Genomic DNA, 121896 nt, shown 5'->3' on the forward strand with positions numbered 1-121896 from the left:
TCCATGGCATTCTAAAGAGGGAGGGGAAGCATGAAGTCTTGGTACATAATGGTACCAATGACAGAGGTAGGAAACACGAGGAGCTCCTGAAAAACAGGACTGGCAGGACAGTAATGTCTGGATTGCTGCCTGTGCCACATGCCAGTGAGGATAAGAACAGGATGATTTGACGGGTAAATGTGTGTCTGTGAAACTGGTGCAGGGGGCAGGGGTTCAGATTTAAGGATCATTGAGATCTCTTCTGGGGAAGGTACTATTAGGGCGTATTCTGGAGTTAAGGAATATAGCAAATTTTAATTTCAACAGCAGCCCATCTTAAGATCTGAATGTGGACTGTAAATTGAGTTTAAAATGCAGTGCAGAACAACGGTTCTCTTGGAGCTGCAGACTGCAGTCGATTGCAAACCAAGAAACACTTTGTGACCTGAGATGTCTGCATGTACATGGATGCAGCTCAGAAACAGGGGTGATTAACATTCGTTCTGCATGTCTGGAGCACTGGTGTGAAGGTCTAGGTGTTTGAAAATTATAAGTAATTAAAAGGAAGCATTATGGATACATCGTAACTATAGAATTGTCCTGTCATTACCTTTGATCTTTGGCATATAAAAATGTCATGTAACGTTGGATCAGGGAGCCTCTTTTAACAATGTCTCCAGAATGAGACATGCCTGCCTGTTTTGCTGAATAAAGACTTCTAAATCAGCAGCTTCAGTGTCTCCCGGTGACCTTGTTCACAGTCACAACAGGTACAACCTGTTTCACCTGAATCAAAGGGGGCCCAATATCCTTGGGGGCAGGTTGCTAGAGCTGTTGGAGAAGGTTTAAACTAACTTGGCAGGGGGAAGTGTTGAAGATGAGGTGGTTGGTTCACAAACAAAGGCAATATGTAGTGAGATTTCTGGCAAGGATATGCTGATGATAGGACAAAACTGCAGTCAACAGGATGAGTTACAATGTAAAAGGTGGACAAAATCAAAAAGGGTGAATGCAGGACTGAAGATGTTGTACTTGAAATCACACGGTATATGGAATAAGGCAGATGAACACGTAGCACAGTTGCAGATTGGCAGGTATGATGTAGGCATCACTGAATCATGGCTGAAAGAAGGTTATAGCTGGGAGCTTAATGTCCAAGGATACACATTCTATCAAAAGGACAAGAAAGAGGTGGCATAGGGTTAGAAGGTGTTGAATCATTGGTGGATAGAGCTAAGGAACTACAAGGGTAAAAAGACTCTGATGGGAGTTGTATACAGATTCTCAAACAGTGATAAGGATGTGGTCTACAGATTACAACGGGAGATAGAAAATGCATGCCAAAGCGGCAATGTTACAATAATCATGGGGGATTTCAATATGCAGGCAGATTGGGAAAATCAGGTTGGTCCTGGATCTCAAAAGGGGGAGTTTCTAGAATGCCTGCAAGATATTCAAGCAACTCGTGGTTGAGCCCAACAAAGGATCAGCTATTCTGGATTGGGTGTTGTGCAATGAAGCAGAATTGATTCGCGAACTTAAGGTAAAAGAACCTTTAGGGGAAATGATCATAATATGATCAAATTCATCCTGAAATTTGAGAAGGAGAAGCTAAAGTCAGATGTATCAGTATTATAGTGGAGTAAAGGGAATTACTGTACATGGTCCTGAAAAACGACTCGTTTTTACTGTGTACTGTACCAGCAGTTATGGTCGAAATGACAATAAAAAGTGATTTGACTTGACTACAGAGGCATGAGAGAGGAGTTGGCTAGAACTGATTGGAAAAGAACACTGGCAGGGATGATGGCAGAGCAGCAATGGCTGGAATTTCTGGAAGCAATTCGGAAGGCTCAGGATATATACATCGCAAAGAGGAAGAAGCATTCTAAAGGAAAGATGACATAACTGTGGTTAACAACAGAAGTCAAAGCCAACATAAAAGCCAAAAAGGGGGCATATAATAGAGCAAAAAATAATGGGAAATTAGAGGTTGGGAAGCTTTTAAAAACCAACAGAAGGCAACTAAAAAGCCATTAAGAAGGTAAAGATGGAACACAAATGGAAGCTAGCCAATGATATTAAATAGGATCCCAAAAGTTTCTTCAGCTACATAAAGTGTAAAAGAGATATGAGAATAGATATCACACCATTGGAAAACAATGCTGGAGAGTTAGTAACGGGGCACAAGGAAATGGTGGACAAACTGAATTAGATTTTGCACCAGTCTTCACTGTGAAAGACCCGAGCAGTATGGTGGAAGTTACAGGTGTCAGGAGTTATGATGTGTGTGAAGTTACCATTACTAGTGGGAAGGTTCTTGGGAAATTGAAAGGTCTGAAGGTAAATAAGTTACCTGGGCCAGACAGTGTACATCTCACAGTACAGCAGCCTTTCCAATTTAGAAACTCTCCCATAAGGGTGTCCTGCCTTCGTTGGAAATGGCGGACAACCAACGACAGTAAACCATTTCTGCTTGTGTAGGTTGTGTACTGCTGTATTAGAATTCCATTTCCATCCACAACCTTCCTCCCCACCAAAACCCAACCCCTGAATATTTTGCATCTCCCCCTCCCCCTCCAGCTTTCAAATCCCTTACTCACTCTTCCTTCAGTTAGTCCTGATGAAGGGTCTCGGCCTGAAACGTTGACTGCGCCTCTTCCTATAGATGCTGCCTGGCCTGCTGCGTTCACCAGCAACTTTGATGTGTGTTGCTTGAATTTCCAGCATCTGCAGAATTCCTGTTGTTTCCCTGAATTTCTGGCTTGGTTTAGGGAAAAGGAGACACCCCAGCCACGAATTATGACCCAGCATCCACAGAAGAACATAGGAGGGTTAATGATGAGCCAGATCCCAAGATGTTCAGGATAGCATTTGGACGGCAGCCAGACTGAGTTCTTAACAAACTGGTAGTCCATGCTAATCATCGAGGAATATTTCATGTTGACTATAATGCAGAAATTGTCACACAGGTGGCCCTCTGATTCCTGCAGGGTACAGAACAGATGAAAGGGAATAAGGAAAGAATGCTGGAAATATTCAGCACAGAGCAATACAGCAGAGATACAGGCCCTTCGGCCCAACTCGTCCATTCTGACCACTGTGCTGAAGGACACTGCAGGCCTTCCATCAGCTGCTTTTGGTGCCATGATGCCGGCTTCTGGCATCAAAGTACCGCTAGCATTTAAACATAGTGTGTACGTGGAGTTCTCACTCTCTGAGCTCACCGCAGACTAAGTATTGCACAAGAGTGCTACATAAAGTTTGAAAGGGTGCACACTTTGTAACCTGTGTAACTTGACTGTTTTAGTGCTTGTCTACGTTTTGTTAATAAATAGTTAAAAACATACCCGTAGTGGGTATCTTCTGTTCCATTTACAGAATTTGTGAACCTGTTTCCCTGCTACCATGCCCAACAGCTGGTCCCACTTTCCTGCCTTTGGCCCCTTTCCAATCTGTGTACCTGTCCAATTCCCCTACAGTAAGAATCATACAGCAGTACCACACAGATACAGGCCTTTCAGCCCAACCAATCCATGCCAATCACAGTGCCCACCTACTTAGTCCCAATTTCCTGTGTTTGGCCCAGGTCCCTCCAAGCCCCATGTATGTGTCCAAGTGTTTCTTAAATGGTATTATTGTACCCGCCTCAGCCACTTCCTGTGGCAACTCGTTCCATAGACTCACCACCCTCTACGTGAACAATTTTTCCCCTGGGTCCCTCTCTCCCCGAACCTGTTTGGACTCCCCTGCTCTGGGGAAAAGATTGTTACAGATACATACACACTTCAGTAATAAATTTTACTTGGCGCACAGGAGTGAGATATATCAGCTGGCTGAGGTGGGGTCACAACAACAACCTTGCACTCAACGTCAGTAAGACCAAGGCATTGATAGTGAACTTCAGGACGGGGTAGTCGAGGGAAAACACACTCCAGTCCTCATCGAGGGGTCAGAAGTGGAAAGGGTGAGCAGTTTCAGTTCCAGATGACAACATCTCTGAAGATCTATCCTGGGCCCAGCATACTGATGCATTTACAAAGGAGGCATGGCAGCAGCTATATTTCATTAGAAGTTTGAGGAGATTTTGTATTTCATCAAAGACGCTTACAAGTTTCTACAGATGATCTGCGGAGAGCAGTCGAACTGGTTGCATTACCGTCTGGTTTGGAGGGGCCACTACACAGATTCGGCAAAAGCTGCAGAAAATCGTAAACTCAGCCAGCTCCATCATGGACAGTAGTCTCCCCAGAACAAAGGACATCTTCAAAAACCGATGCCTCAGAAAAGTAGCATCCATCGTTAAGGACCCCCATCACCCAGGACACACCCTCTTCTCATTTCTATCATCAAGGAGGAGCCTGAAGACACCCACTCAACGTTTCAGGAACAGCTTCTTCCCCTCCATCATCAGATCTCTGAATGGACAGTGAAAGCACGTATTTTTGCTCTCTGTACTGCTGCAGCAAAACAACAAATTTCATGAGATATGCCAGTGATATCAAACCTGATTCAAATTCTGACTTTTGACTGTCCATTCACACACAAAATGCTGGAGGAGCCCAGCAGGTCAGACAGCATCTATGGAAAATGGATTAAAATGCAACATTTCGGGCTGAGACCCTTCTTCAGGACTGAGACGGAAGAGGCAAGATGCCAGAGTAAATAGGTGGGGGGAGGCGAAGAGGATAAGCTGTCAGGTGATTGGTGAGGCTAGATAGGTGATAGGGAAGGTAAAGGGCATGAGAGGAAGGAATCTGATAGGGGAGGAGAGTGGACCATGGGAGAAAGGGGAGGACAAGGGGCACCAGGGAGAGGTGATAGGCAGGTGAGGAGGAAAGTAAGCAGTTAGAGAGGGGAACAGAAGAAGCTGGAAGGGGGAGGAAAAAACAAATTACCGGAATGAGAAATAAATGTTCATGCTATCAGGTTGGAGGCTGCCAATACGGAATATGCGATGTTGCTCCTCCAGCCCGAGCGAGGCCTCATTGTGGCAAAAGAGAGGGCCATGGATGGACTTGTCAGAACAGGAATGAGGATAGGAATTAAAATGGTTGGCCACCAGGAAGTTTTGCTTTGGTGGATGAAGCGGAGATGCTCGACAAAGTGGTCCCCCAATTTACGAAGGGGAATGGGGGTAGTAATTAACATCGATTTCTGCTTTTAGTAATTTTTCCCCTCCCCCTTCCCTTTTCTTCTATTCCCCACCCTCTCCTCTTACTTCTTCTCCTCATCTGCCTATTACCTCGCCCTGGTGCCCCTCCTTTGTCCCAGGGTCCACTCTCCTGTCATATCAGATTCTCTCTCCTCCAGCCCTTTACCTTTCCCACCCGCCTGGCTTCACCTATTACCTCCTAGCTAGTCTTTTTCCCTCCCCCCGCCCCCCACTTTCTTGTTCTGGTGTCTTCCCCCTTCCTTTCCAGTCCTGAAGGAGGGTCTCAGTGTTCATCTCCATAGACGCTGCCTGACCTGCTGAGTTCCTCCAGTATTTTGTGTGTGTTGCTCTGGATTTCCAGCATCTGCAAGATCTCATATTTCGACCCAAGATCATTGACTCATTCCCGCTCTCTAGTGGTTTATTGCGTTGCTCAGTTCAATGGCAATCGAGGATTGGTATTTGCTGGTTTTTCCACCTCTGGAGGACAGAAAATAATATTATTATAAGCATACAGAATTCCAATAGGGATTGCTGGATAACATCAGGGATAGAAACCCTGGCTAATTACAGTAGACAACATTTTTTTTTCCAAAAGTGTTGCTTTCTCAGAATATAATTTCAGACTACTTGTATCATGTAGGGGTTTGGAGAAACAAGAAATTAACTTTTATTGGATATATAATGTGTTTAATTGCATAAAGATGCTGATGTTTTGCAATAAACTAAAAATGTTGTGTTGATGATTTTCATTCGTGCTCAGTGTCTGAGGCTTCTCGTTTAAGTGTCCAACAATAATCAGCCAGTATTGATGGATTCCAGTTGCCCTGACACCGTTTCTCCAAGACCGCAATGTCCTGGTGAAACCTTTCACCATGCTCATCACTGACAGTGACAAGACTTGCAGGGAAGAAGTCTAAATGGGATTGTGGAAAATGAATTTTTAGTGACAGGTTGCACTTCATGTTTTTGTATGCTTGAAGCATGTTATCAACCAGCTGCACATAGTTTAGTGCTCTGTAATTGCCAAAAGAATTTTCAACAACATCCTTGAATGCCTTCCATGTGATTTTCTCCGTTCCCACCAGGAGTTCTTCGAATTGCCAGTCATTGATGATCTGTTTGATTTGTGGAACAACAAAAATGCTGTCCTTAATCTTGGCATCAGAAACTCTGACTTGAAAATGAATTGAAATAATAAATATAGGCAATTTTAAAACAATAATGTGTGATAGAGAAATTTAATGGTAATGTTCATGATCAGCAGCCCAAAATCCATGAGGTACACCCAAAGCATTCAGGGAGAAAAATCTTCATTGTCCAGCGTGACCACTGTCCTAAAAACTGTACACAATACTCCAGATTAAGCCTCACCAATATCTTATACAACTTCAACACAGCATCCCAACTTCAGTATTTAATACATTGATTTATGAAGGCTGATGTGCCAAAAGCTTCCTTTATGACCCTATCAACCTGTGACACCACCTTCAAGGAATTATGGATCTGTATTCCCACATCCCTCTGTTCTACCACACTCCTCAGTGCCCTAACATTCAGAGCATAAGTCTGACCCTTGTTTGCCCAAGTTCAAGTTCAATTGTCATTCAACCATACCCATGAATGCATCCAAACAAAACAATGTTACTCCAGGGCCAAGGTGCAAAACACAGCACTAACTGTCATGCACAGCACTAGGCACATATTCCACAATTAAGGTATCAATAAATACAATCAAACGTCCCTAAGTACATGAGCGCTGGAAATGGTTACATCCCGACACGCGGGACAGAAGCAAGGTCACATTGTGTATTCCATGGTCCAGCAAAGACCGGCCGGCTTAGTGAACTCAGTGAAATCCTGCTGAAATCCAGAGGAAAACACACAGAGGGGGATCACAAAGGTGAGGAAAGAGGACAGGGTCGAGACAACAGAGACTTTTGGAGAAGAGGAGTTTGCTGGGTAATACCGTTCGGGCTGACCGGAAGTGCACTGAGAGCGGTAAGCGTAAAGGAGTTGGGTGCTTACTGTTCTGGCTAACAACGGATGGTGCAATCTGGGGTATATTACGATCGAGGAACGTGTTTGCATATTGAACTTTTTACTGTTGGACTTTGGCCACATTCCACCATGATACAACACTTGGCGGCACGGGAGGTCGTTCCTGTCTGTGGCCATCAAACGCGCAGCTCCTCCCGTGGCCAATAGACTGCTCCTGGACTTATTTTCCATCTGGCATAGTTTGCATTTGGTGTTTGATTGTTGGGGTTTTTGTATTGCTAAATTTACACTCTATTCTTGGTTGGTGCGGCTGTAACAAAACCAAATTTCCCTCGGGATTAATAAAGTATATCTATCTATCTATCTACATGAATGTTACAGCAGTCTGCAATTGAACACAATACAGCTTGTCTTTGGCTGAGCAAACACTGGAGAGCAGCACCAACTCCAGCTTGGATGCTGTGCCGCATCTCCTCTGTGCGTCAACTCTTAAGCCTGATTATACTTCTGCGTCAACTCGACGCGGTAACCTACGCAAGTGACCTACGTGCATTGTGAGCATTTATACCTGTGCGTCGGTGTGTCTGCGTCGCTCTGCAATTCGCGCACGTCACGCATGCGCACACACCTGCCCGTGCAAGGCTTCATGGTCATGATAGTCTTTCTCGGGGTAAACAAGAAGCGAGCGTCTTTTTTCGTAAAAGCGAAATGTGTCCTCCATAATTTCGGAGGTCTGTAAAGCTTTATGGAAAGCATTGCAGCCAGAGTTCCTTCCCTGCCCTTCAGTCGCCCAATGGGAAGCTATTGCAGCGTAGGGGGAAAAGCGATGCTACCAAGCGGACCAATCACAGCTGTTGCGGTCTGCGTTGCTGTGACGCGCAGTTACATTTTGGGAGAGGCGCGCGTCAGGCTACAGCGTAGGGATCTGCGTAGGCACTGCGTAGAGTTTGCGGCCTCGCCGTACCTACGGCGTCGAGTTGACGCAGAAGTATAAATCAGCCTTTACGCCTCTCTCCTGGGTGGCTGTGGCTTGATGCGCAGTCCTCACCACGACAGAGGCCACACAGTTCGCCCACTGTCCACCAATAAATCAGTGAATCAGACTTGCAGATTCCACATTAACCACGTCCAGCAGGGTACTGCAGTCGCAAGAAAAGCAACCAAGCTGATCACTTGCTGTTAGACTGCGCACTGCCCGTGTGTCTTGACCCAGCCGATGCCACTCTAATGCAGACGGAAGTACGATCCATACCAACACCAGCTCCTTCAGTTTCTCCGCCAATAGCAACTTGCTGATGGGGTAGATCTGCAGTAGTTAAAAGTTCTTAACGTCCACCAGGGTGTTGCGATTGTAAAAAATAGAGTACATTTGAAAAAGGCAATAACACCTTTGGTTGGCACCGTAGAAGCTGCTGTGTCTGAGCACACTGCCATCTTACCGGAAGCCCTCCCTGAGTGTAACAGCTCACACTTGTGTGCATCCGTAGGTTGTGTTGGTTGTTAATGCAAAGAGCACGTTTCACTGTATCTACAGCGCTCACAGTGTGGCTGTCCCACAGCATTGATGGTGAGGGAGTTCCAGGATTTCAGTCCAGAGTCATGTGTACACAAGGCCAGATTGGCAGAAACCATAAGACATGGGAGCAGAATTAGGCCATTCAGCCCATTGAGTCTGCTCCACCATTCTATCATGGCTGATTTATTATTCCTCTTAATCCCGTTCTCCTGCAATGTTCCGACAAGAACTGTCCTTTGTTATTCAAATAACAAGCCATGGGTGACAAAGGACATTAAAGACATCCTGAACGCTAAAAAGAGGGCGTTTAGAGATGGAAATAGGGAGGAGCTGAGGGCAATACAGAGGGACCTGAAAGCCAGGATCGGGGAGGCTAAAGACAGGTACAGGAGGAAGCTTGAGTGGAAACTCCAGCAGAACAACATGAGACAGGTCTGGAGGGGGATGAGGACCATCACTGGATTCCGGCAAACTAGCAACAGAGGAGCTGAGGGCAGTGTAGACAGGGCCAACGAACTTAACCTGTTCTTTAACAGATTTGACATTGTGGCCCCTGCCCATCCCCCACATGAGTCATCTGTTGTCGGCCCCCAACCAACACATATTCCACTCTCCCCTCCTACCCCTCCTCACAGTCTCCCACCCTGCTCTCATGACTATATCCCTTCCCCACACGAAACCACCACGGTGGGCTTCACAGCTCTACAGGTGAGAAGACAGCTGAAACGTCTCAACCCAAGCAAGGCTGCAGGAGCGTATGGTGTCAGTACCAGGGTGCTCAAAGCCTGTGCCCCTCAGCTATGTGGAGTACTTCGCCATGTCTTCAACCTGAGCCTGAGGCTCCGGAGGGTTCCTGTATTGTGGAAGACATCCTGCCTCGTCCCTGTGCTGAAGACGCCGCACCCCAGCGGCCTCAATGACTACAGACCAGTGGCATTGACCTCCCACATCAGGAAGACCCTGGAGAGACTTGTTCTGGAGCTGCTCCGGCTTATGGTCAGGCCACACTTAGATTCCCTCCAGTTCTCCTACCAGCCCCGACTAGGAGTTGAGGATGCCATCGTCTTCCTGCTGAACCGTGTCTATGCCCACCTGGACAAGCCAGCGAGCACTGTGAGGGTCATGTTTTTTGACTTCTCCAGTGCGTTCAACACCATCCGCCCTGCTCTGCTGGGGGAGAAGCTGACAGTGATGCAGGTGGATGCCTTCCTGGTATCATGGATTCTTGATTATCTGACTGGCAGACCACAGTACGTGTGCTTACAACACTGTGCGTCCGACAGAGTGATCAGCAGCACTGGGGCTCCACAGGGGACTGTCTTGTCTCCCTTTCTCTTCACCATTTACACCTCGGACTTCAACTACTGCACAGAGTCTTGTCATCTTCAGAAGTTTTCGGATGACTCTGCCATAGTTGGATGCATCAGCAAGGGAGATGAGGCTGAGTACAGGGCTACGGTAGGAAACTTTGTCACATGGTGTGAGCAGAATTATCTGCAGCTTAATGTGAAAAAGACTAAGGAGCTGGTGGTAGACCTGAGGAGAGCTAAGGCACCGGTGGCCCCTGTTTCCATCCAGGGGGACAGTGTGGACATGGTGGAGGATTACAAATACCTGGGAATACGAACTGACAATAAACTGGACTGGTCAAAGAACACTGAGGCTGTCTACAAGAAGGGTCAGAGCCGTCTCTATTTCCTGAGGAGACTGAGGTCCTTTAACATCTGCCGGACGATGCTGAGGATGTTCTACGAGTCTGCGGTGGCCAGTGCTATCATGTTTGCTGTTGTGTGCTGGGGCAGCAGGCTGAGGGTAGCAGACACCAACAGAATCAACAAACTCATTCGTAAGGCCAGTGATGTTGTGGGGATGGAACTGGACTCTCTGACGGAGGTGTCTGAAAAGAGGATGCTGTCCAAGTTGCATGCCATCTTGGACAATGTCTCCCATCCACTACATAATGTACTGGGTGGGCACAGGAGTACATTCAGCCAGATACTCATTCCACCGAGATGCAGCACAGAGCGTCATAGGAAATCATTCCTGCCTGTGGCCATCAAACTTTACAACTCCTCCCTTGGAGGGTCAGACCCCCTGAGCCGATAGGCTGTTCCTGGACTTACTTCCTGGCATAATTTACATATTACTATTTAACTATTTATGGTTTTATTACTATTTAAGTAATTATGGTGCAATTGTTACGAAAACCAGTTTCCCCCGGGATCAATAAAGTATGACTATGACTATGACTATGCCTCTCTTTGTAACACTAATTTCCCTTGCTAATTAATAATCTATCAATCTTCATTTTAAATATACACAATGACTTGGCCTTCACAGCTGATCGTGGCAATGAATTCCACAGATTCATCACCCTCTAGCTAAATAAATTTCTCCTCATCTCTGTTCTAAATAGCTGTCTCTCTCTTCTGAGGCTGTGCCCCAGTCCTAGACTGCCTCACTATAGGAAACATCCTCTCCACATCCACTCTATACAGGGCTTTCAGTATTTGATTAGCAAACATTAAACGTTTATGTTTAAATATCAGCAAACCAATTAATCTGGCATCTGTAGAGTCATGATTACTGACGTTCATTTACTTTGGCCTGTACTATAGCACAGTAAAGGCCCTTTGGCCAACATTTTATCCTTCTCCAAGATCAATCTAGTCATTCCCTCCTACATGACCTTCCATTTTTCTCTCATCCATGTGTCAATCCGAGAGTTTCTTAAATATCCCCAATGTATCTGCCCCTACCACAACCCCTGGCAGAGCGTTCCACACACCCACCACTCTATTTAAAAAAACTACCTCTAACAGCCCCCTATACTGTACTTTCCTCCAATCACTAGGTATTAGCAATTTCTACCCTGGGGAAGCATCTCTATTTACCATCGTCTACACCTCTAACAAGTCATCTTTGCCAAAGCCCTAACCCACTCAACCTAATCTCATAAGACATGTTCTCAAATCCAGGCAGCATCCCATAAAACATAGAAAAATTAAAGTTCTTACTTTAAGAATGTATTTACTTAACCAGATTTAAATGGGATTTGACTGTAACCCTCTGAATTATAATCTCAGAAATAGACACCGTTGCAGGAAAGCAGCCTCCATCATCAGAGATCCCCACCACCCAGGACAAGCTCACTTCTCTCTGCTGCCATCGGGCAGAAGGTAGAGGAGCCTCAGGGCTCACCCACCAGGTTTGAGAACAATTATTACCCCACAACCATCAGGCTCTTGAATAAAAGGGGAAGAGCTACACTCACTTGCCCCATGATTGAAATCTTCCCACAACAACGATCTCACTTTAAGGACTCTTTATCTCATTATGTCATGTTCCCGTTATTTATTGCTATTTGTTTATATTTTCATTTGCACAGTTTGTTGTCTTCTGCACTCTGGTTGATCTTTCACTGACCCTGTTATAGTTACTATTCTATCGATTTGCTGAGTATGCCCACAGGAGAATAAATCTCAGGGTTGTATATGGTTACAAATATGTACTTCGATACTGAAATTTACATGGAACTTTGAACTTTGGTTGTAGTCATAGAGTCATTCAGCATGGAGACAGGCCCTTCTGCCCCTCTTGTCCATACTGACTGCATTGTCCAGCAAGCAAGTCCCATCTGCCTTCACTCAGCCCATCACTCTCTAAACTCCTCCAATCCATCTACTTATCTCGGTGGCTTTTAAATGCTCCTAATATACCTCCCTCAACAACTATCTCTAGCAGCTCATTCCAAATACACATCAGCCTTTGTGTGGTGAAGCCGCTCCTGGTGCTTTAAATCTCTCGCCTCTTCATTGATTCTTAATTGATTCTAAGAAAGAGGATGGTGCTGGAGCTTTTGCAAAGCATCAAGTTGGATAAGTCGCCGGGACTGGATGAGATGTACCCCAGGCTACTGTGGGAGGCGAGGGAGGAGATTGCTGAGCCTCTGGCAATGATCTTTGCATCATCAATGCTATTTCCAGAGGTTCCAGAGGATTGGAGGATTGCGGATGTTGCTCTTTTATTCAAGAAAGGGAGTAGAGATAGCTCAGGAAATTATAGGCCAGTGAGTCTCACTTCAGTGGTTGGTAAGTTGATGGAGAAGATCCTGAGAGGCAGGATTTGGAGAGGCATAGTATGATTAGAAGTAGCCAGCATGACTTTGTCAAAGGCAGGTTATGCCTTACGAGCCTGATTGAATTTTCTGAGGATGTGACTAGACACATTGATGATGGTAGAGCAGTAGATGTAGTGTATATGGATTTCAGCAAGGCATTTGATAAAGTACCCCATGCTAGGCTTATTGAGAAAGTAAGGAGGCATGGGATCCAAGGGGACATTGCTTTGTGGATCCAAAATTGGCTTGCCCACAGAAAGCAAAGAGTGGTTGTAGACAGGTCATATTCTGCATGGAGGTCGGTGACCAGTGGTGTGACTCAGGGATCTGTTCTGGGACCCCTTCTCTTTGTGAATTTTATAAATGACCTGGATAAGGAAGTGGAGGGAGGGGTTAGTAAATTTGCTGATGACACAGAGGTTGGGGGTGTTGTGGATAGTATGGAGGGCTGTCAGAGGTTACAGCAGGACATTGATAGGATACAAAATTGGGCTGAGAAGTGGCAGATGGAGTCCAACCCACATAAGTGTGAGGTGGTTCATTTTGGTAGGTCAAATATGATGGCAGAATATAGTATTAATGGTAAGACTCTTGGCAGTGTGGAAGATCAGAGGGATCTTGGGGTCTGAGTCCACAGGACACTCAAAGCTGCTGTGCAGGTTGACTCTGTGGTTAAGAAGGCATACGGTGCATTGGCCTTCATCAACTGTGGGATTGAGTTTAAGAGCCGAGAGGTAATGTTGCAGCTATATAGGACCCTGGTCAGACCCCGCTTAGAATACTGCATTCAGTTCTAGTCACCTCACTACAGGAAGGACATGGAAACTATAGAAAGGGTGCAGAGGAGATTTACAAGGATGTTGCCTGGATCGGGGAGCATGCCTTATGAGAATAAGCTGAGTGAACTCGGCCTTTTCTCCTTGGAGCGAAGAGGATGAGAGGTGACCTGACAGAGGTGTATAAGATGATGAGAGGCATTGATCATGTGGATAGTCAGAGGCTTTTTCCCGGGGTTGAAATGGCTGCCACAGTTTTAAGGTGCTTGGAAGTAGGTACAGAGATGTCAGGGGTAAGTTTTTTACGCAGAGAGTAGTGAGTGCGTGGAATGGGCTGCCGCCAAAGATAGTGCAGGCAGATACGATAGGGTCTTTTAAGAGACTCTTGAATAGGTACATGGAGCTGATAAAAATAGAGGGAAATGGGTAACCCTAGGTAACTTCTAAGTAAGTACATATTTGGCACAGCATTGTGGGCTGAAGGGCCTGTATTGTGCTGTAGGTTTTCTATGTTTCTATGTCGTATTCTCCTGTGAATGCCTGCAAGAAATTGAATCTCAGAGTGGTATAAGATGGTATATCCTAGAGCATAGAAGATTGAGGGAGACTTGAAAGAGGTATACAAAATTGTGATGGATATAGATAGGATAAATACAAACAGGTTTTTTCCATTAATTTTGGGTGAGACAACAACTAGAGGCAACACACACAAAATCCTGGAGGAACTCAGCAGGCCAGCAGCATCTATGGAAACAAATAAACAGTCGACAGTTCAGACCAAGACCCTCTTTCAGGACTGGAAAAAAAGAGAAGTTTGAACAAGAAGGTGGGGGGGAAGGGAGGAAGAAGTACAAGGTGGTAGGTGACAGGTGAAAGCGGGAGAGGGGTGGGGTGAAGTAAAGAGCTGGGAAGCTGGTAAGTGAAAGAGACAAAGGGCTGGAGACGGGGGGATCCGATAGGTGAGGGTAGAAGACATGGAAGAAAGGGAAGGGGGAGGTGATGGACAGGTAAGGAGATGAGGTGGGAGAGGGAAACAGGAATGGGATTGGTGAAACAAGGGGCAATTACCCAAAGTTTGAGAAATTGATGTTTGTGCCATCAGGTTGGACGCTACTCAGACAGAATATAATAAGATCTCCCGGTGGCCACCCATTCCCATTCTGACATATCTGTCCACGGCCCTATCTACTGCCATGATGAGGCCACAGTCATGTTGGAGGAGCAACATCTTATATTCCATCAGGGTAGCCTCCAACCTGATGGCATGAACATTGTTTTCTCAAACTTCTGGTGTGTGTTGCTTGGATTTCCAGCATCTGCAGATTTTCTCATCTTTGTGCAACAACCAGAGATCCTGAGCAAGGGTGTCAGGTGAAATAGTTAGGTGGAAGATGAGAGGAAACTTTTTCACTCAGAGGGTGGTGAGAGGGTGGAAAGAGCTGCCAATGGAAGTGGGTGGTTGCAGGATTGATTCCAACATTTAAGAGAAATTTGGATAAGTACATGGATGGGAGGGGTATCAAGGGCTATGGTCCTGGTGCAGGTCAATGCAACTAGGCAGATTAATGGTTCAGCATGGACTAGATGGGCCAAAGGGCCTGTTTCTGTGCTGTAGTGGTCTGATGATATGACTCTATATGGTGACATATGGTGCTTTGAATAAACTTACTTAGAATTTTGAACTGTGCCCTCTTGATTTTAGCATGCCCTCCCTGAGAAAAAAGACTACATATTTTTGTCCTGTCTTTGCCCCTGGTGATCTATAACCTCTATCACATCACCCTTCGACCTCAATCTCAGTCCTCACTGAGGGATCTGCAGCGGAAAGGGTGTGAGAGGTTTCAAGTTTCTGGGTGGCAGTGTCCCTGAAGTTCTATCCTGGGCACAGCATATCGATACACCACCAAAAGAACATGCCTCTCTCAAATTTGTGAATGGACTGTGACCCCAAGAACCTCCTCACTTTTTCTTTATTTTTGCACTAATTTGTATTTTTATACATACACTCGGTGGCCACTTTTCTTGGCACCTCCTTTACATAATGAAGTAGCCACTGAGTGTATGTCCGTGGTCTTGTGCGGCTGTAGCCCACCCGCTTGAAATTTCTCTCTCTCGCTCTCCCTCTATAAATCAGCAAGTTATTAGTTTATGTCTTCCCACTCGCTGTGAAAGGGTGACACCTCTCTAGTTAGTTAGAGAGAGAGAGAGAGAGACAGACAGATAGAGAGGGAGACAGACAGACAGGGACGGAGAGAGGGAGAAGAGGGGGTGAGAGAGAGAGAGAGAGAGCACCTGAGGTATGTCAAATTGTCGAGTGAACGATTAGATTTTTGTTGTACTGCAGATCATGTTCTTTCCCGGGGGCTTTGCTGTTGCTTGCTTGGTGGGTGGGGGGTGCTGATGTTCTTTTGCTGAGGTGTGGGGCTGCTGCTTGTTGTTGGGGGGCAAGTAGGGGGTCTTTTGGGGTCTAACATTTTTACTGTCTCTCATTCTTTGAGCCACTCCTTTGATTTCATGAATGTCTGTAAAGAACAAGAATTTCATGTTGTATATTGTATACATTCTCTGATACTAAATGAAACTTATGAAACTATTGACCACATTTATTCCCTATTCTTTTGTTTGGTCTGCACAATAACTGAACCTCTTGACCATGTCTGAATGCTCTTCTGCATTGGGTTTCTGCCACATGATTGGCCGATTAGATATTTACATTAATGATTAAGTGTACAGGTATACCTAATAAAGTGGCCACCAATGTTTCTTTAGCAATCAGAATCAGGTTTAGTATCATTGGCATGTGTCGTGAAATTTGTTAACTTTGTGGCACCAGTACAATGCAATATATGATAAGAAAGAAAAACTGAATTACAGTAAATACATACGTAACACGTTGTAAGGTTTCACTGTTAGTGCTAATGTAATGGCTTCTATGTAATAATGTTCCACTGCTAAGGAAATAGTTTCTTTGTGTCACTCTGCCCCCACCCCCAGCTGCCTACCACCTCCCTCTTGGTTCCGCCTCCTTCTACTACCCATTGTGTTTTCCCCTATTCCTTCTTCACCTTTCCTGCCTATCACCTCTCTGCTTCCCTTCCCCCACCCCTTTATCTTTCCTCTTACTGGTTTTTCACCTGGAACCTACCAGCCTTCTCCTTCCCACCCTCCCCCCACCTTCTTTATAGGGCCTCTGCCCCTTCCCCCTACAGTCCTGACAAAGGGTTCCGGCCCGAAACGTCGACCGATCTTTTCCACGGATGCTGCCCGACCTGCTGAGTTCCTCCAGCGTGTTGTAGGTGTGACTACCTCCCTGTAGCTTCTATCTATCACTTTCTTCGTCTCCCGTGTGAGCTGCAGCTCCAGTTCCTTGACATACTATCAGAGGATCAGCAGCTTTGTGCACCTGGGCCGGCTGTGGTTATCCGGGAGGCTGCCGGTCTCCCTGAATTCTCACATCTTACACAAAGAACGTAATCTCTGGAGTATTCTCACTGCTCTAACTATGCCTTAACAGATGAGGAATAAAGCCTGGCCTTACATAAGCCTGATGAACCAAAGCCAAAACCTCCCAACTCTACCACTGGCCCACTCCAACAATGGCCACTTCACTTGCCCCTGCCTTATTTTTATTCACCCTTGCTGATGCATCCTGTTCACCGATTGGCCGTTGTTCAAACTCCAAAAACTGCTGCTTTTTTAAAAATCATCAACTGCGGACCTGTGTGAGGTCACCTCTTCTCCTCACCCTCCCATTCACTGATTGGTCACTGTTCAAATTCCCTTCCTAATGAAGGGCTTTGGCCTGAACTATTAACTCTTTATTCATTTCCATAGACACTCCCAGCATTGAGCTCTTTACTATTTACCTGTGCTGGGCGCCACATGCCTTCTGAATTTTAGGTGTTGTGTGTGATACACGTTTTGTGGGTACACTGTGGTCCGATGGAAGGTAGCTTCATTTGGTTGTATAGATGTACAGTCAGATGATGATAAACTTGAATTTGAATTTAATCTCTTCAAGAGTTTTTAAAAGCCATTTTACAGATCTATCACGTAGGTTAAACACTTGCTAACTCAGTTCTCTATCTTCAGTATAAAGTTGCGGAGGCCAATCTCAAACACAAGCGATTCTGCAGATGCTGAAGGAACAATAGGCAGCATCAATGGAAATGAATAAAGTCGATGCTTCAAGCTGACCCTTTTCATCAGGACTGGACGGGAAGGGGGAAGAAGCCAGAGAAATTCGGGGGAGGGGAGAAGTATAAACTGGCAGGTGATAGGTGAGGGGAGAAGGTAGGTGGGTGGGGAGGAAGGGTGAAGTAGAAAGCTGAGATGGGATAAGTGGAAGAGGTAAAGGGCTGAAGAAGGAATCTGATAGGAGAGGACAGTGGACCAAGGGAGACAAGGAAGGAAGGTGACAAGTTGTAGCAGAAAATATTTAAAAATACTTAAAACAAAACATAAAGTATAGATAGGTTACTTCTTATGAGGACACAACTCAGTTGGTCCAAAATATCAAATCTGTAAATGCTGACCCACCTCATTATAGGAAGGATGTGAAAGCGTTAGAGAGAGTGCAGAAGAGATTTACCAGGATGCTGCCTGGATTAGAGAGCGTGTCTTACAAGGACAGGTTGAGTGAGCTAGGGCTTTTCTATTTGGAGTGAAGGAGGATGAGAGGTAACTTGACAGAGGTGTACAAGATCATAAAAGGCATAGATTGAGTGGACAGTCAGACTTTTTGCCAGGATGGAAATGACCAATACAGGGGGCATAATTTTAAGGTGATTGGAAGAAAGTATGGGGGGGTGCGTGGGGGAATGGTGATGGAGGCTGAGCATTTAAGAGGCACGAGTGAAGGTGAGGCTGACTCAAGGGTCGAGGTGTGGGGGTGTGAGCCAAGTCGGAGCAAGGTCGAGTGGAAGTGTTGGAGCGAGGTTGAGGCATGTTTGAGATGGAGTTGGAGCAGGCAGAGCAGAGTTTTGGAGCTTGAGAATGAGGGTGGATCGATCCGAGCACCAGGCCAATTTAGAGAGGACCGGTACGGGCTGGAATGTGGCGGCTGGGTCCTCAGCATATTGATGCGGTGGGGCCCAGGTCCTAGTGCGGGAAACGAAGCAGTGTTTGGACAATGTAAACTCCGGGCCAAATGGACTGAAAAGACAGAGCGAGGGGGACCGGAGGCGAAGGCCGAGTTGGCTATGCTTGCTACTCCACGACATTTACTCCGCTCTCCTCTGTGCTGAGGCCGAAGCCGCGGGCCTACTCCGGCAGCTCCAGGCTTTGCGCTTCGTGTCTGTGAGCTCTGCGACGATGTGCCCCGCTGTGTGATGAGCTGAGGCCGAGGCCGCGGGCCTACTCCGGCAGCTCCGGGCTTCGTGTCTGTGAGCTCTGCGACGATGTGCCCCGCTTGTGATGAGCTGAGGCCGAGGCCGCGGGCCTACTCCGGCAGCTCCGGGCTTCGTGTCTGTGAGCTCTGCGACGATGTGCCCCGCTGTGTGATGAGCTGAGGCCGAGGCCGCGGGCCTACTCCGGCAGCTCCGGGCTTCGTGTCTGTGAGCTCTGCGACGATGTGCCCCGCTTGTGATGAGCTGAGGCCGAGGCCGCGGGCCTACTCCGGCAGCTCCGGGCTTCGTGTCTGTGAGCTCTGCGACGATGTGCCCCGCTGTGTGATGAGCTGAGGCCGAGGCCGCGGGCCTACTCCGGCAGCTCCGGGCTTTGGGGCAATAATCTCAATTTCATTCTGAAAGCTGTTACTTGCTTTTGTTATTTGCCTGATTTTTTTCTTTTTCTTTTTCCTCCGCCTCTCTCTTTCCCCTGTCTATAAGCAGATGAATTTCAAGATTGTATAATTTATACGCACTTTGATAATAAATGTACTTTAAATAATAGAAAATTGGAGTGCTATGTGTGAGGGAAGGGTTAGATTGATCTTCGAGAAGGTAAAATGTTGGCTCAACATCGTGGGCCGAAGGGCCTGTACTGTGCTGTAACTCTCCATGTTCTATGTTCGGTCCAGGAACATACCAACAAACCCGGGATAGAAATCGTAGGCAAATTAAAAAAAAGTATTGCTATTTATTAAAAATAAACTTAAATTAAACCACTCGGTCTTAGGAAGACAATGTGCCATCAAACCAGCCACTTTTATTTGACATTCAACTAGTCTCAGTTGGAACTGTGGAGACATGGCAGTGACCAATCATAGGAGTTAGGGGGTGGGACAAAGAGGTGATTGGATGAGAGAGGCCATGTGATCACAATTCCACAATCAGAGCTCAGCATAGTTGTTTGACGAAAGAGACAGACCGTAAGGCACAAACCATTGTGTCTGCTCTGCCATTCCCATTGTCCCTCTCAAACCATTCTCCTTCCTTCTCCCCGTAACCTTTGACACCCTGACTAATCAAGAACCTATCAAACATTCACTTTAAATATACCCAGTGACCTGGCCTCCACAGCCGCCCGAGGCAAACGATTCCACAGACTCACCACCCTCTGGCTAGAGAAATTCCTCTTCATCTCTGTTCTAAATGATGTCCCTCTATTGAGGCTGTGCCTTCTGGCCCTAGATTCCCTGCTATAGGAAACATCCTCTCCACGTCCACTCTATCCAAGCCTCTCAGTTGCATTAAGATCTCCCCTCTTCTAAACTCCAGTGAGTACAGGCCCAGAGCCATCAGATGCTCTTCATGCGTTAACCCTTTTACTCGTGAACCTCCTCTGGACCCTCTCCAATGCCGGCACACAGCCGGCTAACAGACAGCTGGTAAGACATGTCAAAAGAGGCACAAAAGCCTGCAGATGCTGGAATCTGGAGCTAAAACGAAGCCGCCGGAGGAACTGGGGTCGGGCAGCATCACTGGATGGAAAGGGACAATGTGACCGTTCAGGTTAGACCGTGCACAAGGAGTTACTCTCTACACATTCTTTATTTAAATATCTATCTATTTAGAGATACAACATGGAACACACCCTTCTGGCCCACCCAGCAACCCATCCTTTTAAACCCTAGCCGAATCACAGAACAATTTGCAATGGTGAATTAACCTGCTAACCCATACATCTTTGGACTGTGGGAGGAAACGGCAACACCAGAGGAAACACACGCGTTAATGGGGAGGAATGTACACCTCCTCAGAGGTGGGGAACCCTCTCTTGTTCGTTGTGTTCTGATTAAAGATTCAGAACAGCTTCTGTAGTGATGGTAATGGTCTCATGGTTTAGACCAGGTTTATTTAACCAGTACATATTCTAAACTTTCAGATACCTTGAGAATAAATAAGCCCTTTCTGAACGAAGCGGGGAGCAATTTCAATTGGCAAAATCTTTAATTAATTCTTTAAAAAGAGCTATCTAGAAACTGCACTGAATTTTGTTACATGTAGTGCTTTGAGTACAATAGATATAGATTTAAAATATATAAAAAAAGGACATATTCAGCATATAAAATGCTCGTGAATGTCACAGGGTACATTAAATCTTTAGCTTCTTAGCAGCAGGAGCCTGCAAATCAATCCTCGAGATGTCTTTGTTTGCAGTGAAGGGTATCCTCTCGGTCACCTTCTTTCCGATGGTTTCAACCTGTCAACAGAAATCCAGTTCAAAGTTCAACGTAAATCTATTATCAAAGAATCAGAATCCAGTTTTATCACTGGCATATGTTGTGAAATGTGTTGTTTTGCAGTAGTAGTACAGTGTAATACATAATAATTAAAAAAATACTCTAAATTAAAATGAGGCGCTCTGTTGTTCAGGATAAACCATGGATGTTGCATCCCAGCTGTCTAAGTGGTAGACAAGCCAGGGCAGTTCGATTTGGAGAGCGAGCCATTGCCCAGGCAGCAGACTCCCCCTCTCCACACAGCTGATGAATCGAGAGGGACAGCAGAGACCCTGTAGCATTGCAGGAGTTGCCAGCCAGCATTGAACTCAACACAGGACTGCCTTTGGATTCCAGCTCTGGATTTTTCCCTTGGGGTTTACTCCCGAAGCCTTCCCCATGACTGGATATGGCCACAAAGCAGTGGAGGTTTGAGATCAGAGCTTTCCTGCTTCCTAGACTAGCGGCCAGCCATGACTGACCAGCCAATTCTGCCGGAAGCCACTTGTTCTAAGGCACCAAGAACCTGCCTTTGCCCTTTCTCCTCTCAGTGGAAACCGTTCTGCCAGGTTTAGTATAGACATACATACAGAGCCTATAAAAAGTATTCAACCCCCTTGCAAGTTTCCATGATTCTTTGAATCACAGTGGATTTAATTTGGCTTTTTTTTAAAAACACTGATCGACAGAAAAAGACTCTTTTGTGTCAAAGTGAAAACAGATCTCTACTAAGTAATCTAACTTAATTACAAATATAAAACACTTAACAATTAATGGGATAAATATTCATCCTCTTCAATATGACACACCATGTCATCACTGGAGCAGCCAATTGGTTTTAGAAGTCACACGATTAGTTAAATGGAGATCACTGTGTGCAGTCAAGGTGTTTCAGTTGATTATAGTAAAAATACACCTGTATCTGGAAGGTCCAACTGCTGGTGAGTCAGTATCCTGGCAAAACTACACCATGAAGACATAGGAACACTCCAAGCAACTCTGCAAAAAGGTTATTGAAAAGCACAAGCCAGGAGATGGATACAAGAAAATTTCCAAGTCACTGACTATCCCTTGGAGTACAGTTATTTCAACCATCAAGAAATAGAATGAACATAGCATAGCTGTAAATCTGCCTAAAGCAGGCCATCCTCAAAAACTGAGGCTACGTCCACACTAGACAGGATAATTTTGAAAACGCCGGCTTCAATTAAAAACGACAGGCGGCCACACTAGGCGTTTTTCAAAATACCTCTGTCCACACCAAAGTGGATATTTGGGTGAATCTCCTCCTACTGGGCATGCGCAGACACATCTACAGAAAACAAGTGAAGAGGAAACGGTATACTATTTCCATTTCTGCAGCGGCATTGTGCTATTTCCATTGGTCAAAAACTAGAGTACCTACAACAACAGCGAAAGAAAGTTTCCAAAAATGTCTTCGAGGAACACAAAGAAAACCTCCGCTGGAAAAATCAGACCGGACTTCTTCGTTTGGACAGACAATGAAGTTGAGCTGTTTCTGCGAGTTACAAATGACTACAAAGTCAGCAAAGCCGTGGAGAACGTGGAGATGTTTAACTCCAAACAAGCTATTAACGTAGACAATAAAGTAAACAACACGCGCATGAAGCCATCCTCTACCCAAGGTCAACAAGAGAGTGGAATCTTCCGCCGCCAGACCTGCACAGTATTTCTGACATTAATATTTTTAAAGATAGACTCAATCAAATCGATTTAGGGGACCTAGTCAAAAAAGCTCACTTTACAATTTAACTCTCACGCTGTTCACACTGACTGCGCGTTATAACAGCTGTCTGGCAGTGCTTGCGCAGTACCAAGCAGAAGCAGAAAAAGCATTGTTGTGGTGGTGTTGTCATGACAACGTTTTTAAATCTCTCTGTTTACCCCATCCACACTACAACGCGAAACAATCGTTTTCATATTTACACACTCTGGAGAGTGTTTTAGAAAAGCTCTGTTTTTGGGGGATGAAAACGCCGTTTCAGTGTGGACGAAGGGTCAAAACGAAGAGAAAAAGCTTTGTTTTCAAAATTATCCGGCATAGTATGGACGTAGCGTGAGTGACTGTGCAAGGGAACTATTGAGGGAGGCCACCAAGAAATGTGTGACAACTCTGGAGGAGTTACAAGCTTCAGTGGCTGAGATGGGAGAGACTGTGATACAACAACTGTTGCCTGGGTTCTTCACCAGTCACGGCTTTATGGGAGAGTGGGAAAGAGAAAACCACTGTTGGGAGAAAAAGACTCAAACTCTTGGCTGGAATTTGCCGGAAGGCATGAGGGAAACTCTGAAGTCAGCTGGAAAAAGGTTCTAGGGTCTGATGAAACCAAAATTGAGTTTTTTGGCCACACATCATTGTAAACACACCATCCCTACCATGAAGCATGGTGCTGGCTGCATCATGCTGTGAGGATGCTTCACTGCAGCAGGCCCTGGAAGGCTTGAGGGTAGAGGGTAAAATGACTGCAGCAAAATACAGGGAAATCCCAGAGGAAAATCTGATGCAGTCTGTAAGAAAACTGCGACTTGGGAGAAGATTTGTTTTCCAGCAAGACAACGACTCCAAGAAATAAAGCCAAAGCTAAACAGGAATGGCTTAAAAATAACAAAGTTAATGTCGTGGAGTGGCCAAGTCAGAGTCCAGACCTCAATCCAATTGAAAATTTGTGGCTGGACTTAAAGAGCTGTTCACTCACGATCCCCAAGCAATCTGACAGAACTTGAGCAGTTTTGTATAGGAGAATGGGGAAAAATTGCAGTGTCCTCATGTGCAAAGCTGATAGACACCTATCCACACAGACTCAAGGCTGTAATTGCTGCCAAAGGTGCATCCACTAAATACTGACTTGAAGGGGGTGAATAATTATGTAATCAATCTTTGTGTTTTATATATTTGTAATTAATTCAGATCACTTTGTAGAGATCTGTTTTAACTTCAATGCGAAAGAGTCTTTTTCTGATCGGCGTCAAAAAGGCCAAATTAAATCCATTGTGATTCAATGTTGTAAACCAATAAAACATGAAAACTTCTGGGGGGGGGGAGAATACATTTTATACACACTGTGTGTATGTGTATGTACGTATATATACATACATACATATATACACACACACAATACAGAGAAAAAGGGAAAAAAAAAACAAGCAAAATAATAAGTATACAATAAACTTCGAGAAAATGAGGTAAAGAGTCTTTGAAAGTGGGTCCATAGGTTGTGGGGATAGTTCACTGTTGGGACAAGTGAAGCTCAGTGAAGTTAGCCCCCCTAGTGCAAGAGCCTGATGGTTGAGAGGTAATAACTGTTCCTGAACCTGGTGGTGTGGGTCCTGAGGTTCCTGTACCACCTTCCTGATGGCAGCAGCGAGAAGAGAGCGTGGCCACAATGGTGGGGGTCTCTGATGATGGATGTTGCTTTCCTGTGTCAGCGCTCCGCGGTGGGGAGGGCTTTACCTGCGATGGACTGACCTGAGTTTGTGGGAAAGATCCCACCACCTGATGGTGCATTTGTGGGATATGGCTGTTCCTGGCAAATCCAGCATATGCATGCTATCAACTGCGCTTGGAACCTTTGATTAGTTAAATATATTTCACCTCAAAGTACTACAGCACAGAAAGATGCCCTTCCACAAGGCCAGAATACTCAGGAGCAGAATGAGACCATTCAGCCCATCGAATCTGCTCTGCCATTCCATCATAAAGGTTCAATATTAAACCTGATTCAGATTCACTGGGAACCACTACTGCTTCCCTGTCCACTGCCTCCATCCGTCTCTCTCCCCCCATCCCCCACCGTCCCCCACATTGGAGGTGAAACTGAAGCCACTGATCCCTGTGTTGAGACCCACTGCCCCGCCATTTCCCTTACCTGGAAACCAATATGCTGGAGCTTCTCGTGAAGACTGTCCAATATACGCCTACCGTCAAAGATAAACGCTGGCTTAAGCATTGCTTTGTAGATCCTCTCATAGTCCAGCTCCTGAAAAGACATCAAACCCAGTTTGAAATGGCACACTCTTCACAAGCACCACAAATTGTTCCCTTCTGGAAAGTTCTATAGGGTATTAAAACAAAAAACATCACACCATCTTAAATCGCACACACAAAGCCCTGGGAGGAATGCAGCAGGTCAGGCAGCACCTATGGAGAGGAATAAACAGTCGATATTTTGGGCTAAAACCCTTATCAGTCCGGAATTGCTGGGTTCCTCCAGCATTTTCATGAATCTCTTGTGGATACACCACCTTAAAAGTTTCTTCCCCCAGTCAGTTTTTCTGATCAACCATTCGAGATAGCCACCCCTCCCATCCCCTCACTACACTGTAAACACTTTAAACCACTGTTTACAATGTACTGGAAATTGTGTATTTATGAACATTTTATTCCATATCCATCCTTTAACCTCCAACTTTATTAGGTTTTTAAAAATTATACTGTATATAATTACTTATAATTAATTGGTCACTGAAAATTGTCCTGTGGTTAGGCTGCGGTCAAATCGGGGTTGCTGGGCAGCACGGCTCAAAAGGCCAGAAGGGCCTGTTCCACACTGTATCTAAATATAAATAAATAAAATTAACCTATTAACTAGTATGTCTTTGGACCGTGGGACGAAACTGAAGCGTTCCGCAGCAAGGATGTGCAAACTCCTTACAGACAGTGCCGGAATTAAACTCCGAGCCTCAACATCGCAAGCTGTAACAGCGTCGCGCTAACAGCTACGCTGCCGTGGCAGCCAAGGTACAGTAGGTCTCAGATCAATAACTTCTCATCCGAGTGCTACCTGGAGTGATCAATATTTCAGTACCTTGAACATGTCCCATTCTGTACAGATGACAATCGCGTGGGCATTCTTACACGCCTCATACGGATCCAACGAGACAGTGACCAACCGAGACACTACGAGAGAAAAGAGCTTGCACTCACAATGATCATTCTGTGCTATCAGGGCATTACATTTCAGCACGAGTGTTGTCAACGTTAATGTGGCATAACAGCCATAAAAAGCATAGAAGGAGCTGCGGGATAAAAGGCTGGCAGAAATATCAGCCGGAATATTGGACAAAGACCTAAGTGCTGTAAGACTACAAGATCATAAGACACAGAAGCAGAATTAGGCCATTCAGCTATAAATATACCCAATGATTTCGTCATCCACAGCCGTCTGTGGTAATGAATTCCACAGATTTACCATCAGGCTGAAGAAATTCCTCCTCATCTCTGCTCTAAAGGGACGTCCTTCCATTCTGAGGCTGTGCCCTCTGGTCCTAGCAACACTCACAACACGCTGGAGGAACTCAGCAGGTCGGACGGCATCCGTGGAAACAATCTGGTCCTCTGGTACTAGACTCAGTCACTATAGGAACCATTCCCTCCACAATCCCCCCCAACTCGCTGAACCCATCAGTGGCCCTGGTATGGCATCCTCTATATCGGTGGGATCCCATGTAGATAGAGGGACAACTTCGTCAAGCACCTTCGCTCTGTCTGCCACAAAAGACGAGATTTCTCGATGACCACCTGTTTCAATTCCACTTCACGGTCCCTCAAAAGTTCAGCAGTAATGTTGGATTAGACTGCTTAATCATTATTTTTGTTGCAGCTTAATGATTAATTATCTGCTAGTGTTTTATACAACTACTTCTAAACATGTGACTGTTTAGCATGCTTCCTAGTGGCCTCAGTATGTATATGTAGATGTCCCTTGGTGGCTACATTTGTATTATTCTGGAAATCTCTGGAAGCTTCTCAGGTTTCACATTTTCTACGCCGTCTCCTTGTTCTTTTTGTCATGCTTGTGTTACAGAAACTGTTAGAGCCTGTGACGTAGTTTGAATTTCGATCGAAGGACCCAGTGCTGAGCTGCCTCGTGTAGATTCGAGACGGTGGGGGGGAGGGGTGCTGAAAAGGTCCGAGAACACAAGGTGACTCATGGAAAAGACCAGGGATGAGGCACGGGGTCATGAATGACTCCATCTTGCAGCGGCGAGGAAGATTAAAGCATAGTCATTGTCATACTTTATTGATCCCAGGGGAAATTGGTTTTCGTTACAGTTGCGCCATAAATAATTAAATAGTAATATGTAAATTATGCCAGGAAATAAGTCTATTGGCTCAGGGTGTCTGACCCTCCAAGGGAGGAGTTGTAAAGTTTGATGGCCACAGGCAGGAATGACTTCCTATAACGCTCTGTGTTGCATCTCGGTGGAATGAGTCTCTGACTGAATGTACTCCTGTGCCCAACCAGTACATTACGTAGTGGATGGGAGACATTGTCCAAGATGGCATGCAACTTGGATAGCATCCTGTTTTCAGACACCACCGTCAGAGAGTCCAGTTCCATCCCCACAACATCACTGGCCTTACGAATGAGTTTGTTGATCCTGTTGATGTCTGCTACCCTCAGCCTGCTGCCCCAGCACACAACAGCAAACATGATAGCACTGGCCACCACAGACTCATAGAACATCCTCAGCATCGTCCGGCAGATGTTAAAGGACCTCAGTCTCCTCAGGAAATAGAGACGGCTCTGACCCTTCTTGTAGACAGCCTCAGTGTTCTTTGACCAGTCCAGTTTATTGTCAATTCGTATCCCCAGGTATTTGTAATCCTCCACCATGTCCACACTGACCCCCTGGATGGAAACAGGGGTCACCGGTACCTTAGCTCTTCTCAGGTCTACCACCAGCTCCTTAGTCTTTTTCACATTAAGCTGCAGATAATTCTGCTCACACCATGTGACAGAGTTTCCTACCGTAGCCCTGTACTCAGCCTCATCTCCCTTGCTGATGCATCCAACTATGGCAGAGTCATCAGGAAACTTCTGAAGATGACAAGACTCTGTGCAGTAGTTGAAGTCCGAGGTGTAAATGATGAAGAGAAAGGGAGATAAGACAGTCCCCTGTGGAGCCCCAGTGCTGCTGATCACTCTGTCGCAAGCACACGTACTGTGGTCTGCCAGTCAGGTAATCAAGAATCCAGCAAGGTGAACGCGGAGGAGGTCAGTGATGGCTCAGTGCGAAACGGTCGGAAGCCAGGCATTTGGCCCTGGATGAGCAGGATTCAGCACTGGGTCAATAGTCACTCTTCACAGGACTCAGTCCGCGCACCTTCTCTCCTCGTATGCAGCGAAAAGACACTTCCCATATTCTGAGATTTATGTGATTATTGCACTGCATTTTATATTGGTTTCCTTCAGTTTTTTGGTGTTTTCTTTCTTGCGGTCGATTGGCAGGTGGGTGACCTATTAATTTTGGCGTCTTTTCTTTCGTCAACACCCATTGTCTTGCTGTATTTAATGGCTAGCTGGAGTATATATCAGAGTTGTATTATATATGCATACTTTGACAATAAAATTAACCTTTGACCCTTTGTGGTGGTGTTGTGTTATTTAAATACAGACCATCTGATTGGTTTGCTCTTATCTGCAAATTTGAACGGAACTTTTCTTGTCTATGGAGTATAAACAGAGCTGACCACACAGTGGCGCTATCTTTCTCTTTGCATGTCTTTCCCTTCCCGTACTAGACCTCTATTATTGTCCGTTTTTCAATTTTTTTGATCAATTAACGCTAACTAAAACAATTGTGAAGGAACAAGGCTCGTCTCTTTCCTGACTTCTGAAAGAACCTAGGATTGAACACATCAGAATTCAGCAATGAGAAGATTAATTTAACCAAAAATCACAGGCTTTTATACACTATTAATCCTTGATAACCAGCTACTTTGGCCAATAACCCCTGTTCCTGAACAAAAGAACACCATGGACTACCTCTTGCACGGCCTCTGTGGTTTAACTTTTGCACTAATATCAATCATTCTTTCTCTCAAAGACGTCTTTACTTACGCTCCGTGGCCACTTTATTACGTACACCTGCTCGCTAATGCAGATGCCTAATCAGCCGATCATGTGGCAGCAACACAATGCGTGAAAGCATTCAGACATGGTCAGAGGGTTCAGTTGTTGTTCAGACCAAACACCAGAATGGGGAAGAAACGCGATCTAAGTGACTTTGACTGTGGAATGATTGCTGATGCCAGATGGGGTGGTTTGAGTATCTCAGAAGCTGCTGACCTGGCATTTCCACACACAACAGTCTCTGGAGTTTGCAGAGAATGGTGCGAGAAACAAAAAAACATCCAGTGAGTGTCAGTCCCGTGGGTGAAAACACCTTGTTAACAAGAGAGGTCAGAGGAGAATGGCCAGATTGGTTCAAGCTGTCAGGAAGGTGACAGCAACTCAAATAAGAGTGTTGCAGAAGCAGCTATGGAAGTAGAAAAAGCTAAAGTTATAAACTTAGCCAGCTCAGTCATGAGTACTGGCCTCCCCAGCATCGAGGACATCTCTAAAAGGCGAAGCCTCAAAAAGGCAGCATCAATTATTAAGAACCCCCATCACCCATGACATGCCCCCTTCTCATCACAGAAGAGGTACAGGAGCCTGAAGACACACACTCAATATTGTCAGGAACAGCTTCCCCTCTGCCATCAGACTTCTGAATGGACAGTGAACCCATCAACACTGCCTCAGTAGTTTTTTTTTGCTTCTTTTTAGATTATGAGGACACACAGTCCTCTTTTATTGTCATTTAGTAATGCAAAAAATATATATTTCTCATTGTAATTGATAGTCTTATGTATTGCTTTGTACTGCTGCCACAAAAGGAGTATTTCACAGCATATGCCGGTGATATTGAAGCTGATTCTGAGCATCTCTGAACACACAACACATCGAACCTTGAAGTGGATGGGCTACAGCAGCAGAACTTCACACTCCTGTACCTGAGACAATGGCCACTGAGTGTCAACCCATGTGTTGACTGTACCCATGTGCCGGTGATACGGTTGTACATTTTTCCCTGTACCTGTACCTCTCTGTACACGTGTACTTTACAACAAACTCCACTTCCCTGTTGCCAGGACTACATACCCCTGTCAGGATCATCGTCGCAAACACTGGGGTGACTCAGGTCTTGAACAATTTGTTCCTTCTTCACCTTCGGATCAAAGATGTGTAGCCTGGCTCCTTCATCCAGGAGGTACTTGGATATGTAGATGCTGGAAGATTCCCTGAAGGACGCAAAGCAAACAGGAGGTTAGATGGTTTAGAACTGTGGAAACACAAGAGCCTGTAGTGGTAGCTTTTAAAACCTGCAGAAAGTTGTAAACTCAGCCAGCTCCATAATGGGCACCAGCCTCACCAGCATGCAGGACACCTACTAAAGGCAATATCTTAAAAAGGCGGCATCCATTATTAGGGCCGCCCATCACTCAGGACGCCCTCTTCTCATTGCTACCATCAAGGAGGTGGTACAGGAGTCTGAAGACACACACTTCAGGAACAGCTTCTTCCCCTCTGCCATCAGATTTCTGAATGGACAATGAACCCATGAACACTACCTTGCTCCAACTTTTGCACTACCCATTTAATTAAAGAAAAAATATATACTCTTGTTGTTTTTTGGAGGAACTCTACAGTCCAGGCAGCATTTATGGGAAAAAGTGCAGTCAATGTTTTAGGGCAAGACCCTTCGTCAGGTCTGGCCCAAAACATCAACTGTACTTTTTTTCCCCCCCCATAGACACTGCCCGACCTGCTGAGTTCCTCCAGCATCTGAAGATTTGCTCGTTTTTTCTTGATGTAATTTAGTTTTAAATTTTTTATGTATTGCAACATACTGCTGTCACATAACAACCAATTTCACGACATATTCCAGTGATATTAAACCAGACTCCGATTCTTATAATCTGCATTGACCCTTGCTCTCCCTCAGTGCTCTGTGTAATGATCTGATCTGTGTGAACAGTACGGAAGACAACCTTCTCGCTGTATCTTGGTCATGTCACCATAATAAACCAATTCCAATAACAACTTTGTTTTGATTTCTATCCATACCAGTGATCTCATCACAACAGTGCATTGAGGTAGTCGAAGAGAAAACAATAACAGAATGCACAAAAAGTGTTACGGTTTCAGAGAAGGTGCAGCACAATAACAAACACAAGACATTCTGCAGATGCTGGATATCCAAAGCATCGCACACAAAATGCTGGAGGAACTCAGCAGGTCAGGCAGCATCTATGGAAATAAGTAGACAGTTGACATTTTGGGCCAAGACCCTTCTTCAGGACCAAGGAGAGGGAAGACATCAGATGAAGAGGTGGGGGAAAGGGAAGGAGACTACCTGGAAGGTGATAGGTGAGGCCAGGGGGTGGGAAAAGTCAAGGGAGGGATCTGATGGGAGAGGAGAGTGGAGGATAGGAGAAAGGGAAGGAGGAGGGGACCCAGGGCAAAGCAATAGGCAGGTGAGATGAAGTAAAGGTCAGAGTGGTAAATAGAGGAAGGGGGGAGGGGTTTAAACTGATATTCATCATTGGGTTGGAGGCTACCCAGACAGAAGACAAGCTGTTGCTCCTCCACCCTGAAGGTCACCTCATCGTGGCACAGGTCGCAACGGGAATGGGAATGGGAATGAGATTTAAGATGGTTAGCCATCGGGACGGAGCGGAGATGCTCGACAAAGCGCTTCCCCCAATTTACGACAGGTCTCACCATCGTAGAAGAGACCACATCGGAAACAAAGGCCACAACAGACAACCACAGCAGATACATATATGTCTTAAGACTTTGCTGCAGTGCTACAAGTTACAATAAAAATAAGTAAAAGATATAAACAAAGAGAGAGCACAAAGTGAGGGAGTGTTCATGGTCCATTCAGAAATCTGACGGCAGAGGGGAAGAAGCTGTTCCTGACACACTCAGTGAGCTAGGAGCACTGCAGTGTATGACGAAGCCCTACCTTGTGTCTCCGGTGTCTTTCTTGAAGGCAAATCCCAACAACGCAATCTTCTTGTCGGTAACTGTGTTAAAGAGGCAGCCAATTACCCGGGCGGCAAACCTCCTCCGCTGATAGTCATTTATCTCGATTACCTGGGAGCAGAAACAGCACAAAATCAAACAGATGCCAAGGGTTTATAAGGCAGTGGTGAGACTGCAAATGGACTATTGTGAGCAGTTTTGGGCCCCTTACTCAAGGGAGAAAGTGCTGGCAATTGAGAGGGTTCAAAGGAGGTTCACAAGAATAAACCAGGGAATGAAAGGGTTAACGTATGGGGAGAGTTTGATGGCTCTGGGCCTGTACTCAATTGGGGTTGGGTGGGGATGGTGGTTGGGGGGGTGGGGGGGAATCTCATTGAAACGCATCGAATATCAAAAGGCCTCGATGGAGTGGACGTGGAGAGGATGTTTCCTATAGCAGGCAAGTCCAGGACCAGAGGGCACACACTCAGAATACAGGGATGTCCATTTAGAACAGAGATGAAGAGAAATTTCTTTATCAGAGGGTGGTGAATCTGTGGAATTCATTGCCACAGACAGCCGCGGAGGCCAACTCACCGGGTAATCTCAAAGCGGAGGTTGGAAGGCTCTTGAATAGTCAGGGTATCAAAGGTTACTGGAGAAGGTGGGTGAGACGGATAATAATTCAGCCATGATGGAATAGCTGAGAAGACTCAAAGGGCTGAATGACCTAATGGTGCTCCTATGGCCTACGATCCTACGGCAAGACCAGAGTACTCATCCTGCCTGACTGTGTCCACCCTGGTCTCCTTCCAGATCTACTCTCAAAGTCAAAACTCAAAGTAAATCTATTATCAAAGTACAAACAGTCGGCCCTACGTATCCGCGGATTCAACCAACTGTGGATCGGAAATATTCGGGAAAAAAATTCCAGAAAGTTCCAAAAAGCAAAACTTGAATTTGCCACGTGCGGAGCACTACGCTGAATCTGCGCGAATGAAGTGATGTGTAGATACCCTGCTGTAATCTCCCGCCATTTCACGGGTCCTCAGTCTCTCTCCAGCACTCGTTGTCTGAGCATTGTTCACCTCGCGTCTCATTCGTTTGCTACTCGTGTTGTGAGCGAGAGGAAGGAGTTTAAGGCTAGTAAGGGATGGCTGGCTGTCTATGTAAAACGCTACAGCCTCAAGAACTGAAAGATCGCGGGAGAATCAGCATCGGCTGATGCCGAGGCAGCATCAGTGTTCCCAGAAGAGCTACGATGGCTGCGTCTGTACTGAACATGTACAGACTTTTTTTTTCTTGTTATTATTCCCTGAACAATACAGTATAACAACTATTTACATTGTATTAGGTATTACAAGTAATCTAGAGATGATTTAAAGTATATGGGAGGATGTGCGTAGGTTATATGCAAATACTACACCATCTTGTATAAGGGACTTGAGCATCCACGGATTTTGGTATCCGCAGGGGGTCCTGGAGCCAATCCCCCGCGGATACCGAGGGACGACTGTATATGTTACCATATATAACATACAAATTAATGTTCTTGCAGGCGTTCACAGTAAAAGAAATATGATAGAATTTATCAAAAACTTTACATAAACTAACACTGACAACCATGATGCAAGACAGCAAAATTTCTTTTACCAAAATAAACTTTATTCATTATAAAAAAAAATGTTTAAAGTATAAACCTGGCATTGTGCCTTTTCATTCTTTACATTCATTACCAATGTGTTCAGTACTGGTTTATCGCATTAATAGACACCAATACCACAACTGCTACCCATGTGGTCCCCCTGGGCTGGTATATCATCATTATCAAATGGCTGTTGCGTTTAGGACAGCAATGAAGTTCCTCTAACTTTGTCTGTCCTTGGCCGTCTCTCTATTGTGCCCCAGGTGTGGTTCAGGGGCCTCACTTCTGCCTCTGTGGTACGATAGCAAATTGTCTTTGGTCTCCCACGTTTCCTCCACCCTTCAGGGGTACAATGAAGCGCTGTCTTGACGACAGAGTTGGCCTCTCTTCTCATCACGTGCTCAATCCATCTCCAACATTTCATGTACACCACCACAGTAATTGAGGGCCTTCCCCACCCCCAACCCGAACCCTCCCTCTCCGGTAGAAGGAGAGCCCAACACCGTGGACCTTTCCCACCAAGCCCCCTGCAGTGTCTGCACCAAGCTTCAGGGCACCCCCCAGCACGTACTCTCACAGCCTGGCAGCATTCTTCTCAGACAGCTCAATACGCTGGTAGACTGGCAGACTGAAGGGCATCTTTTACTGAGTTAATGATCTGCCAACATCACAAACTGGGCAAATAAAAATAAATAATACTGAGAATCTGAGTTGTAGTCTTTCAAAACGAGTCCATAGGTTGTGGAAAAAGTCCGGAGTTGAGGTGAGTGATTATCCACGCTGGTTTAGGAGCCTAACGGGAGAAAATCTGCACATGCTGGAAGTCCAAGCCACACACACAAAATGCTGGAGGAACTCAGCAGGCCAGGCAGCATCCATGGAAAAAGAGTACAGTCAACGTTTCGGGCCGAGACCCTTCAACAGAACTGGAGAAAAAACGATGAGGAACAGATTTGAAAGGTGGGGGAGGGGAAAGAGAAACACGAGGTGATAGTTAAAAATGGGAGGGGGAGGGATAAAGTAAAGCGCTGGGAAGTTGATTGGCGTAAGAAATACAGGGACAGAGAAGGGGGAATCTGACAGAGGGGACAGAAGGCCACGGCCTCCTCCACTGCTGCGAAGAGGCCACACTGAGGTTGGAGGAACTACACCTTGTATTCCGTCTGTGAAGCCTCCAACCTGTTGGCATGAACATTGACTTCTCAAACTTCTGGTACTGGCACCCCACACCCCCGCTTCACCATTCTCCATCCCCTTTTTTCTCTCTCACTTTATCTCCTTGCCTGCCCATCGCATCTCCCTGGTGCTCCTCCCCCCCTTTTCTTTCTTCCATGGCCTTCTGTCCCCTCCCATTAGATTCCCCCTTCTCCAGCCCTGTAGCTACTTCACCAGTTAACTTCCCAGCTCTTTACTTCATCCCTCCCCCCCTCCCAGTTTCACCTATCACCTTGTACTTCTCTCTTCCCCTCTCCCCCACCTTTTAAATCTACTCATCCTTTTTGTCTCCAGTCCTGCGGAAGGGTTTCGGCCCAAAAAGTCGACTGTACTTTTTTCCCATAGAAGCTGCCCGGCCTGCTGCGTTCCGTCAGCATTTTGTGTGCGTTGCTTGGTTCAGGAGCCCAATAGTTGAGGGGTAATAGCTGTTCCCGAACCTGATCCTGTGGGACGCAATGGTCCTGTACCTTCTTCCCAATGGTAGTGGTGAGAAGAAAGTCACAAAGAAGAACAGCACTAAAACAGGCCCTTCGATTTATCACATCGATACTGACCTTCTTGCCCCATTAGAGCTGTATCCTTCTATTCTTGTCTGAACGCCTGTTTAACATGGTAATTATAATCAGTAGATAAAAGAAACACAATAGAATCAAAGAAAATCTACACCCAAAGATGGGCATTTGACAAAAAAAATGTACAAAAGAGGACAAACTGTGCAAATACAAAAAATAATGATAATAATAAATCAAAAATAAACAAAATTGAGAAAATGGGATGGAGGGTCCTTGGAAGTGAGTCCATTGGTTGTGGGAACATTTCAGCGATGGGGTGACTGAAGTTATCCCCTCTGGCTCAAGAGCCTGATTGTTGAGGGGTAATAACTGCTTCTGAACCTGGCGGTGTGGGATCTAAGGTGTCTACCTGATGGTACTAGCAATCTGCCTGGATGGAACCCGGATTTCACTTGCCACATCATTGGAATGTGCCCACAACCAACTGACTCACTTTCAAGAACTCATCATCTCGTGTTCTTGATATTTTTTGGTTATTTATTATTATTATTTTTCTACCTGCACTGTTGCCTTTTATACACTGTTGAAGGCCCAAGTTGGTGCAGCCTTTCATTGATTCTGTTATGATTATTATCCTATGGATTTATTGAGTATGCCCACAAGAAAATTAATCTCAGGGTTGTATATGGAGGCGTTCCGTTTATGTACTTTGATAATAAATTTACTTTGAACTTTGAAGGAAAGCTTTTCGCTGACAATAAACCGGACTGGGAGAGGAGGTGGAGAGGGAACCGAAGTGATTTGTGAGCGGACGGAACCAGGAGGTGGGGTGGGGGGTGAACTTGGGCGTTATGCAGCTGGAGGTTGGGACAGCTGGAGTGTTACATACCTCAAGGAGATCTGTGATTTTTTTTTGGTGAGAATGATGTAATGGTCTTTTGGAGGTCACCTGATGTAATTTTTCCGCCGATGTGAGGTCACGTGATGACCTGTGCACCACGGGTATATAAGGGAAGACCCCAGATGATGCAGTTAGTTTTTAGTTTTTAGATTTCCAGCTAGAACGTACTGTGTCTCCGTTTCTGTTGTGTATTTGTTTTTATGACACAGTTTCATTTTTGAAACGGTTGTTACATTCTGTTGCAAGGTACAATAGTGCTGGATTGGCAATTTTTGCTAGATGTGTTGATGTGCCTTATTCCAACAGTAGTACGGGAGAGCGAAGACTTTATCGAAGTACAGGACCCGAAGGATTGCGAGGAGTCGGTTTCGTTCGGCAGTTTAACAAAGGATCGACCTTATTGAGTCTTCGTTGAAGGAGTAGCGACCTGCATCAAAGATAACTCTTGCCAAAAGAAAAAAAGAGTTCATGCAAAGGTTTGCTCTCTCTAAAAGAAATTAAGGTCAGTTGTTTTAAACTGTTTATTTCCTGCATCGTGAATCCTTTGGACAGAACCAGCAGGAAAGTCGCGTCTATGAAGAAATCCTTCTCCAGAGAAGTCTCTCCCAATTGAATGTATAAATCTGTCGGACTTTTGAATTTACCATTTTAAGAACTGCATCTGACTTTACCGCTTTAAGAACTGTTTCCGCAGTTAACACTTTAAGAACCAGTGCCGAGTGACGATTTGTCAAATGGCTGCATAGCGGTTAACTTCCGGTTAAGGTTTTCGTTTGTTTTTTTTATCGTTTATCCGTGTTTAATAAATGTTTGGTTGTTTTTATATAACCTGTCTCGATTGATATTCATTGTTGGCGGTTATGTAACAGCAGGCAAGTGACAAAAACGGGAGGACCGGAGGAGCACTGGTGGCTGTAGGGGAGGTGAGACAACCCATTGAAGGGGACGGTTACTGAAAAAAAAAAAGGGCTTGTGCCCATGAAAAAGCTAGCCCAATCTACTACCTTCGGCAGCCTCATTCTATCCTGTGCACCGCAGCCTCTGTACAAGGCTGTGACACAACCAGTCACCGCTCCACTGTACGAACTAGTTAGAGTATTTGGTGATATACCAAATCTCCTAAAACTCCAAATGAATTGCACCTGCTGTCGTGCCTTCTTTGTAATTGCATTAATATGTTGGACCCAGGATAGCTCTTCCAGATGTTGACATCTACAAACCTAAAGAAGCCCAACCTTTCTGCTGCTGGTCCCTTGGAGAGGACTGGAGTGCTTCCACAGTCAGTTCCCTGAGCTTGCTGACACTGAGCACGAGGTCGTTGCTGTTTTTATTTTTTTTATTTTGTATTTAGAGAAACTGTTCAGAGTTGGCCCTGCTGGCCCAAACCGGCCGCCCAACAACCCACCAATTTAACCCAAGTCTGACCATGGGACAATTTACACCTTTGGACTCTGGCAGGAGATGGGAGCAACCTCAGGAAACACACGGTGTCAAGGGGAGAATGTTCAAACTCATGACAAATGACGCCGGAAATGAACCCCAAACTCCAAAGCCTCGAGCTATAATACTGTTGCACTAACTTCTATGCTACTGTGGCTCCCAGTCAAACTGCTATCACTTTCCCTGGGCAGGGTTCCCATCCCATGCACAGGCAACCCAAAACCTGCCCATCACCCTACACCCTTCTGCAGTGTACCAGTCACGTTGGGTTCTTGTCTCACCACCCCTTCTCTGTTTGGGCCATAGAACATAGAACAGTACAGCACACTGCAGGCCCTCTAGCCCACAATATTGTGCCGATCATTTAACTTACTCTAATATCGCTCTAACCTTTTCCTCCTACATATTTATGGTGCAACTATAACAAAAAACAATTTCCCCCGGGATCAATAAAGTATGACTATGACTATAACCCTCCATTTTTCTATCATTCATGTGTCTCTGAGTGAAGAACTTTCCCCTCATGTTCCCCTTAAACATTTTACCTTTCACCCTTAACCCATGACCTCTAGTTGTAACCCCACCCACAGTGGAAGAAGCTTGTTTGCATTTACCCTCTCTATACATTTCCTAATTTTGTATATCAAATCTCCCCTCACTGCTCTATGTTCTAGGGAATACAGTCCTCACCATTTCAACCATTCCCAAAACGTAGGTCCTCAAGTCCCAGTAACATCATTGTAAAATTTTCTCTGCACTCTTTCAATCTTACTTACATCTTTTCTGTAGGTAGGTGATCAAAATTACGCACAATATTCCAAATTAGGCCTCAACATCTTATACAATTTCAACATAACATCCCAATCCTGAGCTCAGTACCTTGATTTATGAAGGTCAAACTGCCAAAAGCTTTCTTTACGACCCTATCAACCTGTGATGTCACTTTCAAGAATTATGTATCGGTATTCCCAGATCCTTCTGTTCACCAGCACTCCGCAGTGCCTTTCCATTCAATGTGTAAGACCTACCCCAGTTGGCCCTACAGAAGTGCAACACCTCACACTTCTTTGCATTAAGTTCCACCTGCCATTTTTTCAGCTGGTCTAGATCTCACTGTAAGCTTTGACAGTTTTCCTCACAGTCCACTATACCCCCGATCTTGGTGTCATCCCCTTTTCCCCACCTGATGATCACCCAGATACTCGTGTCCTGTACCTTGGGTGCAACTACCTCCCTGTTTGTCCTGTCCATCAAACCCTCAGCCTCCTGCATGATCCAGCAATCATCCAGTTCCAGCTCCAACTCCTTGACACGATCTGCTAGAAACTGCAGATGGATGCATTTCTTTCAGGTATAGTCCTCAGAGATACTGGAGGCCTCCCTGCCTTCCCACATTCCATTATCCTGCCTGGCATCCCCACTGCTCTACATGTACAAAAGTAAGAAAGAAAGAAAGAATAAATTTAACAAAATAATCTACCCATGGCCTTTGCCTCACCTTGGCAAACCCTTGATGAGACAAAGCACAACTCTCCACTCTAACACTGGTCCACCCTGACAATGGCCACTCCACGTAAACCCAACTTCTTGTTGTTGCTCTATGCCAAGTTTCTAATATGCTCAATTAAATGTTTCCTCAGGAACTGAGGTGCACAAAACATTCCAATGGCCCTCTCTCATTTATTTTAAACTCTCTCTCCCTCTATGCAATCCAACATCTCCTAGGGACTGTGGCACAAAAGACGTCAAAATGTTCTTATGGCTTTTCATTGATTTTTAATATATCTGCTCTACTATAAATGCTTAGAAGAAAATTAATCTCTGCCTATGATATGTACTTTGAACTTTGAGTATGCGCTCACCTGTTGCCAGTACCTGCCCACTTCTGGCAAATTGAGCGCCTCGCAGAGGTAAACCAGGTTCAAGACATCTTTCTGAAAGCAACTGCCCCCAAAGCCTGCAATCAAGAGACACAAGCGTGAGACAAGAGTGACAAAGCTCCACAAAGTACTCATGAGAGTTCACATCTCGCACGATCTCTCCTGTATTCCCAGACACACCCTACACAATCGGGAAAGTTCACCACTGCCTCTACTTTCTGAGGAGGCTGAAGAGAGCTGGACTTTACTCAAGTCACTCTACAGTGTGGAGAGCATCCTAAAAAGTTGCATCACTGCATGGAACAGAAACTGCACTGCAGCTGACAGGAAGGCTCGACAACGGGTAGTCAAAACTGTCCAACGCATCACCAGCACCCGCCTACCCACCAAGGACACGTACACAGAAAGGTGCCAGAAAACAGTCGGTAACATCATGAAGCACCTCCACACCCCCTAATCACCACTACTTTATCATTTCTTGTCAGTCACCTTACGTACACCTGTACCTAGCGTCACTTTATGGACGTACAATCAACGTATATGAGCTACCTGATGTAGAGTGGTGCTAGAAAGTTTGTGAATCCTGTAGAAGTTTCTCTATTTCAGCATAAATGACCTAAAATGTGATCACATCTTCATGCAAGTCCCAAAACTAGATAAAGAGAACCCAATTAAATAAATAACACAAAAAACGTTATTGAGAAAAATGATCCAATATTTAATGCATTTGTTGGAAAAAGCACGTGAACCTCTGGGCTAATGCCTTCTACAAAAGCTATTTGGAGTCAGGTGTTCCAATCAATGAGATGAGATTGGAGGTGTGGGTTGTACAGGTGCCCTGCCCTATAAAAAGATACAGAAAACAGGGTTACTGACAGAGCCTGCTCGTCTCAAGAAAGATCTGTTTATGTGTACCATGCCTCGATCAAAACAACTTTTAGACGACTTGTAGAGAATTGTAGAGATGCATGAAACTGGAAAAGGTTGCGAAAGCATCTCTAGGAACCTGAGAGTTCAATCCACATTAGGAGAAATTGTCAACAAATGGAGGAAACTTAGTACTGTTTTTTAGATTTTTAAATTTTTTTTTTTTTTAGATACTCTCCCTCGGCATCCTGCAAAGATCACACCAAGAGTACAACTTGCAATGCTGAAGGAGGTGAAAAATAACCCAAGCGTAACAGCAAAAGACCTGCCGAAATCTCTGGAACTTGCTGAAGTCTCTGCTCATGTGTCCACTATAAGAAAAACACTGAACACGAATGGTGTTCATGAAAGGACACCACAGAGGAAACCACTGCTCTCCAAAAAAAAAAAAAGTTGCTGCATGTCCCAAGTTTTCAAAAATAAACACCTGGGTGTTCTACAACACTTCCGGGACAATGTTCTGTGGACAGATGAGACAGAAGTTGAACTTTTTTGGCAGAAATGCACATTGCTATATTTGGAGGAAAAAGTACTCTGCAATCAACACTAAAACCTCATCCCAGCTGTGAAGCACGGTGGATGGAGCATCATGGTTTGGGGCTGTTTTGCTGCCTCAGGGCCTGGACAGCTTGCAGTCATCGAGGGAACAATGAATTGAAAATTGTGTCAAAACATTTTAGAGGAGAATGTTAGGGTAGCAGTCCATCAACTGAAGCTTAATAGAAGTTGGATGATGCAACAACAATGATACAAAAGACAAAAGTAAATCAACAACAGAATGGTTTAAAAAGAAGAAAATTTGTGTTTTGGAATGGCCAAGTCAAAGCCCTCACCTTAATCCTATAGAAATGTTGTGGAAGGACCTGAAGCAACCAGTTCATGCAAGGAAGCCCACCAACACCTCAGAGTTGAAGCAGTTTTGTAAGGAGGAATGGCTCAAAATTCCTCCAAGCTGATATGCAGGACTGATTTACAGTTACTAGAAACGTTTGGTTGAAGTTATTGCTGTACAGGGGGGTCACAACAGTTACTGAAAGTAAAAGTTCACATACCTTTTCCAACAGATAAATGTGATATTGGAACATTTTTCTCAAAAAAGAAATGAACAAGCATAATGTTTTTGTGTTATTTATTTAATTCTGTTCTCTTTATCTGGTTTTAGGACTTGCGTGAAGATCTGATCACATTTTAGGTCATATTTATGCAGAAATAGGGAAAACGTACAGGTTCACAAACTTTCTAGCATCGCTGCATTTACAGTATATTTGTGTCTTCATGTTATTGAATTTTTTTTGTGCTGCATCAGAACTGAAGTAACAATTATTTCATTCTCCTTTACACTTGCATACTGGAGATTACATTTAACAATCTTGAATCTTGAACCTAAATAAACAGAATTTTATAAAAAGTTATTCAATGAGCTGCATCTCTAAAACAAGTAACAAAATGGGAACGTTTCACGGAGCAAGGCTTCTCCGGCTGGGATGTTGGGCAACATCCCCTCTCATTTTTATTACAGCTATGTGGACCAACCATTGCTCTGAGAAGGAAATTTATTAATTAATTTATTCATTTTTACATGGCCTGAAAACTGCCCAGCACTTCAAATGTTTTTTTGGTAATACAAATATTAAGAATGAAAATTTAAAAATCACGTACTTTTGATTTTATTTATTAATTGGAAAGTATAATGAAATACAGTACAAAGAGTTTTGTAAACTCTCAGGAACGGGCAGTGGAACTTTAGTGGCACAGTAGCATAGTCGTTAGTGCAATCACTTTACAGTGACTGTGATCACTGACTGGGGTTTGATTCCTGCCACGATCTGCAAGGGGTTTGTACGTTCTCCCTGGAAACCACGTGGGTTTCCTTTGTGTGCTCTGGTTTCCTCCTAATTCCAAAGACATACATACCGATTATGGTTAGTATGTTGCAGGCATACTATCTTGGCACCACAAGCTTGGCAGCTTCCTCCCAGCATATCAGACTGAGTGATCATTGATGCAAACAATGCACTTTGGTGCAAGTTTCAATGTACACGTGAAAAGTAAAGCTAATCTTCAATAGTTAATCTTTAGACTACGGGGATCAGAGGAGATAGCATTAAGACATGTACAATGCAGAATAAAATAATTGTTACTCCGGATCTGATGCAGCACAAAAAACCCACTATAAAATAAAAAATGTAATAATAATCATCATAACAAAGACACAAATATAAATACACAGGATAGCTAATACACTGTACATGGACTGGCTGTATGTCCATAACACGACGCTAGGCACAGGTGTACAGAGAGGAATTAGACCATAAGATATAGGAGCAGAATTAGGCCATTTGGCCCATCGAGCCTGCTCTGCCATTTCATCATGGCTGATCCAATTTTCCTCTCAGCCCCAGTCTCCCGCCTTCTCCCTGTATCACTTCATGTCCTGACCAATCAAGAATCTAAATAAGTGCAGGAACAGTCTTGACCTAAAACATCGATCGTTTGTTTCCCTCTATAGATGCTGCCTGACCTGCTGAGTTCCTCCAGCTTTCTGCGTATGTTGCTCTGGGTTTCCGGCATCTGCAGAATCTCTTCTGTACAAGGTACAGAAGCCTGAAAGCACGTGCCACCAGGCTCACTGACCGCGTCCACACCATTGTTATAAAACTAGTAAATGGTTCCCTAGTACAAAAAGATGGACTCTTGTTCTCACAAGCTACCTTGTTATAATTTTGCTCATTATTATTTAACTGCACTGCACTTTCTCTGTGGCTGTTGCACATTATTCTGCAGTGGTATTTTGTGACCTTGTTCTACCTCAGTGCACTGTGTAATGATCTGATCGGTATGAACAGTATGCAAGACAAGCTTTTCACTGTATCTCGGTACGTCTGACAATAATAAACCAATTCCAAATTAAAATTAACATTAGGCATCAAAGTGCAAGATAGTTCCAGTGATACTAAACCAGATTCTGATTTTCAGCATTTGCAGAACCTCTTATGTTTACACCAAGTTGAACTAAACCAAAAAGGAGAATTGAAATCTTCAGGATATATAGCAGAGTAGACGGGTTGGCCAATAACTCAGCCATGATATCAGATTCTTACCTACACTGGCTTTTAAGAACTTGCTTCCAATCCTTTGGTCTGTGCCGATGGCATGGGCCACTTCTTCCACGTCAGCCCCTGTTGCCTCACACAAGGCACTGATGGAGTTAATACTGCTGATTCGCTGGGCGAGGAAGGCATTGGCAGCCTAGGTGGGAACAGGACACAGGAGAGGGAAAGACACACACACACGCGTTAGGTATTTTACATAGCAAGTGCGTCTCACCGAATACACCCAGAATCTAGTTAGTGGATAGTGCAGGCACCAAAATAAAGATAAGGATTAGCTTTATTTGTCACGTGTACATTCAAAGCATCAGATTTCTAAGCACTAACACTACTTTCAGAATCAAATTTAATATCACTGGCATAAGTTGTGAAATTTGTTTATTTGCTGCAGCAGTACATTGGCAACATATAATAAAATATACAAGTTACAATTATAAATATACATCTATAAAGTAAATTCAATAAATAGTGCAAAAAGAGAGCAAAAAAAAGGGGGGGAAACGTTTGAAGTAGTGTACGTTGTCCATTCAGTAATCTGATGGCAGAGGGGAAGAAGCTGTTCCTGAATCATTGAGTGTGTGTCTTCAGGCTCCTGTGCCTCCTCCCTGATGGCAGCAATGGGAAGAGGGCATGTCCTGGGTGATGGGGTCTGTAACAATGAATGCCACCTTTTTGAGGCACCGCCTTTCGAAGATGTCCTTTATGCTGGGAAGGCTAGTGCCCGAGATGGAGCTGGCTGAGTTTACAACTTTCTGTAGTTTCTTTTGCAGTGTATTTTTTGTAACCTGACTGCACTGCTACCAGAAAACAAATTTCATGACACCCATCAGTGATCATAAACCAGATCCTGATTCTCAGGACGTGGCCTGTGGCCTTCTGTTCCAGAGGAACTGAAATCCTGTCAGTAACTCTGAGAAAAGCCCCCTTCAGACACCCCCCCACCCAAAATAACTCATCCCCAAGCCTAAATCTGCTTCCTCTATGTTATTCACTTCTGACGACGGGAGAATGTTTCCTGCAGTTTACCCCCCATCTATATCCCTGCATCATTTTCTTTTCTTCAATTATGTCCCTTGCTCCAGGGAAAACATACATCATCTCTCCAGTCTCTTCTCGCAACTGAAAGGCTCTATCCTGTAGTCATAGAGCATGACGGCACAGAATCAGGCCCTTCGGCTCACCTGGTCTATGCCAACCTAGTTCGATCTACTTGCACCCAGGCCAGAGGTTCCCAACTTCCGAAGGGTTCCTGGACCGCAGGCTGGGAATGCCTGACACGGACAACAACCCTCCATACCTCTCTCGTCCATGCACCTATCAAACCTCTCAAACATTACAGTTGAATGCACGTCACAGGAACAAGCCTCCCCACCGAGGACATCCTCAAATAGCGGTGCTCAAGATGGCAGCATCCATCATGAAGGACCCTCATCACCCAGGATGTGCCCTCTCCTCTTTCCTACAATCAGGAGGGAGGTACGGGAGATTGAAGACACACATCCAATGTTTTAGGAACAGCTTCTTCCCCTCTGGTAATGAATTCATGAATATTACCTCACTATTCCTCTTTTGCATAATTTTTTTTAATTATAACATTGAGTGGTGGGGTGGAGATTTGTCTCTCCCAAAGGAGGTGTAAGGCGCTCCTTGCCTCCGCTAGCCTGTAGGTCATCCTTGGCCAAGGTGTAGCACCTGCTTAGAACCCCGGATCAGGGTCACGTGAAGCCATAGGAGCAGGTGGTGGATGGTCGTGTGAGCAGCTGGTGCATCCCAAGTCCTGGTTATGCGACCACTGACGCCAGGCAGACAATCTCTGAAGAGTGTTGATAATGGCTGGGGTCACCCATCTTGTAAAAACACTGTCCAGAAGGCAATGGAGAACTACTTCCATAGAAAAACTTGCCAAAAACAATTTTGGTCATTGGCAAGGACACGATCATCTACATCATATAATAATTGTAACTGATGATAATCTTGTGTCTTGCACTGTACTGCTGCTGCAAAACTACAAATGTCAATACACGCCAGTGACGATCAACCTGATGGTGATTCAGACTATTGACAATTTACGCACTCTCACCACAGAGTGAAGATCCTCCTCAGATACTGCAGCTTTCACCCTACATCTATGATCTGTTGATCCAGTCTCACCCAACCTCAGTGGAAAAAGTTTGCATACTCGATACAATTGAAAAATTCGTATTCCACTTTTGTATGGCACACCACTGATCACAGGCCTCCAGTCAGAGAGGCAACCATCTATTACCACTCTCTGGCTTCTCCTGCGAGGCCAAAGAGAAATCCAAGTGACTACTTCAAACTGAACACCAAGTGGACAGCCTCGCATGTGGGACTTTGTCAAAGATCCTACTAAAGTCTATATAGATAACGTCCACTACCTCCCTCTGGTTCTGTTATGGGTTGACAGTAATCACTCTGGACCCAAGTCTAAAATCCTGGGGTTAAAATTCACCTTTTATATATAGAAAATGATAAACCTGATTCTGATATGGGTCTCTATTGTGGACTGAGAGTGGGAAGGGTGGGGGGGGGTGCGGTTAAGGACATGGGAATCTTGGTTTGGAAAAGGGGAAGGGAGAGAGGAAGGAGTGGGAAGCAGAGAGACATTCTGTAATGATCAGTAAACTAATTGTCTGGAATGAAATGACCTTGTCTGGTGACTCAGTCTGTGTCAGCACCCCACCCCACCATCCCTGGCACTCTACCACCAGTCCCACACCCCTCCTGCAGAGCTCCAACATACTTTACTGCTGTCAGACTTGCAAACTCGCTCTCCATTCCACATTAACAAATACAGTACTGTGCAAACATCTTAGGCACCATAGCTACAGTATATGTGCCTAAAACTTTTGCACAGTGCTGTATGTACCGTGGATTCCAGTTAATTGGGCCTTCAGCTGATTGGGGCAGCCACTTATTTGGGACAACTGTTAAAGAACAAAAGCTAACTGAGAAACTATTTGGGATTTTCTTTGTCTATTTAGAAACTATGTCCCTTAACTGGGGCAGGAGACCGATGTCAAACAGTTTCTAACTAGCGTCAGTCATGTGCACTTGTGTGGACATTAGATACTACATTAAGCTTACAGCAAACAGTTTTTAATAGAGTCAGTTGTGTGTGTTTCTGTTCGAAACGCAGTGATTTTTGTCACAAATAGTTGGTGAGAAATAAACAGCAAGGTAAGTCAGAACTGTTTTGTTCACTGTGGTTTTAAGCATTCAAGCTTGGAGATGTGAGAAACGGCCAGGAGTGAAAATGAAATGATTTCACTACTACAACAAGTTAGAAACTACAAAGAGTTTGAAGGTATTGACAATCATCTTGAATAGTACAATGAAAATGAAGATTTGGAGGATGCATTGTATGAAGGGTGTCATCAAACTTTACAACTCCTCCCTTGGAGGGTCAGACACCCTGAGCCAATAGGCTGGTCCTGGACTTATTTCCTGGCATAATTTACATATTACTATTTAACTATTTATAGTTTTATTACTATTTAATTATTTATGGTGCAACTGTAACCAAAAACCAATTTCCCCCGGGATCAATAAAGTATGACTATGACTATTAACTGCATTAGGTATCTGCACTGATTTTGTTCATTTACAATCAAAAGTACATGGAGCGTACATTGTATGAATTCCTCTGTAGATAACTATTAGGAACCAACATGCAGTTTATAGTACTGTAGTAGTATTGGTATTGTTCTCATTTGACATGTATTTCTGTAATTAAATATACAATTTGTTACTCAGTTAAACAGTAGTTTTTCTTTTATACCTTTTTAATTTTTCCATGAAACCAGCTAATTGGGGCAGCTGCAAAATTGGGCCAGAATGTACTGGCCCCGATTTGTCCCAATTTACCAAAATCCACTGTCTTAACTGAAATGACTCTGGAATGGAGCACAACCTCCATGGATTTTTTACAACCAATCCCATCATGCTTTAGTCAAAGACAGTACCAGTTTTGAGAGTTCCGACGACCAGGTGTTGGTTGTGATAATCTTGTTCTCCGGCACCCAGTGCTCGTAGATGCTCTTGAGGGCCAGAATGGCCTTTTGACCTTCTGGTGTCTCGTCTCCGCCAATGAGAACTCTGTCAGGATTCTTGAGGTCAGTGATTGCTGTGCCTTCAGCCAGAAATTCGGGGTTGGAGAGCACCTAGTGGATGAAGTGTTCACTCATCAGTAATGTTTAACACACTCCTACAAGTTTGGCTAGCGGTCTAAGCAGACCACAAGCCAAAGGCAATCTTGAATGCAGCAGGATACAAGCTATGTTACAAGTCCCTGGTAAGAGCACACTTTGATTGCATATTGAGCAGGTATTAGACCATAGATGATAAAATACAAGAGCAGAATTGGCCATTTGGCCCATTGAGTCTGCTCCACCATTCCATCATGGCTGATTTATTATCTCTCTCAACTCCTGCCTTCTCCTTGCAACCTTTGACCCCCTTACTAACCGAGAACCTATCAACCTCTTCTTTAAATATACCTCCACAGCCATCTGTGGCAATGAATTCCACAGATTCACCTCCCTCTGGTTAAAGCAATTTCTCCTAATCTCTGTAGTAAAGGGATGTCCTTGTATTCTGAGGATGTGCCCTCTGGGCCTAGATTCCCCCACAATAGGATACATCTTCTGCGTGTCCACTCTATCTGGACTTTCAATATTCAATTCTTCTGAACTCCAGCAAGTACAGGCTGAGACCTCATTATACGTTAACCCTTTCATTCCCAGGATCATTCTTGTCACTTACTTGGAGGTTTAAGCTGGACTTGGTGTTGGCGTTGAATATCCTGCGAATGCTCTCAGCGGCCCTCACTGGCACCGTGCTCTTCTCCACCACGATCTTGCTGCCGTTGCCCACCTCTGCTATCCTCCGGGCGCAGGCCTCGATGTACTTCAGGTCCGCGGCCCGGCCCTTCCCAATCCCAAAGGTCTTTGTTGGGGTGTTTACCTGTTGGACGAGGAGAAGGGGTGAGGTGATCAGATAAGGGACAGGCCCCAGCAGACCCGATTAAGACACGTTTACTTCACGATTGGACAGACCAGTTGTTTTTGCCAGCTGGGTATGGCAACTGCTCTACCCTCAACCATAGGGAACTGCAGAGTTGTGGACACAGCTCAGCACATCGCAGAGTGAGCAGCCTCCCCTCCACGGACTCTGCCTGCACTACTTGGTGCCTCAGTAAAGCAGCCAACATCAAAGACAGCTCCATCATGGACGACCCCAGGGCCAGCTGCAATAGGAGGAGGGTTCGACATGGGGCTAGCAACCCCGTCCCGTTAAAACCCAGTGCTATAGAAACGCCAACAAAAGCTCCAGAGACCTCATCCCTGGGAGAGGAAGGATCTTCGAAGATAGACTACAACTGGGGACAAGTTGACAGACTGGCCCGGGGACAAGACTCTGATGAGCTGCTGTCCTGTAGGAGTGATGGGCTTGAGAAGATGATCGAAGACCCAACCCACTCCTTGCTGATTTGATTTGATACCAACAACACATTTTCACTGTACGTTTCAAAGTAGATGTGACAAATAAAGCTAATCTTTTTAATTTCACACACCCGTCACTGAACAGATCCCATGACTTACGGCCTCAATTTCAAGGACCCTTCATCTCATGTGCTCGATATTTATTACGGGTTTCCCCCGCCATCCGAAGGTGGAGCGTTCCTATGAAACGGTTCGTAAGCCGGAATGTCGTAAAGTGAATAAGCAATTACCATTTATTAATATGGGAAAAATTTTTGAGCGTTCCCAGACCCCAAAAATAACCTATAAAATCATGCCAAATAACACATAAAACCTAAGATACCAGTAACATATATAGTAAAAGCAGGAATGATATGATAAATACACAGCCTATATAAAGTAGAAATACTTTTCTGCAGCACTGTCTAGTGCAGCGAAAATCTCGCGGAAGCGCTCTCAGCAGAAACACTCTCTTCAGTGACCTTTAAACTATGAAGCTGCCAAATCATACCAAATAACACGTAAAAATACACAGCCTAGATAAAGTACAAATAATGTATGTACAGTGTAGCTTCACTTACCGGAGTCGGCAAGACACCAATAAATTGCAGTTTCATCACAGTTAAACACTTGCTTAAACGAACAACCACCTGACGCAATCGGCAAACGCCTCTGACCTGGGTCGACATTACGGGCCAGGCGGCACCTAATTAATTAGCTTGTTTATTTCGGCTTTTTTCTTAAAGATGTGCTGGGTGCGTCCCGACTACCATTGCACCACTGCATTCTTCGCGGCCCGGAGATTGGGGACCACTGCTTAAACTATGAAGCTGCCCTCGCCTCAGAAACCGATCAAACCACCCATGACTAACTTTAAATTCCACTTTCATCACCATCGTCCAGTGCTTTCTGTTTCAGCTTATTAAAAAGACTGACCGATTCCTCCCTTTAAGTATAAGAAAACTTAACGGAACACCACGCTTTGTACACCCATCAATCCACTCAAGCAATAGACTTTCCATTTTATCTATTATTGGATGCCGACTAAGAGAGACCACTTTGCTATGAGCAGAACCAACAGTAACATCGGCATTCTTTCTCTCTGCGTATAAATAGTGCAAATGCTGGACGCGAGCAAGTTCGATACGTGGACAATGTCCTTACTTCATTCACCACGATTGAAGCACCTAATTATGTCTACTTTTACGCTAAATATAACACCCTTATGAGCCCTTTTAGGCTTTTCCGATACCTTGGAACTCATCTTGCTAACGGATGCACAAAATAAATCGAGATAAGGCACGTGTTTAAGCAATGCCGGCTAGAATGCAGTTCCAGGGGAGGAGCTTGGCTGTACGGGCGCGCGCTGCCTTTTTTCGTAACAGTGAAAACACCTTCTGTTAGTGAAAACAGGTAACTAATGTAGGTCTTTCGTAACAGCAAGGTATCGTAAAGTGAATGTTTGGAAAACGGGGGCCACCTGAATTTACTTATTATTATTTCTTTTTTCCCCTTTCTTTTTGTTTTTGCACATAGGTTGTTTGACACTCCCGTAGGGCTCAGCTTTTCAGTGCCTCTACTGTGTGTCTTTGTACTTAGTGTGTATGTGGTAATCGGGGAGGAGGTCACGTAGCGTCCACACCAGGATCAAAAACAGTTTCTTTCTCTAAGCAGTGAGGCTGATCAACACCTCCACCCACTAACTCACCCCTCCACACCCCCAACCACTACTTTATCATATCCTGTCAGTCACTCTATGTAGAGACACTCCTGTGCCTAGCCACTTTATGGACGTACAAACAATCTATGTATACAAGGTATCTCATGTACCGCGGTATATACTGCATATTGTGGGTTTCTTTTATTATTCTGCGCTTTATCTTATTATGTTTTTTTTGTGCTGCATTGGAACTGGAGAAACAATTACAGACTGTTACACTGTGTACTGGAAATGATATTACATGATCTTGAATCTTTTTTTCAATGTTTTGCACTGTACTGCTGCTGCAAAACAACAAATTTCATGAAGTATGATAATAAAGCTGATTCGGACTCTGTGCCTCAGTAAAACAGCCAGCGTAATCAAAGACCCCACCCACCCAGACATTCTCTCTTCTCCCCCTCCCATCAGGCAGAAGATACAAAAGCCTGAAAGCTCGTCCCACCAGGCTCAAGGACAGCTTTCACTCTGACGTTATAAGAATATTTTATGTTTCCCAAGGACATAACCGTACCATGTAAAAACAGGGGACAAGCTCTCCTCTACAATCACTCTAGCACCAGTGCCCCACAAGGCTGTGTACTCAGCCCCCTGCTGTACTCACTGTACACCCATGATTGTGTAGCCAAGTTTCCATCAATCTCAATATATAAGTTTGCTGATGACACAACAATTGTAGGCCGTATCTCGGGTAATGATGAGTTTGAGTACAGAGGGGAAATTAAGAACCTGGTGGCATGGTGCGAAGACAATAACCTATCCCTCAACGTCAGCAAGATGAAGGAATTGGTTGTTTTAACTTCAGAAGGAGTAGCGGACTGCACGACCCAATTTACATCGGTAGTGCGCAAGTGGAACAGGTCAAAAGCTTCAAGTTCCTCGGGGTCAATATCACAAATGACTTGACTTGGTCCAACCAAGCAGAGCCCACTGCCAAGAAGGCCCACCAGCGCCTTTACTTCCCGAGAAAACTAGAGAAATTTGGCCTGTCCCCTAAAACCCTCACTAATTTTTGTAGATGCACATAGAAAGCATTCTTCTAGGGTGCATCACAACCTGGTATGGAAGTTGTCCTGTCCAAGACCGAAAGAAGCTGCAGAAGATCATGAACATGGCGCAGCACATCACACAAACCAATCTTCCGTCCTTGGACTCACTTTACACTGCACGATGTCGGAGCAGTGCTGCCAGGATAATCAAGGACACGACCCACCAGCCAACACACTTTTCATCCCTCTTCCTTCCAGGAGAAGGCTCAGGAGCTTGAAGACTCGTACGGCCAGATTTGGGAACAGCTTCTTTTCCAACTGTGATAAGACTGCTGCATGGATCCTGACCCGGATCTGGGCCGTACCCTCCAAATATCCGGACCTGCCTCTCGGTTTTTTTGCACTACCTTACTTCCCATTTTTCTATTTATGATTTATAATTTAAATTTTTAATATTTACTAATTTTAACTATTTTAATATCTTTAATATTTATAATCCAGGGAGTGTGAAGCGCAGAATCAAATATCGCTGTGATGATTGTACATTCTAGTACCAATTGTTTGGCGACAATAAGGTATAAAGTATGAGCAATCACCAAAAAGATCGGCGCAAAAAGCTTGTCATGATGGCGCCCCGTCAACTCCACCAGGAGTTAAGGGCACACACACACACACACACAAGATTGACTCTTGACCTCACAAACTACCTCCTTACGACCTTGCACCTTATTGTTTGCCTTGTCTGCCTGCACTGCACTCTCTCTGTAACACTTCATTCTTCATTCTGTGTTGTTTTACCTTATTCTACCTCGATGCATCCTCAATCCCGTTCTCCTGCCTTCTCCCCGTAACCTTTAACACTGATTAATCAAGAACCTATCACCTTCCACCCTGCACATAGTCACATGCATCTCGGTACATGTGACAATAATAAACCAATTCCAATTCCACTGTGGCCAAATCCTGTTAGAGCGCTGTCTCCCACAAGAAATAAAGGAATACCATAAATTCCGGTGTATAAGCCGAGAATTTGGCCCTAAATTTTGGTCCTAAAATTAGGGGGTCGGCTTATACACAGGGTGCTAACTTTGGAAAAACGAATACATGGAAGACAGGTCATATTTATTGGCTGTTTTTTAGTCAAATACAAAAGAAAATACAAACGCTTATGAAAGCTACACAAAAGAAAAGATCTACAAAACACATTCTGTTTCTCAATTTACTTGTACACACTGTTGTTGTCAAACATTCGGAGCTTGAAACTCTCACACTCATCATTATCTGACTCCCATTCTTTGGCAGTCACCATACCATGACTGCAATGTCCGTATTTTCAGCTTTCAGTGCTGCTTTTGTCTCACCTGACAAGTGCGCTTTGAACATGTCCCAGACAAGTAGCAACTTTTCCTTCCTGAAATCTTCGGGACGTCAATGCCACACCTCTTTAACCCACTTCAAGCAACCTGCTTCATCCATCCAGCCGTGTTCTTGAATGCAAACAGCACCCAGCAGGAATTTTTCTTTCTTTGGGAATGTTTTCCTCTTAAAAATCACCATTGGTGGTAGTTTGGTCCCATCAGCCATACACGTTAACACGACAGTAAAATGTTGCTTCTTGTGTCCAGTTGTTTTGACAAGGACTGTTTTCTCCCGCTTCTGATTGACAGTGCGGTTGCCAGCAAAATCAAAGAACATTGGTGTCTCGTCCATGTTACCAATCAGTGAGAGCGGGTAAGAATGTGCCTTTCGATGCTTGATTACAAACGATTGGAAGGCCGTAATCTTATTCTCAAGATCGCTCGGCAACTTCTGAGCAATCTTTGTTTTTTTGTCTCAACACAAGATCAAGTCTATTCATAAGTAGGGTACACCAACTTCGCGCAGCTTTGAAATTTTCGCTGACCTCACGGTGTTTTTCAGCCCATTTCAACACCTGAACTCAAATCACTTCTCTGGTAACAATGTGTCCAGACGATCCCTGGTGATTCACCCACTCTAAAACCTTTTCTTGCATTTCTGGCCACTGGCATGTTTTCCTGCAGTTTGCACATTTTGTCATTGGCATTTCCCTCAGCGTGTCCTCTGCCTTTCTCCACTCTCTCACTTGCTTCCCATTTACACTAAACTTCTTAGCAGCTGCAGAATTATTCGTTCCTTTAGCAAAATCAACAACCTTCAGCTTGAAGCCAGCATCATACCGCATTCATTTTAATCTTTTGTACATGGTGGTCGCAAACTCAATACTGAGTACACGTACTGATCCTGCCACCGTGTTATGTTTTAAACGAGATTACGATGGGCGCTAAATGGTTTCATGGGGGTTACATTTCAGAGGATTCTTTACCATTGGGAACCTAAACCAAAACTTCCCTCCCCGATCTATTTACTAAGAATTCGCTTATAACGCTCTATGGTGTGTAGGCCTGTTTTCTTAGCAGGTACTGATTCACAAAATTTCCAGGTTCCGGATCTGGCAAAGCTGAGCACCGGCATGTGAGATCTTGTGATCTTTTCTGGTTAAATCAAAAACCTCTACAACAGGGGTCGGCTTATACAAAGGGAAGGTGAAAAAGTCACTTTTTTAACCTTGAAGATCGGGGGGGGGGGGGGGTCGGTCTATACACCAGAATTTACGGTAACGTCAGACAAGCTGTTGTCAGTCCTCAGTGTCACTGTGCCACACACCGACAGGCCCAAGTAAGGGCAGATTAAATTGTCTGGAGGCCCTGGAGACGGCGGCCACTGGAATCTGGGGCAACACACAAACTGCCGGAGGAGGCCAGCAGGTTGGGCAGGGGACTGTGCTGAACACTGCACTGTCAAATCTTTTCATTGTACGGCAGCTTCGGAGGTTTCCTGCTCTCTCCAGCGGGAGTTCCGCCAGACCCCCTCTCACTGCTTCCCCTCCATCGTTTCTGCTCAACCCACTGACTGATGGCTGCTTCCGTTACGGGTACCGTGAAGGCTCGTCTCTCCCACGAACTGAATGCAGGTGCTCACTCAATCTGTATTTGGTTTTTCCAGTGTAGAGGAGAGTGTGGCACGCAGTGAGGTAGATTGGGGGGAAAGTGCGGGTAAATCACAGCTTCACCCGGAAGGACCCGGGTGGTGGGATGGGAAGAGGTGAGAGAACATTTAGGGGGTGGTGCTGTAAGAATGCGGGTGCTGGGTGGGAGTGGACCATGGAGTCACAAAATGAACAGTTCCTGCGAAACCTCGCCATGGCGTAACGCAGGAACGAGGGCAGAGTTTTCCAAGAATGCTGCTGCGATTCGAGGGACTGAGTTATGGAGGGAGGGTGAGCAGGGTCTTTCTTTCGTGGAGTGTAGGGGAAGATGGGGTGATCTTGTACAGGTGTATAACACATTGGTATGTTGGTTTATTACTGTCACATGCAGTGAGCTACCGTGAAAATCTCGTCTTGCACACTCCACCCACCTTCTTACTCCGACTTCTCCTCTTTCTTTCCAGTCCTGACGAAGGCTCTCGGCCTGAAACACCAACCGTTTACTCTTTTCCATAGATGCTGCCTGGCCTGCTGAGTTCCTGCAGCAATTTGTGTGCGTTGCTCATGCAGATCCAACTGCAAGACAAGCCTTTTAATCAGAGTCCTGCTCCTCCATTTTCTCACCTATGACGTTGGTACCAAAATGTGCCACAACTTCTGCCTGTTCACCCTCCCCATTTAGAATATCCTGGACCGGATCCAAAACATCCCCAACCCTGGCACATGAGAGAACAGGCTTGGGCAAGTACAGGCAGAAGCACTAAGTAAGCAAGTTTCCGGCAAGTTTTCTTTCCCTGTTAGTACATAGCTGGTGTGTGGAGAATGGGTCCAGGTTTTGCCATTGCTCCATGTGTGAGATTTGGGAATTTTGGGAGAGCTCCATTCTCCCCGATAACTACATCTGCATGAAGTGCCCTGAGCTGCAGCTGCTTTGAGACCGTATTAAGGAACTGGAGCAACAGCTCGATGAGCTTCGGCTCACACGGGAAACTAAAGAGATGATGGATAGGAGGCAGTCACAGGAGGCAGGTACCTGGGTGACTGTCAGGAGAGAGGAATGGAATAGGTACCCCTGCAGCCATTCACATTTGGATGCTGTTGCAGGGATGGTTTTCCAGGGAAAAGCTGCAGCGACCAGGTCTCCGGCACCAAGTCCGGCTCCCTGGCTGAGAAGGTTAGAGTGCGGTGGTGAAGAGGGGACTCTGTAATTAGAGGAGCAGACAGCAGACTCTGTGAAGGAGATACCTGGATGGTATGTTGCAACCCAGGTGCCCAGGGTCAGGGACATCTCAGATTGGGTCCACAGCATTCTAAAGGGGGAAGGTGAGCAGCCAGAAGTCGTGGTACGTACCAGTACCAACAACATAGGTAGGAAAAGAGATGAGGTCCTAATGAGAGAACATAAGGAACCAAGTTCCTTGGGGTGCAGATCTCGGACAATCTCACCTGGTCCAGGAACACCACTGGGATTGTGAAATGGGCCCAGCAGAGATTGCACTTTCTGAGGAAGCTTAAACAAGCATCACTCCCCACTAACATCTTAACTACATTCTACAGAGGCGTGGTTGAGAGTGTGCTGACCTTTTGCATCACAACCTGGTACTCCAGCTGCAATGTTGTCCACAAAAAAGCCTTGCAGAGGGTGGTTAGGGGAGCAGAGAAGGTTACTGGGGTCTCCCTACCTTCTGTCCAAGACCTCTTTCAGAGTCGATGCCTCCAGAAGACACGGTACATCATTAAAGACCCCTCACACCCTCTCCATGAACTGTTTGTTCTTCTGCCATCAGGCAAACGTTACAGGAGCATCAAAACTAAAACCACAAGGCTACTAAACAGCTTCCTCCCACAGGCAGTCAGACTGCTAAATAGCTGCTCTACCTGACTCTGCTTTGGACACTTTTAACTTGCACTGGACACATATAACTGATTTTAACCGACATGTGGCTGTTGTGTTTTACTATTTATTATTATGTTTATTATTTAGTGTTGCGTTTGTTATGTTATGATTGCACTGCTCCTGAGAAACGCTGTCTCATTCTGCCCTGCAGAGCTGATGTACAGTTAAAATGACAATAAAGTTTTTTGAATCTTTTGAATCTTGAATCTTGAATCAGAAAGCTGAAAAGCTTTATTCATGGCTGTATTCATGGTTGAATGATAACGAAACTTCAACTTTAACTTAAAAGCGTCCTATCTGAATACATCACAGCTTGGTATGGCAACTGTTCTGCATCAGACCCCAAGGCACTACAGAGAGTTATGATAACGGCCCAGCCCTTCATGCAAACCAGCCTCCCTTTCACCGTCCCACCAACCTCCCTTTCATTGTCCCTCTCTACATTTCTCAAAGAAAGCAGCCAACTTCACCGAGGGCCCCTTCCAGCACAATCATTCTCTCTTCTCCCCTCTCCCATCCGGCAGAAGTTTATAAAAGTTTAAGATGACATCTCACCAGACTCAAGGATTGCTTCTACTTCACTGTTATCAGACCTCCCAAAGGCTAAAAGATGAAATTTTTATTGGCTAATAATAATTGGCTAATTATTATTTCATTGTGATAGTATTTAGCTCCATTCATTCTGTTGTAGTACTTGTCAAGACTTGGGTTCAGCAATGCTTTGCTGCCTGCTTGCATTCCGCCTTGCCTGAGAAATTCAACTGTCAAGTCAGCTGACTCTGAAGACTAGTGGTATTCATTTTATTCTTAGTTGTTCTTTTCAGCTGCAGTGTAGACTTCGTTTTCCATTTGAGAGTTTTAGTTAACGGCCCTGTTCGGCCTAGTGTTTATTGTTTTCTTTTCCCTTTAACACTATTCGCATTAAAGTCTGTGAAATGTCGACCTGCTTTAGTGTCTCTCACTCCGCACTTGGGCCATATACGAACCTGGTGACAGCAAGTCTCGACCACGCAAAGGTGAACCCAGCGGAGAGAGAGAGCAGCTGACCTTGGCCATCAGATTCATTGGTCAGAGTGATTCGTCGAGGCAACAGTGTTCCGTTCAAATTCCTCTGTATGAACTCTTGTTTCTGTCTCCAGCGTGACAGAAGGATCTTGCCAAGTAATGGACCCACAAAAGTTTGAACAGTGACATTTTGACATTGGTGGCTTGAGAAGAGGGTGCCTTCTATTCTCAGTGCATGTCCTGACTCTACATTCCGGGAGTCCCGAGTCTATATACTGAGCTTCTCTAGTCTACAACGAGTTTCTCCGGTATCCATTCCAAGCTTTTTAAAGTCAAAAGTACCCAGCTTCCCAGCTTTGTGGTCCTGCAACTTAGGTCTGCATAACAAACGAGTGTTTTAAGCAAGCTTATCAATTGATTCAATAAATCATCATTTAAGTCAATAGTGTAAATTCCGGAAGACCCCTACTCCAAAAGCTGATCCCTGGCTGGAGTGTGCAAATACACAAGTGAAGTAACCCTATCCCTTACTCACTCTTCCTTCAGTTAGTCCTGACGAAGGGTCTTGGCCTGAAACGTCGACTGTACCTCTTTCCTAGAGATGCTGCCTGGCCTGCTGCGTTCACCAGCAACTTTTATGTGTGTTGCTTAACCCTATTAAGAGTATTTTTAACCCCTTGATGAAAGTTATGGTACAGACTGGGAAAATTGAACTTTCATGTAGCAAATTAAACAGATCTACAGAGATCCAGCTAGCTTAGCAATGAAAGAAACCTGTCTATGCTGCCTTGATCTGTAAAATTGAAAGCACAACCTAATTGCCTCTGGAAAAATCGTGAAAAATAAAACACAGTGAGCAAGATTTGAAAAGGTTCCTGCTCTAGCTTTCAAGTTTCACGTTTTCAAGGTTTCCCAAGGACTTTTCTCTGTTCCCAAGGTTTTTATTTTTCTGAACGTTTCCAAGGTTTGTTCAATGTGTTTACAGATTTTCAATATCCTCCCCGTCTCGAGGACTCCCAAACTTCCCTCTCGGCCCCGGCTGAGGCTTGTTGATCTCAGTCTGGGGTTCCCAGGTCTCTCAGATTCCCCGATCTCTCAGTCTGTTGGGGTTCCCAGACCTCAAAGAATCTCCGTATCCCCGAGTCTCCCTGCCTTTCGAGCCAGGGCTTTACTCTTTGGAGAGGAGGAGGATGAGAGGAGACGTGATAGAGGTGTACAAGATAATAAGAGGAATAGATAGAGTGGATAGCCAGCGCCTCTTCCCCAGGGCACCACTGCTCCATACAAGGGGAAATGGCTTTAAGGTAGGGGGTGGGAAGTTCAAGGGGGATATTAGAGGAAGGTTTTTTACTCAGAGAGTGGTTGGTGCGTGGAATGCACTGCCTGAGTCAGTGGTGGAGGCAGATACACTAGTGAAATTTAAGAGACTACTAGACAGGTATATGGAGGAATTTAGGGTTGGGGGGTTAATATGGGAAGCAGGGTTTGAGGGCACAACATTGTGGGCCAAAGGGCCTGTACTGTGCTGTACTATTCTATGTTCCCCATGCCTCCCTCTTGAGTGCCCCAGGCCTCTCGAGTCATCCCTGGATCTTGAGATTTCAGGTCTTCCTGGCCATCAGGTGCCAGCTGGAGGGAGGTGGGTCCAGCAGTGATTTCTTCAGGCCTGTGCAGGGCATCAGAGAGCATTGGGCTCTGAGGTTTTTAAAGAGCTGCTGAACTGGTTAATTGTTGATTAACAACAGTTATTAATGGTTTAAGAGTTGCTTGTGTTTTTCTCCAGCAACTTGCTCTTTGTAATGCAGTTTCCTGGTGTTTTCTGTTTAAGATTGTTACGTTTATTTTCAGGGATTCTGTGTTATTTTTATTGAAGCAGATGCCCGATTAGCTCCAATTGGAGGGTCCTCATTTAGAGAATGATCTGTCTCACGGTGTCACTTGGTCGAGCTACCTCTGTCTAAGCTCTTGTTTCTGTCTCTACATGGAAGTCTCTGGCTCCAATACTGGCAGTGCCACCATGGCACTTACCTACCAGCATCACTGAAGGACATCTTGGACAAGTCCCTCACCCTGGACTTCCAGCAGACTCAGGTCTGTGGCGCCTCAGGGGCTGCGCCTAGAGAGGGGGCCCTGTCACAACCACGGATTTGGCAGCACAGCAGATTCTGCAATTGTGCACGGGAATATGCACGCATCAACTAATTATTATTTCATTGTGATAGTATTTAACTCCATTCATTCCTTTGCAGTATTTGAAAAGACTTAGACACAGCAACATTTTGCTGCCTGTTTTGCATTCCGCCTTGCCTGAGAAATTGGACTGTTGAGTCAACTGACTCTGAAGACTAACGGTTTTCGTTTTATTCTTAGTTATTCCTTTCAGCCACAGTGTAGGCTTCGTTTTCCATTTGAGAGTTTTAGTCAATGGCCCTGTTTGGCCTAGCATTTATTGTTTTCTTTTCCCTTTAACACTGTTCGCATTAAAGTCTGTGAGCTATCGACCTGCTTCAGTGTCTCTCACTCCTCACTTGGGCCATGTCCGGACCACAGTGACAGCGGGACACAGGAGCAGAATTTAGCCTGTAGGATAATGGGACACAATTCACACACACCGACATTGAGCTAGGGTTCACTTTAACAGACTGGTGTGGCGTGATGACATAATTATGTGAAATTCTTTTACCGTGCTTTTTGGTACTCAGTGCTCAGAATACAATCAATTAATTGTTCTTGTTAAATATAAAATGCCTCATGTCATTTTATTGGCGAAAACCCACAGGCCATTCAGCCCATCAAGTCTACTCCGCCATTCTATCATGGCTGATTTATCACCTCTCTCAACCCCATTCTCCTACAAGACCACAAGACAAAGGAGCAGGATGAGGCCATTTGGTCCATTGAATGCATCTTCTCTGCAACTCGTTTTCTTTTTACTGCCTCAAATGTGTGGAATGATTTGTCTGGATGGCAAACGAAAGCTTTTTATTACATCTCAGTAAACATGACAAGGACAAACCAACACGAACATGAAGGTTCATCCCGTCACCAAAAGAGCAATTACTTTACCTATAGTTATGTTAAAATTAGTAGAGTGACACATTAATAATTATGTACAACAGAATTATTTACAGGAAGGCATCTCTACTTGCTTTGAAGAGTCAGAAAGCTTTAGGTTCTTTGTCAGTGGTCGCTGCAGTGCATTTTGGACGCTTGCCTTCCAGGATTTAAAACACAATGAGGCGCGTTAAAAGAAAGCCACAATGTCCGGAGGATCCGTCCTGGACACTGCTCCCTTCCTCGGTTGATGTGAAAGCTTGATTACTGATTGCAGAGGGTATGGATGAGGTAGCTAACTGTAAACAGTCTCCTGCATAAGCAGGTAGCTACACTTTCATACGTGTTCTTGGCCCACCAGGGAGCAGTGGCAGAAACGTCCTCACCCTCTGCAGCTGAGCGGAACGCTAGATCTACGTGAAACCAGTGCTCCTCCGCGACTGGCTCTGGATCTCCATTAGGTTATGCAGCACTCAATGGAACTGCCTGTAACTTGGGCAATGGTGGGCTGCCAGCCTTGTTGACACCCAAGTGCAGTGCCAGCAACCAGACGTTACTCTCCACCTGGCTGCCAGGGAGCTCCATCTTGCCAACTCTGAGCACCACACTGCTGGAGACCACAGCCTCCGCCTGAACCTTGTGCTGGGCCAGACTTTCATGCACGTCACCCTGAGGAGATCTGGGCTTTACTGGGTTGTAATCTGCCAGTTTAGATGGAATGTTATACAATGCTCGAATAAATTTCTCACACTGCAGTAAACATACAAGTGACACAGATACATTCGTCTCGACAATGAAAGGGTAAGGGGACAGATTGAGGGCCAAGCAAAATGCTCACACTGGCTGGCCTCCCAATAGAGACTAACGGGGGCAACAGGGAAGAGAATGTGTCTGGTAGATCAGGTGACCATGGAGATACTATATACAAAGTGGCAAGAATCGATACCTTGACAACACCAAATAATGTCACAATGGCTTCATAACTGACGTAGGCCCTTATCAACACCCAAAGGGGAGTGAGTGAGTGGGAGTGGGGCAGAGAGGGATAATAAATCATACATGATGGAATAGTAGAGCAAATGCGATGGGCCGAATGGCCTAATTCGGCTCCTATGTCTTATGGTCTTATATGGCAGTGATTTTAAACCTGATTCTGATGTCTCACTGTATCTGTGATAAATAAACCTGAATCAGTCTTTCACTCACCGAAATAAAGATGAGGTCAGCTTCTTTAATTGCACTGTCGATGTCAGTAGAGAAGAAGAGATTTTGCCCTCGACAGCTCTCCACCACTTCCTGGAGGCCCGGCTGTGGACAACAATGAAAAGTACACACATTCATTCAAGGAATAATAACTCTTGCATTTTCCTATCAGTAAAGCCTCAGAATCAAGAGCTAAAAAACAATTCCATACAAGGTTGGAGCTGACATCGGATGCACTTCGACTCTGGCAGGGTTTGTAAGACATTACTTCCTACAAAGCGAAACCCAATAGCATGAATGGCAGCGATGCTTCATGACCAGATGAACTCAACGCCTTTTATGCCCGCTTTGAAAAGGAGATCAAAACTATAGCTTTGAAGATTCCCTCTGCACCCGTGACCCTGTGATCTCTGTCTTGGAGGCCAATGTCAGGCTGTCTTTCGAGAGGGTGAACCCTCGCAAAGTGGCAGGCCCAGACGGAGTGCACGGTAAGGCTCTGAAAACTGGTGCCAACCAACTGGTGGGTGTATTCGAGGACATTTCGGACCATAACAGTGAAAGGTTGAAAATTCCCACCTGCGTCAAAACAGCAGCAATGGTGACCAAGCAGAGTAGTGCGAGCTACCTTTAATGACTATTATACAGTAGCACTCACATCCACAGTGATGAAATGATTTGAGAGGTTGGTCGTGGCCAAAATCAACTCCTGCTTCAGCAAAAACTTGTACCCACAACAATTTGCCTATTGCCACAATAAATCTACAGTACATGCAATTTCAATGGCTCTTCACATAGTCTTAGATCAGCTGAACAATACAAATGTCTATCCCAGGATGCTGTTTGTTGACCATAGCTCAGTGTTTAACACCATCATTCCTATAGTCCTGATCAATTGCAGATACGATGGAGGCTTGTAAGAGACTTTTGGATAGGTACATGGAGCTTAGAAAAATAGAGGGCTACAGGTAAGCCTAGTAATTTCTAAGGTAAGGACATGTTCGGCACAACTTTGTGGGCCGAAGGGACTGTATTGTGCTGTAGGTTTTCTATGTTTCTATAAGCTGCAGAAACCGCGTCTCTGAACCTCCTTCTGCAATTGGATCCTCAATTTCCTAACCGGAAGACCAATCTGTGCAGATTGGTATTAGATAGCTCCTCCTCACTGGCAATCAACACTGGCGCACCTCACTGGCTCTACTCTCTATGTCCATAACTGTGTGGCTAGGCATATTTCAAATGCTATCAACAAACGTACTGATGATCTAACCATTGTATATCACAGTATGCTGTATATCAATGATTTAGATTATGGAATAGATGGCTTTGTTGCCAAGTTTGCAGATGAATCAAAGATTGGTGAAGGGACAGGAAGTGTTGAGGAAACAGGTGGGATGCAGAAGGACTTAGACAGATTAGGAGAATGGTCAAGAAAGTAGCAAATGAAATACAATATTGGAAAATGCATGGTCATGCAATTTGGTAGTAGAAATAAATGTGCAGACTATTTTCTAAATGGGGGGAAAATCCAAAAATCTGAGGTGCAAAGGGACTTGGGAGTCCTTGTGCAGAACTCTCTAAAAGTTAACTTGGAGGTGAGCCAGTGGTGAGGAAGGCAAATGCAATGTTAGCATTCATTTCAAGAGCGGGGATGAGATGCTGAAGCTTTATAAGGCACTGGCGAGGTCTCTCCTTGAGTATTGTGAACAGTTTTGAGCTCCTCATCTAAGAAAAGATGTGTTGGCATTGGAGAGGGTTCAGGAGGTTCTCAAGGCTAATTCAGGGAATGAGAAGTTTATCATACGAGGAACGTTTGATGCATTCTGTACTCGTTCAATTTAGAAGAATGAGGGTGACCTCATTGAAACCTTTCAAATACTGAAAGACCTATACAGAGTAGATGTGGAAAGTATGTTTCCCATGCTGGGGGAGTCTAGGGCAAGAGGGCACGGCCTTAAGATAGAAGAAGAAAACCCTTAACTCCGCGTGGAGTCATTGGGACGCCATCACGACGGCGTTTTTTTAAAGCAGGCTTTCTTATTTTTACGAGGCCGAGTTGCTAGCTCGATGCTTAACCCAGCACGGATGGAAAGTGTGCTAGAGAGAGGGCTGGATTCGTACTCGGGAGCCTTCACTCCGAAGTCCGGCGCTGAGGCCACTACTCCACCAGCCGGCGAATCTCAGGATAGAGGAACGTCCATTTAAAACAGAGATACAGAGAAGTTTCTTTAGCCAGAGGGTGGTGAATTTGTGGAATTTGTTACCACAGGCAGGTGTGGAGGCCTGATCATTGGGTGTATTTAAGGCAGAGATTGACAAGTTCTTGATTGAACATTGCATCAAAGGTTACAGGGAGAAGGCTGGGAGTGGGGTTGAGGTGGAGGAGGAAAAGGATCAGCCATGATTGAATGGCGGAGCAGACTCGATGGGCCAAATGGCCTAATTCTGCTCCTATATCTTATGGTCATTGTTGGCAGAATCTCAGATGGAGATGAGAGGGTGTACAGGGGCAAGATATACCAGCTAGTGAAATGGTGTCACAACAAGAACCTTGTACTCAATGTCAGTAAGACCAAAGAGCTGACTGTGGGCTTCAGAACGGGTAAGATGAGGGAGCACACATCAGTCCTCAGAGGGATCAGAAATGGAGAGATCGAGTAATTTCAAGTCCCTGGGTGTCAAGATCTCTGAGGATCTAATTTGGTCCCAACATATCGATGCAGCTATAAAGAAGGCAAGGCAGCGGCTATATTTCATTAAGAGTTTGAGGAGATTTAGTCTGTCAGCCAAGACACTCAAAAACTTCTACAGATGTACTGTGGAGAGCCCTAACAGGCTGCATTACTGTCAGGTATTGGGCAGGGTGGGGGTGGGGGGGTGCTACTGCACAGGATCAAAAGAAGCTACAGAAAGTTGTAAAATAATTTAGCCCCATCTTGGGAACTAGCCTCCATAGTATCCAAGATAGCTTCAAAGAGCAGTGTCTCAGAAAGGCAGCGTCCATCATTAACGAACCCACCACCCAGGGGATGCCCTCTTGTCATTGTTACCATCAGGAAGGAGGAACATATTCCAACCATTCAGCAACAGTTCTTCCCCTCCGTCAACAGATTCCTAAATGGATATTGAAACTAAGAACACTACCTCACTTTTATTATTTCTGTTTTTGCACCATTTTTAATTTAAGGTCATAAGACAGGAGCAGAATTAGGTCATTAAGAACCCATCAATCTCTGCCTTAAATACACCCAACGAAAGTATCCTGAGGCTGTGCCCTTTTCTTCTAGACTCCCCCATCACGGGAAACATCCTACTCTGTCTCGACCTTTCAACATAATAATATTCCAATGAGATCCCCCTCAGCCTTCTAAATTCCAGCGAGTACAGACACAGAGCTATCAAATGTTCCGCGCATGATAACCCTTTCATTCCCGGAATCATCCTTGTGAAGTTCCTCCGAATGGTGTCCAAGAAGGCATAGTATATGTTGGTCTTCATTAGTCAGGGGATTGAGTTCAGGAGCTGGTAGGTGACATTACGGCTCTATAACAGTCTGGTTAGACAGCACTTGGAGTATTGTGTTCAGTTCTGGTCACCTCTTTATAGGAAGGATGTGGAAGCTTTAGAGAGGGTGCAGAGATTTACCAGCATTAGAGAGCAAGTCTTACGAGGACAGGTTGAGTGAGCTACAGCTTTTTTCTCTGGAGTAAAGGAGGATGAAAGGTGACTTGATACAGGTGTACTAGATGGTCAAATGCATAGACTGAGTGGACAGCCAGATTTTATCCCCAGGGCAGAAATGGCCAATATGAGGGGGAATTATTTTAAGATGATTAGAGTAAAATATGGGATGGGGGGAGAATGTCAGAGGTGTGTTTTTTTAAAAAACAGAGTGATATGTGCTTGGAACGTGCTGTCAGGGGTGGTGATAGCAGATATATTAGGGACATTTAAAAGAAGCATAGTTACGCACATGGATGATAGAAAAATGGAAGACTATGTAGGAGGGAAGGGATAGATTGGTCATAGAGTAGGTTCAAAGGTTGCAACAAGATTGTGGGCCAAGGTTCTGTAGAGTGCCATGTTCCATGTTCCGACCAATCCCACAAAGAAACCAGAGCAAGAGAATCCCTGGACAGAAGACCAAACACACGGACTCCGGTCTTCCATTGTGTGACTGAAGTACGTCGGAGCTCGGAGTTCAACTCTGGTGTCCTGTGTGAGAAAGTCTGTACCCTCTTCCTGTAAGTGTGGGTGTGAGTGGGTTTCCTCCAGATGCTCCAGTTTCCTCCCACAGTCCAAAGATGTACCAGTTAATAGGTTAATCGGTCAATGTAAATTGTCCTGTGATTAGGCCAGGGTTAAACAGCAGGGTTGCTGGGCAGCACGGTTCAGTGGGCCAGAAGGGAGTAAATCAGCACCATATCTCTACAATAAACCGTGTGCCACAGGAAGGTCCAAGGAGTGATCAAAGAGCTCAGAGACTCTAAACTTTATCCTGACATCAAACGGAAGGCAATGGGCATGTCAGCATTATAATCAGACTTGTTGTCATGTGAAATCAGGCTCACAGGTTCAGTGAGTGGGGGGCAGAAGTACTCACAAACTGGTAAATTAACTGTTTACTTACAGGACAAGACAGACAACTAAATATTCAGCAAACCCTTCAAGTTACACTGGTGACAAATACATATCTAAACTGAATGTCTGAAGTGGCAGGACAAAACAGAGTCTAAACACACACACGGTGGCAAATACTTACCTAAAGTGTGCGCCCAGGCCCACTTTACTGCAGCACACCTGCACTGTAAACTGTGCTAAACATTCAGTAAACCCTTGTAGTTACACTTGGTAACAAATACTTATCCAAAGGATGCGCCCGGACCAACTGTATTACAGGACACCTCCACTACTTACTGTTTCCATGGTGCCAACTGCACATGGTGGCCCGAAGAGGAAGAAGAGAGACCATGTGATGTCCACTCGATAGGTTTAAACTCTACCAGTGCCATGATGTCATCAGTTAAAAGGCAAATCATGGGAGGGTCGACAATACTCCTTAAATGGACCAATCTAGCTAGCACAGAGAAGCGGCTTTCGATGAACAGGCAACAGTCATACAGCACAGAACCAGGCCCTTTAGTCCAACACATGGGTGCTGACCAAGATAGCAACCTACACCGACGTCATTTGTCTGTGTTAAGCCCACACCTCTCTGCATCTATTCTATCCATGTACCTGTCCAGTTGTATTTCAGAGGAACACACACAAAATACTGGAAATCAGCATTTCCACCATTGCCTGTAAGGAGTTTGTACGTTCTCCCTGTGACCGCGTGGGTTTCCTCCGGGTGCTCCGGTTTCCTCCCACAGTCCAAAGATGTACCAGTTGGTAGGTTAATTGGTCATTGTACATTGTCCTGTGATTGGGCTAGGATTGAATCAGGGAAATTGCTAGACAGCATGGCTCCAAGGGCTATTCCACACAGTACTTCAATAAATAAATAAACTAGGTCAGGCAGCGTCTACGGAGAGGAGTAAACAGTCAATGTTTTGGGCTGAGACCTGACCAAAGGACCACAACCTCTGGCAGCTTGTTCCGCATAAAACCACTTTTTGTGAGAACTTGACCCTCAAGCCCTCTTTAAATCTTATCCTCTCAAATTAAATCTTAATCCTATAGTTTTGCATTCCCCACCCAGGGGAAAATACTGTGACCATCCACTCTTCATGATTTTATATACCTCTATAACAAGGATTTCCAACCTGGGGTCCATGGCGTTAAAAGATTGGGAAACAGTGTGCTCTATAAGGTCACCCCCCCACCCCCCAAGCCTCCTACTCTCCAAAAACATCCAGACTCAAGACCTCAAGTCCTAATTGCACGATCACAAATCTTACCTGCATCTTTTTCCAGTGTAGTGACATCCTTCCCATAGCTGACTGACTAGAACCAATTCAAATCAGAATGTGTTTTACACTGTCACACGTAGCATCCATTACGGACCCCCATCACCCAGGACGTGCCCTCTCATTGCTACCATCAGGGAGGAGGTACACACTCAACGTTCCAGGAACAGCTTCTTCCTCTCCACCATCTGATTTCTGAACGGACATGGAACTCGTGAACACTACCTCACTACTTAATTTTTCTAATTGTAATTCATATTTTTATGTCTTGCTCTGTACTGTTACTGCAGAGCAACAAATTTCATCACATACGTCAGTGAGACTTTCTACAACTCTCCACAGGAGCACACCGTGTCCATTTGACTGCATCATTGTGTGGTACAGAACCTGCAAGGGACCAGACCACAAGACCCTACAGAGGATAGCAAAAACTAGCGAAAGGATTACCAGTGAGTCCCTCCCCCCATTTGTGACATTCACTGAGAACGTTGCAGGCGAAGGGCCCGAAGTGTTGCTGAGGGTCCCACGATCTCTCTGACCCCCTACCAACAGGAGCATCAGGACTAGGACTGTCGGATTGGGCAACAGCTTCTTCCCTCAGGCTGTGAGGCTGACGAATACCCTGCCATCACTGAGGTCTCATCACTAGGACAGTGAGTGATTCTGCAGGGAGCGCTCATGGAGTGAGGTCGTCTCTGGCTTCGCTCCATTCCCGTTATCCTTTTTAACCTATGATCTCCTTGATCTAATTAATCTTATCCACACCAGAAGATTTATTCTATCTTACTGATTCATTGATTTTACTGAATTCTTCGTAAATTGCAACTCCGGAGTTTAAAGAAATGAGTACGAGATCCAAAACCAAAGATGGGAAAGACTCCGACGGGAACGGAGGAAAAAAGAAAGGTGATTCTAAACAAACCGAATCAACTTACGAGGTTATAATAAAGTGTCTGGAGGAAAAGCTTGAGGAACATCGGCAAAAATTGTCCGAAAGTTTATCTGCTCAACTTGAACAACATCGCCAAAGCCTTAATGAAGACTTAAAATCAATCACGGAATCTTTGAAATCTCCGGATTGCAAAGTTCAAAAACATGGAGGTAAAATTTCTGAACTGGATACTAAGTCTCAGAAGACGGATTCAAAAGTTGAGAACTTAAAGAATTTAGCTTCGACTACTAAGCAACTGCAACACCTTAAATCCAAAGTTATCGATCTTGAAAATCGATCAAGACGACAAAACTTACGTTTAATTGGCTTACCCAAGGATGTTGAGGTTGGAGACCCTGCAATATTCTTTGCTCAACTTTTAAAGGATACGTTCAGTTCAGTTTTTCCCAATGACTCTCCATTACTTGATCGTGCCCATCGTATACCGTGGATAAAGTCAGCATCGGCTGTATCCAAACCGAGACCAGTTATTCTTCATTTCCATTATGTCAATGTTAAAGAACAGCTTCTCTAGACTGCTCGTCGACAAGGGATGATCAAGTATCACCAGCATTCCTTCAGGATAGTTCAAGATTATAGTCCTGAAGTGATGAAGGAATGACTGACTTTTAAACCTCTAATGTCGGAATGTTATCAAAAAAATCTGAAACCGGCACTTTTGTACCCTGCACGTCTCAGAATTTCTCTTTCTGATTGATCTCATCATGTCTTCCATTCCATAACCGCCGCCCGAAGCTTTTTGGATGATAACTACCCATCTGACACAGATATCCTTCTTTAATTAATGCCCGGTGCTTTCTGCACCAGCTTTTTTCTCTGGAGTTTTTCTTAAAAACCTTCTACCACCGTACGATGAAGGTTTTTTTATAAGCTCAAGATTTGTGTTTTGTGCTTACTGCTATAGTTATTATTCTATAACCTATATAGAATACTTATTTCTTGTGAATAACATCATTTTCCTTAAGTTAATTTTTTCTTTAACTTTTTGTTTTTCGTTATTATTACTAATGATTTGATCTGACGATCATTTTTAGTTATATGTTTTTTATTTTTGGTTTCCGTATAATTAAAATGGCGATTTGTCTTTCATTTTGCATAATCTCCTTTGTTCTTTTTGGGACACCACGTTCCTATGTTTCTTCTCCCCATAATCCCTTTTCTTTTCTGGAAGCGATATTTTACTTACTTATTTATAATTAACTAATCATTCGTATTGATACTAACTTTTTTTTATTTATATATTTTAGTAATTATACTATGTAGATTATTTTACTATAGAGTTTATTTTTTATATATATATTAGTTTCTGGGGGATCACCTATATAACATACATCTTTGGAGTTGCCTCCTGCAGAAATGGGGTTAGAGTTAGTATTAGTTAGTGCTTTCTTCAGCCTTCTCTGGCTTAGTTCGGGGGTTCGGGGTTCTTGGGGTTGGTGGGTGGGGTAGTCACTTTCTTTTTTAATTTTTTCTATTGGGTTGATTTAGAACTACAAAGCTGTCCACAGTGTCGAGATTTCCGGTTCCTCTCTGATCATGTATTCCTCTTCTGATTTCATGAGTTTACATTATGGTTAACCCTTTACTTACCAAAGGGTTAATCTCAAATTATGGTTCACATTATTAATTTTGTCTCTTGGAATACAAATGGTTTAAACCATCCAATTAAATGGAAAAAGATTTTCAAAGTATTCCAAAGACTGAATGCTCATATTATTTTTGCACAAGAATCTCATGTAAGGAAAGAGGATAATCAACACTTGTTTAAGTTTTGGAAAGGTCAACAATACCATTCAAACGCTCAAGCCACAATTAAAGGCATTTCAATTTTTATAGATCCCTCGATTACATTTATTCATCAAGACATTATCTCAGATCCTAATGGCAGATTTTTGTTAATCACTGGGGTACTCTTTAATAAAAAGGTTGCTATGGTTAATGTTTACGCTCCGAATGTGGATTATCCTGAATTTTTTAAACACCTATTCACTTCCTTTCCTAACTTAAACGAGTATATGTTGATAATGGGCAGAGATTTTAACTTATGTTTGAATCCCATGTTGGACAGATCCATAGGTAGTCCGGCTTTACCAAATAAGTCAGCTACTCTTATTAACTCTTTTATGTTTGATTCTGGGATTTCAGAAATTTGGAGATTTCTACATCCTAACGACAAAGAATTCTCTTTTTTTTTCCCACATGTTCATCGTTCTTATTCCCGAATTGACTTTTTTTTATTGACTTTCGATTAATCCCATCTGTAGTTGATTGTAATTACGACATCATCTCCATTTCAGATCATGCTTCAATGAAACTATCAAGTTAATGGATACTTCTTCTACTAATAGACAATGGCGATTTAACCCTATTTTACTTCAAGACTTGGACTTTGTCAAGTTTATAAAGGATCAGATTGATTTCTTCTTTTCAACTAATACTATGGAAGAAGTTTCCAATGGAACTGTTTGGGACGCTTTTAAAGCTTATATCCGTGGTCAGATTATTTCTTATTCGGCTGGTTTGAAAAGATGTGTTAAGAATGAAATACTTTTGTTGGTTGATAAAATTAAAGAAATCGATAAAAAATATGCTATTTCTCCCAGTAAGGAGCTGTACAAACACAGAGTTGAACTTCAATTGGAACATAGCTTATTATTAACGTCCTCGATTGAAAATCAATTAATGAGAACTAGAAGTGATTTTTATATTCATAGTGATAAATCAGGTAAATTATTGGCTAATCAATTGAAATTTGATTCAGTTAAACGTCAAATTACTAAGATTCGTAAACACGATGATACTTTCACAGTTGATCATGTTGGGATAAACAAAACCTTTCAAGAATTTTATACCTCTCTATATCACTCGGATTTTCCTCATGATTCCAATTTCATGCATGATTTTCTAGGTAAATTGAATTTCCCCAAATTATCACCCAAAGGTTGTTTATCATTAGAAACTCCCTTTACAGAGGAAGAAATAATAACTGCAATCTCATCATTGAATTCTGGTAAAGCACCCGGTCCGGACGGGTTTACAGTGGAATTTAAAAAATTTTTTTCCTCCATTCTCTCTCCAAGGTTGTCTAGAATATTCAAAGAAGCAATCAGTTTAGGTAAATTACCACAATCGTTTTATGAAGCCTCTATTTCCTTAATCCTTAAAAAGAATAAAGATCCTACTGATTGTGCATCATACAGACCGATACCTCTTTTGAATGTAGATTCAAAAATTTTTTCAAAAATTCTAGCAACTAGGTTAGAGAAGGTATTACCTCAAATTATATCTATGGATCAAACCGGATTTATTAAAAATGGTTATTCATCCTTTAATATTAGGAGGTTAATGAATATTGTTTATACTCCTTCACTTACTACCCCGGAATGTATTATCTCATTAGATGCTGAGAAAGCCTTTGACAGAGTCGAATGGCCTTATTTATTCAATGTTCTTGAGAAATTTAATTTTAGTCTGACATTTATATCTCAGATTAAATTGTTACATTACTCCCCAGTAGCCTCGGTTTGTACTAATAATCATAGATCTCCTTTTTTTCGTCTTTTTCGTGGTACTAGGCAAGGATGTCCTTTACTTTTCAATATCGCCCTTGAACCTTTAGCAATTGCTATCCGTGACTCGCCTAATATTTTCGGTATTACCCGTGGAAACGAAACACATAAATTATCACTATATGCAGATGATTTGTTGTTATACATCTCTAATCCGGAGAAGTCAATTCCTGCTACTCTAGGTTTGTTGGCTCAATTTAGTAATTTTTCTGGTTACAAATTGAATCTTAATCAGAGTGAATTATTCCCTCTAAATAAGCAGGTACCTATTTATGGACGTTTACCATGTAAATTAGTTACTGATTCATTTATATATTTAGGGATAACAATTATGAAAAAGTATAAAGATTTATTTAAAGCTAATTTTTTACCTTTAATTGATCAGATTAAACTTTTGTTTACCAAATGGTCACCAATCTCTTTGTCTTTGATTGGTCGGATTAATGCTATTAAGATGATCATTTTGCCCAAATTTTTATATGTATTTCAATCGGTTCCAATTTTTATCCCCAAATCTTTTTTCGATAAGATAGACTCAAAAATTTCCTCATATATATGGCAGGACAAAAATCCTAGGTTAGGTAAAAGGTATTTACAGAAACCTAAAAAGGAGGGGGGGCTTGCCCTCCCGAATTTCAGATTTTATTATTGGGTAATTAATATTCCATATTTAAAATTCTGGTTACAAGATTTGGATGTATCTTTAAATCCACATTGGGTAAATCTTGAATGTAATTCATTACAAAGGTTTTCCTTGGGTTCGGTTTTAGGAACTTTGCTTCCTTTTACTTCTTCCAAATTGTATAAACAAATGAATAATCCAATAGTTAAGCATACTTTACGTATATGGTTTCAATTTCAAAGATTTTTTGGGTTCAATCAATTTATTTTAGCAAGTCCTATTATATCTAATTTCCTTTTTCAACCTTCCACTATGGATCAAGCTTACTTTGATTGGAAAACCAAAGGTATAATACGTTTTCGTGATTTATTTCTGGATAATTGTTTCATGTCTTTTGATCAACTTTCTAATAAATATAACTTACCCAGATCTCACTTTTTTAGATATCTACAGATTAGAAACTTTTAAATTACTGTTTCTCCTAATTTTCCACACCTATATCCAATGGACACTTTGGAAAAAATTTTAGATTTAAATCTCTCTCAGAAAAGTGTTGTAGCAATTATATATAATATAATTATGAATTTATGTCCTGATGTTTCCAATAAAATGAAAGCTGACTGGGAAAGTGAACTTAACATTATTATACCGATTGAAAAATGGGAAAAAATTCTTCAGTTGGCTAATTCATCCTCTGTATGTGCTAAACATGTGTTGATACAGTTTAAAGTAGTGCACAGGGCTCGTATGTCCAAAGATAAACTATCTCGTTATTATTCTTATATAAATCCAATATGTGACAGATGTCATTCCGAGATAGCTTCTTTAACTCACATGTTTTGGTCATGTCCTTTGTTGGAAAAATATTGGAAAGACATTTTTGACATTATGTCAACGGTTTTGAATATAGACTTACAACCCCATCCAATTACTGCTATCTTTGGATTATCAATGATAGATTCAAATTATCTAACCTCTTCAGCATGTAGGATGATTGCATTTCTTACTCTAATGGCTAGAAGACCTATTTTGCTGAATTGGAAAGAGATTAACCCTCCTACTGTATTTCATTGGTTTTCACAAACTATGGTATGTTTGAATTTGGAAAAAATTAGAAGTGCAGTTTATGACCCTTCCATTAAATTTGAAAAACTTGGAGGCCATTCATTCAGCATTTTCATTTGATGTAATTTGACTATTTCCAAACTTGTTTTCTTTCTCTGTACTGTTGGTTGAGAGGAATGGAGTCGTAGACACTAAGGTTTTCTTCTTTCCCGTTTTCAAGTTGTTAGTATTGCCCAAGTCTTTTAGTTTAGTTGACTAATTCTGTTTAGTTTTTTTTGGGATGGGGTTTGTTTTTTTTTCTTTTTTATCTTTTTCATGATTTTTCTTCAGCTTTTTTGCTTTGTATTATTCATTATTATTCTACACGATTGGGAGCTTCGTCAATTTTTACTATTTGGTTTTACAATTACTCATTTTAAATGTAACAATGTATCTCCTACTACTTGTATTTTTGTTTTGTTATGTTTTCATTCTATGAAATTAATAAAAAGATTGAAAAAGAAAGAAAGAAAGACAGTGAGCTGTTTACTGTTTATTATTTACAGACATCCCACCTCTCCCGGAAGTTCCGGGAGTCTCCCGCATATGAATAGTGGCTCCCTGATGCCCGCAAGTTATATACAATATCACGGAAATCAATTTTTTGAGAGCGAACGAGCGAAAGCAAGTGAGAGCGCAAGAAAGCGAGAGCACGAGAGAGCGCGCGCGTGTCATGGCAGAGTGTTCCAAAAAATATATATAAAACGTACGTCACCCCAGACTACACTAAAGTGTACCCCTGCCTAATAGGGGTCATAAATAATGACAGTGTTACTCGCTGCACTGTTTGTAACAGTGACTTTTCTATTGCCCATGGTGGGTTAAGACTGTAAAAGACATGTTGAGGTGAGTTTAACAGGTGTCATTCGTTCATTAGCATTGCTAACGTTATTTAAACTAGCTGGCCAGCTGCTAAGGAGCTACTCTATTGCAGACATCCCACCTCTCCTGGAAGTCTCCCGCAAATTGATGGTACTACCTCCCTGAACTGAGTTTTTGCAGGGTGGGAAGTTTGTATTTACCAGTGCTGTGTACTGCAAGCACTCCAGATTATATTTTATTAAGTTATTTGTGATATGTATTTGTGATATGTTGTTTTATGTACTTTGTGTGATATATATCGTGTGAGTGCACTATGGTCCAGAGGAGCACTTGTTTCATTTGGTTGTATTTATGTACAGTCAGATGATAACAAACTTCAACCTGAACTTGATATTAAACCTCATTCTGATGTATGGAGGAACGGTGAAACGCTCGTCTTACACTGTTTATACACAGTACATTGAGGTAGTACAGGGAACATAAAAACGGGTAAAAGAATGTTCCGATGTTCCAGGAATTGAGTGGGTTTCCTCTGGGTGCTCCAGTTTCCTCCCACACTCCAAAGATGTAAATTAATACCAAAATGCAAAATGAAGTGCAACAGCTACAGAGGTGCAAGATCATGACGAGATAAATTATGAGGTCAGGAGTCCATCTTATCGTACAAGGGGAACCATTCAATAGTCCATTAACAACAGGGAAGAAGCTGTCCTTGAGCCTGGGAATATAAGAGATGTAAAGCTGATCGACACAAGAGGTTCTACAGATGCTGGAAGGGTTGAGTGGATATGGAGAGGATGTTTTCTGCAGTGGGGAGTCCAGGACCAGAGGGGACAACCTCAGAATAGAGGGATGTCCATTTAGAACAGAGATGAGGGGGAGTTTCTTCAGCCAGAGGGCAGTGGATCTGTGAAATTTGTTACTACAGGGGCCATCATTGGGTATATTTAAGGCAGAGGTTAATAGGTTCTTGATTAGCAAGGGAGTCAAAGGATACGGAGAAAAGGCAGGAGAATGAGGTTAAGGGAGAAAATAAATCAGTCACGATAGAATGACAGAGCAGACTTGACTAATTCTGCTCCTATGGTCTTGACTGGCTGAAAGCTTTGTACAGTGTGTATAGAAATCTTCCTTTAGCGGTTGTGTCTGGGATAGGTGCCCACCGTCCACCAGTGGGAAGTTCCTTGCTCTAATGCAGAGTTCTCACAAACCAGTCACTGTGACACGGTACATCCAGATTTCCTGCATTTCCTGAGCCGTCAACAATGAAGCCTTTCATAAACTTTTCAGTCGGCCTTGCAATTTACACGATACCTGGCTGAAGTAAGTAGATTGAATGACCAGTTTCATTTCAACAAAACAAGGTCACTTTTGTCTGAAGATTCCTTGAAAATGTACTGGTGAAAGTACCCCGTTTGATTACATCGTGGCCTGGTATGGGATTTCAAATCTGCAGGAAGGCAAGAAACTTCACCCGGACCATACCCTTCCACACCTCTCATCAATGCAAGAAGCTGCAGAGGGTAGGTCTGAGGAAAGGTTGAGTGAGGTAGGACTTTCCTCTTTGGAGAGGAGGATGAGAAGTGACTAGATGGAGGTGTAGCAGTAGTAATGTTATCACTTGAGTTGAGTACGATGTTCTCCTTAGGGGTTGTGTGTGAACGACTGTGTGTGACTTTGTACAACGTAGAGAGGCTGATGCACCACATGCTCCTTGACTGATCATGTCAGGGTCCGGTGGTATGGAATGCAAGATCACTGGGGACCCTTCACTGCCATTGTGATGCGTCACCCTTAAACCAAGACCTCTATTTCTAGTTCATCCAACCTCAAAAGCCTGTTTGCATTGACCCTGTCTATACTGCTCAATCTTGTATACCTCTGTCAAATCTCCTCTCAATCCTCTGCATTCTGCAGAATAAATTCCTCACACATTCAACCTTTCCCCAGAACTGAGGTCCTCAAGTCCTGGTGACATACTTGTAAGCTTTCCCTGAACTCTCTCAATCTTATTTACATCTTTCCTGTAGGTAGGGGACCAAAACGGCACACAATACTCCAAATTAAGCCTCACCAATGATGTTTTGTACAATTTCACCATAACATCCCCACTCCCATACTCAATACTTTGATTTATGTTCCAAAAGCTCTCTTTGTGACCCTATCCACCTACGACACAACTTTCAAGCAATTGTGGATCGATATTCCAGATCCTTCGGTTCTACCACACTCCTCAGTGCCCTACCACTCGCTGTGCAAGTTCTAACCTGGTTTGTCCTCCCAGAGTGCAACACCTCACACTTGTTTCCACAGATGTGCTGGATACGGAGGCTGTAGCCACATGTTTCCAGGCTCTCCTCATATCACAGTCAATCTGGCACTCAGCAGTGGAGACGTAATTATGAAAACATCTCAGTGACACAGTACGTTACTTTCACATCCTCCGGTCGTTGTTTGTAAGTAACTCCACGTAATCATTTATCATTGGAAATATTTGGTAACTCAATCTTTAACGTTGTATCTTATTGTGTCTGGAAGGCCTAACGATTGATCTGCGAAGCCACTGTACAGAAACAGCCATCGATTCTGCTTCTCCGAAGGCACCTCCAACAGATTCCGCATTCCCAACTGCCGACCACCTCTCTAGTTCCCCTCCTCCTTCCCTTTCTCCCCTGATTGGCAGCAAAGGTCAGTGATTCTAAATACCTTGGCGTTAATCATTTCAGTGGATCTGCCCCAAGCCCAGTGCGCAAGTGCCATTACAGGGACAGCAAGATGGAACCTCTACCTTGAGAAGTTTGCGCAGACTTAGCATGACATCTAAAACTTTGACAAACTTCTATAGATGTGTGGTGAAGAGTATACTGACTGGCTGCATCATAGCCTGGTATGCAAACAATAATGCCCTTGAATGGAAAAGTCTACACAAAGCAGTGGATACAGCCCAGTCCATCAGGGGTAAAGCCCACCCCATTATTGAACACATCAACATGGAGCATTGACATAGGAAAGCAGCATCCATCATCAGGGTCCCCCATCATCCAGACTATGGTCTGTTCCTACTGCTGTCAGCAGGAAAGAGGTACAGGAGCAAATGAATCTCAGGGTAGTATACGGTAACATACTTTGATAGTCCAGTGTCCTCCCTCATCAGATTCCTTCTTCAGCTCTCTTTTCTCTCTTCCTCCTATCCCCTCCTAGATCCTTCCTTCACTCCCCCACCTTCACCAGCTCACCTATCACCTTCTTGCTTGTCCTTCCCTTTACCCACCTGATTCTGGTTGCTGCCCCCTTCCTTTCCAGTCCTGATGAAGGGTCTCGGCCCAAAACGTCGACTGTTTATTCATTTCCACAGATGCTGCCCGATCTGCTGAGCTCCTCCAGTATTTTGCGTGTGATGCTCCAAATTCTCATTGCTTCCTAGATTAAAAAAAAAGGGCTTCTCAAATCCCTCACTGGATCTAGATCAGGGGTTCCCAACCTTTTTTAAGCCATTAAGCAAGGGGCCCGTAGAGCCCAGGTTGGAGACCTGCCCTAGACACTCTCTGAGAACACTATTCTCAGATCATCTAGGTCAACAAGTAGCTGTTGATCATTACAGCACGGTACAGGCCCTTCAGCATACGATTTTGTGCCAAACTTTTAATCTGCATCAGTCATAAGAAATACAAGAAACACAAGGACCAGAAGCAGGAGTTGGCCATTCAGCCCATCGAACCTGCTCCACCATTCAATAAGAACATACGGACTAGGAGAAGGAGTCAGCCATTCGGCCCATCGAGTCTACTCTGACATTCAATAAGATCAGGGCTAATCTGGCCAAGGACTTGGCTCCACCTACCTGACTTTTCCTCATAGTCCTTAATTCTCCTGGTCTGCACAAATCTGTTTTAAATATATTTAATGAGGTAGCCTCTACAGCCTCCTTGGGCAGAGAATTCCACAGATTAATTCCCCTCTGGGGAAAAGTAGCTTCTGCTCATCTCTGTCCTAAATCTACTCCCCTGAATCTTGAGGCCACGTCTCCTAGTTCTAGTCTCACTTAGCAGTGAAAACATCTTTCCTGCCAATACATTAGTGCAATTACAAAGAAGGCATGACAGCAGCTGTATTTCATTCAGAGGCTGAGGACACTTGGCGTGTCACTGAAGATGGTCTCAAATTTCTACAGAGGTACCACGGACAGCACCCCAACAGGCTGCATCACAATCCAGCACAGAGGGGCAACTGCACAGGATCAGAAAAAGCCACGGAAAGCTGTAAACTCAGCCAGCTGCATCATGGAGCTCCACAGCATCAAGGACACCTTCAAAAGGCGATGCCTCAAAAAGTGGGTATTCATCATCAAGGTCTGTCATCACCCAGGACATCCTCTTCCCATTACTGCAACCAGGAGGGACGTGCAGGAGCCTCAGGACTGACAACACCCTGTCCAGGAATAGTTATCACCACTCAACCATCAGGCTCTTGAACCAAAGGGAATAAAGCATCTGGAGCATCGCACGAAGTTCTGGTCTCCTTACTTGAGGAAGGACATACTGGCTTTGGAGGTGGTGCAGAGGAGGTTCACCAGGTTGATTCCAGAGATGAGGGGGTTAGACTATGAGGAGAGATTGAGTCACTTGGGACTGTACTCACTGGAATTCAGAAGGATGAGAGGAGAAGGGACAGATAAGATAGAGGCAGGAAAATTGTTTCCACTGGTAGGTGAGACTAGAACTAGGGGACATAGCCTCAAGATTTGGGGGGAATAGATTGAGGAGGAACTGCTTTTCCCAGAGAGTGGTGAATTCTCTGCCCAATGAAGCAGTGGAGGCTACCTCAGTAAATAAGATTTTTGCATAGTAGGGGAATTATGGGTTATGGGGTAAAGGCAGGCGGGTGGAATGAGTCCATGGTCATATTAACCATCATCTCATTGAATGGCAGAACAGGCTCAATGGGCCAGATGGTCTACTCCTGGTCCTGTTTCCTATGTTCTTATAACTACACTCAACTTCACCTGCCCCATCATCGAAATGGTCCCACAGCCTACGGGCTTACTTTTAACAACTCTTCATCTCTGGTTCTCAACATATATTGCCTTATTTATTTATTATTTCTTTCTTTTTGTATTTGCAGTTTGTTGTCTTTTGAACACTGGTTGAATGCCCAAGCTGGTGTAGTCTTTCATTGATTCTGTTACGGTTATTTTTCCGTTAAAGGTTTATTTTTTATTATGCCCACGAGAGAATGAATCTCAGGGTTGTATATGGTGACATACGTGTACTTTATATTGAATTTACTTTAAACTTTGTGTAAGATGTTGGCGAGGCCTAATTTGGAGTATTGTATGCAGTTCTAGTCATCTACCTACAGAAAGGTAATCATAAGCAACACACAAAATGCCGGAGGAACTCAGCAGGTCAGGCAGCATCCATGGTAACGAATAGACAGTTGGCGTCTCGGGCTGAGACCCTTCTTCAGGGTTGAAAGAGTGCAGAGAAAACTTACAAGTTTGTTGCCAAGACCAGAGGACCCCAGCTGCAGGGGAAGGTTGAATAGATCAGGACTTTATTCACAGTAGTGTAGGAGAATGAGGGGAGATTTGATAGAGCTATATAAAATTATGAGGGGCATAGACAGGGTAATGCAAGCAGGTTGGGTGGATCTACAACTAGAAGTTATGGGTTAAGGGTGAAAGGTGAAATGTTTAAGGCATGGGTTCTCAACCTGGCAGTTCACGCACCCCCCCCACAAGACCATAAGACACAAGAGCAGAATTTGGCTATTCAGCCCATCAAATCTGCTCTGCCATTCCATTATGGCTGATCCCAGATCCCACTCAACACCATACACCTGCCTTCATGTCATATTCTTTAATGCCCTGACCGATCAGGAAATGATCAAATTCCACCTTAAATATACCCATGGACTTGGCTTCCACCACAGTCAGTGGCAGAGCATTCCACAGAGTTATGACTCAGTCTAAAAAAATTCCTCTTTACCTCTGTTCTGAAAGGTCACCTCTCAATTTTGAGGCTGTGCCCTCTAGTTCTGGATAGCCTCATGATTCAGGACATTTACAAGGGCAGGTGTGTAAAAAGGGCCCACAGGATCATTGGGGACCCAAGCCATCCCAACCACAATCTATTCCAGCTGCTACCATCTGGGAAACGGTACCGCAGCATAAACGCCAGGACCAACAGACTCCAGGACAGCTTCTTCCACCGGGCCATCAGAATGATGAACTCTCGCTGATTTGAGTGTACTCTGTATTACACTGACTGTTCCATTCATAATAAATTACAATGATTGCACGTTTAGATGGAGACATAACGTAAAGATTTTTTCTCCTCACGTATGTGAAGGATGTAAGAAATAAAATCAATTCACAGGAAACATCTTCTACACATCCACCCTATCTGATCCTTTCAGCTTTCAGTAGGTTTCCACGAGATTCCCCCCTCCGCATGTTTCTAAATTCCAGTGAGTACAGGCCCAAAAGCTGCCAAACACTCCTCATATGTTAACCCTTTTATTCCCGGAATCATCCTCGTGAACCTCCTCTGGACTCGCTCCAACAACAACACATCCTTTCTGAGATATGAGGCCCAAAACTGTTGACAATACTCCTGACTAATGTCTTATAAAGCCTCAGCAATATCTCGCTTTTGTATTCTATTCCCCTTGAAATGAATGGCAACATTGCATTTGCCTTCTTTAGCACAGACCCAACCTGGAAATTAACCTTCTGGTAGTCTTGCACAAGGGCTCCCAGGTCCCTCTGCACCTCTGATGTTTGAACCTTCTCCCCATTTAAATAATAGTTCGCACTATTGTTCCTTTTACCAAAATACTTTATCATACATTTCCCAACACTGTATTCCATCTGCCACTTTTTTTGCCCATTCTTCCTATTTGTCTAAGTCCTGCTACAATCACTACCTCAGCACTACCTACCCCTCCACCTATCATCATATCATCTGCAGACATTGCCACAAAGCCACCAATTCCATTATCCAAATCACTGACAAACGATGTGAAAAGCAGCGGTCCCAATACTGACCCCAGAGGAGCAGCGCTAGTCACCGGCAGCCAACCAGAAAAGGCCCAATGGTAGAGCATAAAAAAAGTTTGGGAACCTCAAGTTTAAGGGGCAACTTCTCCACTCAGAGGGTGGTGAGAGTCTAGAACGAGATGCCAGCTGGATGTGGGTTCAATTGTAACACTTGAGAGAAATTTGGATGGGTACACGGATGAGAGAGGTATAGAGAGGGCTATGGTCGAGGTGTGAATAAATGGGACTAGCCTGAGAAACAGGCTGGCGTGGACAAGATGGGATGGGCCATGAGGGTGATGAGTACGTGGAATGAGCTGCCAGAGGAAGTGGTTGAGGTGCTTAAAGGTCATTTGCATAGGTAAATGGAGAAGGTTTAGAGCAGGGGTCCCCAACCTGGGGTTCATGGACCCCTTGGTTAATGGGTGGGATGGTGGCATAAGAGTGCTGGGAACCCCGGGTTTAGAGGAACATGGGCCCAAAGCAGTGAAATGGCACTCCCACAGTTAGACAACTTGGTCAGTATAGTACAGTTGGGCTGAAGGGCCTGTTTCTGTGCTCTACGACTCCCTGATCTCTGCTTCTCCAATGAGAATACACCATAGTCAGTATTCCTTCTGGATGCATCATGGCTTAGTACAGAAACTGCTCTACCCATGACTGCAAGGATTTGTGGACACATGACAGAAACCAGACACTGTATGCACTTCTCACTGCCTCAGTAAAACAGGCAGCATAATCACCCCAGACATTCTCTCTTCTCCCCCATCACCCATCAGGCAGAAGGTACCAAAGTCTGGAAGCCAGTACCACCTGGATCAAGGACAGATTCTATCCAGCACTTTCAAGAGTCTTGAACAGACCTCTTGTTCAGCAAGATGGACAATTGACCTCGCTATCTACTTCGTTTTGATCTTGCACCTTATTGCCTGCCTGCACTGCACTTTCTCTGTAACTGTGACACTTCATTCTGCATTGTTATTGTTTTCCCTTGTTCTACCTCAATACACTGTATAATGATCTGATCTGTATGAACAGTGTGTAAGACAAGCTATTCAGTGTATCTCAGTACAGGTGACAATCATAAACCAATTCCAAATGGACTACAAAGTTTACTTCAGAGTCAGAAAAAAAATGGTAACAGGTCTTTCTGGCCCAACACACTCATGCCACCTAATTATACCCATGTGACCAATTAACTACTAAGCCCTATGTCCTTGGGAAGAAACCAACGGGGTTGTGGGGAGAACGTACAAGCACCTTGCAGACAGTGGTGGGAATTGAACCCAGGTACTGGTATCGTAACAGCATTATGCTGACCACTATGCTACCACACTGCTGCAAAAGTACTTTTCCATAGTTTTGCTCAGCTGATAAATCTTCTTTGTGACAGCCTCAGGGCATGGAAGTATTGAATTTGATTCCAAAATTCCCATCAGATCCACCAGGGTTGTGGCTCAGGAGAATGTGTGGAATTCATTGCCACACACAGCTCTGGAGTCCAAGTGGGTAGACTTGGGCGTAGTTGGCATGTTGGGCCTGCTGTACATCCAAATAGACAAACATACTGTCTGTCCTGATCTGAAAGCTGTCTTAAGCACAATTAGAAAACAACAGCTTGACTTGGAGAACAAGTTTAAAACATTTTCCTAAAGAAATTCCTCCTTGCCTCTCACAATAGAGTTGCTTTGGTGATTAATCCAATGCTTTTTAATGAGGGATATGAGGGAAAGGTTTGAAGATTTGCAGCAATTGTTTTTATTAATTTTGTGACACCGATGTAATCTTTGAGGCCCATCAGGTCTCCAGCTGGAACTCGGGGTATTGGAATTGGCTTATTGTTAAGTGTACCAAGAGACAGCTAAATACTGGTCTTGTGTACTGTTCATACAGATCACATCATTACACGGTGCATCATCGTAGAACAAAGGAAAACATGAACAGAATGCAGAATAAAATAATAAACTGGATATATTTAAAAGTGGAGGTTACAGAACAGGCCCTTCAGCCCACAATGTTGTGCTGAACTTGAGAGGTTCTTGTCTAGTCAGGGTGTCAAAGTAGTTAGTGAGGAGAGAAGGCAGGACAATGGGTTAAAAGGGATGATCCATCAGCCATGATGGAATTGTTAGCAGACCCAATGGACTGTATGGCCTGATTATGCTCCAATGTCTTATGGTCTTATCACCAGGTGTGTCAGTGGAAAGTTAACCTTTCCTACATCCAAAGGGTAGTTTCAAGCATTTGTTCGGCTAATGGAACATAGTCAAGAGACTGACCTCAAAGATGGGGAGGTGGTTGGAATTCCAGGCCTTAATCCGCTCGGCGTTGATGTCCACTACGGTGACGGTGATGTCCTTACACATCTGTGCAATGACGCTGCACGTTGGGCCCCCAACATATCCAGCCCCAATACAGCAAATCTTGTTGACCACAACCATCTTCTCCACCTATACGGGGGCTGGGGAAGAGATGCTGTTAATTATCAGAGAACAAGGGTTGGCTTTACTCCACCCAAAGTGCTGGGGGTACCTCCTCCAATCTCCCTCATTAGGTCAATTACCTCCAGATTAGCTTTAATTGTCACATGTACATCAAAACAGGGAGGTGGGGTGGAGATACGTCTCTAACAAAGGAGGTGTAAGACTCTCCTCCTCTCCACAGGTCGCCCTTGGGCAAGGTGCAGCACCTGCTTTGCCCCCGATCAGGGTCACGTGAAGCCATGGGAGCAGGTGGTGGATGGTCGTATGAGCAGCTGGTGCAGATCACAAATTCTGGTTATGCGACCACTGACACCAGGCAGACAGTCTCTGAAGAGTATTGATAATGGCTGGGATCACCGGCCTTGTAAAGACAACATCCAGAAGACAATGGCAAATCACCTCTGTAGAAAAATTTACCAAGAACAATCATGGTCATGGAAAGATCACGATGGCCCAGGTCATACAACACGGCACATAATGATGATGTCATACAACATGGCACATAATGATGACGAGTCATCTAGGATGTCACACCTACGCTGTCGGAAGCAGGTCATTGGGTGACAGTCCGAGGGGGGAAAGCGAAGGTGAGCAGACAGGTAGTGCAGAGCACCCCTGTAGCCATTCCCCTGAATAATAAATTTACCGTCCTGGATACTGCTGGTGGGGACGACCGACCAGGTGTGAGCCACGGTGGCAAGGCCTCCGGCACTGAGTCTGACCTGTGGTACAGAAGGGTGGGATGGAGAAGAGGAGAACTGTCGTCATTGGAGACTCTATAGTCAGGGGAGCAGACAGGAGATTTTGTGGACGTGAGAAGGACACCTGCATGGTTTGTTGCCTCCCGGGTGCCAGGGTCCGGGATGTCTCTGACCGGGTGCACGACATCCTGGTACGAGAGGGAAAGCAAACAGAAGTCGTGATACATGTTGATACCAACAACATAGGCAAGAAGAGGGATGAAGTCCTGAAGTGTGAGTTTTGGGAATTAGGCAGAAGGCTGAAGAACAGGACCTCAAGGGTGGCGTTCTCAGGGTTGCTACCAGTGCTACATTACAGTGATGGTAAGAATTGGAGGAGATGGCAGTTGAATGCGTGGCTGAGGAGTTGGTGCAGGGAGCAGGGTTTTAGATTTTTGGATCATTGGGATCTCTTCTGGGGAAGGTGGGACCTGTACAGATTGGATGGGTTGCACCGGAACTCGAGGGGGAGCAATATCCTTGCAGGTAGGTTTGCTAGCGTGGTTCGGGAGGGTTTAAACTAATTTGCGAGGGGGATGGGACCCAGAGTGATAGAGCAGTGAAAGAAGTGCATGGAGTAAAGCCAGATCTAACATACAGAGAGACTTTGAGGAAAGAGAAGCAGAATAAACGGTGTAAAGACAGTAAGGTAGAAGGACTGAAATGTGTGTACCTCAATGCAAGAAGCATCAGGAACAAAGGTGATGAACTGAGAGCCTGGATACATACATGGAATTATGATGTAGTGGCCATTACAGAGACTTGGCTGGCACCAGGGCAGGAATGGATTCTCAATATTCCTGGATTTCAGTGCTTTAAAAGGGATGGGGGGGAGGGGAGGAGGGGTGGCATTACTGGCCAGGGACACTATTACAGCTACAGAAAGGGTGGGTAATGTAGCAGGATCCTCTTTTGAGTCAGTATGGATGGAAGTCAGGAACAGGAAGGGAGCAGTTACTCTACTGGGGGTATTCTATAGGCCTCTTGGTAGCAGCAGAGATACAGAGGAGCAGATTGGGAGGCAGATTTCGGAAAGGTGCAAAAATAACAGGGTTGTTATCATGGGTGACTTTAACTTCCCTAATATTGATTGGCACCTGATTAGTTCCAAGGGTCTAGATGGGGCAGAGTTTGTTAAGAGTGTCCAGGACGGATTCCTGTCACAGTATGTGGACAGGCCGACCAGGGGGAATGCCATACGAGATCTAGTACAGGTAATGAACCGGGTCAGGTGACAGATCTCTCAGTGGGTGAGCATCTGGGGGACAGTGACCACCGCTCCCTGGCCTTTAACATTATCATGGAAAAGGAAAATCAGAAAGGACAGGAAAACTTTTAATTGGGGAAGGGCAAATTATGAGGCTATAAGGCTAGAACTTGCAGGTGTGAATTGGGATGATATCTTTGCAGGGAAATGTACTATGGACATACGGTCAACGTTTAGAGATCTGTTGCAGGATGTTAGGGATAAATTTGTCCTGGTGAGGAACATAAAGAATGGTAGGGTGAAAGAACTATGGGTGACAAGTGAGGTGGAAAATCTAGTCAGGTGGAAGAAGGCAGCATACATGAGGTTTAGGAAGCAAGGATCAGATGGGTCTATTGAGGAATATAGGGAAGCAAGAAAGCAGCTTAAGAAAGGGCTGAGAAGAGCAAGAAGCGGACATGAGAAGGCCTTGGCGAGTAGGGTAAAGGAAAACCCCAAGGCATTCTTCAATTATGTGAAGAACAAAAGGATGACAGGAGTGAAGGTAGGACCAATTAGAGATAAAGGTGGGAAGATGTGCCTGGAGGCTGTGGAAGTGAGTGAGGTCCTCAATGAATACTTCTCTTCGGTATTCACCAATGAGAGGGAACTTGAAGACTGTGAGGACAATATGAGTGAGGTTGATGTTCTGGAGCATTTTGATATTAAGGCAGAGGAGGTATTGGAGTTGTTAAAATACATTAGGACTGATAAGTCCCCGGGGCCTGACGGAATATTCCCCAGGCTGCTCCACAAGGTGAGGGAAGAGATTGCTGAGCCTCTGGTTAAGATCTTTATGTCCTCGTTGTCCATGGGAATGGTACCGGAGGATTGGAGGGAGGCGAATGTTGTCCCCTTGTTCAAAAAAGGTAGTAGGAATAGTCCGGGTAATTATAGACCAGTGAGCCTTATGTCTGTGGTGGGAAAGCTGTTGGAAAAGATTCTTAGAGATAGGATCTATGGGCATTTGGAGAATCATGGTCTGATCAGGGACAGTCAGCATGGCTTTGTGAAGGACAGATCGTGTCTAACAAGCCTGAAAAGAGTTCTTTGAAGAGGTGACCAGGCATATAGATGAGAGTAGTGCAGTGGATGTGATCTATATGGATTTTAGTAAGGCATTTGAGAAGGTTCCACACGGTAGGCTTATTCAGAAAGTCAGAAGGCATGGGATCCAGGGAAGTTTGGCCAGGTGGATTCAGAATTGGCTTGCTTGCAGAAGGCAGAGGGTCGTGGTTGAGGGAGTACATTCAGATTGGAGGATTGTGACTAGTGGTGTCCCACAAGGATCTGTTCTGGGACCTCTACTTTTCATGATTTTTATTAACAATCTGGATGTGGAGGTAGAAGGGTGGGTTGGCAGGTTTGCAGACGACACAAAGGTTGGTGGTGTTCTAGATAGTGTAGAGGATTGTCAAAGATTGCAGAGAGACATTGATAGGATGCAGAAGTGGGCTGAGAAGTGGCAGATGGAGTTCAACCAGGAGAAGTGTGAGGTGGTACACTTTGGAAGGGCAAACTCCAAGGCAGAGTACAAAGTAAATGGCAGGATACTTGGTAGTGTGGAGGAGCAGAGGGATCTGGGGGTATATGTCCACAGATCCCTGAAAGTTGCCTCACAGGTGGATAGGGTAGTTAAGAAATCTTATGGGGTGTTAGCTTTCATAAGTCGAGGGATAGAGTTTAAGAGTCACCAGGTAATGATGCAGCTCTATAAAATTGGTCAGGCCACACTTGGAGTACTGTGTCCAGTTCTGGTCGCCTCACTATAGGAAGGATGTGGAAGCATTGGAAAGGGTACAGAGGAGATTTACCAGGATGCTGCCTGGTTCAGAGAGTATGCATTATGATCAGAGATTAAGGGAGCTGGGGCTTTAATCTTTGGAGAGAAGGAGGATGAGAGGAGACATGATAGAGGTGTACAAGATAATAAGAGGAATAGATAGAGTGGATAGCCAATGCCTCTTCCCCAGGGCACCACTGCTCAATACAAGAGGACATGGCTTTAAGGTAAGGGGTGGGAAGTTCAAGGGGGATATTGGAGGAAGATTTTTTACTCAGAGAGTGGTTGGTGCGTAGAAAGCACTGCCTGAGTCAGTGGTGGAGACAGATACACTAGTGAAGTTTAAGAGACTACTAGACAGGTATATGGAGGAATTAAAATGGGGGGTTATATGGGAGGCAGGGTTTGAGGGTCGGCATAACATTGTGGGCCAAAGGGCCTGTACTGTGCTGTACTATTCTATGTTCTATGATGACATTAAACACACAAATGCTCTGGTTTCTCCCAAATTGCAAAGAGATACAGATTAGGGTTAGTAAATTGCGGGCATACCATGTTGGTGCTGGAAGCATGGTGACACTTGCGGGCTGCCCCCAGCACATCCTCAGACTGCGCTGGTTGTTAACACAAACAAAACATTTTACTGCATGTTTTGATGTACATATGACAAAGCCCATCTTTATCTTTACTCTGAGCTTGACTTCCTTTTGTACTACCCTAGTGTAATTATGAATGGAATGTTCTATATGGATGACACAAGCAAATCACTTCACCGTAATAATAAAAAAAATTTCAAAACAGAATTGCAACGATGAAGCCAGAAATGAGAGGTGATAAACACAATGGGAGTAAGGAAGGCAAATGGAATGCTAGCATTCATTTGAAGAGGACCAGAACATAAAAGCAAGGATGCATGACCACAAGACTAAGAGATAGCAGGCCAGTAGGTCCATCGAGTCTGCTCCATCATTTCATCATGGCTGACTCATTATCCCTCTCAACCCCATTCTCCCCATAGCCTCCTGACTAATCATTGAAGGAAGTCCATTAGAACAGAGGTGAGGAGGAATTTCTTTAGCCAGAGCGTGGTGAATCTGTGGAATTCATTTCCACAGATGGCTGTGGAGTCCAAGCTAACGGGTATAGTTAAAGCGGAGGTTGATCGATTCTTGATTAGTCAGGGTATCAAAAGTTATGGGGAGAAGGCAGGAAAATGGGGTTGAGAGGGATAATAAATTAGCCACAATGGAATGACAGAGTAGACTCAATGGGCTAAAAGGCTCCTCATAGGTCAACATTTATTCCTAAGATCGTTTGTGTGAATCTCTTCTGGACCCCTTTCCAATGCCAGCACATCCTTTCTCAGATATGGGGCCCAAAACTGCTCACAATATTCCAAGTGCGCTCTGACCAATGCCTTATAAAGCCTCAACTTTACATCCTTGCTTTTATGTTCTGGTCCTCCTGAAATGAATGCTAGCATTCCATTTGCCTTCCTCAACACCTTTTGAGCCTGCAAGTTAACCTCTAGGGAATCTCATACAGGGACTCCCAAATCCTTTGCACCTCAAATTTCTGAATCTTCGCCATTCAGAAAATAGTTTACTCCTTTATTCCTTCAAGCAAGGTGTACAATCGTACACTTTCCCACACTATATTCCATCTTCTGCTTCTTCACCTATTCTCCCGATCTGTCGAAGTCCTTCTGCAGCCTCCCTGTTTCCTGAACACACCAACACCAATATCCTGGGAGTGGTGGGGACACAGAAATAATTCCCACAAGGAAATAGACAAGGGAAACACAATCTCACAGAAAAAATGAGCAACACACAGGCAAAAGAAGAGCTGCTGTTAGAAAGAAATCAAATGAGGAAGTAGATGATTGACAGGAACAAAAGCTCCAACACAGACCTGCTCAGACAAGTGGTTTCCTGTCCGTATGTAACCCAATACAACTGGCTCAGATGTGCTCGGGAGATAAAAATCGGACACTCAGCAACTTTGGCAACACCTGTAGAGTGAGAAACAGATATTACATTTCCAAAAGCATTCCTTGTGTCTCCCATTCCCTCAATGCTGACCGACCTTTCGAGTGTTTCCAGCATCTCCTGCTTTTATTTTGGATTTCAAGCATCTGCAGTCTTTGACTTCTATTGGTGAGTGTACAGTGCATCGGTTCCAGAAGGTTGTTATAGCCGGGGGGTGGTAGTGGGGATAAGTTTCCACCTATTAAATACTAATGGCGTGCGTCTCAAATAGCCCCTGACAACCAAATCCGCTCCTGGCCTTCACGTCGGGCTCAGCTACTGAGCCTGGCAGGACCACTTCAACTGACAAGAGAAGGGGCAAAGGTGGGTTACTGGGGCCTTAAAAACAGTCACTTTGGGCAGATGGGGCTCATCAGCCGTGGTTGGCAGCTCATCTCAGAGAAGGAAAACTCTGATCTCAAACCTCCGCTGCCTTGCGGCGATACCCACTCATGGGAAGGTTTGAGAGTAAACCCTGAGGAAAAATCTGGAACTGGAGTCTCTACGGCAGTCCTACATTGAGTTCAATGCTGACTGGCAACTCCTGTCATGATGCTGATAAAAAATTGCATTAGTCTCCGCCATTTCTTTGCATTCTTCTTCTTCTATTTCCGGCTGTTTAGACGCATCTAGGCGTATTACAGCCCTCCGCAGGATGTATAATTAATTATAGAACTTCAAGGAACTCAAATTCTCAAATACAACCTAGTCTCACGTATAAACTGAATAATACTCTTCAATCAGTTGTTGATTCTCTTGATGGCCAAACAAAGATTTAATAGAAAACCAAAATAAATTTAAGCCAGATAGCCCCTTGAACAACATGCTTCTTTCAATCTTGTATTGACTACAGCTCAGCAAAACATGCTGGACTGTCTCTGGACTACCACAGTCACATAATCCAGTAGGGTGTTTTCCTATTATCTTTAAATAATAGTTTAACCCACAATGCCCCAACCTAAGTCTTGTAAATTTCACCATATCTCTACGACTTAAAAGGTAACAGTCTGAGACCTTTTTAACTAGTGGGTGACTAGAAAAATAATGCCTGCCCCTTAATTCATTTTTCCAATCCTCCTGCCACTTCTCTATACCTTTTTTAATCCTACTTCTCAATTCTGCTCTGCCTAGGGGAACTCTAATTTCTACTTGCCTGCTCTGTAAGGAAGACTTTGCAATGCCATCCACAATTTCATTTCCCTCCACCCCAGCATGCCCAGGTATCCATGAAAATCTAACTGCACAACCCATTTTCCCTACTCTAAACAACACTAAGAGAATCTCAATAACTGTGTCAGAACGAGCTTTTGATTTACTCCCTTTTATAGACTCTAAGGCAGCAGCAGAATCCGAACAGATAATAACCCTACGTGGTCGAGAGTCTTCTGTCCACCATAAGGCCCAGAGGATTGCTAATAATTCTGTTGCAAAGACAGAAACACCATCTGAAATCCAGTGACCAATCTTAACTCCAAGTTGAGACACATACATCCCAAATCCTGCCCTACTGCTCTCTGGGTCCACTGAGCCATCAGTAAATATCTTCAGATAAGATCCCCATTTATTATTTAAATATTCATTTGTGATCAACGCTGATGAAATTGCTCTGCTTCCTTGAAGCTGAAAAAGGAAGAATTTCCAACTTTCCTTTAACATAATTTCCTTTCTCAAATCACCTAACTTTCCAGAACCGTGTAACGCTTGGAACACCTCTACAAACATATCAACCTTTTTCTTATTGGTTACAGCTTCAATATCTCCTTCCAGCAAAGCTGGGATAGATGGTTTCCTATATATTCCAGACATTCTGTGAATGATCATCCATAGCTGCTTTATAGGTGTCTCAGGGCTCAGGGTTCCACAAAATCTTCTCCAACTATCCCTCTTTGGATTTTTAATTACTCTCCTTGCTACTGCTCTTTCCTTTTTATACTCCATAACATTATCTAACACTGGGTACTTTCTTAATTTCCTGTAAGCTCTATTTCTGTTTCTTACTGCTATATCACAATTTTTATTCCACCACAGAACTAGTGCTCGAGCCTTAGGAACATTCCATAGCGGAATAGTCAACTGAGCAACTTTATGAATTATAGAACAGAGGGATTCATTCCAATCATCAATGAAACCCTCGCTATTAATCTCTTCTATTATATCCACAGCTTTCTCCTGGTACTCATCCCAATGGGCCAAAGAAAAATTATACCTAGCAGACCTCTCCTCAACTTCTACTATCAAATTTCTACCAAATCTACATAATATAGGATAGTGATTACTTCCTAGTCTGCATCTTTACACCGCACGCTGTCGGAGCAGTGCTGCCAGGATAATCAAGGACACAACCCACCCAGCCAACACACTTTTCGTCCCTCTTCCCTCTGGGAGAAGGCTCAGGAGCTTGAAGACTCGTACGGCCAGATTTGGGAACAGCTTCTTTCCAACTGTGATAAGACTGCTGAACGGATCCTGACCCGGATCTGGGCCGTACCCTCCAAATATGCGGACCTGCGCCTCGGTTTTTTTGCACTATCTTACTTCCCATTTTTCTATTTATGATTTAAAATTTAAATTTTTAATATTTACTAATTTTTACTATTTTTAATATTTGTAATCCAGGGAGTGGGAAGCACAGAATCAAGTATCGCTGTGATAATTGTACGTTCTAGTACCAATTGTTTGGCGACAATAAAGTATAAAGTATCTATCCATAACATCCCATTCCCCAACCCTAGCTAAGTTTGAGGAAGTGATAGATAAGTCTAAGTGACTACAAGTATTCTTTACAATATTAAATCTTGTAGGCCTTCCATCATTTAGCAGTACCATGTTGTATTTATCTAGAAACTCCTCTACCACCACTCCATTACTATCTTTACTTTCACTACCCCATATAGGATTATGGGCATTGAAATCTCCAACCCAGATTACTGGGGATCTTACCTTATTCATAATTTCATCCAAATTTGGTAACATATTACCTGGATTATAAAAGTTAATCAAAGTTATTTGACCATGAGAGCTCCAAACCTCCACAGCCACAATTTCAAGGTTAGACTTAAAATCAAGTCTTCTAAACTGGAGTCCTGTTTTTATGAAAGTTGCACACTCTCCACCAGATTTACTTGTTCTGTCCGCTCTCAAACTATCATATCCAGGGATCTCAAAATCAAAATGAGGCTTTAACCATGTCTCCTGTATACAGATCAAATCAGGCTTGTCTTTAAAATCTTTTTAATTCTTGACCATTTGCAGATAAACTTCTTGCATTCCATTGTAATATTAAAAACATCCAAATACTAATTATTGGCCTCTTCATCCACATAAAGCTCCTCCGTACTCTCTGATCCCGACAACTGGGAAGTATTCAATGATTGTCTGTCATATACTCATGTAATTTTTCCGGCAAAATCTGTTTTATATCAAGGAATCTCTCTGCAGCTCCAAAATCTACTTTTATCATATCCGACTTCTTGGCTGTAGTTTTAGCCCAGACCAGTACATCAACAACAAATGCCAAAAAACTCTTTCGTCATCAACAACATGCCTGAAGGAACCATAGTTGGAGAACTCGGAATGAACTGACTCCCCATCATTCCAATCTTTTCTTTACTTATCCTTTGCTCTCTATCAACTTTCTTTACTGCTTCAGCATGTGATATTTTTTGTTGGATACTAACATCATGAATCTGCTTTGCCTTACTAAAATACTCACATCCGCTGAACGCCGCTATATGGTCCCCTCCACAGTTACTGCATTTAGGCACCGCTGCCTTACATGCTTTAATATCATGATCCTCCCCACATTTCATACATCTTCTTTTACCTCGACATGAACCAGCAACGTCTCCAAATCTCTGGCAATTATAACAGCGTAAGGGAGGCCTAATGTATTCTCTAACTTGATAAGACATGCACCCAAGATAGACTCTAGTTGGAAGAACATCACCAGCAAAAACCAGAAGAACAGGGGAATCCTAATTACTACCTTCTCTCGATTTTAATTGTTTGGCTTCAATCACTTGACCACCTTTAATATTGTCCAAAATTTCCTTTTCAGTCATGCCAGACCAAATACCATACACTACCCCCTTAACTCCCTTCCTTTCTTTCGGAGTAATACACTCCACTTTCACAACCAATTTTCCCACCATTTTAGCACTGTTATATTGGTCAATATCTTTGCAACAAATTTTTTGCAATCCATTAGACAAAATCTTGGCCTGGAATCCTTTACCTATTTGGTTCTATAACGCTGCTGCCACTTTCAAAGGATTAGGGGTTCTAAATCCTCCTCCTCCTTCCTTCTGACTTTTATTTCTATATAGTACTATAAATTCCTCCAATTCAACCATTTTCCTCAATTTGTTGTCTCCCCATTACTTCAGGTCTTTCACTTGATGCACCCCTTTTTTGGCTACCCTTACTTCTGGAGTATTCCACAGTCTCCTGCCCTCCCCCTTCAATCTCAACCCCTCCTCTCCCTTTTGCAGCCATAGGCTACAAACTAACCCTTTCCAAACTACACACATCAAAGTTGCTGGTGAACGCAGCAGGCCAAGCAGCATCTATAGGAAGAGGCGCAGTCGACGTTTCAGGCCGAGACCCTTTGTCAGGACTAACTGAAGGAAGTCCTGACGAAGGGTCTCGGCCTGAAACGTCGACTGCGCCTCTTTCTATAGATGCTGCTTGGCCTGCTGCGTTCACCAGCAACTTTGATGTGTGTTGCTTGAATTTCCAGCATCTGCAGAATTCCTGTTGTTTGCCTTTCCAAACTACTAGGCTTGTCCCCACCCACTCAATCAATCAACAGCCCCAAATGCCAGTCTGCTTCCCGCCCAGCCAGCAGCTGAGCAGCAGCCCAGGACGAGGTCAGGAAACTGAAAAGAAGTTAAACTACTATTTAACAGGAAGGTACAGTCTTCTCACCCCTTTACTTTGGATTCATCAACAAGATAGACAACAGCTTGCTCTCCATATTGTACTGCCCTGGCCAGCAAATCATGTAGACAGCTGGGACAGAACTTCTGTGGTTGACCCTGACCAATGAAGGGCCTCGCTGTATAGGAATATCAAATATTGAGTCAGCTCTGCCATTCCATCATGGCTGATTTATTGTCCCTCTCAACTCCATTCTCCCCATAACCTTTGACCTTGCTAATCAAGTAGTGAGATCAATCTACCCTCCCTCCTATATAATGCTCCATTTTTCTTTCATCCATGTGAAGATCTAAGAGTCACTTGATACTGAGACACATCCCAGGATGCACCGGGCCACATCATCAGTGATGTAACCACGAGTCATCGGTGATTCGGGGCTTTCAAAATCAGACACCTTCGCCCAGGTGACCCAGCCGGGGCTGATCAGGCCCTGGTTTGTGTTCCATCAGCATGGGTCTACGGGTCACCACTCTTCATCCACAGCCACCTGGGGGCTCATGCTGCAGCCTCTGTGATGGTCCTGATGGATCTTTTCTTTGCAGCCCCCATAATGCCAAGGAGAGAGTATAAATGATCCTAATGAATCTGCCTCTACAAACACCCTGGCAATGCATTCCACACCCACCACACTCTGCAAGAAACTTACCCCTGACATCACCCCCCCCCATAATTTCCTCCAAACATCTTAAAATGATGCCCCCTCATATTATCCACTTCACCCCTGGGGAAAAGTCTTTGGCTGTCCACTCAATCTATACCTCTTATCATCTTGTACACCGCTATGAAGCCACTTCTCATTCTCCTTATTAAGTAACAACACAAAGAAAAAAATGACATATGCTGGAATAAGGAGCAACACACAAAATGCTGGAGGAACTTGGCGATTCAGGCAGCATCTATGGAAAAGAGTACAGTTGACCTTTCGGGTCACGACCCTTCACCTGGACTGGAAAGGAGGAGGAAAGAAGGCCCAAAATGTCAACAGTCCAATTCCCTCCATAGATGCCACCTGATCTCAGACAGTTACTTGTGCAATGGGTTTTACAGATTTAGTTCCGACTCCTCAACCATCAGGATCGTAAACCAAAGGGGATAACTTCACTTGCCCCATCATTGAAATGTACCCACAACTTATGGACTTACTTTCAAAGAACTCTTCATCTCATGTTCTCTACACAAAATTGCTTATTTATTTATTAATTCATTTTTTAGTATTTGCACTGTTTGTGTTTTGTGCACACAGACTGGTAGAACGCCCAGGTTGGGGTAGTCCTTCGTTGATTGTATTATGGTCATTATTCTATTACAGATTTATTGAGTGTGCTCACAAGACAATGAATCTCACGTTGTCTATTTTGAATCTTGATTTTATATTTATTGTGTCTTTTTATTATATTCTTTCTACTTATTGTGGTTTTTATGCTGCATTAGATCCGGAGTAACAATCATTTTGTTCTCCTTTACACTGGTGTACTGAAGAATGCCTTAGCCAATCTGGAATCTCGACCTGCTGAGCTCCTCCAGCAGTTTGTATGTTAAGTAACATTTTGCTGGCAGGTCTGTCACCCGCAACGTTATGTTCCACAATGATCAATCTGCTGAATTTTAACTCCAGGGTCCAGGGTGGCCAGATTTGAATGAAAAAGGTTGCAATTATACATATATATGTATACACACACACATACATATATATATATACATACATACATACATACATACATACATATATATATACACATATACATACACACACACATATATATACATACATATACACACTTGCAGAACCTGTGGCATAACTCCAAACCACAATCTGAGAAGCCAACAGCTAACAAACGTTCTGCAATCTCCTGTAGTAAATGAGGTGTTAATAATCAGATAAACCTTTACGAGGAAAAGCCAACCAAAATGTTAAACATCAGACTCTTAAACCGGTGTGGATAATTTCACTCTACCCGACACTCAACTGATTCCACAACCTATGCAGTTACTTTCAAGGACTTGACAACAAATGTTCTCGATATTTATTACTTTAATTATTATTTTGTTTCTTTTTTGTATTTGCACAGTTTGTCATCTTTTGCACGTTGGCTGTTGGTCTGCCTTTGTTGTGTGCGGTTTTTCATTGATTCTGTTGTGCTTACTGTGAGTGCCTGCAAGAAAATGAAGCTCAGGGTCGTGTAGGGTGACATTTATATACTTTAATAAATTGATCTTAATCTTTAAATAGAAAAGTTTACTGTTTGCACCACAGTGGTGCGGCAGTTAGCCCAACTCTATTGCAGCTCAGGGAGTCAATCTCAGTGTCCTGTGTAAGCAATCCCTGTGGAAGGTGTGGATTTTCTCCGGGTGCTCCAGTTTCTTCCCAGTCAGGAGGTGTACAGAGTTGGTTAATTGCTCATTGTAAATTGTCCCCTGATTAGTTTAGGATTAAATCACTGTTGTCGGGCAGCTCAGAAGGGCCTATTCTACACTGTATATCTAAATGATTGAATTAATTAATAAATAAATTCCCTAGAAGTGATCCCAGTGGGTCAGGAATTGGACATTTTCACAGCCACCCTGTGGCACACAGCCATGGTATAACCACTCACGCCAACTACCGAGGGGATTTTCTACTGAAAATCTCGTGGAAAGGAACCGTGAACCCACACGCAGACGGGGTCAGTATGAGTCAAGGATCAACCAGTCAGAAAAATAAACACGAGAGATTCTGCAGATACTGGAACTCAGAGCAAACTGAAGAATTTCTTTAGGCAGAGGGTGGTAAATCTGCGGAATTCATTGCAACAGGCGACAGCAGAGGCCAGCTCAAGGGGTACATTTGAAGTGGAGGTTGATAGGCTCTTGATTAGTCAAAGGTTACGGAAAGAAGGCAGGGGAATGGGGTCGAGAGGGATAAATCAGCCATGGTGAGCAGATTCGATGGGCTGAATTGCTTGTTTCTGCTCCTATGTCTTATAGTCCATGGGAATAAACTGTCAACATTTTGGGCTGAGACGCTTCATCAGGATGAAGGAAGAAGCCAGAATAAGGTGGTGGGGGAAGGAGTGCAAGCTGGCAGGTAATGGGTGAGACCAGGTGAGGGGGGAAAAGAAGGGGGAAGCCAGGAGGTGATAGGTGAAACCAGGTGAGCGGGCAGGTGGGTGGGTGGGGAGGGGGATGAAGGGGGAAGCCAGGAGGTGATAGGTGAGACCAGGTGAGCGGGCAGGTGGGTGGGTGGGGAGGGGGATGAAGGGGGAAGCCAGGAGGTGATAGGTGAGACCAGGTGAGCGGGCAGGTGGGTGGGTGGGGAGGGGGATGAAGGGGGAAGCCAGGAGGTGATAGGTGAGACCAGGTGAGTGGGCAGGTGGGTGGGTGGGGAGGGGGATGAAGGGGGAAGCCAGGAGGTGATAGGTGAGACCAGGTAAGCGGGCAGGTGGGTGCGAGAGGGAGGGGGGATGAAGGGAGAAGCTGGGAGATGATAGGTGAGACTGGGTAAAGGGGCAGGTGGATGGGTGGGAAGGGGGATGAAGGGAGAAGCTGGGCTGTGATCGGTGATAGAAGTAAAGGCTGGAGAAGGAATCTGATAGGAGAGGAGAGTGAAGAAAGGGATGCTCAGATGGAACGTGAGGTTGGGGTAGCTCCCAATTGAGTTCACTAACTTATGGTAATTACCCTTCAAACCCTCATCTCCTTTCCCATTCAGATTACCCTCTCACCCCTTCTCTTCTCCTCACCTGCCATCTATTTCCTCCCACTTCTCCCATGGACCACTCTCCTCTCCTATCAGAATTCTTCTCCAGTCCTTCACCTCTTCTACCCATCACCTCCCAGCTGCTCACTTCATCCCACCTCTCCCCCACCCCCACTTTCTTATTCTGGCTTCTTCCCTCTTCCTTTCCTGTCTTGTTGAAGGGTCTCAGCCTGAAATATCGACTGTTTATTAGATGCTGCCTGACCAGCTGAGTTCTCTAGAATTTTGTGTGTTGCTGCATCTATTGCTTTATCCCTTTTCTGCACTCCCCCTCCCTCTCTCCCTATCATTCACCTGCCTGTCTTCCAATTGCATCCTCACTCACCTCCCCGACTTAAACCATCTGCGTGTCATCTCACACCGTTCCCCAGACCACCGATCACCTCAGGATCCTTTCTCACCATTCCCCCTTCTTTTCTCTAAACCTGCCACCTCCGCTCTCCACTCCCAGTCCTGATGCAAGGCTTTGACCCGAAGTGGCGACAAATCCTCACCTCCCCCCACCCGACAGATGCTGCTGAGCTCCTCCGTCAGATCATCTGTCAATTTAGATTCCAACATCCACAGCTGCTCACATCGCCATGCAAGAACATTTGTATATTTTGGATGCAGCACAGGCACAGTAACAGGCCCCTCTGGCCCACAAACCCGTGCTGTGAAATTACACCCATGTGACCAATTAACTCTTACGTCCGCAATGTGGGAGGAAACCAGAGCACCCTGAGAAAACCGCGTGGTCACAGGGAGAATGTACAATCAGTGGTGGAAATTAAACCCGGGTTGTGAAGAAGGCAATTGCAATGTTGGCATTCATTTCTGGAGGTATAGAATATAAGAGCAGAGATGTGATGTTGAGGCACTCGTGAGACCACTTGGAGTTTGTAAATCAAGTTCAAAGTAAATTTATTATCGAAGTACATATATATCACATATCCAACCCTGAGATTCATTTTCTTTCGGGCATTCACAGTAAATAGAAACAATGAAAGACCGCACCGAATGGGACAGACAAACAACCAATGTGCAAAAGACAATGAACTGTGCAAATACAGAAAGATAAATGAAATTATAATATTAAATAAATTAGCGATAAGTATCGAGAACATGAGCTGTAGAGCACTTGAAAGTGTCTGTAGTTTGTGGAGTCCGTTCAGTGCTGGGGTGAGTGACGTTTACCTCTCTGGTTCCGGAGCCTCGTGGTTGTGGGGTAATCATTGTTCCTGAATAGCATTACACTAACTACCACCTACTGTGCTGCCCAACTGCAGACTCGAGTCGCCAGACAACTACACCAAGTGATCAGGAATGCAAATAGCACGTTGGCTCCCTCGTATTGTAAGAGGAATTGAAAACCGGAGTCATCTCCATTTAAACAAACAAATGAGAGTCCTTACAGAATCGCACCATGGCACCGAAGTGGTTAGCGGGACACGATCACAGCTCATGGCTTCAGAGTTCAGAGTTCAATTTTGATGTCGCCTGGAAAGAGCCTATACATTCTCCCGGTGAACTGCGTGGGTTTTCTCCGGGTGCTCTGGTTTCCTCCCACAGTCCAAAGACGTATCAGTAATCGGTTGAATGTCCATTGTAAATTGTCCGGTGATTAAGCTTGGGTTAGATCAGGGGTTTTTGGCCAGCATGGCTCAAAGGGCCAGTTCAGCACTGTTTCTGAAACATCATCATTCTGTGCCGTGTTGTATGACATCATCATTATGTGCCATGTTGTATGACGTGGGTGATCATGGTCTTCCCATGACCATGATTGTTCTTGGAAAATTTTTCTATGGAAGTGGTTTGTCATTGCCTTCTCCTGGGCAGCGTCTTTACAAGACAGGTGACTCCAGCCATTATCAATACACTTCAGAGATGGTCTGCCTGGCTTCAGCGGTTGCATAACCAGGACTTGTGATATACACCAGCTGCTCACACGAACATCCACCACCTGCTCCCTTGACTTCACCTGACCCTGATCGGGGAGCTAAGCAGGTGCTACACCTTGCCCAAGGGCGCCCTGCAGGCTGGCGAAGGGAAGGAGCGCCTTATACCTCCTTTTGGCAGAGACGCATCTCCACCCAGCCACCCATATTTCGATAAATACACTACCAGCCTGCCCATCTGCATCGAGTCTCCAGGCAAGTACAGCAATCAATTAGGAATATAAATAGCACAGGACGGGGCCTGTATTAAAAGAGGTAACAAATGCTAAAGTTATCTCCATTTACAAAGGATCATGGTGAGAATGTCTGGAATATGTCTGGTCTATCTCACTCGGAACAGGGTCACTAGATTACAGATGATGATTGAGAGAGTGCAGTAAATGTTCACCAGATTGCTGGGATGGAGATTGTTATGGGGCAGGCAGGCTCTGTACTTCAGAGAGTAGAAGAATGAGGTGAGATCGATCCAGACGTATAACATTCCTACAGACAGGACAGACCCGTGTGGAGATCACAGAGTAATGCAGCCCTGAATCAGGAACTTTGGCCCAAATTACTGAAATGCAAGTTTACATAGTCGAGCGGGATATGTTTATTTTTCAGTGGCCAATATCAGAGGGTGTATATTTAAAGTGACAGTGTGCAAGATCTCACAGAGGTCACCCACTTCATTTCGACCTCCCTTTCCCAGTCCGACATAGCCCATGGCCTCTTCTACTACCCTGATAAGGCCACACACAACTGGAATACCTCATATTCCACCCTGGTAATCTGACAGCATGAATATCAATTAACTGGTTTCCGGTAATTTCTTACCTCTCACCCTTCTCTCTTTTTCCATTCCCAAATCCAGTTCCCCTCTCACCCCTTCTCATTTGCCACTTGCCAATCACCTCCCTCTGGTGCTCCTCCTCCTTCCCTTTCTCCCATAGTGCACTCTCCACTCTAATTAGATTCTTCTGTCAGTCATTTATCTCTTCCACCTATCTCCTCCCAGTGTCTCACTTCATCCCCTCCCCAACCACCCACCTTCTCCCTCACCTGGTCTCACCTATCTCCTCCCAGTGTCTCACTTCATCCCCCTCCCCCACACACCTTCTCCCTCACCTGGTCTCACCCATCACCTCCCAGTGTCTCACTTCATCCCCCCTCCCCTACCCACCCACCTTCCCCCTCACCTGGTCTCACCTATCACCTCCCAGTGTCTCAATTCTTCCCCCTCACCTGGTCTCACCTATCACCTCCCAGTGTCTCACTTCATCCCCCTCCCCACCCACCCACCTTCCCCCTCACCTGGTCTCACCTATCACCTCCCAGTGTCTCACTTCATCCCCCTCCCCCACCCACCCACCTTCTCCCTCACCTGGTCTCTCCTATCACCTCCCAGTGTCTCACTTCATCCCCCTCCCCATCCACCTTCCCCCTCACCTGGTCTCACCTATCACCTCCCACTGTCTCACTTCATCCCCCTCCCCCACCCACCCACCTTCCCCCTCACCTGGTCTCACCTATCACCTCCCAGTGGCTCACTTCATCCCCCTCCCCACCCACCCACCTTCCCCCTCACCTGGTCTCACCTATCACCTCCCAGTGGCTCACTTCATCCCCCTCCCCACCCACCCACCTTCCCCCTCACCTGGTCTCACCTATCACCTCTCAGCTTGTATTCCTTCCTTCCCCCACACCTTCTTATTCTGGCCTGTACCCTTCCTTTCCAGTCTTGACAAAGGATATTGGCCTGAAATATCGTCTCTGTAGACGCAGCCTGACGCACTGAGTTCCCCCAGCAGTTTGTGTGTGTTGCTACAGGGAAGTTTATTTTACACAGAGTGGTGGGTGTCTGGAATGTGCTACCTGGGGCAGTGGTGGAGGAAGATCATTTACAGGCATTCAGGAGGCTCTTAGACAGGCCCGTGAATGTGCAGAGATTTGGACATGGTGTGGGCAGAAGGAATTAGTTCAGTTGCACATTTGATTACCAATTTCATTAATTCAGCGCAAAATTGTAGGCTGAATGGCCTGATTCAGTGCAATAACATTCTACGCATCTTCACTGTGTCCGTGTCCATGATGCATACTGAGGGGAGATCCATGCATCTTTATTGTGTCCGTGTCCACATGTGCATACTGAAGGTACATCTGATAGAAGTTTATGAGATTATGAGAGGCATAGATAGGAGACAGACAGCACCTTTTTCTCAGGGTCAAAATCTCTAATACGAGAGGGCATGTATTTCAGGTAAGAGGGGGGCAAGTTCAAAGGAGATGTGAAGGGCAAGTGTTTTTTTTAAACACACAGAGAGGTGGGTTTAAAAATGTAAATACGAGGAATTCTGCAGGTGCTGGAAATTCAAGCAACACACATCAAAGTTGCTGGTGAACGCAGCAGTCCAGGCAGCATCTCTAGGAAGAGGTACAGTCGACGTTTCGGGCCGAGACCCTTCGTCAGGACTAACTGAAGGAAGAGCGAGTGAGAGAGGTGGGTGGCTGGAATGTTAAGCCTGGCGTGGTGGTGGAGGCAGACATGATGGAGGCTTTCAAGAGGGTTCTAGATAGGCAGATGGGTGAAATGGAAGGTATGGACATTGTGCAGGCAGAGGAGATTAGTTTAGTGGGCATTTGATTACTAATTTAATAGCTTCAGCACAATAGGAAGGGCCTGTTCCTGTCTCATCCTGTCGCATTCTCAGTTCCTCTGCATTGTAAACAAAGGAAGTGAGTGGGACAAGTTTTTTTTATATACAGACACAGACACACGCACAGACACAGACACAGACACACACACACACACACACAGACACAGACACAGCGGTAGGTGCCCCAATGTGCTGCCCAGGATGGAGGCGGAGGTGTAGACAGATACAATGGAGGTCTTTATCAGGCTGCATACGGGCGTGCAGGGAATGGAGGGACGTGGACCGAGAGCAGGCAGACGGAATTCGTGTGAGTAGCTTAACAGTGCAGTGCCTTGAGCCGACGGGCCTGTTCCTGTGCTGTACCGTTCTACATTCATCCGAGCTGATCAAGGAGTCCCAGTTGTCTGCATTTCAAATGTATCCAACTCCCCATCCAAGCACCTTTCAAATATTGTTACTGTACCTACTGTATCTCCACCACTTCCTCTGGCAGCTCGTTCCACATACCCACCACTCCAGACACTCAGCCAGCTCCATCAAGGGCCTATCCCCCCCATCATCGGGCTCGTCTTCAAAAGGCAAAGCCTCAAAAAATGCAGGATCCGTCATTAAGGATCTCCATCACCCAGGACATGCCCTCTTCTCACCAAGGTGGTGGTACAGGAGCCTGGAGACACACACTCAGTGTTTCAGTAACAGCTCCTTCCCCTCCACCAGATTTCTGAATGGACAAGAAACACCATGACCACTAGCTCACCTTTTCTTCTTTTTCTGCTCTTGTTTTACTAAATTTATTTCAAACTCTTAATGATGTTTCTTTCTGATGCTCTCTTTGCACCTTTTAAATATTTCTCCCTGGGCTGGGGTATATAGACTAGAGGTCCATTTCAAAATATGTAGTTGGTCATTTAGGATGAATTAGTTTATCACTAATGTACCAAGCTCCAGAAAAAACTTCTCTTTCACAGCTCAGATCATTACACAGTGCACCGAGGTAGAACAAGGTAAAACAATAACAGAATGCAGAATAAAGTGTTACAATTACTGAGAAAGTGCAGCACAGGCAGACAGTAAGAAGAGGATGGATGTGGACTTTGTGCAGGCAAAAGGGATCATAAAACACAGAACATCACAGTATGGGCCCTTCAGCTCAAATTATTATGCCAACCCTTTAATCTTCTCCAAGATCAATATAACCCTTCCCTTCCAGATCACCCTCCATTTCTCTCTCATCCACGTGTATCCAAGAGCCTCTTAAATGTCTCGAATGTATCTGCCTCGACCACCACCCCTGGCAGGGTGTTCCACACACCCACCACTCTGTGTAATGTCTACTCTGACATCCCCCCTATACATCGGGCTCGTCTTCAAAAGGCAAAGCCTCAAAGTCATAGTCATACTTTATTAATCCCAGGGGAAATTGGTTTTCGTTACAGTTGCACCATAAATAATAAATAGTAATAAAACCATAAAGTTAAATAGTAATATGTAAATTATGCCAGGAAATTATGAAATAAATCCAGGACCAGCCTATCGGCTCAGAGTGTCTGACCCTCCAAGGGAGGAGTTGTAAAGTTTGATGGCCACAGGCAGGAATGACTTCCTATGATGCTCAGTGTTGCATCTCGGTGGAATGAGTCTCTGGCTGAATGTACTCCTGTGCCCACATTATGTAGTGGATGGGAGACATTGTCCAAGATGGCATGCAACTTAGACAGCATCCTCTTTTCAGACACCACCGTCAGAGAGTCCAGTTCCGTCCCCACAACATCACTGGCCTTACGAATGAGTTTGTTGATTCTGTTGGTGTCTGCTACCCTCAGCCTGCTGCCCCAGCACACAACAGCAAACATGCTCGCACTGGCCACCACAGACTCGTAGAACATCCTCAGCATCGTCTGACAGATGTTAAAGGACCTCAGTCTCCTCAGGAAATAGAGATGGCTCTGACCCTTCTTGTAGACAGCCTCAGTGTTCTTTGACCAGTCCAGTTTATTATCAATTCGTATCTCCAGGTATTTGTAATCCTCCACCATGTCCACACTGACCTCCTGGATGGAAACAGGGGTCACCGGTACCTTAGCTCTCCACAGGTCTACCACCAGCTCCTTAGTCTTTTTCACATTAAGCTGCAGATAATTCTGCTCACACCATGTGGCAAAGTTTCCTACCGTAGCCCTGTACTCAGCCTCATCTCCCTTGCTGATGCTTTCCTCCAATCAATCACCTTAAAATTATGCCCCCTCGTATTAGCCATTTCTGCCCTGGGAAAAGTCTCTGGCTGTCCTCTCTATCTACACCTCATATCGTCTTGTACACCTCTATCGTGACTTCTCATCATCCCCGGCCCCAGAGAGAAAAGCCCGAGCTCACTCAACCTGCTCTCCTAAATATAACAATTCGAGGATCAAGTTAGTTAAGATATTTATACTGCGGGTTCAACAGGAGTCTGAGGGCCTATTGACCTGTTTCTGTGCTGTACTGTCAGTCATAGTACACAATACAGGAACACCACCTAGTCTGTGCCAAACCACTACTCTGCCTAGCCCCAGCCAGGCACCCAGACCACAGCCCTCACTCCAGACCCCTCCCATCCATGTATCTATCCAAACTTCTCTTAAAAGTTGCCACCGAAATCACATTCACCACTTCCACTGGCAGCTCACTCCACACTCTCACCACCCTCTGAGTGAAGACGTTCACCCATTGGTTCCCCTGAAACATTTCACCTCTCACCCTTAACCCATGATCTCAAACTGGAGCCTCACCCAACCTCCGTGGAAAAAGCCTGCTTGCATTTACCCGATCTATACCCATCAATTTTGTATATCTCTGTCAAATCTCCCCTCAATCTCCTACAGTCCAGGGAATAAAGTTCTAAACTATGCAATCTTTCCCTTTCACCCAGGTCCTCCAGAATTTTCTGTATACTCTTTCACCATTAACCTGTGACCTCTAGTATATATGTGTGTGTGTGTGTGTGTGTGTGTGTGTGTGTGTGTGTGTGTGTGTGTGTATGTATGTATGTATGTATGTATATATATATATATATATATACATACACACACACACACACACATATACACACGTTATATGTTCTGATCTGGTTACCATCATATTATGGGATCTTGCTTTGCACACGTTCCCGCCTCAGAACAACTTGGGAGGTAACGGGAGAAAGAACGGTTCCTCCAGGCGTTCGGGATTTGCTTCGGGGAACGGGGTGGACATTTCCTGAGATAAAAAAAAGAGTTGCGAAACCATTCCACACTGCCATCTTCATAAAACACGGCTGTTACTATGTTGTGACGACTTTTCAACCTAGTCAAAGATCAATCTGACTCCGCCACGGGTTGTCCCAAGCCCGGCTGCGAGAAATCCCGGAGCTACAGAAAAGCAAAGACCTCAGCACAGAGAGGAGGACGGGCTGGACCTGGGGACATGAAAGACTGACCGAGGACAGGGGACTCAGGCGAGCTGCTGCCGGTGCTCTATGTCGCTGAGGGAATGATGGGCTTACTGTACAAGATCAATCTAACCCTTCCCTCCATTGTTTCAGCCATCCATGTGCCCATTGCAGAGTCCTAAATGTCCCTCACATATCACCTCCCCTCCTTCCACACACTCATCACTCTCACCCCTGTGCTTCCCTCTGAATACCGCATCAATCCGACCCCCCGTATTACCTCCCGTTATCGCTCAGAACCCTCCCGCGGGGGCTGAAGATCGGGGGGGAAGGGGGTGATGGTGGTGGCTGGGAGGGGAACGGGCGAAGGGACAGTTGTGGGGGGGGGGGAGAGGTGGCGGAGGTTCGCCCCGCGAGGGGTGGGGGTTTAAACCGGTGCAGAAAGCCGATGAATGAATGAGACGGCCCCGGGAGAGAGGCAGCTCGCCGGCGCTGTTCTCCCGAGTGCAGGAGGTGTTTAACCCGCCCGTGAGCTCGGCAACTACTCAGGCCCCGGCACCATCACTCACACAAAAGCTTGAAAACGCGAGGAGCCGGGAATATAGGAATACAGGGATATAGCTTCCCGGTTCTTACCCAGCGGCGGCGCCTGGTTCGCAGAGAGATTTTCCTGATTGCTCGCGAGTTTCCAATTCACAGAGTGTGGACCGGTGTCTCGGCAGTCACATCCATCCCCTAACGAGAGAGGAAAGCCAGCCACGCAAGCGTCTGCTTATAAACCTTGCAGGAGCCGGCCGCGTCAGCTCGCTGCTGATGTAGCCGAGGGAGGGTTTGCCCGGGGCGGAGCACGCCTCTCGCCGTCCTCTCTCCTGCCGTCCCTCTCCCCCCCCCTCCTCCCCCTCCCCTCTCCCTCTCCCCCTCCCCTCTCCCTCTCCCCCTCTCTCTCTCCTGCCTTCCCTCTCCCCCCTCCTCCCCCTCCCCTCTCCCTCTCCCCCTCCCCTCTCCCTCTCCCCCTCTCTCTCTCCTGCCTTCGCTCTCACCCCCCTCCTCCCTCCCTCTCCCCTCTCTCTCTTCTGCCTTCCCTCTCCCCCTCCTCCCTCCCTCCCCCTCCTCCCCCTCCTCCGTCTCCCTCCTCTCTCCCCCTCCTCCCCCTCCTCCCCCTCCCCTCTCCCTCTCCCCCTCTCTCTCTCCTGCCTTCCCTCTCCCCCCCTCCTCCCCCTCCCCTCTCCCTCTCCCCCTCTCTCTCTCCTGCCTTCCCTCTCCCCCCTCCTCCCCCTCCCCTCTCCCTCTCCCCCTCTCTCTCTCCTGCCTTCCCTCTCCCCCCTCCTCCCCCTCCTCCCCCTCCCCTCTCCCTCTCCCCCTCTCTCTCTCCTGCCTTCCCTCTCCCCCTCCTCCCCCTCCCCTCTCCCTCTCCCCCTCTCTCTCTCCTGCCTTCCCTCTCCCCCCCTCCTCCCCCTCCTCCCCCTCCCCTCTCCCTCTCCCCCCCTCTCTCTCCTGCCTTCGCTCTCACCCCCCTCCTCCCTCCCTCTCCCCTCTCTCTCTCCTGCCTTCCCTCTCCCCCTCCTCCCTCCCTCCCCCTCCTCCCCCTCCTCCGTCTCCCTCCTCTCTCCCCCTCTCCCCCTCCTCCCCCTCCTCCGTCTCCCTCCTCTCTCCCCCTCCTCCCCCTCCTCCCTCTCCCCCCTCCTCCCTCTCCCCTCTCCTCTACCCTCTCTCCTGCCTTCGCTCTCCCCCTCTCCCCCCTCCTCCCCCTCCTCCGTCTCCCTCCTCTCTCCCCCCTCTCCCCTCCTCCCCCTCCTCCCCCTCCTCCCTCTCCCCTCTCTCTCCCCCTCCCCCTCTCTCCCCCTCCCCTCCCCCTCTCCTCTACCCTCTCTCCTGCCTTCGCTCTTCCCCCTCCCTTGCCCTCTCTCCTCTCCTGCCTTTCCTCTCTCCCTCTCTCCTACTCTCTCTCCCCCCTCCCCTCTCTCCTGCCTTTGCTCCCCCTCTCTTTCCCCTTCCCCCCTCTCTCCCCCACTTCCCTACCCTCTCTCTCTGCTCTCCCTTACTCTGTCTATCCATTCCCCTTTACCCTCTCTCTCTCTGCCCTCCCTTGCCCTCTCTCTCTCCGCCTTCCCTTGTCCTCTCTCTCTCCGTCCTCCCTTGCCCTCTCTCTCCGCCTTCCCTTGCCCTCTCCCTCTCTCTCTGTCCTCCCTTGCCCTCTCTCTCTCTCCATCAGAAACACCAATGCCCTTGAACGGAAAATCCTACAGAACACAGTGGATACGTCCCAGTCCATTGCGGGTAAAGCCTTCCCAACCGCTGAGCACATCTAACGGAGTGTTATCGCAGGAAAGCAGCATCCGTCATCAGGGACTACCACTAGACAGGCCACGCTCTCTTCTCACTGCTGCCATCAGGAAGAAGGTACAGGAACCTCAGGATCCACACCACCAGGTTCAGGAACAGTTATTACCCCTCAGACATCAGGCTGCTTAACAAGAGGGGTTAACTTTACTTCCCCCATCACTGAACTGCTCCCATAATATATGCACTCACTTCCAAGCACTCAGTGATCACTTTATTCGGTGCACCCATAGACTTGCTGAATGATGTAATCGTGTGGTAGCAACACAATGCATTAAAACATGCAGACATGGTCAAGGAGTTCAGTCGTCTAAACATCAGAATGGGGAGGAAATTTGACCTGAGTGACTTTGACCATGGTGTCAGACGGGGTGGTTTGAGTATCTCAGAAACTGCTGATCTCCTGGGATTTTCACGCGCGACAGTCTCTGGAGTTTCTCGAGAATGGTGTGAAAAACAAAAGGAACATCCAGGGAGTGGCTGTTCTCTGGGTGAAAATGCCTTGTCAATGAGAGCGGTCAGAGGAGAATGACCAGACTGGTTCAAGCTGACAGCAACTCAAATACCCATGGTGTGCAAAAGAGCATCTCTGAACGCACAACACGTCAAAGCTTGAAGTGGATGGGCTACAGCAGTCAAAGACCATGATCTTACACTCCATGGCCACTTTATTAGGTACAGGAAGAAACTAATAAAACTGGATTGGAGGGACTGGATTGAATGAGGAAGACTCTCAGTTATTGTGGAAGTGTATCTTGCCCTGGAGCCACATGAGTCAAAAATGCTGGGTAACAGATTAAATGAAATCTTTAGAAAGTGGTGAGATCAGGTCAGAAGATGTGGAATCCTCATGGGTAGAGTAAGAAGACCCTGACGGGAGTTATTTACAGCCCTCTGAACAGTAGTCAGGATGTGGTCTACAAATTACAGCAGGAGATAGAAAAAGCATGTCAAAAAAGGCAATGTTATGTTAGTCATGGCAGATACTAATATGCAGAGAGACAGGGAAAGTCAAACTGATGCTGCATCCCAAGAGAGAGAATTTATGGAATGCATCCGAGATGGATTTTTAGAGCAGCTTGTGGTTGAGCCCACTAGGGGATCAGCTGCTCTGGAGAGGGTGTTGTGTAATGAACTGGATATGATTAGGGAGCTTAAAGTAATTGTTGTGAATTTAATATTTCATCCCTAGACTCCCATGTCTTCCTTTGAGTTAGTTTGATGTTGTCAAGTTACAAAACTTGACAGTAATGGAATCCTAGGGGCCAGTGACCATAATATCATAGACTTCACCCTGCAATTTGAGAGGGAGAAGCTCAAGTCAGATGTATCAGTATTACAGTGGTGTGGTATTACAGCTGCTGGCCAAAGTTGATTGAAAGGGGTCACTAGCAGGGATGAGAGCAGAGCAGTAATGACAGGGGGCAGAACTGAGTGTCAAAGCTGTTAATAGAGAGATGCTGCTTGGGAAACTGAAAGGTCTGAAGGTGGGTAAGTCACCTGGACCAGATGATCTACACCCCAGAGTTCTGAAAGAGGTGGCTGAAGAGATGTGGAGTATTTGTAATGATCTTTCAAGAATCACTGGATTCTGGCATGGTGCTGGAGGATTGGGAAATTGCAAATATCACTCCACTCTTCAAGAAGGGAGGGAGGCAGAAGAAATGAAATTATAAGCCAGTTAGCCTGACCTCAGTGGTTGGGAAGATGTTGGGGTCGATTGTTAAGGATGCGGTTTTGGGGTACTTGGAGGCACATGACAAAATAGGTCAAAGTCATCATGGTTCCTGAAGGGGAATTCTTTGAAGAAATAACAAGCAGGATAGAGAAAGGAGAGTTAGTGTATGTTGTGCACTTGGATTTTCAGAAGGCCTTTGACAAGGTCTGCTAAACAAGATAAGAACCCAGGATTTTTCAGGAAAGATACTAGGATGGATAGAGGATTACACACAAAATGCTGGAGGAACTGAGCAGGGCAGGCAGCATGCATGGAAAAGAGTAAACAGTTAATATTTCAGGCCAAGACCCTTCATCATGACAGTTTTTTCAGTTCCTCCAGTTCCTTGTGTGTTTTGCTTGGATTAACAGCATCTGCAGATTTTTTCTTCTTTGTGAATGGACAGAGCATTGGCTGTTCGGCAGGAGATAAAGAGTGGAATAAAAGGAACCTTTTTGAGCTGGCTGTGGGTGACTAGTGATGTTCCACAGGGATTGGTGTTTGGGCCGGTTCTTTTTGTGTTATGTATCGGCGATTTCAGTGATGAAATTGATGGCTTTGATGCCAAGTTTGTGGACAATATGAGGATAGGTGGAGTGGCAGGAGGTGTTGAGGAAGTAGAGAGGCTACAGGAGGACTTAGGCAGATTAGGAAAATGAGCAGGTGGAATACAGTGCTGGGAAGTGTGTGGTCAAGCACTTTGGCAGAAGGTATCAAAGCATAGACTATTTTTTAAATGGAGAGAAAAGTTTAAAACTCGAGGTGCAAAGGGACTTGTGTGTCCGTGTGCAGGATTCCCTGAAGGTTAATTCATAGTTTGAATCTGTGGTAAGGAAATCAAATGAGATGTTAGCATTCATTTCAAGAAGACGAGAATGTAAAAGCAAGGATGTAATGCTGAGACTTTATGATGCTCTAGTGAGGCCTCACTTGGAGTATTGTGAGCAGTTTTGGGCCCCTTATCTTAGAAAGGAAGTGCTGACATTTGAGACGATTCAGAGGAGGTTCATGAGGATAATTCCAGGCTTATCGTGTGAACAGTGATTGATGGCTCTGGGCCTATACTCGCCGGAATTCAGAAGAATGGGAGTGGCGGAGAATCTCATTGAAACATGTTCTAAGTTGAAAGGTCTAGATATAGTGGATGTAGAGAGGATGTTTCCTTTGGTGGGGAAGACTAGGATCAAAGAGCACAGCCTCAAAATAGAGGGACAACAGAGATGAAGAGGAATTTCTTAGGCCAGAGGGTGGTATATCTGTGGAATTCATTGCCAGAGATGGCTGTGGAGGCCAAGTCACTGGGTGCATTTAAGTTAGAGGTTGATAGGTTCTTGATTAGTCCGGCAATGAAATGTTTTGGGGAGAAGGCAGGAGAATGGGGTTAAGAGGGATAATAAATCAGCCATGATAGAATGGTCTAATTCTGCCCCTTTGTCTTTTGGTCTTATTGGTTTTAAGGAATATAACAGAACCATGCTAAGAGCATTAACTATGGATGTAAGAATAAGATACTTTCTAAATTATGAATAAATTTTATTTTGATATAGAAACGTGAAATTTGTTTTGCAGAAGTACAGTGCAATACATTTAAAAGTTATTGTAAGTTACAATGGGAAATGTAAAAATTAAAGAAGTAGTGCAAAAAGCGAGCAAAAATGTGAGGTAGTGTTGATGGGTTTATGGACCATTCAGAAATCTGATGGCGAAGGGGAAGAAGCTGTTCCTAAAACGTTGAGTGTGTGTCTTCAGGCACCCTGATATTCGTAATGAGAAGAGGACATATTCTGGGTGGTGGGGGCCCTTAATGATGGATGACACCTTCTTGAGGTATCATGTTTTGAAAGTACCCTCGATGCTGGGGAGGCAGGTGTCCATGAAGGGGCTGGCTGAGTTTACAGCCCTCTGTCGCTTTTCCTGATCCTGTGCATTGCCGCCTCCACGCCAGACTGAGAACTCGTTGGCCATCTCGCCTCTTCACTCCCAGTACTGATGGTGAGTTCTGAATCGAAACATCGGCAGTGGACTCGTAGAGGATGCAGAAGATGAGGCAAGGTTGGACCAGAAACGCGATGGTCGGCTACAGAAACTGAGTGCAACAGACCAAAAATACCGATGTCCCTCCTCAGTCGGAAGAAATCCAGTACTGATCCTAGCTCTGAGCTCACAGAAACCACTGGAACCCAATTACTCTCCTTCACAGTCTGCAGAAGTTTTGACAGAAGTGGTCTTCATTGGAAGAGTTGCTGCCAAAAAGTCATTCCTCTGAATTGAAGACAAAGCTAAGAGACTCACCTATGCACAAAAACACAAGGCCTGGAGTGCTGAACAGTGGCAGCGAGTGCTCTGGACTGATGAGTCAAAGTTTGATTTTTTTTTTGGCTCAAACAGGAGGAGGTTTGTCTGTTGAAGAACTGCAGAGCTCTACATGGATGAGTGTCTGCAGCCAACAGTGAAGCATGGCGGAGGTTCCTGCAGGTTTCCGGCTGCATTTCTGCAAATGGAGTTGGTGATCTGGTCAGAATTAATGGAATTCTTAATGCCGAGGAGTACAAGCAGATTCTCATCCATCACACAGTACCATAGGATGGCGTCTGATCAGTACCATCTTCATTCTGCAGGAGGACAATGATCCCAAACACATGGCCAAAGTCATAAAGAACTATCTTCTGTGAAAAGACGAACAAGGGATTCTGCAACGGTTGGTATGGCCTCCACGGAGCCCTGATCAACGTCATTAAGGCTACCTGGGATTACCTGGAGAGGCTGACACTGACAAGGTGGCTAAAGTCTGCAAAAGAACTGTGGCAAGTTCTCCAAGATGTTTGGAACAAGCTACCATCTGCTTTTCTTAAAAAACTGCACGACAGTGTACCTAAGGGAACGGATGCAGTTTTTAAGGCAAAGGGTAGTCACACCAAATACTGGAGAGGGCAGTTTGCTTGGGAGAGCATGAGCAAAGTCGCCAGTTACCGGCGCCATCTTTATTTCTTGATTGATTTGATTTAGTATTTTTACTGTTTACTGCTCTTTATAGTAAGTTTTTTGATATTTAGAAACTTTTCATTTCATTATTTTTTGAAAGCATTTTCGCTTTACAGAATATTTTACATGTGCCTCGGACTTTTACACAGTACTGGACACTGAAACCCAGAGAAATACGTCATTTTCATTAATGAGCAACACAGTCCGAGGAGGTGTGGGAGCAGCCTGCAAGTTTGCATGCTTCCGACTCAGTGAGGTGGTACAAGGCAGAACAATGTGGAATATAGTTACAGTTACACAGAAAGTGTAAAAATATATCAAATCGAGTGAGCAAAAATAGTGGGGTCGTGGATTCATGGACTGTTCAGAAATCTGACCAAGGAGCTGTGAAGTTAGACCGAGCCCACAGAGGGGAAGCTGGTTTCTGTCCAAGCACAACTACTCTAATCTCCAACAAAGTGAGACATTTCCTGGCTGGGAGACGCAATGCACCATGCAATCAGGAGAGAGAGAGAGAAGGATCAAAGATTAGCCTTATTTGTCACATGTACAGTGAAATGCGATGTTAGCATCAAATCATATCAGTAAGGATTGTATTGCCATGCTTCTGGCGCCAACATAGCATGCCCACAACTTACTAACCCCAATCCCTATGTCTTTGGACCGTGGGAGGAAACCAGATCACCCAGAGGAAACCCACACAGCCATAGGGAGAACGTAAAAACTCCTTCTCGACAAGTAGGAATCAAACCCCACTCTTACAATAGGCCGTGTAAAGCATTACAAGAAGATGCAGACCCTTCGGCCCACTGAATCATGCTGACCCATTTGATGGTGCATTCCCATCAGCTTACCCCAGATTCAGTAGGGGCAATTCACAGTGGCCAATGGGCCCATGAACTGGCATGTTATTGGGATGTGGGGGGAAAACAGAGCACCAGAGGAACCCACATGGTCGCAGGGAGAACATTCAAATTCCACTCACAGAGGATAGAAAACAGAACAATTCAGCACAGTACAGGCCCTTCAGCCCACAATGTTGTGCCAACATTCTAACCTACTCTAGCCTCAAGACTCTGGTCTGGTAAGATCAACCTAAACCTTCCCTCCATTTTTCTCACTGGTGCCCTTTCTCCATCCCTTTCTCCCATGGTCCACTCTCCTCGCCTATCAGATTCCTCCTTCTTCAGCATTTACCTCTTCCTCCTATCACCTCCCAGCCTATCAGCAACCCTCTCCCCCACACACACACTTTACCCTAGTCTCACTTATCATCTACTCGCTTGTACTCCTTCCACTGCCCTTCAGAGACAGTATACAAAGTGTAAAAGAGAGGTGAGGGTGGACATTGGACTGCTGAAAACCAAGCTGGAGAGGTAGCAATGAGAGACAACGAAATGGCAGACAAACTGACTAAGTATTTTGGATCAGTCTTCACTGTGGAAGTAAGCCAGAAGTTCGAGAGTGTCAGGGGCAGACATGAGTGAAGTTGCCATTACTAGGGAGAAGGTGGTTGGGAAGCTGAAAGGTCTGAAGGTAGATAAGTCACCCGCACCAGATGGTGTACATCCCAGGGTTCTGAAAGAGGTGGCTGAAGAGACTGTGGAGGCGTTAGTAATGATCTTTCAAGAATCATTACATTCTGTAATGGTTCTAGAAGACTGGAAAATTGCAAATGTCACTCCACTCTTCAAGAAGGGAGAGAGGCAGAAGAAAGGAAATTACAGGCCAGTTAGTGGGACATTGGTGGTTAGGAAAATGTTGGAGTCAATTGATAAGGATGAGGTTTCAGGGTACTTGGAGGCACATGATAAAATAAGCTGTAGTCAGCATGGTTTCCACAGGGGAAAATCTTGCCTGACAAATCTGTTGGAATCCTTTGAAGAAATAACAAGCAAGATGGACAATTGAGAATTGGCAGAAGGTGTGTTCTTGGATCTTCAGAAGGGTTTTGACAATGTGTCACACATGAGGCTGCGAAACAAGCTACCAGCCCATGGTATTACAGGAAAGATTCTAGCATGGGTGAAGCAGTGGCTGATTGGCAGGAGGCAACGAGTGGGAATAAAGGGAGCCTTTTCTGGTTGTCTGCCGGTGACTAGTGGTGTTCCACAGGGGACTGCTCTGGCACCCATTCTTCTTACATTAAATGTCAATAATTTGGATAATGGAATTGATGGCTTTGTGACCAAGTTTGCAAAGATACAAAGATAAGTGGAGGGAAAGGTAGTGTTGAGAAAGCAGAGAGGCTACAGTAGGACTTAGACAAATTAGGAGAGTGGGAAAAACTGGAATACAGTACCGGGAAGTGTATGGTCATGCACTTTGGTAGAAGAGATAAATGAGAAGACTGTTTACTAAACATGATAGCACTGGTGGTGGCCAGTGCGATCATGTTTGCTGTTGTGTGCTGGGGCAGCAGGCTGAGGGTGGCAGACACCAACAGAATCAGCAAACTCATTCGTAAGGCCAGTGATGTTGTGGGGATGGAACTGGACTCTCTGACGGTGGTGTCTGAAAAGAGGATGCTGTCCAAGTTGCATGCCATCTTGGTCAATGTCTCCCATCCACTACATAATGTACTGGGTGGGCACGGGAGTACATTCAGCCAGAGACTCATTCCACCGAGATGCAACACAGAGCGTCATAGGAAGTCATTCCTGCCTGTGGCCATCAAACTTTACAGCTCCTCCCTTGGAAAGTCAGACACCCTGAGCCAATAGGCTGGTCCTGGACTTATTTCATAATTCACTGGCATAATTTACATATTACTATTTAACTATTTATGGTTCTATTACTATTTATTATTTATGGTGTAACTGTAATGAAAACCAATTTCCCACGGGATCAATAAAGTATGACTATGACCATGACTATAAATGGAGAGCAAATCAAACATCTGAGATGGAAAGGGACTTGGGAGTCCTTGTGCAGAACATCCTAAAGGTTAACTTGCAGGTAGATTTCAGTGGTGAGGAAGGCAAATTCAATGTTTGCATTTACTTCAAGAGGTCTAGAATATAAGAGCAGAGATGTGATGCTGAGGCTTTATAAGGCACTTGTGAAGCCTCACCTCGAGTATTGTGAGGTGAACTATTGTGAATGATTTTGGACTGCTCATCTAAGAAAAGATGTGCTGACATTGGAGAGAGTTCAGAGGAGGTTCACAAGGATGATTCCAGGAATGAAAGGGTTATCATGTGAGGAATGTTTGATAGCTCTGGGTCTGTACTCACTGGAATTTAGAAGGATGAGGAGGATCTCATTGAAATCTTTTTGAATGTTGAAAGGCCTAGACAGAGTAGATGTGTTAAGGATGTTTCCCATAGTGGGGAAGCCTAGGACACGATGGCACAGCATCAGGATAGAGGGGCGTTCGTTTAAAACAAAGATACAGAGAAATTTCTTTAGCCAGAGGTTGGTGAATTTGTGGAATTTGTTACCACAGGGCAGCTGTGGAGACCAGCTCATTGGGTGTTTTTAAGGCAGAGATTGATAGGTTCTTGATTGGACGCGGCATTAAGGGTTAATGGGGAGAAGGCTGGGGAGTGGAGCTGAGGAGGGGGGGAAAAGGATCAGCCATGGTCGAATGGTGGAGAAGACTTGATGGGCCAAATGGCCTAATTCTGCTCCTATGTCTCGTGGACTATGGTCTAGAATAAAAGCAAGGATGTAATGTTCAAAATTTATAAAGCACCAGTCACAGAGTATTGTGAGCAGTTTTAGGCCTCTTATCTAAGAAAGGATGTGCTGACATTGGAGAGGGTTCAAAGGAGGTTCATGAAAATGATTCTGGGATTGAAAAGCTTATCATATGAGGAGTGTTTGATGGCTCTGGGCCTGTACTCACCGGAATTCAGAAGAATGAGGGAGGGATTTCATCGAAACCGAGTGAATATTGAAATGCCTAGATAGAGTGGATGTGGAGAGGATGTTCTCTATAGTGGGAGAGTCCAGGACCAGAGGGCACAGCCTCAGAATAGAGGGGCATCTATTTAGAATGGAGATGAGGAGGAATTTCTTTAGCTACAGAGTGGTGAATCTGTGGAATTTGTTGCCACAGGCAGCTGTGGTGGCAAAGTCACTGGGTATATTTAGGCAGGGGTTGATAGATTCTTGATTGGTCAGGGCATGAAGGGATACGGGGAGAAGACAGGAGACTGGGACTGAGAGGGAAATGGATCAGCCATGATGAAATAGCGGAGCACACTCGATGGGCCAAATGGCCTAATTCTGCTCCTATATCTTATAGTTATGGCCTTATGGTCCCACCAGCTTATCCTGTATTCTTAAGTAAGTAAGATGAACCTAACCCTTCCCTCCTGCATAACCCTCCATTTTTCTATCATCCATGTGCCTATTAAGTCTCTTAAATGTCCATAACGTATCTGCCTCTATCACCAACCCTGGCAGTGCGTACCACATACTCACCACACTGTATTAAAAAATGTACCTCCAACATACCCCTAAACTTTCCTCCAATGACAATAAAATTATGCCCCTTCATGTTAGCCACTGAAACCCTGGGAAAAAAGTTTCTGACTATCCATTCAATCTGTCAGATCTGAAGGGAATTCTTAAAGCCTCTTTGATAAACACTGTGACTTGTTGCCTTTATAACAGAGCATTCGATATCTCAGGAACAGCAGCAGATATGAAAAGGCGGCAGGGCCAGACAACATCCCAGGCGAGTACTGGGACAGTGTGCACCCTGGCGCACTCACGCTATCACGGACGTACATACGGAAACAGACTGGAAAGGATCCAGCAATATCATGAAGGATCTCACCCACCCTGCTCACGGACTGTTTGTGCCACTCCCATCAGGGAGGAGGCTACGTAGCATCCACACCAGGACCACCAGACTCAAAAACAGTTACTTTCCCCAAGCAGTGAGGCCGATCAACACCTCCACCCACTAACCCACCCCTCCGCACCCCCAACCACCACGACTTTATCATTGCCTGTCAGAGTCACCTTGTGTACAGACACTTCTGTGCGTAGTGTCACTTTATGGACAGTGACACTAATCTATCTACGTATATAAGCTATCTTATGTATTTATATTTACTGTGTGTTTCATTATTATTGTGGTCTTTATTTTGTGTTTTTTGTGCTGCATCGGATCCAGAGTGACAATTATTTCATTCTCCTTTATACTTGTGTACTGGAAATGACATTAAACAGTTTTGAATCTTGAATCTTGTACTATGCAATACGTGAATGATCTGGGCTCACTCCTCTCAGGGTCAGAGAGTTCCAGGCTTCACTGGGCTCTGTGAGAAGAAACGATACGCCTCGGCTGTAACTGACCAGCTCTTTATTTTGTAGCCATGTCCCCGTGTTTGTCGTGGGTGGGAGCGGCCGAAACAAACAGACGACAGCATGCAGTGAAATCCCAGAACGGGCTACGTTCAGGACCTTGGCCACAGGGTTGAACACACGAGGTTGCCGAACATGTCAATATACAGAGAACACAGAACATTACAGCACAGTACAGGCCCTTCGGCCCACGATGTTGTGATGACTTTTCAACCTACTCATAGTTAAGGTGAATTGTTTAAGGGAACATGAGGGGATTTACATGCACAACAGTCTCTAAGTCAGGGGTTCCCAACCTTTTTAATCCCATGGACCCCAGGTTGGGTGCCCTTGGTGCAGGGCTTACAGAGAATGGTACGAAAAGCATCTGGTGGGCAGCAGTTCTGTGGGTGAGAACACCTTGTTAATGAGAGAGGTTAGAGGAGAACGGCCAGACTGGTTCAAGCTGACAGGAAGGTGACGGTAACCATGCATTACAACAGTGGTGTGCAGAAGCATCTCTGAATGCACAACACATCGAATCTTGAAGTGGATGGGCTACAGTAGCAGAAGATCACGAACATACAGGAGGTATCTAATAAAGTGGTTACTGAGTGTACAGTTCTGTGAAAGTGTCTTAGGCATATGTGAAAAAATTCTCTAAAGTGAAGATGCTTTCAAAAAATGAAACAAATTTCTAAATATTTAAAAAATTACTATAAAGACCAGTAAACAGGAAAACATTAAATCAAATCATATTTGGTGTGACCTCCCTTTGCCTTTCAAACTGCATTTTAGCTGCACTGTCATGAAGTTTTATAAGAAAATCGGCTGGTAGGTTGATCCAAACATCTTGGGGAACTTGCCACAGTTCATCTGCAGATTTTGTGTGTTTCGCTTGCTTCTGCCTCTCCAGGTAATCCCAGGCAGCCTCAGTGATGTTGAGATCTGAGCTGTTTGGAGACCATAGCATCTGAAACCATGTCAAAAATCTAGGGTGCCTAAGACTTTTGCCCAGTACTGTACATAGTGTTATTCCTTAGTAACCAACCTGCATTGCCCCAAAAAAGTGTGTTTGAATTTGTAACACAGCAATATTATCATATTTTTGAAATCACCGGCTGTCCAGAGTGTGGAGAGCAAGAGGACCGAGAACAGGTGTCAACACCCCTGAGGAGCTAACTTAGACCCAACATATTGATGCAGTTAAGAAGAGCGCAGATGATCAGCTATATTTCACTGGGACCAAGAGGGCATGGACAGGGGAAGCACAGGAGTACTTACAGGACTGCATTGAATTGGTGGTCCGGACCAAATTCAGGGATTCATCTTCGAATCTGGATGGGTATGCTGCAGTTGTTACCAACTTCATTAAAACCTGAGTGGAAGAGTGTGTGCCCACAAAGACTTGTTGTACATTCCCAAACCAAAAGCTGTGGATGAACCAGGAGGTACATTGCCTGCTGAAGGCAAGATCTGTGACGTTCAAGGCTGTCGACCCGGGTCTGTACCAGAAAACCAGGTATGACTTGCAGAGGGCTATCTCAAGAGCAAAGAGACAATTTCGAACGAGGTTGGAGGTGACATCGGATGCACAGCAACTCAAAGCGAAATCCAATAGCATGAATGGCAACGATGCTTCACTACCAGATGAACTCAACACCTTCTATGCCCGCTTTGAAAGGGAGAATATAACTACAGCTGTGAAGATCCCTGCTGCAGCTGATGACGCTGTGATCTCTGTCTCAGAGGCTGATGTTAGTCTGTCTTTAAAGAGGTGAACCCTTGCATGCTGGAAGACCCCCGTGGAGTACCTGGGAAGGCTCTGAAAACATGCCAACCAATTGATGGGAGTATTCAAGGACATTTTCAACCTCTCACTGCTACGGGTGGAAGTTCCCACTTGCTTCAAAAAGGCAACAATTATACCAGTGCCTGAGAAGAATAATGTGAGTTGCCTTAATGACTATCGCTCGGTAGCATCTATAGTGATGAAATGCTTTGAGAGGTTGGTTATGACTAGACTGAACTCCTGCCTCAGCAAGGACCTGGACCCATTGCAATTTGCCTATCGCCACAATAGGTCAACGGCAGATGCAATCTCAATGGCTCTTCATACTGCCTTAGACCATCTGGACAACACAAACACCTATGTCAGGATGCTGTTCATCGACTATAGCTCAGCATTTAACACCATCATTCCCACAATCCTGACTGATAAGTTACAGAACTGGAGCCTCTATACCTCCCTCTGCAATTGGATCCTCGACTTCCTAACAGGAAGACCACAATCTGTGCGGATTGGTGATAACATATCCCCCTCGCTGATGATCAACACTGGCGCACCTAAGGGGTGTGTGCTTAGCCCACTGCTCTACTCTCTCTATACCCATGACTGTGTGGCTAGGCATAGATCAAATACCACCTACAAATTTGATGATGATAGAATTTAATTGTTGTTAGAATTTCAGATGGAGACGAGAGGGCATACAGGAGCAAGATATGCCAACTAGTAGAGTGGTGTTGCAGCAATAACCTGGCACTCAACGTCAGTAAGACGAAAGAGCTGATAGTGGACTTCAGGAAGGGTAAGATGAAGGAACACAAACCAATCCTCATAGAGGGATCAGAAGT

The 121896-nt window shown here is 44.9% G+C and overlaps 1 protein-coding gene across 2 annotated transcripts; it reads right to left on the minus strand.

The window, feature by feature from the left end:
- Positions 1–19644: 19644 nt before the first annotated feature.
- Positions 19645–107702, minus strand: LOC134349124 (UDP-glucose 6-dehydrogenase-like). Of its 2 annotated transcripts, none has more exons than XM_063053018.1 (13): positions 107559–107702; positions 90154–90253; positions 84270–84440; positions 61980–62081; positions 48383–48583; positions 47584–47781; positions 43589–43736; positions 39543–39637; positions 31969–32099; positions 30099–30238; positions 25977–26068; positions 25038–25148; positions 19645–21131 (listed from the first exon to the last, which is right to left on the minus strand). In XM_063053018.1, exons 3-13 carry the CDS (start codon positions 84429–84431, stop codon positions 21024–21026), a joined length of 1488 nt encoding a protein of 495 aa, XP_062909088.1. In that variant the 5' UTR covers positions 84432–84440; positions 90154–90253; positions 107559–107702; the 3' UTR covers positions 19645–21023. The 2 variants fall into 2 exon arrangements, with proteins under 2 accessions (XP_062909088.1, XP_062909087.1); XM_063053017.1 differs by having other exon boundaries at positions 84270–84451.
- Between the last annotated feature and the right edge of the window lie 14194 nt (positions 107703–121896).

This window comes from Mobula hypostoma, chromosome 7 (genome assembly GCF_963921235.1).
Source record: "Mobula hypostoma chromosome 7, sMobHyp1.1, whole genome shotgun sequence".
Lineage (NCBI taxonomy): Eukaryota > Metazoa > Chordata > Chondrichthyes > Myliobatiformes > Myliobatidae > Mobula > Mobula hypostoma.

Excerpts from the sequence above, each read along its gene's own strand:
- LOC134349124 (XM_063053018.1), bottom strand. The coding sequence starts at position 84,431 with ATGGTTGTGGTCAACAAGATTTGCTGTATTGGGGCTGGATATGTTGGG. Across the intron at positions 62,082-84,269 it reads ACCACCTCCCCATCTTTGAG|CCGGGCCTCCAGGAAGTGGT; the intron begins GTCAGTCTCTTG and ends TGTTGTCCACAG. Across the intron at positions 48,584-61,979 it reads CTGACCTCATCTTTATTTCG|GTAAACACCCCAACAAAGAC; the intron begins GTGAGTGAAAGA and ends CTCGTCCAACAG.